Consider the following 144,179-nt stretch of genomic DNA (forward strand, 5'->3'; position numbering starts at 1 on the left):
AGAATAAGCAAAAAGGCAAAAGGAAAAAGGAAAACAAAAACAATTTAAGGAAAACTACAAAATAAAACAATGTGGTTTAAGCCAGGTACCGTAGACACAGGTACTGTTTTCTATCCTCTCCTTGATACAGCAGGATGGCTCAGTCCCACTAAACAATCTAGTGTCACGAGTAAAATTAAACAGCCTGTGCATGGCTGTCTCATGCTGGATTTGCCCCTTTGTCTCCCCGACTCGCTGCTCCAGAATTTCCAGGTTTTGTTTCCAAATGTCAGGATTCCACTGTGAAGTCACACTCCACTATATTTCCTGTATGAGTCAGAGAGGACACAAAAACAGTGCCTTTTTATTTAGCCATTCACCCCATATAGTCCCACCCCCTTGCCAATGACAGAGCACCAGCCAATTCATTCACAGCTGACATCTGTCAAAAGACATTGCCTAACAGCGTGGGAATACACAGGGTTTCCCAACCCCCCTACAAGCTGACAGCCAGTCCAGATCCCTCCCCTCTCACAGTTACTCATTGACATGATCAGCTGTAACCACTAGGGTTTTTCAATGGAATATATCAAATGCAAGCAAAGTGTAGGACTATGCTTTTAGTGCATGTATTCTGTTTGATGGTATTGATGGAAGTGTAGGACTATGCTTTTAATTCATGTATTCTGTTTGATGACAGAACTGCTCATTCACTGAAAGGCCAGTGTATGTAAGAAATACCACACGTTTACAAACAACATTTGCATTATCTTTTTGAAAATTTTGATTGGTGTCTCTCAGCCGGTGCTGAGATAGACAAGCAGGCTGCTAGCCCCACTGGCGAGGCTGAAAAGTGAAGGTTGGAGAGGAGGAGGTCAACTCAAAGCATGGCACAGACTGCAAGGAGAGGTTTACATGTACCTGGCTTGAATAGTATTGGTAGCTGCTACTGACTGAGGGATGATATGAGGGGGTTACCTCCTAAGTCAAATGTTTGCTTGACGTGGTGATAGTTGCAAAGATTTTCCTGTCAATCGGAGAAGAAATGATCATTTGAACTACCGATATCCATCCACCTTAAAACAAATAGATTTTGATAGGCTATACGAGAGATTCATCAGTCATTGCAGGCTGCAAGCTACTTTATGGATCTAAAACTGACCATTTTTCATATTAATAGGACTGTTAACACACCTTCGTACCACATTGAGTGAACACACAGGTTACAGAACATGGCGCAGCAGGAAAGCAGTAAAGGAGTAAGTCTCCAGAGGCTCATTCTTCAAGCCGGGCCGCTACAGCTCCCGTGCAGGACTAATTAATAACTCTTCAGAAATAATGGAGTCCCGGAGCTAATGTGTGTCTGACCCCTCCTGGCTCATCCTCTGTGGGGAGGAGCGAGGCAGAGGCTGAGGTGAGGTTATTATTATGGAGAATCTGTCTAAAGGGAGAAATCTGTGCCATTAATAAGAAAGGATCAACAGCATGAAGACATTTATTTATTATTTCCCAGGTGCTGAGGGACAAGAGCTGCTGATCCTCATGTTGCTTGTCTTTCTCACAGGTCTGTGGTTTCCCTCAAGAACACCATATAACCCTTATAAAGGTTTCCCATAGTAATAGCATATTAATGTGTAATAAAGCATAGTGAAAGCATGGTAAAGAATAGGTAAGAATTATAAAACCCAGAGAGGTATGGTAAAGCATATTAAAAACATTGCAAACCATGTGTAACAGGGGACTCCTGCACAATTGAAGGTTAGACGATAATTTAGATATTTTATTTAACATTTATCATGTAATTAAAGAAACTACAAAATGATATCGCAAAAGTCTACCAGAAACCATAATAGTACAATATTTCATATTAGATTTTGAAATTCTACATTTCAAATTTTTCAGTTTTTTGTTAAGTATCTGGAAAACTACAAAGCGGTATGTAATTAAATATGTTAATGTAATTAAGCATGGTTTTATTCTACTTTATTAAGCAAACTTAGTTAATTATATCGGGTGATATAAAACTTTTGGCCAAGCTGTATTGTTTAAATAGCCATCAAAACCAGTGGTGGTAGAGGGGTGAAGAGGTTTCTTCTAACCACTGTAGAGTCTTGGAATGGTGTTTTTAAATGATTGGATCCTCTGAGAACCAAAAGCAAAAGGAGAGCAGAATGATGAACTAGAAGCAGAAATATTTTAGCATTCTGACCCAATCACAGGACTTCCACATAACAGGTGCAGGGAATTCAACCATCATTCAGTGCAGAGCAAACTTCTTCTATTGTATTGATATGCTGGGCTGGACCTTTTATTTAAGTATATTTTGTCATTCCCGACTTGGACTTCACAGCTAATTCTGTACTGTAATGCATTCCAATGGACTGTCCCACACCTATGTATCTGTGCTGCACATTCTGACATACATAAAAGCTGCATCTCCCTGTTGTAAATCCGTTTTACTCTGATGCACTTTGATAGAGTGCTCGTAGAAACTGCTCACTTGGTTTGCTTGTCTTACCAAATCAAATTTCAAAGTGATAACCCTTTAAGATTTTGTAGCAGATTTCCACATCCAACTTCCTCCCAGAACATTACAGCCCACACCAGACTGACAGTGTTTTACATGGCTGCGCTCAAGCATGTGTCTGTCTTAGCTGTGTGATGACAGTCTTGTATCTTTGTAGCATACGAAGCATGGTCAATATACAACAGAGCAGCGTCTGTAATTTTACCAGACAATGAAGAGAACTTGATTTGTCAATGAAACCCATTACTTTCAGGAAAGGACACATGCTCCAGGAGCTGGCCAGAGGTCAAAAAAGCCATTACTTCGTCTGGGTATTGTTTGTTTTATTTGAGTGATGAGAAGAGAGGCTTTATTTAGCTATGATTAAAGAACACAGCATGTTTCATTGTGTAAGGGGACAGGACAATTGCATATAATCAACAACTAACAAGTTTTCCAGTCATTTTATATTATTGCATTTTGCCTATATACCATATGACAGCAAATCATCTTAGATACTATTAACACATACACTTCAAATTTCCCCACAGTCTATGCCTCCTTTAAGAAAACTATACCTTAGTTGCTTTTCTGACTGTTTTATTAAAAATACTTAAATCTCCCAAAAGAAACACTGATATGATTGCAGCTGACTGTTTTCTCCACAGAACACTGATCACAAAACAAAGAATATGCACTAGGGATTGCATGAGAACTACCACTTTGTGTTATTAAAAAATAAGACTAAAATGGTAAAAACAGCCACAGGACTTCAATGGAACTTCCTCCTGGATCAGTGTTTGAAAAATAAACAGTTGTCAGTCACTCTATAAGAAATAGTTAGTCAATCAGACACCTCCTTTCTGTCAACGTTCCTTCTGAAAGACAGTAAGGAGATATCACAACCACGCTTCCTTATTTATCATCTGATAGTTTGAGTGTAGGAGTAAATTTCCTGACTGCAGGTGAAATTGCTTGCCCTCAGCTGGAGGTAACTATTACCTTGGGCGCTGCCAGGACTGTTCTGTTTCCTGGCTTCAGTGTTAATCTTGATGAGTATACTGTCATGGTAAATACAACAAGAGGACCAGATACTCCAAATGGTTCAAATTCATTTGGTTTTACCAAAATTAATAAGAAACAACTTAAGAATGCTTACAAGCTCAGAAATTAAGTTCTTTATTTTTTGTTTGTAGCTTTATTTTGTGTGTTTTTCAACTTTTTGAAGGTGATTAATCAGCTCCATACTCTTGATATTCTTGGAATATCTCCATATTTATAAACATTACCAAGATGGTAAATGTATAAAACTGCCCTTGTTATTATACATAGTCAGTGCTTTAAATAGTAAGCATTATTCGTGAGGACAGAACTCCAGCGGCTCTTTCCTTTCCCAGAGCTACATTACTCTTTCAGGGTATGCATTCCCAGTAATCAAGTCAGCCCCCCTCTACTCCTTCACAGCCACCCCTAGGCTTCTACATAGGAGGAATATGGACAGCTTTTTTTGTATGTAAGTGAAGGCACATATAGGTTGAAAGAAGCAGGCAGACAGACACTCAGAAATTGTAGCAAGTCTCTGATTAATTGTGAAATCTCCAGGATCCTTTGGTCATAATTCTAGGCAGGTTACTTTCAGGTACACATAGCATTTACACATAACCATTTCCTATTGTTATTTACAACTGTAGTTCCGTCCTGCTTCAGCAGTTATTCCTACTCAACTACTACCGTGCTCTGTGCGTGTAGCGTGAGGGTGGAGATACGGTGCGCTCGTTTCAAATATAGCACCCACTGGGATCAATACAGCTTAACACAGGGGTTCATTAAAGTCACTGATCGCCCCAAATATATTATCTCCTCACTAAATTCAGCGGACAAGGGGTTAAATACACATATCTAACTCCCTTTCCCCCAATGTAAACATACTGTTTAGCACACAGGGACCACACCCAAACTGGTTATACAAAACAGAGGTTTTACAACTTAATAATAGCAACAATGGGTTTTCAAACACTTACTCACACACACACACACACACACACACACACGTTATTCAAGGTAAATGTGATATAGAAAAAGAAGCTTTATTCCAACACTTAAAACACACATATAGATTGTACAAAGTAAAAGTTACAAAATGAAACTCACTGCTACAGTTAAAACACACACACACATTATACAAAAGTGTTAGAAAATGTAAACTTATTGCAATAAATGTAATAAAAAATACTGAAGAAACTACAAATTTAAAACTGAAGCCCTTTGCAATGATTAAACAAAGCCATAAAAAACCCCTTGTACTGTAGGCTTATTTTATTCCTATTTGTTCAAAGACTCTTGCCAGGGCTCCCCCCAGCAGCTCTCAGTTGTTAATAAGCAATAGCTTTGTACGGCCTTTAGTTATAGCAGAAAGTTGCGTGAGGTTACATCGCAAACAGGATCTTCACCGCTGAAGTCTCGTGAACATAAGGTACGGCTTTCGGACATGTTTCCAAGGAAAAAAAAAACTTTGTGTTTGGTGAATTTAAGTGGCTTTTCAGCATGAGAAGACAATTTACCCACGTTTTGTCCATGCATTAGCTATGCTATGTGGGGAATGTGGGTGCTATGTGTGTGCTTTGTCATATCCTCATGACAATGGAGAGAGAATGTGAAGTTTCTAAACTGCATGTAAATCTTGCCACTGAATGTTAATAAACATTCTTTTAGATTAAACGCTGCTTTGAAAAGTGAAAATTCATTTCTAACCCCTCTCTCAAACATTTGAGAAAAGGTTTAATGAACTGCAAACTGATTTTTTTAATCAAAATTATCTTTAAAAAAAAGTCCTGAATTTTCCTTAAAACTGTGATTAGGGCCCAGGACTATTTAAATGTATTTATAAGGCCATAGCAAATAAAAAGCAAGATTTCAGGAAGAGATGCGAGCAAGGGTTTTTTGTATATGTAACAATCACACAAATGAAAGATTCCTGTGAGGTCTTTGTTTTAGAAACTCTTAACCCTTGAAGGACTAGGATCATGTGAACACGATCATACTGAAGTGGGCTTCTAGGACCACGATTGTGTAAACACAATAAAAAAGCACTTCTTTTTGATGGCTTACAGGACCACCATACTTGGCAGTGCAGGCTTGCAACACATATCATTGGATAGGGGAGGGACTGGTGTTCTTTTGCTGATCTGATCTTTATCATAAAGACCCTGAGAATAAACATGTATTAACAGCCCAATCATCCATATTTTTAAATAAAACTTTCAGGAAAAAGTCCCTCAGGTCATAGAATAACATGTTTTTATACATGTAAGCAGAATACATAATAACAAGTGTTTAACTTTAAATGGGATGTTACTATCAAGGGTAGTGGATGTGCACTTCCTAACAGAAGTAAATGTGTGAAGAATGCAAGCCACAGATAACGTTGTACTGTGATTTACTCTCCTGTTTTCCAGACATTATATTCTGCTACATGGTATCTCTGTTTGAGACCCGTAACAGAACTTTGTGGGCTCCTCTGGGATCGGTGTCCAAGACTTGGATGAACTGATGCAGTGATTGAAGTAATCGAGACAGCGAGTCCAAAGCGAATGGCTGTAGTGTGCATTCAGACGGCTGAGCTGAATCCTTCCAATAAGGCACGGCATTGCTACTTGACCAGAGCTGTTGAAGGCCTGCAACATGCCCAATTCTTACCTAAGAAACGACCTGGTGTGGAGCATCAGGAAAGACCTGCAGAAACTGGATGCCAAGGAATGTTTGGAAGTTTGCAATATCTGTACTCTTATGTGTGCAGTGACACGTTGCTAGCTGAAGAGGATCAAGGAATGCCACAGTTGCTTTATCCCAGAAATTTAAATATGTGATTTGATCTTGAGTCTTGAAAAAAGTTAAGAAATTCCTCAGTCTAACAGAGACATTCAAAAATTGGGCCAATGTCAACCAATGCCCTCCCTGCCAACTGCACTAGCTGCTGTTGGCACTGTAGGGAATGAATCTGCCACACAGGGTGTTCAGCTTCAACAAATGCTAGCTAGTTTTGAGGAATTAGGCAGGAACCTTGAGCAGTATAAAACTGCTAGAGAAACACCCACGAGGGGTCAGCAGGTTAATTTAAGGGGGTACAGGAGTGTGTATGACAGTCACAGCCGTGGACCCCATCAACAAACTAGAGGGGAAAACATGGTGTGTACAAAAGACATCCCATTGCTGCAGCATAGCGAATTCAAGATACATGGAGGTTAAACAGGAGATCGAGGAGGAGCAAAAGTTTTTGTTTGCTTCCAGACAAGCTGACACAGATATTGCCAGGGTTGACTTTCTTGTTTAGATTATGTCATGTGTTATGTAAAGAGTTTTGAAGACCGAAGCAAAAGTGGTTAACAGTGTGCAGATGCAGGAATGCAGCAGTGATCAATGACCAGACAGACAACGATAACCCAGGTGCAATGATATTTTATTTGTACCTCCAATGATCTGATGACACAAATGCATCAAATAAGAACAATGCCAACAGGAAATAGCTGCAGCTGCGAAAGTTCCGGTCGCCAGTAAGACGTTTATTGCCAAATGAATGTTCCTGGGCTGCTCAGTGGGACATTGGAAACACAGACCTGTAATAAAACTCTTCTTTGTCAAATAATAGTTCCCTTTATAAATGGATTATCTGTTAAGGAATTTTTTTTTAATGCGGTGCCATTATGTAGCGAGAGTCCTATAATATAAATAACCCCAGAACCTAATTTAATCAAGTGAACTAGGTTTATTAAACCACCTCTTTCTTATAGGGCCCTACTTCAACTTGATTTCTCAAAGTTTGCTTTGCAGTATATTCCCTGCAATGCAAGCTTAATGGTGAGATGAGTGTACAGTATTAAAATAAAATCACTCTCCTACATGATATATATTACACTGTATTAAAATGCGCTCTTGCAAAGAAATCTAGGACAAAGGTTGGTTTCTTCAGTATTTTCAAAGACCTTGGACTATATTCATAAAGGGTAAAAGCACTTTTTTTTTTTTTTTTGCAGGCATTGCCAATGCCATTAATTAACTTGACGGTATTGATTTTATTGTTACAGCCTGATTAACGCTGGGTTTATCAACCCTCGTCATATTTTAAGGCAGTCACCTTTTTATAGTATTTATTTGCTGTTATTACAAATTTAGACCTAATTCATGAATCATTAACCATTTTTGCAAGCTGTTTAAAACCCTTTAAATTATCAGGCATACATGTTCATATCATATTACAGAAGGGGGTCCCAAACTTTTTTACCTGAGGCTCACCAGTTCATTGCAATAGGCACTGCAGGTCACTAGTAACACTCCCTGTGAAAATGTTCAATTAAAAACATTTTATATGTTTAAACCTGTAACATTATAAATAAACCTAAGCTAAACTGTCCTTTATTCATTTGAATAAATATTGCGAAAGATGGAAATCACATAGAATATTAACTGAGTGAAAATAAAAAAAAATCGCAACACTTTAATTTTAGTAAATAAAATAAATTGCAAAAACTAAACCGACATTTTTATCAAACCTTTAAATTAGGTACCTTTGTATAATTGAAAATTTTAGAAATGCAGTCATCAAACAATAAAAAAGTGCATGTCTCTTATTATTCCCATTCATAAATGCCTGAACAAGAATCATGTCTGAATAAAACCAGTACAACGTGCACAAAAACTTAACTCTTAAATCCTAATTTCTGAACACTGTGTAACTAAAACGTCCAGCCGGTACCGTTAACATTGAACTGTCATGCACAGAAAAGACGAATGCGCACAATACAGAAGAAACGGGAGCCTTGCATAAGTTACTTTTTTCGCCACTACTCTGTACAACCAATGTAAATATTTCCGAAAAATTAAGTACATAAAACATTGCATAGCTGCACTAACGTAATCGTGGAGAAACGTGCTACTGTTTGTTTTTTGTGAAAAATGAATGATCATCCAATAAGGATTGTCCCAGGATACGTCAGCAATGGACAGTGGGAGTTTAAAGGGGTTCTACATTGACTTGTGTTGTGTCAGAGTTGGTCATAATATCATTCTGTGTATGAAAGTAACAGAATTGAAATATACAGAGGGGGATTTTAAACCAAGCTCTGTGTCTTCTTGATTTCTGGTCACTGACAAAGAATGCTTTTAAAAGGAGTCATGAACTAGCTGCTGAACAAATGGCTGATCTTCACGATCACTGAATGACTCCATTGGTGCTTCAACCCAGACAGTTCTGGATGCTTTGACACCTAAAACAGGAACCAGTCCATCACATAAATCCATCCAACAGGGGGAGGAATAGCGGACCAATGGAGAACAAGGGGTCACGTTGGAACGAGAACAACCAATTAAAGACACTTCACGTGGACTCCAAACTATCCAATCCAAACTATCCAAAATTACCAAACTATCCAATCACAGGGGTAAAGAGAACATTACAAAAGCATGAGCACACACTCAAACAGGGCTCCCAACACGAAATCCAAGGTTCCAATACACAAACTAGTCTTTGCTGATCAACTGGATTACCCAGTCCTTAATAACAAACTAACAAATACTGTTAACCTAATCATGCCTACGTTTTTAGAATGAAGTTTCCTTTGCTGTACTTGTGTGCAGATGTGACTTATGAACATTTCTAGTTTTTTGGGGTTTTTTTTGTTAGATTTTAAAAAATCTATTTTTTTTCTGCATCCCATATACCGGACACTAGGAACAGATGAGTGTGTACTTTAGTATTCTGTTCACAGATATCTGTGGAGATATGGGACCACTCAACCAACAGCAGTTGACAAGGTCTGTGATAGCCAGGGAAGTGCCTGAGGCCAATATGATCTGAGAACCACTCCTTCACAATTCTGGCTCTGAGCACAGTGACATTATCACTGTCATTCTTGAATATGCCATCAGCATGTGGATAGACGGTGAGCATTTCAGAGTGCACCTAACCCTAACCCTGGTCAGCAATGATGTTGAGATATGCCACAGAGTACCACCCAGAATGATCAAAGGAGCTCTCCCAGATCAGCAGAACATACCCAAGACCATGACAGCCCTACCAGTAGCCTCAACAGTGGACACTATGAAATAGAGGTCTCGTGCTTCATGGGTTCTCCTCCATACTCTGGTTCGTCCATCAGTGCTGAACAGTGTAAAATGGGATTTTTCTGACCACATCACTCGCTTCTAGTGTTCAACGGTCCAACATTTTCTTTAATGGTACCACTGTAGGCAGACCTTGCAGGTTTTTTTTTTCTCAGAAGCAAGTGGTTTTCAGATTCACACACTAACCAACATACATTCATGAATAAATAAGAATGAAAGACAATGGATAAATAAACTGGCATCAATATATGTAGTCGTTTCTTTGTGTCCAACAGCCAACTTGAAAGATTGCATTTGATGCTGAGGGAAGACATGATCTGGCAACCAAATAGTAAAAGCATGAAAAATACAGCTGTAAGGGGGTAATATTTACAGGATTCATTATTTCATTTCAGTGAACACATAACCAGGGAGATGCACATATTCACCCCATCCTATATATGGGACGCTAGGCATTAATATAATATAGTAGCTTGCTGACTGAAAGAAATAAATGGCAAGATGAACTTTCAACACTGGATACAGCCTTTATTTAAGAACATTCAACACTGGATACAGAATTTATTTAAGAACATTTAACAGTGGATACAACATTTATTTAAGAATATTCAGCACTGGGTACAGCATTTATTTAAGAACATTCAACACTGGATACAGCATTTATTTAAGAACATTTAACACTGGATACAGCATTTATTTAAGAACATTCAACACTGGATACAGCATTTATTTAAGAACATTTAACACTGGATACAGCATTTATTTAAGAACATTTAACAGTGGATACAACATTTATTTAAGAATATTCAGCACTGGGTACAGCATTTATTTAAGAACATTCAACACTGGATACAGCATTTATTTAAGAACATTTAACACTGGATACAGCATTTATTTAAGAACATTCAACACTGGATACAGCATTTATTTAAAAACATTTGAGTGGCAACCCCCGCAGTAGCAAACACACAAAATAGCTTTTGGTGAAAAAAAAATGACAAGTGAAATATGAGCAGATCTGTGATAACAGCTCTTTGCATTTATTGCAGCTGTTTTATACAATTGGAATCATGTTACTTTCTACTGCCATCTAAAGTGCACCAGAGAAATTCCATCTTCTCCCTCTATCCATACATACTGAATAAAGGTCTCCTTACAGTTAGAGAACATTACCTATGGACACAAGAAATTAGGATCAGACCAATGTCTCTTTCGAAACATATACAGTGCACGTACGGACCAGCAAAGGCAAGGACCCATGTCTGGAGTACAATCATGTTATTTTGATATATCAGATTTTCATCCAATATTTTGATCACAACACTTTGATTCTCTGGAATGCAGAATTGCTCTGATCAAGCATGGCGTGGGTCAAGTCACTGTCTAGAGGCTACTCGATCTAAATGAATCCATTATGGGTTAAAGGTTCCTAAAGCAAATTGAATTCCAGCATGAAAGAAAAATAAAATATCAAGATATGTCAGCAAATGTATTTCTGCTTTATTTTTATTTTTTGATGCATTTCAGGTTTTGCAAAAATAAGTTATAGTCTTCCTTTGATCTTCTTGTGGTGCATGTTACTCTGGAGATGAGATCACAGGCAGATTGTAGAGAATAGACTGCCGAGGATCTTTCAGCCAATAAGAGGGCATGTTTTATCTACTGTATTCTACAGAAAAATACTATTCATGAGATTATCTGTAGCATATTGAGTTTGTACCATGCTTTATATTGAAATGCATTGAGGTTCATTCTACCTGCTCTAAAAAACACCCTTCATTGTATTCTATTTGCCTGCAGGTCAGTTCATATGATGACATCACAATCAGCCACTTTCTCTAAAAAAACACCCTTCATTGTATTCCATTCAACTGCAAGTCAGTTCATATCATGACATCACAATCAGCCACTTTCTCTAAAAAAACACCCTTCATTGTATTCTATTCGACTGCAAGCCAGTTCGTACGATGACATCACAATCAGCCACTTTCTCTAAAAAAACACCCTTCATTGTATTCCATTCAACTGCAAGTCAGTTCATATCATGACATCACAATCAGCCACTTTCTCTAAAAAAACACCCTTCATTGTATTCTATTCAACTGCAAGTCAGTTCGTACGATGACATCACAATCAGCCTCCTACCTCAGGCTCTTTGGTATTCTCTTCAGCAAGCTTTTCCTCTTTTCAATTAAATTGATAATGGACTAAACAAAGGTATGTCAGGAATAGAAACAATATAAAGCTGGATTTTTAAACATATATTCGATTTCTGGAACTGCGGAAGGGTTATAAGACACATTTTTCAGTTTCAAAGGCTCAGTTTAATTATTTGGGGAAATGAACACAGTTATATGCATTTCGATTTCTTTCCATCCTCCATCCTTTCACTTCTACTTGTGCCTATATTCCCCTCTCACACAGATGCTGGCTGTCTATAGATCCATATTAAGGAACGGTCAAGGCCATTGACATTAAATAATGGTTACTTTCTTGCAATGATATACAGTACTGCATTTTATTTTAAACAACTCCACATGCCATACACAAATGTATCCTATGAACTAAATGAACTATCACACATATATATATATATATATCTTATAATATGATATATATATAATATAATATATATATATATATAGTAATTTCACAGTGTCAGTGTCATAGTTCAATAAAAAAAAGATCACATACTTAAAGCAAAGGCCATGCTGAAATACTAACAAGTAAAAGAGTAAATAGCAGAGGAGAAGAAAGGGAACTAATCAATAGATATTGACTATTGTCAAGAGACAATTTAACTTTCCAGTGTCTCCCAGGGAGGTATCAAGGAAAATCAAAGCCTAGAAAGTCTTTGATTCTCACAAAAAAAAAAAACAAGATCAATAGACCCAGTCCTACATATTTCTTTCTTTTTTTGAGAAATGTAAAGGAGCATTGGCTACAGCTCTGGAATCCGTAGTTTACTGAGAAGACAAACGCAACCAGCAAAATAATGATGTAGAAATAATCAGATCAGTCTCACTATCTTCCTGTTAGTCTTACATTGACAATGTGAAAAACCCTTGTGAGGAACTAACTACTGTAGAACAATGTTGTAATGCTCTTTAGTAGAGAACACATTGCTTTGATCCATGGTAGGTCAAAACATTTTGAATTTAATTTATTATCAGGACAGGTAGGCGATCTATGCATTGGAATTATACATGCTACATGCATACACTTGTGGATTGGATTGCAGACTGCTGATGGGCCCAGTTTGATATTAGACTGAGATGAGATTGAGATTGATGCGATTATTATCGCAATACTGTCCCAGGAAGGCTCACCTGGTAAAGGTACGACAGTGTGGTGTGCAGTGTGAGTCATACAGTCAGGGGAGCGCAGGTTCACATCCTGGCTGTGCCAATGCCTCTATCTTAGCTGGAGTATTACAATTGCTATGGTACTAAAGTAGAAGACCTTTCTAACTCCCATATTGTACACAATGTCTTCTGTTCTCATTAGCACACAATTCTTTGGGGGCTTATAAAATTGCTAGGTTGACAATTTTGACCACAAATATTATTCAACAATCGCTAGTCCTTGTGCATGCAATCCATTAGTTTCACTGTTGCTAATTATGACAAAACCTGCATGCAGCTCTAGTTTTATCATTAGAATTGTTTATTGAGGTGACAGATAATCCAGTCTACAAGCTGCAAGCTATGGAAGAGGAATGTGTCCCTACACCGTGGTAATGTAAATGCAGATAGTTCACAGCCCTCCGTGTGCGTTCCTTCCTCGGAGATCTGTCTTTCTGGCACTAATTATGCATTACGTTTCAGTTCCAAAGTCTTAGTTTAATTATTTTGGAAAATGAATGCAGTGATAGGCAGTTCAATTTCTCCTGCCTCACAAGTTTTAATTTGCCACTTAAAATTATTTTCATCCGCCTTGCTCTTTTTTATTGCCTGTGTTGACCTACAGCATAATTACTGTAATTAATTTTTGTTTTCCTATCCAGTAAATCACACTCATAGTATTATATGGGTATTTCTAATGCTGGATTGAACTTGAAACTGGGACAGGTTTTTTAGCAAGCAACTTCCTCCACATTCATGTCACCAACCTGTGTGAATTGAGCAGCAATCTGTGTGAGCATATTCATTCCACAAGAGCAATCAGCACACATTTAATAAATATATGTGAAAAGATATTTAGCTCAAGGGAGCTGCCCTCGAAGCTTGACAGCTGCATTTTTAATTAGACTCTTTAATTAGAGATTGGGGGAGGGATTATGAATGTTTGCTTCATTCTTTGATCACTGCCCTGTTATTTAATTAGAGATTGGGGGAGGGATTATGAATGTTTGCTTCATTCTTTGACCACTACTCTGTTATTTAATTCGAGATTGAGGGAGGGATTATGAATGTTTGCTTCATTCTTTGATCACTGCCCTGTTATTTAATTTGAGATTGGAGGAGGGATTATGAATGTTTGCTTCGTTATTTGATCACTGCTCTGTTATTTAATTAGAGATTGGAGGAGGGATTATGAATGTTTGCTCCCTCCATTGATCACTGCCCTGTTATTTAATTCGAGATTGAGGGAGGGATTATGAATGTTTGCTCCCTCCTTTGATCACTGCCCTGTTATTTAATTAGAGATTGAGGGAGGGATTATGAATGTTTGCTTCATTCTTTGATCACTGACCTGTTATTTAATTCGAGATTGGGGGAGGGATTATGAATGTTTGCCTCATTCTTTGATCACTGCCCTGTTATTTAATTAGAGATTGAGGGAGGGATTATGAATGTTTGCCTCATTCTTTGATCACTGCCCTGTTATTTAATTAGAGATTGAGGGAGGGATTGTGAATGTTTGCTCCCTCCTTTGATCACTGCCCTGTTATTTAATTAGAGATTGGGGGAGGGATTATGAATGTTTGCTTCATTCTTTGATCACTGACCTGTTATTTAATTCGAGATTGGGGGAGGGATTATGAACGTTTGCTTCATTCTTTGATCACTGCTCTGTTATTTAATTCGAGATTGGGGGAGGGATTATGAATGTTTGCCTCATTCTTTGATCACTGCCCTGTTATTTAATTCGAGATTGGGGGAGGGATTATGAACGTTTGCTTCATTCTTTGATCACTGCTCTGTTATTTAATTCGAGATTGGGGGAGGGATTATGAATGTTTGCTTCATTCTTTGATCACTGACCTGTTATTTAAAGTTAAGGTAAACTCACCTGGCTGTTGCAGATGCAATTTCATTTTATCACATGATTTAAATGGAGAGGAAGTCAGTCAGGCCTACAGTAGGCCAGTTATGACATGTAAGAAAAATAAATATAATAATGATAATAACTGAACAACATTATTAAAAGGCAAGGGGCAGCTAAACAAAAAAACTTAAACTAAGTACTCCAAATTTGAAAAATAGTCACTACTTACTATTTTTGATTTGCAATCATACATTTATTGAAGTCCATAAACAGTGAATAGATATGCAATCGTGTGTGTGTGTATCCATTATTAGACTGCCATTCCAATGCTGTGCTCATATTCCTTATGCATGTTGAGTATGTTTATTAAACTTATGTTTCTATGTCATTTTCATATATTTTACACTTAAACTGTGAAGAATGTCCTTTTGATTGATGAAATGTGCATTATTGTCTGGTTATAAGTGTTATAAGTCTTGCATGTGTGTTGTTTAGTATTTATTGTGTAGCCTGTGGATTGGTACACAATCTCTGAGCTTGGGGATTTCACACTTGGTGAGTTTCTGCTGACATGTGGTCCTAGAGCTGCTGCACTGTTTGTTTGAACTGAGTCTATTGCAGCACTGTGCTAATGGACTGCTTTGCAATATTCAGAGGATAAAGGATACTATTTAGTAGTAAAATGCCTTTATCTTGGTTTCTGTTTAGATATTCATGAAACAGGAAAGTATTTCTCTAAATGCTGCTGTTTAATTTGGTTTCAACATACTTTCTTTTCTGTGTATTGTATGTTTTAAACAAACAGAATACTCCATGAACGGAGTGCTGTGGCTTTTTCAATCCAGAGGATAGCCATCCTCATTCATGGAACACGGGTGGCAATAAGACTCCCATTCCATAGTAGTTTGATCCATTCCTGATTTCACTATAAGTTTAATCAGAGACACCTGAGCTTGTTACCTATACAATGTGGCTAATTAAGTTTGTATTAAAACCTGGAATGGGTGAAATTGCTATGAAATAGGAGTCTTATTTCCATCCCTGGTGAACAGTGTATGCAGTCATGCAGAAATCATCTTATTTCCAACAGCAGGTTGAGCTGAATAAAAAGCAGCTCTTAAATAAATGGTGGATGTGGATTTTGTGAAATGTACTTAGTACTGATTTCTCAGTCTATGCCAAAGTAATCCCACAGGTTTTTGTTTTTTTTTGACTGTGTGTTAACTCACAATCACAAACGGGCTTTGGAGGTTGACTATAAAATCTTGTTTCAGCTTTTTAATGTGACAGTAATTATATTAGTCCCTTCTTTTGTTTTATTTAACATGGTTAAACTGGGCAGTTATGTGAAGTGGCAGTATGTAAAAAGGAAAACCGAATTTACAGTTTTAGACCCATAATAAAATATGTATTTATCAGTTTCCATCAGTACCGTTGGTAGCAGCACATGACACATGCCAGAGGGATATCGGTTAATAGAGGGTATCATGTGTTGTAGGATCAGATATGACAGGTTCTATTGTACATGAGAGGTTTACGTTTTTTGCTGTTCTTCTAATATTTACTTATTATGGTCATACATGGACACATTTGCAGATTGGGTCATTTGCTTCTTTGGTTTGAAGCTGGTGATTGTCAGTATTCCATCCGGAATGTCTGTCAATACAGTAAGTGCTAGTCAACAACAACTACAGGCCTGTCAATGTTAGAAGAACATAAGAAACGCTTGGGAATGAGACAAGGCCATGCGGCCCATCAACACTCGTCCCTTGTTAGCACACCATTCTCTCTACTGGGAGCACAGAATCTAGACATATTTGTAATGTTCCCAGTGTTTTAGATCATGCTACTTCAATCTAACATTCTGTATGCCTTTTTAATTGCCTCACCACATTGGCGAGACACTTTTAATGATAACCCCGAGATCCTTTGCAAGGTCTTGCACCCTGTTTATTTTATAACATGGATTATTACGCCCAATATGCAATACTTTATATTTCTTAACATTACAATTTGTTTGCCCATATACATAGAAGGTCCAAATCTGTTTGAATTAGCTGGGTTGAGGTTTCAGAGTCCACTACTCCCTCAGGTTTGGTATCATCTGCAAATGTAACACTCTTGCAATGTGTATCTTGGTCCAAGTCATTTATCCAGTGGTGTACCACAGGGATCAGTATTAGGTCCTCTGCTATTCCTAATCTACATTAATGATTTAGATTCTGGTATAGTAAGCAAACTTGTTAAATTTCCAGACGACACAAAAGTAGGAGGAGTGGCAAACACTGTTGCAGCAGCAAAGGTCGTTCAAAATGATCTAGACAAGATTCAGAACTGGGCAGACACATGGCAAATGACATTTAATAGAGAAAAGTGTAAGGTACTGCACGCAGGAAATAAAAATGTACATTATAAATATCATATGGGAGATATTGAAATTGGAGAAGGAATCTATGAAAAAGACCTAGGAGTTTTTGTTGACTCAGAAATGTCTTCATCTAGAAAATGTGGGGAAGCTATAAAAAAGGCTAACAAGATGCTCAGATACATTGTGAAAAGTGTTGAATTTAAATCAAGGGAAGTAATGTTAAAACTGTGCAATGCACTAGTAAGACCTCATCTTGAATATTGTGTGCAGTTCTGGTCACCTCGCTATAAAAAAGATATTGCTGCTCTAGCAAGAGTGCAAAGAAGAGCAACCAGAATTATTCCGGGCTTAAAAGGCATGTCATATGCAGACAGGCTAAAAGAATTGAATCTGTTCAGTCTTGAACAAAGAAGACTACGCGGCGACCTAATTCAAGCATTCAAAATTCTAAAAGGTATTGACAGTGTCGACCCAAGGGACTTTTTCAGCCTGAAAAAAGAAACAAGGACCAGGGGTCACAAATGGAGATTAGACAAAGCGGCATTCAGAACAGAAAATAGGAGGCACTTTTTTACATAGAGAATTGTGAGGGTCTGGAATCAACTCCCCAGTAATGTTGTTGAAGCTGACACCCTGGGATCCTTCAAGAAGCTGCTTGATGAGATTTTGGGATCAATAAGCTACTAACAACCAAACGAGCAAGATGGGCCGAATGGCCTCCTCTCGTTTGTAAACTTTCTTATGTTCTTATGTTCTTATCTCAAGGAGGAACCATGAATGAACTCTATGTTCATGATGTTCTGTGCTCAGACGTTTTTAGTTGTTTACTGATTTATGGGTTAAAATGTGACTTACTGGGTGTCTGTACATTTGTGACCGCTGGGATGATAACATCTTTATCTTAAAGTTTTACTTGTTGATCATCAGATGTGGTGCAAAGAAAAAGAAATAATGAGAATAGTATACTTTTCTTTTATATCCTCAAAGAGAATATCTCCCAGTTGGAAAAAATAGAGGAAAACAGATGGCAACTACAATAACCTTTACAGAGATATAATGAGTTCTAGATTACAGACATAATTGCATAAATAATTGCTGTGCATTTCCACCTGATTAAACAGATGTAGGTGGAAATGTAATTTAAAAGAAAATGCAATTAACAATGGTGTATGTGAACTAACAAAATAATCTGGAGGTGAACAGAATGTCTGGAGAAAGCTTTGCTAATTCCGCTAATTCAGTTATTGAAGGTATTTTTAGATAGGTTCAAAGGAGATGTCAGCATGGTCTAGACAGCATTAAAAACATGTGCACCCCAGGCTCAAAGTGTCTAACAATAACTTACTGTGTCTTAGTTAAATTCAATTACAGGTCTATCATTACTAAAGGCTAATCTGGGGCAGAGTACACTTCTTTGTTTTAATTTAAATCTCTAAACCAAACAACGCTTCCAATTAGATTATTTTAAATTTCTTGAGATTCATCTAAACTGAACTGGACTTCACTGACCATTTGATAGCTTTCAATGAACCTTTGAAACCCATATAAAGCTAAAGATCAATAGTATAGTCCAGTAGCCATGCCTGCACAATGAAGGCGTTCATGCCTATGCTGACTAAAATGTTTTATCTGCAGAAATACAAGGCGTAGCTACCTCAATTAACCATTTCATCATTCCTTCGCTTTGAGCTCACAAACTGGACATGGAGGTTACCATCACAGGTAGATATGCTCCTGGCTGTGTAAGGGCTCTTGTAAAAGCATGGCTCCTGGCTGTGTAAGGGCTCTTGTGAAAGCATGGCTCCTGGCTGTGTAAGGGCTCTTGTGAAAGCATGGCTCCTGGCTGTGTAAGGGCTCTTGTGAAAGCATGGCTCCTGGCTGCGTAAAGGCTCTTGTAAAAGCATGGCTCCTGGCTGTGTAAGGGCTCTTGTAAAAGCATGGCTCCTGGCTGTGTAAGGGCTCTTGTGAAAGCATGGCTCCTGGCTGTGTAAGGGCTCTTGTAAAAGCATGGCTCCTGGCTGTGTAAGGGCTCTTGTAAAAGCATGGCTCCTGGCTGTGTAAAGGCTCTTGTAAAAGCATGGCTCCTGGCTGTGTAAGAGGTCTTGTAAAAGCATGGCTCCTGGCTGTGTAAGGGCTCTTGTGAAAGCATGGCTCCTGGCTGCGTAAAGGCTCTTGTAAAAGCATGGCTCCTGGCTGTGTAAGAGGTCTTGTAAAAGCATGGCTCCTGGCTGTGTAAGGGCTCTTGTAAAAGCATGGCTCCTGGCTGTGTAAGGGCTCTTGTAAAAGCATGGCTCCTGGCTGTGTAAGGGCTCTTGTAAAAGCATGGCTCCTGGCTGCGTAAAGGCTCTTGTAAAAGCATGGCTCCTGGCTGTGTAAGAGGCTCTTGTAAAAGCATGGCTCCTGGCTGTGTAAGGGCTCTTGTGAAAGCATGGCTCCTGGCTGTGTAAGGGCTCTTGTAAAAGCATGGCTCCTGGCTGTGTAAGGGCTCTTGTAAAAGCATGGCTCCTGGCTGTGTAAAGGCTCTTGTAAAAGCATGGCTCCTGGCTGTGTAAGAGGTCTTGTAAAAGCATGGCTCCTGGCTGTGTAAGGGCTCTTGTGAAAGCATGGCTCCTGGCTGTGTAAGGGCTCTTGTAAAAGCATGGCTCCTGGCTGTGTAAGGGCTCTTGTAAAAGCATGGCTCCTGGCTGTGTAAAGTCTCTTGTAAAAGCATGGCTCCTGGCTGTGTAAAGTCTCTTGTAAAAGCATGGCTCCTGGCTGTGTAAAGTCTCTTGTAAAAGCATGGCTCCTGGCTGTGTAAGGGCTCTTGTAAAAGCATGGCTCCTGGCTTCTGGATGTTTTTATTTTATGACGGCCATGCATTTCTTTCTCGATTACAGGATACCTGGTCTCTGAATCTCTAATGCAAGCAGCTTCCTGCTAATGTACAAAACCAAATGCCCCACACCCTCTGCCACCTCGGAGAGAACCGTCCCTAGTCCGACTACATCAGAAGCATCAGTCTGCAGGTTAAAATGTATCAATCAGACAATTTATGTATTTATTTATTTCAGTTTTAGAGCCAATTTAAAAAAAACTGTCTTGTCTGAAATGTGCACAGTAGAGCTCTTTACATTTTAGAAACTTTCCTTTTTCATTTGGGGGTTGGAATTTTAGTAAAAAAGGAGGCTGAAAGAAATTAAAATATGGATGTGTGCAGCCGACAAGAACACAATTATTTCTTGTTTTGTTAAGCTACATTGTTTTGTTCTATTGAATACAATGCTACAACTTATCCGTTGAAGGAATCGACAAACAGGTTTGGAAATTTTTATGTCTGTGATCCATATTGCATCATTTTGTGTTCTCTGTTCCCACGGATGTTTGAATGTTAATTAAAATGATAATTAACAGTGAGATTATAATCACTTACATGTGATTTGTATGGCACAAAGCAATAAAGGCATACACAGTTTAACAAGCCTCATGCCCAGCTGTGATCAGCAAAGAAAAAAGCCTACATAACGTGATGTTATCTAATTCGATTCCTCCTTATTATTACTGAAAAAAATGCACAAATCGAAATAAAGTAAAAGTTATGAAATATCATATTGCAATTATCAGGTTCCTATGATGCACTCACATATTTCAAACTTCGCATATGATTCGTATCAAACTAGCTTTATACAGGTGTGAGGCGAAAGTGTATTAAATGGAATGTCCAGACAGTAATTTATGTGTACAGAAATAAAATAATTTATTTTTATTATCTATACACAACAAAATAATTAAATAACAAAAGAAAACAAAATGGTGTGAGGGAAGCAGTGCAGGGGTGAGATCCAAAACAGACCGTGATGACTCGTCTTTAATTGTCTTCGTGGCGACCCATACATAAACAAAAAAAAGACAAATGAAATGTTAGTGTTTTAAAAATCCCGCTGCATCAAACCAGTCTCTCCCTCCACCCGTTACTCCTCCTGTTTTACTTTCGGACCCACCCCGAGCACAGTAGTACGTTCCCTTTAGTATGTAATGTCCCGCCTCTGTAGTCAGCGGAACACCAATCCCCAACCGACACGTGTCCTTCTCCTTCACTTGACTCCAGTGGCTGGAATTTACATACTCGTACTTCCGCCCCTCACCAAGGTGCCGCCCCTCAAAAAGATGACTTTTGCCATGGTCACGAAATCTTGGTAAGGGAGGTCCCGAGTTGGTTTGATGCCATCTACTGTCGGGAGGCTGAATCACAGACCGAAATCCCTTCGACTCATCACAACGGGGTTTGTCTGTATCTGAATATCTCAAAGGGAGCTCAAAGCAACCCACGAACACATCGAGTGAGTCTCAACGGGGCTGACGGACCACCCAGTAATGAATGAACTATGCTTAAGAGTACAGAAAATATAAACCTTGTTCCCAGTGCTGTATTGGTGCATAACCATAGAACTGTATATGAACAATACAGGCTATGCAATGACCACAGACAGATGGGCAGATTGATAACATTTCTCACACATTCACATGGCAGCTCCACAATTGAGAGAATATGTTTTTTTCCTCCATAATGAATTATAAAGCGCAACGCCAATCACATTGAATATAAAAGCTTTTTTTTAAAAAAATGCAATTCACAAGTCTGCAAAACATAAAAGTGTAATTTTGGTTTGAAACTGGAAAATTAATGGTTATTATGCACAGGTATGATGGAAAATACTGTACAGTGACTGCAACTGTATTTGTCACTGTGGCAGGAAATGGCTTTGCAGTGAAGTCAGGCCAGAATGAGGAACAACAACAGACAGGTAGTTAACTGCAGTTCAAAAAGACCGGGCGTGCGTAGTTTTTATTAAAGACAACAAAAATAAATTAAATATTTGAACAAAAATAACCACTGCTCACAGAGCGAAAATAAAAGTTTTAAATAAAACAAATTACGAACACAAAATAAACTACACACACAGGTTCGGCTGGGCAGATTGCTGTCACTGATCCTGTATTTTACATTTTTCCCTCTCTCTCCTCTCTCTCCCCTCTCTCCCCTCTCTCCCATTCTAAAAATAACTGTACAGGGCTGCTCGAACCTGTTACAGTCACGTTTTTTAAAAAACATTTTTTGCAAACTCCATTGCCGAACATGTATTTAAAAAAAATTAACCTGTGCTCAGTTCTGCTCAGTGCTGTGAAAGAACGGGCTGGAAAATGTCCGCTCCACTCCATATACAATTGGCTCGCTCTGCTCTGCCCACACTCTCTCCCCAACACAGTGCCAGATTAACCAATATGCAAATAACACCATTCACCATAATGTGCATAGGCCCCCAAAATGTGGGTTAGCGTAGGCCCCCAGGTCCTTTAATCCAGCCCTGTGTGCAGCTGTGCATACTTGGTCTGTCTCTCCATACCTTGACACACTTTTGTCTGAAAGGGCTCCTCATTGAGAAAGGAGTATTTTCAGAGTGGTATCATTACAATACGATCCTATTGAAAGACTGATAAACAGGGATTGGTTGGGACTGCCACTTACTGATGTCAGACTGATGCCATTGGCAATGCAGCAGCCAATACAAAATTCAAAGAATAAAGTATAAAGCCTTGTTTGTCACCTTTAAAACATCTCCTCTCTGCGCATAATATGGAACGGAAACATTGGTGTTCCTCTGTAATATTTTAAACCTGACTTTCATGCTGCCTTCCTACCAGCATTTGACTGTGAATAAACCAAAGCTAAACATAGCTAGTACAGAAAGCTTGAAACGGACACAACTTTTATTATATATATTCACTGTACTGAATAGCCATCTGGGCATCAACAGGTCACAAATTGTGAAACTAAACAAACTGCAGTGTGATTACAGTAAAATGAACTGGAATTCACTTGGAAGAGAACTGCAGTTAGTTTGAAACTTTCTGATATGAAACCAATCAAAGCAAAAGGGCAGCATTTAAACTGCAAATTAATTCTAAATCAAATCTTTATAAACAAGCGAGGTATGAAAGGGCCCTAAGGTAACGGCTACAGATGCCAGAATTGTGTTAATTTGAAAAGCGTTTTTTAGTGAAATATATTAAGTATTTTTTATATATTGCTAAAAGTATTGGGTTCATTGTGAAATAAAGTTACACACGTTAAAGTTAATGAGTGATTAATGCATTTGTATTTACATGCATTGCAGTGTTCTAGTGCTGGTTATTAATGAACATAACATTTGTTCAGTGTACTTTATGTGCTTAATATTATATGCAGACTATAAAATACCATTTAATATTACCACATACATATGTAACTCTGTTTTTCTTTTTTTTTTAATTATTGCTATTTGTGGTCTTGTATATGAACGTATTGGAAAGAGAATACAGAAAGGCCTTTTGAAGTCGACCATCAGAGACATGTGCCAATTATAACAGATACTGGTCCGGAGTCTGCCGTTCGACCCAGACCAGCCCGGCTTCTAGCTATGTGTAATGAGACTGACTCCCATGGGAATTAGAGATAAGGGGCTGGTTGCACAAAAAAGTCTTAACTCACTTTAAGTAAGACTCACTTTAAGTCCAGCAAAATTGGTCCAAAGTAAGACCTTGAGATAAGTCTGCTGCACAAAGCAAAACTTGTAGTACTTAAGTACTATTGCTAAGCAACAAAGACCAGTCTTATTTTTTTGAGTCTGTTTGAAAAGAAAAAAAAAATGGCTGCACGCAAAGTGAAGAAAATAATATTTTAGCGAAGAAGGAAATTTGACAATTTTGCTAGAAGTAATTATTTAAAAAAGAAATAATATTGAGGGGGTCATTGGTGTCATTAAAAAAATCAGACAAAAACAAAGCCTGGAAAGAAATGACTGAACAGGTAAATGCCATCAACCCAGCCATAAACGGCACTGTAAATGACATTTAAAAAAATGAAAAATCTGCTGGCTGATGCCAAAAAAAAAAATTAAAAAAAGAAACCAAACACTGGAGACAGCCCTTCTGGAAAACATTCCCAGTTAACTTATTTAATGGTTGATATTTATGGGGAAACATGTCCCATTGTCAGAGGAACTGAACGGGTGCAGAGACTGGAATAGAGGATGCTACGGTGATAGTAGCAGCAGGTAAATTAAAAATAAGTTGGTTAGTGTCTATATATTTTCAAATACTGTTTAATTAAAAATGAATTCAATCGCTAGTATTCTTATACTCAAAATACCATTGTTCTAGTGGAGGTCTTGCGAAAAAAACAACCTGGTAATGATTAAGTTGTTAAATAAGTTTAATTAATTTAATTAACTTAACTTAATTGTTAATTAAGTTAAAACTAAGTCATTATACATGTATCACAGTTTGACTTGTTTACAGTAATGTATGTCTCTTAGACATGTGTCACAGTTTGACTTGTTTACAGTAGTGTATGTCTCTTGGACAAGGATGGTTGTTTGTGCAGAAAACATTCATGAATAGGGTTAAGTGAATCTGATTCTACCATTGCAGCTTTTTAATCCTACTGCAGGGATGCTGTGGTTTCTGGGATGCTGAGACTGTGGGGATGCTGTGGTTTCTGGGATGCTGTGACTGAGGGGATGCTGTGACTGCGGGGATGCTGTGTGACTGCGGGGATGCTGTGACTGCAGGGATGCTGTGACTGCGGGGATGCTGTGTGACTGTGGGGATGCTGTGGTTTCTGGGATGCTGTGACTGCGGGGATGCTGTGTGACTGCAGGGATGCTGTGAATGCGGGGATGCTGTGTGACTGTGGAGATGCTGTGACTTCTGTTATCTGCAGGTTCCAAGTCATCTTTTAACATCTCCACTAAAGGTAATACGTCCTCGTAGTGGAAAGGCAGTCTTTCAAAAACTGCAGTGTTATTTTAATTCTCTAAGGGATTGTGTCTGTCCTTAAATACTCTACGAAATAGCCTTTCATTTAAAAATTCAGCAAAAGGTACCAGTGGTGATGCCATGTTGGCTTCTATAGCAACAGATACTTGTTTCCCTTTTAAGCCTGATGAGGTGAGACTTAAAACATGACTTAATTTTAAGTCTAAGTCCAAGAAGCAGTCATAAAAGCATTTAAGATATAATTGTGCAACCGGCCCCAGAACTTGAGCTGTAATGAGACTGACACCCATGGAAATTAGAAATGAGAACTTGAGCTGTAATGAGACTGACTCCCTAGATGTTAGGGTGTCCCAGTCTTGCTGTTGAAGCAACGAGCTATGGACTGCAAGTAGGTTTCGTAAAAACAGTGAGATTGACTCAGACAGAAGAAGAGAGCAGGAGACAAGAAAATCCCAGATCTCAATTAAATGCAGCTAAAACACCACAAAGTATTCAATAAACCTGGAAAAAAAAACTATAAATTGTTTAAATGAACTAAAAAGGAACTGTATTAACCGAGATGGTCACTGAAGAAAGGAAACATTAGTAATTTATTAATTCATTATGGCTGAGTGTCCTGCTGTGTTAGACATCTCAATGCGAAGAGGATTTTCTCATTGAACAAAGAACTGAAGGGGACAGCACCCAACACCATCGCCCTACACACCTGGCTCCAGTTGGATATCATGGGGGGGGTTCTATAGGGGGGGGGGGGGGGGGGCAGTAGACCTCTTAGTGGGGCCACCATTTAGACATACTTTTAATTTTTTTTTTTCTGAGCTATATTTTTTATTCCTTTAAACTTAAACTGACTTTCCATTCAATTTATTTAAACTGTTATACAGATATATACAATCTTCCTTTCCACTTACCAAAAGTAATGAAAAAAATGAAAGCAATATAATTAAAGCATAGGTTTTTTATGTTCAGACTCATAGTGATAGTATTTTCATGAGCCAAAACAACTAAATTTCTTATTCTGTCGTGAAGCATGGATCAACGAAAAAGAATAAGTACCCGTGACAGAGTGGAGAAGGAATTTGCACATTAAGCTGTAGATACACCAATTATTAAAGCTGACACATCTTATGCAGGAAAGGAAATGTATCTGCATATGCATGCAAAAGTTTACAGACAGCAGCACAGTCTGCATCTTTGTTGAGTTTTTTAAGCAGCATAGGTTTAGTTACAACAATTTCATTTTCTATGTAATTTTTGTCAACAACAGCTATCATCTGAAGAGGCTCTAGCATGGTAGCATCAAGTAATGTACTAGATTGGGGTACAAGGCAAGACAAAGACTTAATAAATCCAGATTCTTCTCAGAAAACTTGTGTTCCATCTCTGACACTGCTCTATTTAGAATGTTTAACACAGGTCTCTTTAGCAGTACCTGCAGTCTGAATGTCCTAGTGTTGAAAACACAGCAGAATCAGCTAGCTGCCTACTCATGGTTCTCTGTCTCTTTTTTTAGTATGCACATCTATCTACAGCTACACTACAGTGCTCATTCCAGAAATCTTCATCTTTAATGCATCATGTATCACCTCACCAGCAGAGCACAGATCAACAGATTATGACTGAAGAACAGCATTGGCTGGCTTTAAAATACCAAGAATATGGTCCAGGAACTTTCCAAGAATAAAGAAGCTCTGTCTCTTCAACTAAAAAAAAAAGTGTGGATGCTTCTGTACATAGGTCTATGGAAGCAATGTTATGCTCTGAGACTTCTGACAGTATATCAAGAATAAGATCCTGATTATCAGCAACACATTTGGTCTCTTCAAAATGGCTTGTCCAGCAGATTTCCAGCAATCTCTTTAGTGAAGGGCCATTGTACTTTTCAGTAATGTAATGGCGATGAAAGAATGTATACAGAGAACTACAAAGATCAAAAAATCTCTTTGCACATGGTTCACTTTGAAATGCATGCACTATTACTAAGCGCAGCTGATGGTTGTAACAATGTATGTATGGAATGTGCCTTCCTAGTTTTCATTGCAGTAAAGCCTGCACACCTCCATTAACCCCAATCATCACTGATGCACCATCATAGATAGCACTGGCTGATGTTGCTGTCAGCATTAACATCTACTTCACAGAGGTGTTGAAGTATTTGAGTTGTAATGTATTCTGCATCCAACTGATGCAATTCAAGCAAGCCAAAGCTAGTGTCCCATCACTTTAGATACAGTACCCACTAAAATCAGAATGCATACATTTCTCTTTAAATTCATTAAGAACCATTTTACTTAATGCCTTGATCACTTCATGTTGTATATCTTTTGAGGTATACTTTGCATGTTGTGGTATAGTCTTTACTATCTCTGCTAATTTCTTTCTGGAGAGAAACAACTTTATTACATATTTCAATGCATTCTAGTTTTAAGTAATATGGTTTGATACACAGCCTGCAAAAATGTTAAAGTGCTGATTTCCGGAACAGTGCTTTCACTTGAGTTCCAGCAAACCACCTTTTTTTTTTCACAGACATTTAAGTTCAAGGAAAAAAATGTTCTTATTTTTTCATTTACAGCTGTCTTAAAGTAATTTATACCATTTTTGGTGTCAGCTCAAAGCAATATTATAGTATTATAGTGTGCTGCATTTTAATATTCTCCCATATGTTCTCAAATTAACTATCTAATTTGATATTGTATCAGGTCTTTGTGCTGAGTTGCAAGGTGAACGCATGTAATATTAAACTCATTAAGTTCACTGAATGAATGTTATGTTCATTAATAACCAGCACTAGAACACTGTAAGCTAGGTCCTATTCAAATGCATTCAGCACTCTGGTACATATAATGCAATGCATGTTAATCATTACCAGTTCTGGAACTTTATTTCACAATAAAACCAATACTTTAACAAAAGTACTTATTAATATATTTCACAAAAATATCCCTTTCAAATGAAAACCATTATGTGTAATAGATGCTATTTAGACATGTTGCAAATAGAGCTTGGCCTGTTCTCCTAAGAATCGGTTTTAAAAATAGTTTCTCAAATTCTGAAATTAGTCATAAATCCCTTAACTAACATTTCCAGGGGTTTTGAACTAGACAAGTTTCTAACCTGTTTAGAAATATAAAAAGAACACACACAGAGATCCTTATTTCGTTGTCCCTTCAGCTAGTTTATCTGTGCAAGAGCACAGGCTTCTCGTCCTATTGATTATATTAAAAACACACCCTCCGCTGGGCACTTTGAGAACTGCAGCTGAATCCAACTGTCAATACATGCATGATTACACTATGTAACACAATTTTTGTTCCTGGGTAGTAAGTGTTATTTCCTAATTGCTTATGCTTCAAAAGTATAGAAAATGGCTATTATTCCCCACAAACTTTGCTTTTGTGACCAGGACAGTGATATTTCAAAATATCACTATTTCCAATGGGAAAATGGGCAAATGTGTGTCTTTTCGTTCACATAAAGTCATAACAAAACAACATATGAATCCAAAATAACATGTATTTATACTAAAGTAATACAAAAATGACTACAAAACATTTAGAAGTGAGTAGTTTTTCGAGATTTACGATTATACTGTAAATTTACAGTATAATCGTAAATCTCGAAAAAAAAAAAAATTGTTACACAGTGTTATTTATCTCTCCTGTAATTACTTGGGTGTTAACAATACTGTGTTTATTATCTGGTTATATGGGAAATAATATATATATATATATATATATATATATATATATATATATATATATATATATATATATATATATATATATATATATATATATATATATATATATATATAGATATATATATATATATATATATATATAGATATAGATATATATAGATATATAGTAACACTGAATGTGGGTTCTAGCGAGAGGTGACACAGTGTTGACAGTAGTAATAACTGGAGACCAGGCTGGTGGTGTGATTAAAATGGTCCTTAAAAGTAAACAGAAACCAGCTCAATTACCTAAAAAGAATAAACCCGTGGCAACGGCAAGGTATTCAAACTGTCTTTGACTTGATGTCAGTCTCCCAGCAATGCACACATTGTCAGGACCATGAGAGGAGGAGGAACACATTAATGCCAATATTATTTCAGAAGGCTCTATTGAATAAAAAATAAGATTTGATATTAAATATGATTGGCAAGCAAAAAATAATACGTGAGATCTTAAGCAAAAATGTGCAAATGTATTTAATTTTAGTGAAATAAAAAATATGAACAAATAATAATAAAATGCTGTTATCAAACAACAGCAGTAGCACTACAAATAACAACAATGTAGGGCCGTTCTCTTCAGGCTTGGTGGCGAAGCTAGCTGAGACCTGCACCAGCAGTATCTGCAGTTGACTCTGCTGCTCTGGGTTAAACTCCTCGCAGCTTTGGCGTGAAACTGCTTCCACTGCCGGCTTCAACTCGGTGCTGCTGGCAGTGGTCCTTGAGAGGGTGGCAGGGTGAGATGAGGTAACCCGAATGGTGTGATGGATGGAGGCAACGGAGGGTCGATGGTCATGTGCTGCTGGGGACAGCAGAAGGTCAAGGCGGCTGCCCTTTCTGATCCTAGGGGCGATGTGCAGTGCATGTGGGGCAGTGTGTGGGCTTCCTTGGCGAATACTCGGGCTGCTGATGGGGACGATCAGGAGTGGCCGATTGGGCTGGGGGTGATAGTGACTGTAGTGTAGACAGGATGCAGGGTGCTTCTCTTTGGCTAGCCATCATTGTATAGCTGAATGGGGTTTGTCAGCTCAAATAATGTGCCTATGTTGCAAGTCGAGTCTTGCCACTGTAGTTTACCTTCAAACAGCCCCGTCCTTCCATCAGGGCCTGCTCTCCAGCCACGGTTTTCAGTTTGACATGAGTGAGCTGTACTTTCTCTCACTCGGCTTGCAGCAGAACATCAGGACAAACTGCTGTGATGGTCAAACCAGTCTCAATTAGAACTGTGCATGGAAACCCCTTTATATACATTGGAACATGCAGGAAGTCTCCCTCTCCGGTTCTCCCCACTACCCTTGGTTGGCTGGGCAGCGGAAAAGCAACACTGGGGTTCACTAGCAGGTTTATGGAGGCGTACCTGGTGGTGAAGCTCTGGGGGCTGCAGACTTCCAGACAATCCGCTGGCTGAAGCTGGCAGGTTCATCTCGGTATGCCTGCAAGACAGTCAAGCTATAGCAGCGGCCATGGCTCCCAATTTCTCTCCTCTTTCCCAGGTCCCATGTTGGAGTTGTTCTTCTTGTAGGAGGCAAGGCAATTCGCTCTCCCCAAAGCGGAATTTCAGGGCGTCGACAAGGGAGGTGCGGAATGCCCTCTCTCCGGGATCAAGATGAAGGAGTACTTCAGCAGAGGCTCCCTCCAATCACTGTGCCAAGCTGGGTGCCCTCTGCTGTTCAGGCCAGGTGTGGGTCTCTGCTATAAGCTCAACCTGCTTGAGGAAGGCCTCCTGGGACGTGATACCGTTGTAGCGGGGCATCCTGGGTTTGGGACCAGTGGATAACAGCAGTGGCTGGTTTGGCATTATATTGGCATTTTAGTTGGGACCTCGATGTTTGTGCTGCTCACGGTCGCATTTGCTGGACGCCGCTGCGGCTATTTCTTCCCTTACATCTCGCTGGGTGGTCTCATATCCCTCTGTCTGATTTTCTGCTTCGCTCCCCTTACACTGTTGCTGCTGTCCCCTAGCAGTGGTAGCTGTCAGGTTCAGCTTGGACAGCAGATGTTGCTCCCCCCCCGGCTGTGTCTCACGTACAGCGGGCTGTAGTTCCCCTCAGTGGTCTGCTGGTAGCTGGGCTCTGCTACCACTCTCCCCTGCAGGTGTATGTTTACTCTGCATGCCGCTTTCCCCAATCAAGCTAAGGGTGGAGGGGTTAGCAGCAAGAGAGCTCCCAGGCTCTGCTGTCCTGGCACCCCTCTCTCTGGTTCTCCAGCTGGGCTGAAGCTTCTCCCTCAGCCTGCTGTAGGTCTCTGTCTCTGTGTAGCATCTTGAGAGAAGACACACACACAAGCACGCTCCCATTAACTATTTATATAAGTTACATTCTCTGACCCCTTTATCCCTTCGTCACTCACAGTCTAACAGTCCATGAAGCGGGGCGCTATGATATATATATATTATATATATATATATATAATATATTAATATATATATAATATATATATATATATATATATATATATTATCCGAGAATAGGCTGCTTACCTGAAGGGTGACTTGGACTGTCCAGGAAAAGCATAAAAGGTGAGAGCACACTTGTTAGAGGCAGTTATTATAGTCCATGCAGAGGTGCTGTATACAGAAGAGCACCCCTGTATGGACTATAATAACTGTCTCGCATACATGGATTCATTAAATTTACAATGCGAAACTACAAAGTGTGCTCTCACCTTGTATGTTTTCTTGAAGAGACCATTTAGTGAAGAAGTCAGTAGTGGTAAGCACCATTATAATTAATTGTCCTGTTGTGACTCGAGGACGATGCTACTGTTTGATATATATATATATATATATATATATTAATATATATATATATATATATATATATATATATATATATATATATATATATATATATGTGTGTGTGTGTGTGTGTGTGTGTGTGTGTGTGTGTGTGTGTATCGTAATATGGACTGGAGAGGAGGGCCATAGTGGAAAATGATTGCTCTGAGGGAAGGCTATTGTTATCGACAGAGAGCTATAATGCTCGAAGTCACAGGCATTTCATTTTCCATTATGAGCTGAGTCTATATATATATAGTTTAAATATAGCTGATACAGCATACACAAATAAATATTGACTTATATATTTTATATATATTGACTTATATATATGGACTGGAGAGACGGCAAACTATAGTTTATAACAGAGCACTATAATGCCATCACCCAATCAAGTAACATTAATGTCATTACAATATGTTCCAATACAAGTTTCCAATAGCTGCCCAATTTTTGGGATTTTCTGATACAAATATGTGATGACACGTAATCTTAAATTCATTAGTGTAACAGGCAGATATGACTGGATATGACTGGGACAAAGCAGTGTAATGATATAATTGCAACAATGAAGTTAACCAGCAGATGGCATCAAAGAGGCATTTTAAGAAGCTCGTGACTGGGTTACATGTCTATGAGGGTCAACTGACTTGCTAATTCTTATTGGAAACTCAAATGACTCTAAATTGACATTAGCACAGCAAATGGCTCTAAGATAGCAAACTGTGGTGGATGCCTAGTACTGTATAACCACGGACAAAGGCAAACATGCTTACAGTCATTTTAATTAATTAGATTACATTTTCTTTTCAATACACAGCCTGCTATATAGTGCACGTACAACACATAATAATGAAAAACACAAGAAAGGTATAAGCATATACATTGTAGTGGGTTCTGGATGCTATGCTTGTGCTACCATAGTATCTATCAGAATCTAACTTGTGCTACCATAGTATCTATCAGAATTGTAAAAAGCAACCAAATGCTAGCCTTCTTAGCATACGATATATTAGCCCAGTGATATTAGGCGGGGTTTAAATCAGTTGCAATCAGTCTCCTTTGAGTCCCATTATATATGTTCGGGACATTTCATTGTGCTGATAATAAGATGAGAGTGACAGTAACACACGGAGTTTGACTGATGCAAAATATTTGGTGGACCAGTACACGTGCTTAGTACACTACAGCATAATTCTTTTGGTGTTTATAAGAACTATTTCTACAACAGTTTGATCCTTTATCAAATCAGACCTTGTAAACAGTCCGGTTTGTTTACATTCCCCATAATAGTATCAGCTGTCAGGGCACAAGCCCTTCCTCAGGTGAAACGGCAAGACTTTCCCACAACCTGCAGCAGTAGGGCGTTATAGCTGAATTATTTCTCTATATTGTGTGGAAGATAAGCTTAAATAAAAAGGGGAATACTCGTCTAGATGTCTAATCTGTTCAACATGGATTCATGTGGTTCTAACAATGGGTAAAACCTAATTTTTCAATCCGGCCATATCTTAACACAAACAGCGGAGGCAAATAGAATATAAAATATATGGGCTGTTCTTAAAATATACAGCAGGTGGCAGCAATAAGCCACAGTTGCCATTAAATCAAAAGGAAGCAACAGCAAAAAAGGAACAAGCCTGCAAATCAAGATCACCTATAACGAGGGCTGTCTGCAGTTGCAATCGACAGAACGTACCGAAATACTTGCATTGTGCAGTGATCTTGTGCAGGGTCTGTTTTTACAAGAGTGCTTCCTCTCTGGTGAGCAGCAGGACCACGCGGGAGGTGTGGTGTGGCAGCGATTAGGCAACGCATACAGCGTGAGACTGCGAAGAGGATGAGTGATATACTGTACAAGTGAGGGCACGGCGAGACTTTGTTTTTTTCTTTTTTTTAAGTTCCCTTTCAGAGCAGGAATTTACATATTCAGTGAATCTTGGTGTTTTGCGACTATCGGGACCAGCTGCTAAAGCAACAGAATGAACACAAGCGACGCCAAAGAGTACCTGTCGAAGCGAGAAATCCCTCAACTCTTTGAGGTAAGTGTTTGTCAAAACCCTACAGTAGTTTCAGTAGATGGACCATAGTGTAGTTCCTTGCCCATATTGACCACGTTGAGAAGAATTTTATTTTAAATATTTAATCATTTTAATTTTATAACATTTCATATTTTAAACAAAGAACCCGTATCAACGTGTTAAAAGGTACTGTGTAAACACAGTACGAAATACTCGACCTTTCATTTTCAAGGTGTCAGTGTGAACGTGGTCGGATGCTATAAACAATAGCTTTTATACTTATTACAGAGTTTTCCATGCAGTAATAGGTCTCACCTGTGTGCTGGAGAAGGTCTGGGCAGTCATGGAGGGAAGCAGTTAACCTCAAGGGTGGTTGGATTTTGGTGTTGGATTTTGTGTGGCACATACATTCAGAGTATGAGAATATGAGGATTAAGCAGTTGCCTGTCTGTCTTTACCTTCTTCCTGTGATGAAATTTGGAAACACATTCTTTAGAACAAATTGCAGCCAGTAGCTCAAGATATATGGCATAGACTGCTTGTGTGCATAGAGATGTTACATTTCTACATGTAAATACATCGGGGTGTAGGTCATGGCCATCAGCTGATACAGCCAGGCCAGGGGATTCATACTGGAGTGTCTCACTGAGGAAGAACTCAACTGACAAGTTTATCCATTAGAAACACTCAGTTCAGATTATGATGCCCTCAGTATCCAGATGCAATCAAAATGTAAGTTTATCTTTTACGAAGACAGTCGGACAGACATATACCCTGGGATTATAATACATGAAATACAATGTGGTCAGTAGGACATATGCTTCTCCAGATATATGGAGAAACTGTGACAATGGGCAGATGGGCAGATGGACAGCCGTCCAAGTGCCACACTGACAGAAAACAGCAATACCACAGACCTGAGTCGGAGCTACACTGACAGAACACAGCAATTCCACACACCTGAGCCAAGAGCAACTTTGACAGAACACAGCAATACCACACACCTGAGTCGGAGCTACTCTGACAGAACACAGCAATTCCACACACCTGAGCCAAGAGCAACTTTGACAGAACACAGCAATACCACACACCTGAGTCGGAGCTACTCTGACAGAACACAGCAATTCCACACACCTGAGCCGAGAGCCACTGTGACAGAACACAGCAATACCACATACCTGAGCCAAGAGCCACTCTGACAGAACACAACAATACCACGCACCTGAGCAGAGAGCCACTGTGACAGAACATAGCAATACCACACACCTGAGCCACGAGCCACTCTGACAGAACACAGCAATACCACACACCTGAGCCGAGAGCCACTGTGACAGAACACAGCAATACCACACACCTGAGCCAAGAGCCACTCTGACAGAACACAGCAATACCACACACCTGAGCCAAGAGCCACTGTGACAGAACACAGCAATACCACACACCTGAGCCAAGAGCCACTCTGACAGAACATAGCAATTCCACACACCTGAGCCAAGAGCCACTTTGACAGAACACAGCAATACCACACATCTCTGGGCAGTGTTGGAGAGTTACAGATTACATATCATTACTACAGTAAGATTACCGAACAGCAGTAGCTATTGTAATCCATTATAATTACTTGCAGTAAACCTTGAATTTGATTACACCACCTATCATTATTTTCATGAGTGCTGTTGGGAATTACACAAAACATAGTCTAGTCCGCATTTTAGTCCACCTGATGTGAACTTAGTCACTGGTACGCTGCAGTTGAGCATATGTTTTTTATATGTGATTTATTCAACATTTCAAGCTACTGCCATTTGCAGGTGACTTCTAAAAAAAATAGTGCTTTATAATTTAGTTGTTTTATAAGCAAAGTTATAGAAAAAAATCCTGAAGCAATTACAAAGTAAAAAAAGGCAGGCCTTTGCATAATAATAATAATAATTGGATAACTAATAAGAACACCAAAAATCATGTTTGTATCCCAAAATGTATTAAATAAACATAGATGTGAATTGGTGCCGACGGTCTCCTATATTGCTGTGGACTATCACTCTCAGCACCAGGCTGAGGGACTATCTACAGAGTAAAACATCTTCAGCCTAATTCATAAAGCAAACTGTGCTTCACAATACTAACATGAGAAAGGCAAATATGAAGCTTAATATGAGCTTGCTGCAAGACAGAACGAAAGTAAAAAGAAACATTACTTCTACTGAGGAATGAATGTGGTGCCAATATACTGGATCCACAATAACAAAAAATACAACAACATTCCACTGGCACTGGCCCTGTGGAATTCAGATTCAGGTATTATTATGATAAGAACATCATGTAGTGAGAAATGTGGGCGAGTAGGGTAGCCTGTTGTAGATATTCTCACAGTATTTAGAAAATGTGTTCTACTAAACATTTGGGCTGTATATGTTTTTATATCATTAAAATGAGGTTCCAACACAACCTAAAAACTTCTTGTAAACCCAGTTTAAAAAAGCTGCAGTTTAACACAGACTGTTTGCACAGAAGTGTGTGTTCCATGTCTCTTCTACTTGGACGTTACAGACCCACAAATTATACCTTGCAATTATAGCTGCTGTAGACTGCAGTGAGAGTAACAACACAGTGCTTCTGATTATCTAGTGACATGGAAATTCAACAGCCTGTGAGAATGAATTACAGGAGGGCTTGTTTAATTAAACTGTTTTAAAGCTTGCTTTAGTTGTGCCTTTCATATACCTAATTAAAAGCTAATCTGCTCTCTGTAAGTGGAAATCTTACTAGCAATATTGAATTTGCACCTGTTCAATTGAGCTGGTGTGGTAACCACAGACCAATAAGGTTAAATTGTGTAGATCATTTCGGTTGTAAATACCTGCATGGATTAAGAAACCTCAACGCCGTTCAATTTGAATTTGAAGTGTATCAATAGATAACCCTACCCTTATGGAGTTTGCGTTTTAAATCTGCTTATCAAAAGCTTTTATCACATGAATATTGTTTGGGATACAGACTTTATAGCTTCCCTATGTCCAGGCTTGTTTTATGTCAGTATTTTATTTCTCTTTTTTCATCTTCAAAACGCTCAATCAAAAGGTAAAACCGAAACTAAGTCAGGTAGACACACATTTTGGCTACCGTCTTCCTCATTGTTAGTGTTTTACAAAGCTGCTGACCTTTACTGGTTTGCTTGCAGTAGGACTGTCAATGTAATGAAAAGACTGTACATTGCAGACAGGGATAAGAGCTTGCTTTGCCCTGCTGAGACCTCTCTCCTGGTAATGTAGTATTTCTCAAGTGCATGACTCTATCAGTGGTAAGACCCAGACCTTTTATACTGACAGAGCAAGGTACAGTAAACACAACAGGCAAGGGGCCAAGGATTAATTACACTTGGGCTCTGTTCCATTTTGAAAGAAGCACATATTTCAGCGAGCATTTCTTAATTTGTAAAAACATATATACCCCACCCCCACCCCCCCGCTCACAATTGGTGGTCTACAGAAAGAGAGAGGAACAAGATATCTCTGTAGATCATCCCGGTGACTAGAAATTTTTTATATATATATATATATATATATATATATATATATATATATATATATATATATATATATATATATATATAATCAATTTTATTTCCAAGCAGTAATCAATAATCATGTCTAGTTTAGCCTTCCTTTACTGTGAATCATGTCTAGTTTAGCCTTCTGACTTTTGTGAATTCTCTTTATTCAGAAATCTGACTTTGTTGAGTAGTTTGTTCGTTGGGTCCCATTGTTAAAATGTCTCTCTCTCTCTCTCGGGTACCTTGGAATAGGAAAGGACACATTGAATCTCTGCTGTAGCTCAGGAAGAAATTACTGGACATGAAAAAATTGTGTTTTTGTTATATTTACAGAATTTTACAGAAAGTACCTAAAAACTTAAAAAAAAAAAAAAAAAAAAAAAAAAAAACAGTACTGAACACACCTTTAAACAAACAGAACCGAGTGTTCATTCTGTCCTGTGGAACTGTGCTTTGAATGAAACTGATAGTATTCTCTAATTTGTTACAAGTTGTTGCTGATTAAAGGTTGTTTTTCAATTAGAGCTCAGTGTTTTGCCAGAGAATTATTGCAAATCTTTACAGGAGGAAAAACCTTCAAGCTCACTCAATACTTTCATTATAATGATATCCTTTGTGCTACATTTTCTTCTTGTCTTATAACCATACAGCCAGATGCACTTAGTGCCTGTGGCAGTAACAGAACGCAGAGTGGAGAGACCAGGCCGTCCCTCAACACTACTGCGGAGTCAATTCAAACTGCAGTGTGTTACCTTATTGCAGTGTCCACATTCTTTGGCTGTTCAGACATGAAACATTCTGCTGACGGGTGCATGAACTAAACTATATAGAACTCTGGCTCTCAGTATCTGTTCTAGTCTAGGACTGTTCCAACCACGTCCTAAATGAGTGAATTGACCCTGAGCCAATTAACTATTTGGGTACCTGGATGGTGTAAATTCAGTGGCTCTCCAAAAGTATCACCCCCCTTGGACTGTTCCACGTTTTATTGTGTTAAAACATGGAATCAAAATGGATTTAATTAGGAGTTTTTTCCACTGATCAACACAAAAAAAGTCCATAATGTCAAAGTGAAAAATAAAATCTACAAATTGTTCTAAATTAATTACACATATAAAACAGAAAATAATTGATTGCATAAGTATTCACCCCCTTTGCTATGACACACCTAAATAAGCTCTGGTGCAACCATTTGTCTTTAGAAGTCACATAATTATTTAAGCGTAGTCCACCTGTGTACAATTAAGGTGTTTCACATGATTTCAGATTAAATACTCCTGTCTCTGGGAGGTCCTACAGTTGGTTAGTACATTTCCTAACAAAAACTACATCATGAAGACGAAGGAACATTCAAAGCAAATCCGGAATAAGGTTCTTCAAAAGCACCAATCAGGGGTAGGATATAAGAACATTTCCAAGGCATTGAATATCTCCCGGAGCTCAGTAAAGTTCATTATTAAGAAATGCAGAGAATATGGCACAACTGTGAATCTGTCTAGAACAGGCCGTACCTCAAAAACTGAGTATTCGGGCGAGAAGGGCACTAGTCAAGGAGGCTACCAAGAGGCCTATGGCAACTCTAAAGGAGTTTTAGTCTTCCACGGCTGAGCTGGGAGAAACTGTGCATACGGCAACAATAACCCGGGTGTTTCACAGAACTGGCCTTTACAGGAAGAGTAGCAAAAAGAAAGCCATTGTTGAAAAAAACTCAGCTAGAGTTTGCCAGAAGGCATGTGGGAGACTCTGAGACCAAGTGGAAGAAGATTCTATGGTCTGATGAGACCAAAATAGAGCTTTTTGGCCTCAACACTAAGCTCTATGTTCGGCACAAGCTTAACACCACACACCATCCTGAGAACACCATCCCTACCGTGAAGCATGGTGGTGGCAGCATCATACTATGGGGATGCTTCTCTGCGTCAGGGCCTGGAAAGCTTGTGAAGATAGAGGGCAAAATAGATGCAGCAAAGTACAGAGAAATCATGGAGGAAAACCTGCTGAAGTCTGCAAAAGACCTGGGACTTGGGAGAAGATTCATCTTCCAGCAGGACAATGACCCCAAACATACAGCCAAAGCCACACTGGAGTGCCTTAAAAACAAGAAGGTCAATGTCCTGGAGTGGCCCAGTCAAAGCCCGGACCTCAATCCAATTGAGAATATGTGGAAAGAGTTGAAAATTGCTGTTCACCAAATGTCCCCATCCAATTTGACGGAGCTTGAGCAATTTTGCAAAGAATGGGCAAAAATTGCAGTGTCCAGATGTGCAAAGCTGGTAGAGACTTATCCAAATAGACTCATGGCTGTAATTGCTGTCAAAGGTGCCTCTACCAAATATTGACTCAAGGTGGTGAATACGTATGTAATCAATTATTTTCTGTTTTGTATTTGTAATTAATTTAGAACAATGTGTAGATTTTATTTTTCACTTTGACCTTATGGACTTTTTTTGTGTTGATCAGTGGCAAAAACTCCTAATTAAATCCATTTTGATTCCATGTTGTAACACAATAAAATGTGGAAAAGTCCAAGGGGGGGGGGGGGGGGGGGGGGGGGGGGGAATACTTTTGAGAGCCACTGTATATAGACTGACCTTACCTAGAACTCCCGGTCCCTTTATGACTACATGTATAACTGACTTAACAACGGCAAAATAAATTAAAATCACAATATAAAAATAGGACCCTTTAAATACCTTGCACCACTCAGGTCCTGAGACTTGTAGGTTTTGATCCTACTGATTGCTTTAAATTTGTACTTACAAGATACTGTCTGTATGTTACTGATACACTTGTTTTTAGCTTGTCTGGATTCCCACTGCTTTACATTCTGGAAGCTTCATTTTCATCTCATTAACAGCCTTTATCTGTCGGGCTGACAGTTCTGTGTGCATGATACCGATCACATGCTGCCAGGCAGGCAGTGGGTCACGTGTGGAAACTCGCTTAAAAATAATAAGAATAAAAAATAACAATAAAGGTCGCCCAAAGCCTAAATTTGGACCTTCTTCGACAGGGAGGACCCTGTTTTTGCTTGCCTTATGTGCTGCATGAACTATATTACTGTATTACATTTCTTATTAAGTTATGATGTACCTAATGAAACTGTGTTTAATTCAGTTACTGTTTGAGGGTTTGTAGTTATGTGCATGTGTATATAGGGTTGTTATTTTGTCGGTGTTGGGGTGGGTGTTCAAGTAAGAGGAAGGTGAACGAGAGACGGGAGAAGGAAAAATAACAGAAAAGCAGTTGCTGCGCGTGCTGGAAGCAACTGCACGGTGCCTGTGTCTAGGATCAGTGAAGGCGACTGCCCAGTCTGACCGAGGTATTGTTTTGTTTTATGTGTTCTTTTATTTTGCTCTGTGAACGTTGCTTTTGTTCAACCCTTTTGTTTGAATAAATCCGCGCAGCAGCGCTTTCACCAGCAGTACCTGTGTGTGTGTGTGTCAGCTTCCGGGTCTGGGGACATCACCACAAGCCTGTCCTTGTGACAAACTGCATGAAGTAACGGATCACCAATATACATTTTTTAACAAATAATAGAGAAACCTTGGTTAATTATGATAATCCTAGAAGCAGCTCAATCGTGTATGTTACTGAGTCTGCCAAACTAATTTCACTTCAGCAGCTGGATTCGAACACTAGATGTGAAAGGCCTAAAATGTTAGTGATTGCTGACCACATCACCTAAGCGCCCGAAATATTACAAGCAAGAGTGTAATAGGCAAATGTATGGCAGTAATGAAATTATTAAATTATTCTCACATAAAATTAATTTAATCTGGGAAGGGAATGAAAACCTCAAACAGAGCGCAGTTTAAGTGATCTCCTTGTGTCAGTGCAGTAACCATGGAGACATAATACTTATTTACCTCGCACAATTCACTGAGTACCCTTTGAAAGCTATCCAGAAATCTACATTGAGGAAGTGGAGGATATAAATGGAAAAGTGCAGCTAAGCCAGGTTTAAGTGTATCTCTGTGCGTGGTAAACAAAACGCAGGTGAACCAGGTTTAAGTGTATCTCAGTGCATGGTAATTTAGCAGTTTTCCTATGGTTATACTGTGCATGGTTTGCTGTGCTTTACCATGCTTTCAGTAAATTCATAATGCTTTACTATGGGACACTTATATAAAGGTTAAGCTGTCATGGTGTTTTCTGGGTTGCACACCTGCAATGCTATCTACTGTTGCATGTTGGATTAAACATGGAATATGGAGCGTGGTTGACGTCAGTGTCCAAGGTAAAATTCTGAGGCATCCCACTTAACCATGAACACGAACCCCGATACCCTCGACCGGACTCTCAGCTATTGCCATTAGCTCAAAGCCACCATCAAGAAGACAAAATCCTGGGGTCAACATCATCCAAAAGCTGGCAGGGGCTTCCTGGGGAGGTGATGCTGAGACCGTTTGGACATCAACGCAGGCCCTGGTCCGTTCTACGGCAGAGTACTCCGCACATGTTTGGTGCTACAGCTCTCACACTGGGCTCTATTGATACACAAATCAGTGTTGCACTGCGGCTTCCTAAAATCTGCCAGTGCTCGCAAACATCCCGCCATCGAACATCAGACAGGATGCTGCAACACTTACAGAGTTAAGAATATCTTGGATCTAGATCACCCTTTGCAAATCACCACCGCCGTCCCGTCTGAGATGGAGACGGCCATTCTGGGCACATGGCTCGGCTCTTCTGGGCACATGCCTCGGCTCTTCTGTCAGCCGGAAAAGACCCTACCACCCAATGGCGTGAGATGCAGGAAAACAGTGTGGTCCCAAACAAGGACCTCGTGGAAGAGCCTAGGAAGCAACAGCCTTGTTTCTCCACTGTCGTTGGGGCAAGGAGCACTCTCAGCAGCACAGTATTTCTCAGCCGTGTCCTAACAGCGCATGGAAGGTGTGGAAGATCAGTAACTCAGCAAGCTGCCAATGCGGTGAGGTGCAAACCATCAGGCACATCACTGATGATTGACCAACTCATGCAGATTCTGGTGCAACAAGTGGACTCCACACAGCTACCCCAGATACCTTGGAATGGCTTACAGAACTTAAATTACAGCAGTAGTCTGTTGCTTTTCAAACCCCGTACAAAAGAAGAAGAGTGTAATGCACGCTGGCTGCACTGTTTACTGACCTTCAGCAATAATAAAGCAATAAATGCATGAGATCAATGAGGCCCGCAAATCAAATATAAAAATACATTCTTGCTTTTGGTAGAATAGTGTTTTGTCTTGGTCCTGCATTTCGGAAGCAGGTTTGCTAGGACTCTGAAGAGGCTGTGCCTCCACAGATGATGTGCTTGTAGGTGCATAGTGCTCATGCTCTAATCGTTGCGCTAATTATGTAATAATTGGTAATTGGTAATGTAATTGTATACATTTGAGTTGTAATTGAGAAGTATTTATTGAATAAATGTATACACAGTGGAACCTCTGAACCGTCCACAGCAGAGTTGCTGTCATTCCCTGGTTGATAGCTTATGTTTGTGAGAAAGCTGTTTAGGGGTGTAGCAATTCATTGTGTAGCTTTACATAATATATCATATCATAATAGAGTAGAGGAATGTATCGTTTGGAGCATTATACAAGATCATTGTAATTCACCAAATGGTTGTTAAATGAAGAATAAGTGTGTTTTATAGTTGCTGTGAATACATGCTGTGCTTCATTCAATTGGACCTTTTTGTTAAAAATGACACTCATCAAATTGTCATTTGATATTCTCATGCATCACATAAATAGCCAACAGTTCCATCACAGATATTGATATGATCATTAAAAATATAGGGACAAAATCAATACCGAATTAGGGGAATAAAATGCATTTGACACACCCACCCTAGTTGTACCCAGTGCTTTGGTAGTTTGTTTTAAATATCCTGCACTAGACCCCTAGGGTATTTCAGTCCCTTTGTATAGAGTGGGACTCTGTGTCGCCCCTCAGCCTGTGTCACTGGCCAGGTTGCATCTCTGTCGTCCTACTTGTGGATGCAGCGTAGAGTTTCCTAGCAGCCAGCCAGGCCTTTGCTTCCTGCCCTGAGCCAGGGCAGAGAGAGGCTTCCTGTCTCATTGGGTTTACTGGCAAAAACAAAAAGACAGCTCCCCCCAGCACAGTCAGTGGAGGAGGGGAGCAGGGGAAGGAGCAAGGACCTTGGTACCAGGAGAAAGGGTATAGTTCACAGTGACAGAGAGGTCAGAATTATTCAAGGAGGGAGGAATCCTATGTGCTGTAGCTCTAACTATCTTAGATAGTGTAAACAAACTGGGCAGCCAAGTCTACAGCTATGGCCAAAAGTGTTGCATCACCCTACAGAATTAACACATTTTGCTTCATAGTCGAATGAAACCTGCTGAATAATGTTGCGGTAACATATTGAATTACATACTGCTTTGTAGTTTTCCCATATACTTAATGAAAAACTGACACAAATTGAAAAATGTGACATTTTTGACATTTAACATATCTAAATTATGTTTATATAGTTTCCGTCCTTCGGATGAGATGTAAAGCCGAGGTCCTCAGTAAGTCACTCTGCTGTAGTAGTTGTGATGCATAGCTCACCCCCTAGTCTCTGTAAGTCACTTTGGATAAAGCGTCTGCTAAAACTGAATTAATAATAATGATGTAGTTCTGTTTTTCTTTTTTTTAATTATGTCTCAACCCTATAGCTGTATTACATTGGCCATAGCTGTAGTTTCTGATCTATCTGAATGCAGTAAACTAAACTAAACTGGGTAAACTTGTCAAATCAGTGCCACACTGACTCCTATAAATAGTATTATCTCTTTAAAACGTTTACTGTAGGAAAAGTATAGCAAATTGTAATAAAGCATAGTGAAAGTATGGTAAAGCATAGGCAAGCATATTGAAAAACATGGCAATCCATGGTGAGCTCATGATAGCTTGACAGAGAACAGATCTGGGAATAAAGTAACTCATAATTTATTACAAACTCATCAAGAACATCAAACATAGATTTAATGTAAATGCATGAATTACATCTGTGTACGACCTTTAAATAATTAGGTTTAATGAATTCTGTAGTCTTGCACATTGAGATGATTCCTGCTGCCATTAGAGGTAATAAAGCATAAGTCAATGCAATAATGTTAATAGTATTTACCGGTAATGGATATTTGTTTTATCAAGATCAATGTTGAGCATATCTTAGACTAGAAACACCTGCCATAACAGTGTTAATAGAGTATAGTGCCACAGCCAATAAGGCAATAATATGATACGACGAGTCTGCAAGGTGTTCAAAATTTTCTTCCCATGTTTAAGTCCTCCAAATGTTGGATGTAGAAATCTGCACTCCATTTCTGATGAAGCATCTCTACTTTGGATAGTACTGGCTAGCTAACCGAGCACCTTTCACCAGCCCCCTGTCAAAGCCTGTCAGATGGGCCGTATTTATCATCTTGCAACAGGGAGAATGCCACAAGTAGAGTATTGTGTATCCCTGAAACTCAGATGAGGAAGAACCCTGAATTAAAAAGCATTGTAGCGCTTGAGCAGTGTGGTTTGCTATTTCTGTACCAGCTCTTGTGAATTTATTTTCCTTCCTGTCTGGCAATTGACATGTAAATGCCGTCCTCCAAGGTTTGCTGGAGATTAGCATTACAAGGTTTGCTGGGGATTAGCATTACAAGGAGAGAAGTGAGAGAGAAGCAGGGCCTTGCTGAGAGAGTCGTCCTTTGCACCTGCCTTCCCTTGTGAGTGGCTTCAGAGCTGAGAGCTACTGACCCTTCAATAACGCTGCACAGAGCTGGGGACCCAACCCCATTCGATAACACTGCACTGAGCCGAGGGGACCCGACCCCATTCAATAACACTGCACTGAGCCGAGGGGATCCGACCCCATTCAATAACACTGCACTGAGCCGAGGGGACCCGACCCCATTCAATAACACTGCACTGAGCCGAGGGGACCCGACCCCCTTCAATAACACTGCACTGAGCCGAGGGGACGCCACCCCGTTCAATAACACTGCACTGAGCCGAGGGGACCCCACCCCCTTCAATAACACTGCACTGAGCCGAGGGGACGCCACCCCGTTCAATAACACTGCACTGAGCCGAGGGGACCCCACCCCCTTCAATAACACTGCACTGAGCCGAGGGGACCCGACCCCCTTCAATAACACTGCACTGAGCCGAGAGGACCCGACCCCCTTCAATAACACTGCACTGAGCTGAGGGGACCCCACCCCCTTCAATAACACTGCACTGAGCCGAGGGGACCCCACCCCCTTCAATAACACTGCACTGAGCCGAGAGGACCCGACCCCCTTCAATAACACTGCACTGAGCTGAGGGGACGCCACCCCGTTCAATAACACTGCACTGAGCCGAGGGGACGCCACCCCGTTCAATAACACTGCACTGAGCTGAGGGGACGCCACCCCGTTCAATAACACTGCACTGAGCCGAGGGGACGCCACCCCGTTCAATAACACTGCACTGAGCCGAGGGGACCCGACCCCCTTCAATAACACTGCACTGAGCTGAGGGGACCCGACCCCATTCAATAATCTCTGCTTCTTGTTTAGATTCACTTTGTGTCATTAGAGTCATCAAATCCTGGTTACTAGAGCTCTCAGAATCATATCTAAGCTCTGACTACATCAGGTACACCTGAATGTAACCATTAACCAGCCCCCCTGCAACACTAGTGCATGTGAAATTCCACATGTCGTATATAAAGTGCATGTGGCATGTCTCACTATGACTGCAGATGATGTGAATGTCCTATCTAACAGCAGCAGGGTTCTATTGAGAGATTGGCACAATTCAGAGCTGCTTTAAAAAATACATATCAGGATCACAAATCTGGAAAGCTACACCTTCATTTGTTGTAACTTCAGACTGACAAGACAGAAAAGAATAAGTGTTGTGCAGAAACCACTAGTTTAAATTGTAAACTCTTCCATTTACATCCACTGAGTGGTAGTGTTTTCAAAACTTAAGTTTCCTTGGCTACAAAAGCATTGCACAAGCAGGCAGGAAGCATTTGCTGGTAGTGGTGGGATGATGACCTGGCTCTTGAATTGTTTCACTGACGTCTGTCATGTTGAGTCATCCAACCCAGCCCTTCAATTAAGAGCAGTGAGTCCTTCTCAGTGCTGCGGGTCTGATACTTCCTGTGTAAAGGACTGCAAACCAAGACTTTAGAATCCATTTCCTTACCTAGTATTGGCATTAGCAACATTTTTCAGGGGTGCTATACTTTATTATGAAGGATCTTAAAAATATTAGCTTTGTATGTGCTTCTATTCAAATGCTGTTAGTTCACAACAAACACCAACAATGTAAATATGTGTTTTGCTTCCCTGAGAAGCTACCGAAAGTGCAGTAAGCTTCCTGGTAATGTGGCCTGGTTTCTGACGAAGCCCAGTGTGCAGAAGGCTGAGTGGAGAATGTATTAAACATGGACCCAGGAGTCACACTGCAGCTTTATAATCAAACAGACAAACTTTTCAACGGATGCCTTAATTGCTATGTAGTTCTCGCAAGTGCAGTTCTGGAAGAAATACATGGTATAGCAAACATGCATTTTCACTTTTAAAATTGTGTCAGGTACCATAGTAATTTAAAGAAAGCCGAGGTCAATACAGTGTCAGAATGATTTCATTATCTTAAACCGTTATTTGCCTTCTACTAGAGTGACCACCCTTCTCTCACACAGCAGAGCAGCAGAGCAGCTGTCTAACCCCAGACTATCACACAGCACTGCTGCAGAGCAGCTGTCTAATCCCAGACTCTATCACACAGCACTGCTGCACAGCAGCTGTCTAACCCCAGACTCTATCACACAGCACTGCTGCACAGCAGCTGTCTAACCCCAGACTATCACACAGCACTGCTGCAGAGCAGCTGTCTAATCCCAGACTCTATCACACAGCACTGCTGCACAGCAGCTGTCTAACCCCAGACTATCACACAGCACTGCTGCAGAGCAGCTGTCTAATCCCAGACTATCACACAGCACTGCTGCAGAGCGGCTGTCTAATCCCAGACTGTCTAAGCAGCTCCCAGACTCTATCACACAGCACTGCTGCACAGCAGCTGTCTAACCCCAGACTATCACACAGCACTGCTGCAGAGCAGCTGTCTAATCCCAGACTCTATCACACAGCACTGCTGCAGAGCAGCTGTCTAATCCCAGACTCTATCACACAGCACTGCTGCAGAGCAGCTGTCTAACCCCAGACTCTATCACACAGCACTGCTGCAGAGCAGCTGTCTAACCCCAGACTCTATCACACAGCACTGCTGCACAGCAGCTGTCTAACCCCAGACTCTATCACACATCACTGCTGCAGAGCAGCTGTCTAATCCCAGACTCTTGTCACACAGAGCATGCTGACAGGGCTGATGTATCACCGGCCCGAGGACCCACTGGGGTACCTGGAGAGCTGCCTGCAGAAAGCACGTGAGCTGGGCGGCCCAGAGAGGGTGCGCTGGGACACCTTCATCACACAAGACCGTCGGCCCCTGCCACCCATCAACGGGGGCCAGAGCAAGAAGACCATCTTCAGAGCAGGTAAACTCCCTGGAGGACACTGACGACATAATCCCAGGAAACCAAGCATAAAATCATTTTTCAGTTTTCCCATCCCATTTTACTATGTTATGCCGTGCTTAATAAGGGAGAGTCAGTGTAACCCCAAGCCTGTAATATATGCAATGTGTCGCTGCTCTTCCAGATCCAGGGAGAGTCCATATAAACCCCAAGCCTGTAATATATGCAATGTGTCGCTGCTCCCCCAGATCCAGGGAGAGTCAATATAAACCCCAAGCCTGTAATATATGCAATGTGTCGCTGCTCCCCCAGATCCAGGGAGAGTCAATATAAACCGCAAGCCTGTAATATATGCAATGTGTCGCTGCTCCCCCAGATCCAGGGAGAGGCAATATAAACCCCAAGCCTGTAATATATGCAATGTATCGGATCTCCCCCAGATCCAGGGAGAGTCAGTAGAAACCCCAAGCCTGTAATATATGTAATGTGTCCCTGCTCCCCCAGAGCCAGCCCCTCTAAGCCCCTATAGGCGGTACGAACGCCTGCCTCCCATCCAGGCTCAGTTCTCCATCGATAGTGACTCGGATATGACAGAATCCACTGGACTCATCCAGGAGTACGACGTCTTCGACCCCTCCAAACCACGGCCGCCCATCATCTTCATCGTCGGTAAGGGACTCGCAGTGCACAAAATAACCACAGACTTCAATCCAGAGAAGCATATACAGTGCTCCCACTTTATTTCTTTATCTGACTAAAGGCTGGTTTATACTTCTGACTGCAACCCAATTTTTGATCTCAGTCAGTGGTCTCCGACGGTCGGAATGACATCACCCGCTCTTCCGCTAGTGGCGTGTTTTTTGAAAAGTCGTACCGCCTTTTCTTGTGTCTGCAGCCGCAAAACGCACCGGGTCGGATGATGTTGAAAAAATTGAACATTTGTTGGATGGTTGCAAGCCACTTTGTCAAAAAGTCTGCAGTCATCCTTCTGGTGCACCCATAGAAGTGTCTGCAGCTGACGTATGGCTTTTGTCTGCAAGAGAAGTATAAACCAACCTTAACACATTGGATTCGAACCCAGGCCTCGAGATGTCAAATTAGATGCTAGTGACTTCCACAGCACCACCCAGCCCTTACAGCTTCATTTTTTGCTGTACTCAGAGTATAGTTTTTTAAGTGTTAAGGTGCTTTGACTCTGGGTTCAAGAGCTGCTCTTCAGTTCTGGTGGCCTGTCATAAGTGATGTAGGCTAGGTCATCCAAAGTGTGTTTAAAGCAGTGTGTGCCAAGCACTTTGACACAAACTTATGAAAACAATGAAAAATGTAAGGTTTGAGCAATTACAAACAGAGCCAGTCACAATGATTGCGAACGTGATAAGCAGGTAAGGAGACAGTGCTGCGTTTGCAGCGCCTCGCTCAGAAATAGAAGTGCTGATTTGGATACTTCTCTGTGTTCCCCTTCGCTGGGTCCTTCCCTTAATAGATACTTTCTGTCTTCTCATTGGCCAGGCGGGCCGGGTAGCGGAAAAGGCACACAGACTGCCAAGATGGCACAGCACTACGGTTTTGTGTGCGTCTCTGTGGGAGAGATCCTGCGCAACCAGATGCTGCATCACGCCCCCAGCGACAGGAAGTGGGAGCTGATTGCAAAAATCATCGCCAACGGAGAGCTCGCTCCCCAGGTACTGTCTGTCTGCTGCACAGAATGTGACGTCCTCTATTCATTTCAGAAACGTTCTCCTCTACAATAAATGTTGAATATGATTCACTGGGGTAAGTTAAAACTGATCTGTTCAGAAGAGCAGCAAAAGATATCCCCAGACTTGTACAAAAAAGCTTGTACGTGCTATAAGGTTGGATTAGAAATAGATTCTTAATTATAGACTATTGTCATTCATTTTGACTGTCTCCCTAGTTACAGTAGTAGTTCTCACATACACTTGTTCTTTTTTGTCAGCCTGATTTTCACTTTTTTAAAATACCTCTTTTCTTCTACAGTAGAGGGGAAGACTGAATACATTTCAGATGTCTGTTTTAATTACATGGCACCTAACACCCCTGCATTTCTTTATGGACAAATCTGAGTGGAAAGAAACATCTCGGTAGCGGTGATGTTGATTAGAAACGAGATTATGGCTGATAATATGATTAAAATAATTTTTCAGTACAATAAATAGAGCTGGAATTAACATTTTTCCTGTTGAGCTATCCCTTCAGAATTCATTATTTGAATAGTCTTTCATTTGCAAAACGCAATCAGAACCGCTATATTTAAGAAAAACAAAATCGCAGAATATCGGATATTTGTCCCAGCATTAACAATAAATAACCAAGACTAAACAAATGGTCAATAATGTCATCATAATCTGTTATTGTTCAACGCTAACATGCATTAACAAATCAAGGAAGTGAAAAATGTTCGTCAGTACTTCAACACGTTTTATTGTCATTGAAAGATAATGAACTATGTAATTAATTAACTAGTAAGAGTACTTTTTCTGGAGGTAAGGGTTGATTGAATATGTAGAAGCACAGTGTTGGTATATGCAGTTCTACTACAGCGGTACAGTATTAGTAATTCAGCAGTAGTGCCTCACCTACATGTCTTTCTGTGTTGTGTGTAAGCCTGCTCTAGCTAAGTGGCATGTTCTCAGCTGCACAGCTCCATCTATCGCTCTATCTCACTCTCTTACTCTGCCACCTCTCAGGAGACGACGATTGAGGAGCTCAAGCAGCAGTTCATCAAGCATCAGGATGCGAAGGGCTTCATCGTGGACGGCTTCCCGCGGGAGATCGCACAGGCCTTCACCTTCGAGGAGCAGGTAGAGAGGCTCACTCAACCCCTCAAGTGTGATGGCAGTGTTGTGTGATACACTGCGTTACAGATTCTCAAGTGTGACGCGCAGTGTTGTGTGATACACTGCGTTACAGATTCTCAAGTGTGACGCGCAGTGTTGTGTGATACACTGCGTTACAGATTCTCAAGTGTGACGCAGTGTTGTGTCATACACTGTGTTACAGATTCTCTCCCCTGCTGGTGAGATAAGATGAGGTTAAAGCCATGAATGCAGAAGAGCCCGGGTTTTGTTCATATTGGTTAAAGTGCTTGCTTGTAGTGTGCAGGGTCACCGGTTCGTCACATGGAGCTCCTTCCTTTCCTTTTTTGCTGATTGAATTTGTTGCCAGATTACACTGATGTGTTCTAAGCATCCTGGGAAACCTGGAATGCCTGCTTTTTGTACTGAAGTGTCAATGAAGCAGTTCTTTAATAGGTAGATTGACAATCTCTGAGCAATAATGCTGAAGAAAATCTTGCCTTCTACGTTTAATAGGGAAATAGGACAAAACTGACCGATGCTTGTAGAAGCTTTTTCTTTTGGTATAAAGACTCCACCTGCTCGGCGACATGCTCTTGGTACAACCTGTTTTTCCCATGCCACTTTCATCAATTTCCACAGGATTCGTAGAACTCCAGAAGCACTCTTTTACACTCTGTATGGAACTCCATTAGGCCCTGGAGATGATGATGCCCTTGCTGTTTTCACAGCTTGCTTTACTTCTTTCCACTTAGGTGCACAGTCCTCCATTTGGTATTCAGGTGGATTGATAGGAGGGATATCTGAAGGAATTGACATAGGCTCCTGGCTTTTTGAATCTGTATGTGTTTCCTCCAAATATCTCTCCAGCTCAAACTTAGATGATTTTAGTGTGCCATTTTTTTCACTGGTGAATATCTTCTTTACAAATTTGAATGGATCTTTATAAAAGTCAGTTCTCGCGCGCTCTTTCTTTTTGTAGTGTTTCTGTAGGCGCTCAGCTCTGCGCAATGTTGCAAGCTTATCTTTTATGACCCTTTGTAACAGATTGAGTCTCTCCTTCTGACTTTGTTCTGCTTTTCTCCATTGCTTCCTCAACTGCCTCCTTTCTCTAACTAAGCGTTCAATCTCCTGTTGCCGTCTAGACTTTCCAGGAATAGTTTTTACTTTTTCCTTCCTTTTTTCAATTCCAAACCTCTCGCTTCCATATACGTAGATGATTCCCCAAATTTATCCAGCTTCTTTTCAACTGTTCCATTTAACCTTTCCAAAATAAAACAGAGGTCCGTGTTTACTGCGTCCCACGCAGTTTTCTCACAAGCTCTTGGCCATTTAACTCCAGGCTTGTGCCCATTGAGGTCTTTTCTCTCTTGCGCTTGTTCGTCTGACCGGGTTCGCAAGGATCATTAGGTTCATCACTAGTTGTATCCACGCAAGTCCTCCTTACGTCTATGACAGGGGTGCTGATATCCTGCGAACTGTGGTTTGCTTCCTGTTGCTGGATTTCATTCGACTGACTTGACTGACTTCGTAAGAAGTACTGATCAATGCGAGGCCCTTGTCCCTTCTCCCTCAAGCATTTCATTCTCCCTTGATGAATCTTCATACCCCTGACCGTTGACACTCCCTGGAAAGGACCTACAGATCATTCATGTGAAATCAATAGGCATCGACACATCACCTGTTTGGAATTACACCGAAGCGGCTGCACATGTTGATGTTAGAACTGACACAGAGCAGTAGTTTTGCCACTATTGCCTTTGAGATCTCACCCTGGCAGCCTGTGTGTCTCACCCTGTTAGTCTGTGTGTCCCTGTGTCTCACCCTGTTAGTCTGTGTGTCTGTGTGTCTGACCCTGTCAGTTTGTGTGTATCTGTGTATCACCCTGTCAGTCGGTGTGTCTGTGTGTCTGACCCTGTCAGTTTGTGTGTATCTGTGTATCACCCTGTCAGTCGGTGTGTCTGACCCTGTCAGTCTGTGTGCCTGTGTGTCTGACCCTGTCAGTCTGTGTGCCTGTGTGTCTGACCCTGTCAGTCTGTGTGCCTGTGTGTCTGACCCTGTCAGTCTGTGTGTATGTGTGTCTGACCCTGTCAGTCTGTGTGTCTGTGTGTCTCACCCTGTCAGTCTGTGTGTCTGACCCTGTCAGTCTGTCTGTCTGTGTGTCTCACCCTGTCAGTCTGTGTCCCCTCACAGATCGGCTCTCCTGACCTGGTGGTGCTCCTGGCCTGTTCAAACACTCAGCTGCGGCAGCGCCTGGAGAAGCGAGCGTCTCAGCAGGGTCGCCCTGACGACAACACCCATGCCATCGAGAGGAGGCTGGAGACCTTCAAACAGAACATCGGCCTCATCGCCAAGTACTACCAGGAGAGGGCGCTCGTCGTGCGGGTACGAACTGCCTTGCAGCAGAGACATAGAGAAGGGGCCCAGATGCATGTTATAGTAAAACCTGAAGTTCTTGGTTAGAATCCATCTCTGAAACTGGTTTCTGGTCTCAACCTAGTCCATATGGACACTGTCACACCTAAGTCTGCTCTCACTCGTAAAAAACAGTGACATAAAAAATATATCATTTAAAAAACTAGGCTGTTATCCATACTAATTAATTACCATAGCAACTTACCTTGATTCTTGATTTACTTCAAACCTGTTCCCCACTGCTCTCCCCTTCTCTCTGCAGATCGATGCTGACCGGGAAGAGGGTGATATTTTCGCCGATATCAGTGCCACAGTTGAAGAGAGGCTGTTCCCCAAGGGAATCGAAACAGAAGGTAAGGGAGGGACTGCCTGTTGCAAAGAGAAAGTACAATCAAACCTGATACTAACATACTTGATCTGTTTTTATAGACCCTGTCCAGTTTAAACATTTAGGATGCGTAGTGAGATCTACACTCTGTGACAGTGTAACTGCTGCTGAAAGGGTTCCAATAGGGGTTTCAATTGAGTAGACCCACTGTGTTAAAACAGGGACAGAATCTCTGTGCTGTCCCACAATCACAGATACAGCTATAGGTAAGCCAGAGGGTCATTCTGTGTGTGGCTGACATGATTTGCTTGGAAAACAAATCCCAGAGGTGAGTGTCCATCAGATTCAGAATGCCTTTGCTCTCCAGCACTTAGTGATTCCTGAGACATGCCTCCTCGTAGTCATGTCACCTCAGGAGTGCAGTCCATAGCTCTTGAATGATTGGGGTAATAATTCGTTAATACATCATTTTTCTTTCACATTAAAAGTATAATTTTTGTTTTATAAAACTTTTAAAAACTGCGCTGCTTGGTTGTGCCAAGTAAGGTGTAGAAAATGTAACAGGTTACAAAACACCACAGGGCAACTTGATGACGATCAATTGATTTGATTTGATTACTGTATAATCATGCAGAACTGCACAAACTGGTCCCCAGTACATAGAAGCAAGCTTAACATGGAGCTGTGGTTTAGTTGTTTCTGTTCTCAATTCAAAAGACTTCTCTACCATCACTTTCCAAATGTATTGCTATAAATGGACTGGTTTTAGCTTTCATCACTGAAACTTATCACAAGCAAAGGCTTGGGTTCCACCCCCTTTTCTATCCAAACTAGCGAGCAGTTGTCAGCGGTTGACTTCAGACAACTCCCAGAGTGGATTGCAAAACAGCATGGGAACTTGCTCAATAGCACAGCTTGCAGACTTGTTTCAGTTAAAAACATAGAACGATTGTGTTGAGTCGCACGATAGATATGAGTCTGTTAGCATGGATAAAGGGTGGTGATACGAAAAGAAAGATTGAGGAAGAGGACTCTGAAGTAAGACAGAATGCCGATTCTCACCCCGATATTGCCGTATGTGAGATGGGTAAAGTTGCTTCAGAAAGACCCCTGGAAAGCTGCAATGCCACTGATAGAGATGCTGCTGCAACAGATCCACCAGACTGCTGGGCAACAGAGCAAATGCAGTATTTCTGTCACACGGTTGAATGGCTTCTAGTAAAGAACAAAACATTGGGGTGCTTAACATGTCATTGTTTAAAATCATTGGGACCGTACATGTTGCAAGGGTTGAGGATGGGGGTCGCACTCAGTGACATATTATAGGACTGACAAAATCAAAGCAACAGGCGTCACTCTGAAAGAAAATGACATGCAGAGGATTCTGTACCGCCTAGGAAAGAGGGAAGCAAGGGGACTGTTTGTAGACTTGTCAGTGGATGTGGATTTGCATGGCCATAGTGCTTCACAAACAAGTCGTGTGCTCATATTACTGATCACATTGCATCGGAAAAAATTATATTCTGCAAAATAAAAGAAATGTGTGTTTATGGATTGATGAATCCAGCATCTTAAGTGGTAAATCTGTTCTTGTATTGCAGCGGTCGGCAATAGCGTGCGAAGTAAACGCTCAGACTTATTTCTTGGACTTGCTTGAGCTTGAGGGAACAACCTGTAATTCTATTGTTGATGCATTGCTACAGTGTCTACACAGACATGGTTTCAATGACGACTTTCTGTGTGAATGTCTGATTTGCGTTGCCTGTGACAGTGCATCAGTAATGCTGGGAAAGTGGACTGGAGTTGCAACTCGGCTCCGCGGTCGATACCAAAATCTGTTTGTGAGGCACTGCTCAAATCACTGTATAGAGCTGGCCATCAGAGACGTCAATAAAGAAGTCACAGGTCTCAATCACATACATGTTTTATTTTGACAAACTATACTCACTGTACCAATCCTCTCCAGAAAACCAAAGAGAACGGACTCAATGTGCAAGGGAGACTGGACAGCGTTTGTTAGCTATTGGACGTATTTTGTCAATTCTCCTGGTTGCATCCAGTGAAAGTAGTGTCAAAATTGTGGTAGAATTATCGAGCACTCCATGAGCACTTTTGAAAAGCTTCCATTGACACAAGTAGAGATTTGTGAGAGTGAGAGTAAAGTGTGCCTTTGTCACTAGCCTTTGTTCACAATTTGGGGGTCATGTTGGCTGCATTGGCTGAATTAAGTGATCTTTCTCACCATTTTCAACGATGCAAAACGCCCTTGCCCGAAGCAGAGAAATTCTATCTCGGCAAATCCGAGTTTTTGAGTGAATGTTGAAAACTGACTTCTATTATATGCAAACTTATGGAAACTATTATAAGATCCAAAATGGAAAATTACCTATATGGTAACAGTCCTGGGAGACAGTCAACATGGTTTTAGGAACGGGAGCTCGTGTCTAACTAACTTGCTTGATTTTTTTGAGGATGCAACATCGATAATGGATAATTGCAAAGCATATGACATGGTTTATTTAGATTTCCAGAAAGCTTTTGACAAAGTCCCGCACAAAAGGTTAATTCTCAAACTGAACGCAGTTGGGATTCAAGGAAACGCATGTACATGGATTAGGGAGTGGTTAACATGTAGAAAACAGAAAGTACTGATTAGAGGAAAAACCTCAGAATGGATTGTGGTAACCAGTGGTGTACCACGTGGATCAGTATTAGGTTCTCTGCTATTCCTAATCTACATTCATGATTTAGATTCTGGTATAGTAAGCAAACTTGTTAAATTTGCAGACGACACAAAAATGGGAGGGTTAGGGTTAGGGTTAGGGTTAATGGCAAACACTGTTGCAGCAGCAAAGGTCATTCAAAATGATCTAGACAAGATTCAAAACTGACACATGGCAAATTACATTTAATAGAGACAAGTGTAAGGTACTGCACGCAGGAAATAAAAATGTACATTATAAATATCATATGGGAGATACTGAAATTGGAGAAGGAATCTATGAAAAAGACCTAGGAGTTTTTGTTGACTCAGAAATGTCTTCATCTAGACAATGTGGGGAAGCTATAAAAAAGGCTAACAAGATGCCCGGATACATTGTGAAAAGTGTTGAATTTAAATCAAGGGAAGTAATGTTAAAACAGTACAATGCACTAGTAAGACCTCATCTTGAATATTGTGTTCAGTTCTGGTTACCTCGCTATAAAAAGATATTGCTGCTCTAGAAAGAGTGCAAAGAAGAGCGACCAGAATTATTCCAGGCTTAAAAGGCATGTCATATGCAGACAGGCTAAAAGAATTGAATCTTTTCAGTCTTGAACAAAGAAGACTACGCGGTGACCTAATTCAAGCATTCAAAATTCTAAAAGGTATTGACAATGTCGACCCAAGGGACTTTTTTGACCTGAAAAAAGAAACAAGGACCAGGGGTCACAAATGGAGATTAGACAAAGGGGCATTCAGAACAGAAAATAGGAAACGCTTTTTTACACAGAGAATTGTGAGGGTCTGGAATCAACTCCCCAGTAATGTTGTTGAAGCTGACACCCTAGGATCCTTCAAGAAGCTGCTTGATGAGATTCTGGGATCAATAAGCTACTAACAACCAAATGAGCAAGATGGGCCGAATGGCTTCCTCTCGTTTGTAAACTTTCTTATGTTCTTAACTCCTGGTCCCTATGCAAAGGAAGCAAACAAAGCCTGCAGCCAGTTAGCTTTTAAGGGGTTGAGTTGCATGAGCACAGTGAAGTGCAAATTAACACAGGTCAGTTTCATAGGAGCTTGGCAGAGAACCTCAGATCTAGGCTTACAACAACTTCTTCTCATGTCAGTACCAAGGCGCTGGAAGCCCCATCTAAAGAATGCAATAACAAAAATGTCGTTCAACAAGTCAAAATGCTGTTTCCTGAATCTGGCCAAAGGTTGATATTCAGTGCAGGGAAGTGAGACATTTTTGCCAACATCTGAAGTGGAGAGTATAAAAGGATTTGGAGAATTACAAGGAATGCAAAGCTGCCCTTATCCTAATGCCTTAGAACCACTATTGAAAGCGATTAGAACCATTATATCAACACGTGAATGTGAGCACACTTTCAGCTGCATGAATTACATTTTTTACTTCAAAAAGAAATGCTAGCTGTCAGCCATCAATCCAGCCTTGTATTTTTAAAGTGGGCACTTTTTTTCCCATTTCAAGCACTGAGAAAAACTCTTTAAAGGTGATTTAGAGGTGATTGTATTTTGGCAGTTGAAGTTGCTATTTTTAAAACAAAGAATCTGCTCATATAACAAAATCAATAACAAGCAACTTTTAGGGAGGCAGTGTGGTCCAGTGGTTAAGTCCAGGGCTTGTAACCAAAAGGTCACCAGTTCAAATCACCTCTGCCATTGACTGACTCACTGTGTGACCCTGAGCAAGTCACTTCACCTCCTTGTGCTCCATCCTGCGGATGAGATGTCCTATTGTACCTGACTCTGCACATTATGCACAGTTCACATCCTACCTCTGTAAAGCACTTTGTGATGGTGGTCCATTTTGAAAGGCACTATATAAAAATTATTATTATTAACTTAGGTGAAATTAAATTAACATTCTTCAATGTTTATTACTAGTTTTTCCAAATGAGCATATTGTGACTGTGTGCTAACTTTGTACTTGGATCAAATTATTTTAAAGAACCAGGCCTATAAGGGTTACGTTACAGTGGTCCTTGCATTTAGGAAGATGCTGATTGAGAAGCACAGGTCTAATCTCTGTCTCCCTCTCTCCCTGCCTGTCCTCCAGGTTTCACAGACCCTGATCCTCTGCAGGAGCAGTACGAAGAGGAAGAGGATGAGTTTGACAGTGCCGAGGGGCAGGTAAGGGGCAGTTACAGCACTATTTTTCTAAGGGCAGAGTTTAACCTAGGGAGCTTGAAACATTCCAAGAGCTCAGCATACTGCATTTCTACATTCCCAAACCATTAGTTTGCTGCACTGCCTGCACCCAGCACTAAGCACAAAAGATCTCTGTGCACTGCCTGCACCCAGCAGTAACCACACAAGATCTCTGTGCACTGCCTGCACCCAGCAGTAAACACACAAGATCTCTGTGCACTGCCTGTACCCAGCACTAAACACTGTGGGGCTAATTATGTTAGTTGATTTAGTAATTCATTTAAACAGTTAATTCATTTAAATAATTACAATAGTTCAAGTTAACGTGCGTTAATTAACATGAATGAATACTATGTGACCATTACAATATTAGATCACCAACTAAACCCAGACAATCTATTAGTTATCTGTTAAATAATCTGAATATTCATTCACGTTAAATGTAGAGCAAGTTTGTTTTACAAGCTACACAGTATATATAAATCATATTTTCTAGGCTGGCGTGACAATCATGTCTGTTTTATAACAGTTGTAAAAACTTTGCTCTTTTTAAATGTAATTTTGGTTTCAGTTTACATTGAATCTTTATCAGCCTCACAGTTTCATAAGGGGAAGAAATTACTGGTGCCCACCCCTACTAACCCCCTAGTGGCCATTTCTATACGGCTTGCTCCTTTAACCCCCAGATTCAATCACTTGTGCTGAAGAATGCCCTTGGCACGTTTCATCACAATTGCAGAAGCGTTTCTCTAGAGACACAGTATATCAGAATGTAAGTGTGACGTGCATACAGAAAGAGATGCATCCTCCACATACTTCCCAGATTCTAATACAGACTTAATATTGCTATAGAACTGAGCTCCCAAACCGTATAGAAAAGCCATGCTTGACAAAGTGAGGCACTTTCATATACTATATAGGTAGATATATGTATTGCAGCTCTTAATTTATTGTGATCTTCCTCATTTGTATAGTATCACCTACATGTTCTTAAAAGCTGCATTTAAAAAACTGAATTATTTCTTTCTGAAAAAAACACACATTAGGTATGGTAGATTAGACAAAGAGCAGATGACACTTGACAGCCAAGCCGCATAGCCGAGGTGCTGGACAACAGAGCAAAGCTAAAATCAACAAAGAAAAATGGAAGCCGTACAGTCCTAAAAGTTTTCAAAATTTATTGAGAAAGAAACTAATGTTTTGACTGTAAAGCCTTCATCAGGTGAACATCACAGAATTCTAAAAAGCCTTTTATCTTTCTGCTGTTTTGAGGACTGCCTAAGTCCAGTGTTTATTTCTGTCTCCACTGTGTCTTTCCATCCTGGTTTCTTACTGTCATGTTCTAGTGATGTGGTCACAGGGTGGCTATCAGGCTGTTTATATATAATTTGGATACTTTCATAATGAAAACGATGCCTTTGAGTATATAGACACAGTGGTGGTATCTTTTTAATTTCCTCCCATGTGACGTGTCCCTAGGTCATGGCAGGAAAGTCTTATCATCCTTTAGCAGCCTGAATCAGCGCTTTCCAGTAACCAGCCAGACGCTTACAGTGACTCGCTGACATGCGCACACACACACACAACCAGCCAGGCACTCACAGTAACTCTCTGACATGCACACAAACACACACACAACCAGCCAGGCATTCACAGTGACTCGCTGACATGCACACACACACACACACACACACACACAACCAGCCAGGCATTCACAGTGACTCGCTGACATGGACACAAACACACACACAACCAGCCAGGCACTCACAGTGACTCGCTGACATGCGCGCACACACACACACACACACACAACCAGCCTGGCACTCACAGTGACTCGCTGACACACACACACAACCAGCCTGGCACTCACAGTGACACGCTGACACACACAAACAACCAGCCTGGCACTCACAGTGACTCGCTGACACACACAGACATCCAGCGAGGCACTCACAGTGACTCGCTGACATGCACACAAACACACACAACCAGCCAGGCACTCACAGTGACTCGCTGACATGCACACACGCACACACAACCGGCCAGGCACTCACAGTGACTCGCTGACATGCACACACACACACACACACACACACACACACAACCAGCCAGGCACTCAGTGACTCGCTGACATGCACACAAACACACAACCAGCCAGGCACTCACAGTGACTCGCTGACATGCGCACACACAACCAGCCAGGCACTCACAGTGACTCACTGACATGCGCACACACACACAACCAGCCAGGCACTCACAGTGACTCGCTGACATGCACACACACACACTGACATAGCAGATTTACTGGTCTGAACTCCACAGGTTCATATATGGACACAATAGTGAAAGTTGGTCCTAAAGTAAATACTCTTGCAGTAGAATTTTCCTTTAAAACTATTTCTTCTGTTCTGAATATATGTTTAAACATTACAGGGACTGTCAGGGTTTCTACCTCTACTCTGTAAGCACTACAGGTGAGCACACACAGATACTTCCAACAAGAGTAAGTTGCTTCCAATGATTTGTTTTGACCTTTTTGTGATGCTCACATGGGTCACCCTGAGTGTTTTTATGCAGTGGCTGCTGTTGAGTTCAGGAGCTCCTCTCCAGTTCTATGGTGCTGCTATAGACACATGTCAGCCAAAGTGTCTGTACACAAGATCCAGACCCATCTAGTGAGCAGCTGCATTGGAGTTTGCTTTTGTATTGTTGGCAGTACAACCAGGCAACTCAAGCTGAAAAAAAATTAAAAAAATAAATATATCTATTGAGGCTACTTTCTTTTTATTAAGAGTTGTGTTCAGTAATCCCCAAATCCTGTATTGAAATGAGTCATATATGCAAAAGAGGTATCTATCTGTCTGTGCTGGGGGGGTTGTCCACCCTCCAATCAGTCTCACCCCCACAGCACTAATATAGATCTGGCACTCTGCACACACTACGTGTCTCAGGACACACCTTTCGGAATAGCCCCTAATTGAGCAGCATACTTCGTAAAGCACTAATGTGGAACTTGGTAGTTATCGTCCCAGTAACAATGGGATACAAATATGTGAAAATGGTGATGTTTTATAAAACAAGATGGCCGCCACTTATACGTTTTACATTTTAAATTTAAACCTGCGTCAGTTGACAAACGATTTACTTGACTAACTCCAAACTTCACAAGCATCTTCCCTGAAACTGTATCAATACAACCGACTTTTTAAAAATTGTGTTGATCTGACACTTGGCATATATCATCAGCATCTAAACCCACATCAAGTTTGCGAAGCAGAAGTTTCTGCGATAAATTGTAATGTCATATGGCTGCCACAAATCTTATCGAAATGTGCCCTTAACAGCAAACTGCTGCTATTTGAACACCGTTTGACCAACAAAATCCAAACTTGGTAGTTATTGTCCCAGTGACAATGGAATACAAATATCTCAATATGGTTATGTTTTATAAAAGAAGATAGCCACCAGGTGTATGTTTATGTCTGAAATTTAAAACTGCCTCAGTTGACAAACAGTTTACTTGACTAACTCGAAACTTCACAAGCATCATCCTTGACACTGTTAAATTCGCATTAAACAAGATGGCTGTCTGGCGCATTTATGAAAACTTTCAAAATCTTCTTCTGTGGAACAGTTGAAGTTGCTGATTTTAAACTTGGCACATTGAGAACTAAACATGCTTAGACAGGTACTGATACTGGGGCTTGGGAGCCGTAAAACTGCCTGGCAGTTCTAGTTATTATTATTATTATTATTATTATTATTATTATTATTATTATTATTATTATTATTATTATTATTATTATTGTTAAATAATACACCAATGATCAAAAGCAGGATGTTCTTCCTTACACTCAATTTGTGACGTCAAGGCCTTGTTATTTGCCTCTCTCTTTTTGTGGATGATGTATCTTTAAGTAATCTTGGTGTAATCCTAACATTTTTTTTTTTAAACATTATATCAGACATTTTATTGTAAATGTATAAACACTTTTCTTTGGGATCAGTTAGGAGATGTGAATAGTCAGATTGTTTTCCAAATTATTTCATGATGTCGGCACAACAGGCAGTAACATTTTTGAAAATCCAGGATCGAATATAGTCTTGCAGCTGAAAAAATATTTCTCAAGAACAGACAAGGATAGGCCTCCTAGTTTAGAGAGTGAGAGTCTCCTTTTCTTTTTTCTGGGCTAGAAACTTTCCATCGACAATCTAGCCAGCAGTGAGAGTGGCAGAATTTTACAGTTTAGCATGTGCTACTATTAGTTCTGATTATTATACAGATTATTGGTAACCTAAAACAGTTCTGATCTTCTTGCAGTTCTTTACATGCACATTTACATTTGCCATCCAACAAATAGTGTGATTTTTTCATGGACCCAGACTTCCCAATTATTATTGTCATATTTTTAAGTGTAAAATTGACTGCACTGACACTGAAATGGGAAACAAATCCTCAGAGGGCTTTGCCCCTGGACCCCATTGGGGGCCTGTCACAAAGGTGGCCGGAGTGGGTGGAGTCAGACCAGAGCCAAGAAATAAACAACAAGAGAGAGGTGGAGTTTGGTGGAGTTTGGTGGAGCTGAGCGAATGGTCTCGCTCAGAATTTAATGAATGAACAGACAGACAGAAAATAAACGGTTGTAACAAACAAAAACAGGACACGGCACATTCGCCAAAATAAACAGACAAACAAAACGGACTAAACAAAACACGGTGAGCAGATATTTAACTACGACTACTAATATTATTATTATTATTATTATTATTATTATTATTATTATTATTATTATTATAACTTCCATCTCCAGTCCCATTCTCCACTCCCGAACACACAACCCAGAGTGAGTGAAAACATGCTGCTTTTATGCAGCTGTACCGAGACTCGATTGCTAATCAATCATTCAGTTGGAGTCGCGGTACAGCTGCACGTGAATTAATAAAGTGCCCGTGCTCACATATTATTACATTTTACTTGCACGTGAACTGCTGTGCAATCCTCGTGCCTAAATACAAATATACATTTTAAACACTTGTGTTACACAGACCCGTTTATATCCTGTGTACCAATGATTATACACCAACATTAACACACAACACAAAATACACACAGGGGCGGGCACTTTGCCACAGGGCCCTATAGGTCCCAGACCCCTTGCGCAAAGGAAAGCGAGCACCGTTGGTCCACATTACATAACCTTATAGAGTCACTATTTCTGTAGGAGTCTAACCCTGGCGCTATGCAAGGAAGGAGCCCACCTGGACCATGTATTAGTGTGCTCTTGTTTTGAAACGCGGATCAGGAGTCATGTACAGTGTTACTCTGTGTCATTGTGCAGTGTGAGTGAGTAAAGCGCTGGATCTTTCATGACAGATTTGTCATGCATGGTGATTCTGCAATTTGCCATGCTCATTCATTAATGTGCATTGCCTTGGTTTTACAAGACGAAGTGTTCAAGGACATTAACATTAGCAATACGAACAAAGTATTCTAATTTAACTATGCATTATACAAACTGTAGTATAGGGTGCTGTAAGATGCAAACTGATATTCTTACAGCACTCGAGGTTATAGTGGCCAGAAAGTGGAGCTGCTGTCAGCTTGTATAGAGTATTACTGTATAAATATACAGAAAATCAGCTCAGATAAAAGGCACACCATTCAAATTGTAAACGGCAAGAATTTATTTTTAAAGTGAGCGTATGTAATATTGACAGAAAAAAAAAAGCATAACTGTAAAATCATGTTCTGCCTTCCTCTGGGGCTATGAAAATCAGGAAGTCTCCAGACTCGCACAAGACTGAATTATAAGTAACTGCAGAACCAAAAGCAAAAGACTTCACAGAGAAGGGGGCAGTTCTCATGCTTTTATACAGTAAACACAAACTGAACAAAAATGCCCTTGTCAGTATGTGAGAACCATGTTGTAATTATGTAATCATCTGCAGTATTTAGATTTAGAAGGCTTTGGATTTTATAGACCTGTGTGTGTAAACCAGCAGAAAATAAAAAGGAAGAGGGGAAGGCGAGATACAGTATGAAGCTTCATGCACTAGCGATCTTCAGGCTGCATTCACCCTGCACATCAACTCTCTCTCTCTCTCTCTCTCTCTCTCTCTCTCTCTCTCTCTCTCTCTCTCTCTCTCTCTCTCTCTCTCTCTCTCTCTCTCTCTCTCTCTGTAATTGATATGCGGAACAGCACCCTGGAGTCAGATAACCGCCCAGACAAGGACAGATTCACACACACACACACATCTTCCCACAATGCAGCAGGCCTGAGCCACCTCAGTTCTATATAAAGCCAAGTGAGGGAAGGAGGGGCGTGCATGCAGCAACTACAACGGCTTGGAGACAGACGGGAGCAGCCTAGCTCACAACTCACTGAGAGGTCAGTGCTGAGGAGGAACTGGCTGAGGGGGGGTGCAGTCTTTCCCTGTCTCTGGGAGGCTGGAGGTTGGGGCGAGAAGGGGGTTAGAAAAGAAGGGATGCTTGATCTGCTCTTTCCAAGCTAGTAATTGCTATTTGGGTGTGGTTGATGTGTAGGTATATAGCAGGTGTGTGCGCTTGTGTGTGTATTGGTGGTATATAGCAGGCATGTGTTGGCAAGAGGCTCTGTGAAACCCTTCACTCTGTTCTCTCCTGTCATAAGCATTCAGCCTGTCAGGTAATGCATTTGAACTGTATGCATTTATTGGCATGGTTTATTAATATGCAGCTGCCTCTGGGCCACAGATCTGTTTATAGCTCAGTGCTGTTAGAGAAGCTGCAATACTGAGCAGCTTGTGTATGTGGTTTCCACACACTTCCTGGACGCGTGTTTGGACTGTGTACTGTTCTGAATCCTGGACGTTTTTATTTTTCTTATTACTCAATGAAAACTCTTTGATAGACTTCCAAGTGAAAGCTTTAAGTGAAACTGACACATGGATGTGGTGGATTTAGGATTATATTTAAATTGTGAGAAAACTAATAACTAGTAAATTGCTTCTGTAGTGTTATCATTTAATAATTGCAGTTGTTTTTGGTACTTTTTAAAAGCTGTTAAAGTGATAGCAGTGCCATAATTAGCACCAATCCCAAGGTAAAGGTTTTACCTATGAAAGACTTTAAACATCCACATTCTGCTAGGGGGAGAGATTAGGTTGAAAAAAAGAAAAACCCTGTGCACTGAAAGCCTTCTAGATCCTAGTTCAAAGCCATAATGAAGCTGTGATGGGGAATATCTGGACTAGTTTATCTAATCTCATGTTGGTTCCTGATTACAGATTAAACATTCCAAAGACATCGCTCTGCATGTATAGTATTAAAATATCTGCTTTTTAGCTTAAACTGACAGATTCCAGTTAATCAACCAAGAATGAGCCTGTCCTGGGAGTTTTAGTTTTATTGACTTTCTCCATTCTTTCATTTTTTATGTAAAAGTTATATGTGTGTGTAGGGTGCATAATATTGTGTAATTTTGTATAGTTTGAACAGCCACAACTGTAACCAAATCTAAAGCAAATAATACAAAATAGTGTGAGTCAAAAAGCAAGCGGTCTGTATATAATAACAGTAATATGTACCTCACCGTTAACAGTTGTATTTGGATTGAACATACTGTACCTCCATCAATAAAGATGCACATTAACACAACTTCAGGAGAGGTGAAAATCTCCTTTGAGTGACTGGACTTAATGGCTGTAATGGAGGAAACCACTTAGCAGTCATATAAGCGCTGAGCTACTCAAACCACTACCTCCCATACTGCAGCTCAGCACTCTAACCACTGAGCTACTCAAACCACTACCTCCCACACTGCAGCTCCGCACTCTAACCACTGAGCTACTCAAACCACTACCTCCCACACTGCAGCTCCGCACTCTAACCAGTGAGCTACTCAAACCACTACCTCCCACACTGCAGCTCCGCACACTAACCACGATCTACTCAAACCACTACCTCCCACACTGCAGCTCAGCACTCTAACCACTGAGCTACTCAAACCACTACCTCCCACACTGCAGCTCAGCACTCTAACCACTGAGCTACTCAAACCCCACTGCCTTCCACACTGCAGCACAGCACTCTAACCACTGAGCTACTCAAACCCCACTGCCTTTCACACTGTAGCAGAGCACTCTAGAGCACAAACCCACTATCTTCCACTTCCATACTACTGCCCAGCTGTATAACATTTCCTGTCGCCCCTGATTAGGAACATGGGGAGTGCCACTTGTAAAATGTTTTCAACTGTCCGTTTCTCATGTTTTTAAAATCCTCTTAACTGGCAGAGAGGGACTTAATGCATTCTAATCTAATGTTGAATAAACTGCTTAGTTAGCCAAATAGTGTTTAGTTTGTTACATAAAGCATGCAAGAAGGATGGTTTCATGTGCCTCACAGTCTTTGAAATGTTTTAGGTGAAGGAGGGCTTGCTCTCACTAGCTGTTGTTTGACTCTTTTCGTTACACACTCTACAATTCAGGTAAAACCTGAGTGTGGGATGAGGGTTAGGGTTACATTCATACTGTATTTCCTGCCCCAGTGGTGCATAATGCTGCCCCATTTGTTTCTGTGTGCAAAATGTACTTCAGTTTAAACTCCGTGTCCAATCTCAAGTACCAAACAAGAAACTCAAATCAAGAAATGTTATCTTCCAATTGTGCTCAATCCGCTCGGTAAGATTGACTTTTTATTTGATATTTGGAGATTTTATTTTATTACTAAGGTAATATTTAATGGAATGGCATGCATTGTTACTAAATATTGTAAGGGTTAGTGACTTTGGGTCAGAATTGAAAAATGATCTGGTAAAACCTTCACTTAACTGAAATTCAGAGGCAAGCAATGCTTTTTACTACAAAGCACATATTTACATAATAATAATAATAATAATAATAATAATAATAATAATAATAAAAAAATAGAAATAGATTCACCACTATAGCCAATTTTATTTTTGTATCTAATTTCACACTTTCAAAAACAGCACCTCAATAAATACACCTTGCTTTTAATAACATAAATTCTTATGAGAAATGAAAAATATTGCATCCAAAAATAGTATACTGTTGCATTTCTTGATTTTATTTAAATTATTGTTTTATTTATTTATCTAAAGGCACAATGTACAGTATGGATCTTGGTGAGGGAGCAGGTGTCTGAAACAATTTACGAGAGGGACATATTTAGAATCCCAAGGAGCCATGGTTATCTCCAGCCAGGAGTCCAAAATAGGCAAGCCACCCTGTCACTGAGGCCTACAGCTGACTCAGGGCTGCCATTTAAAAGATAAGCTGGACTCAGTGCTCGATCCACAAGATCTTTTAAAGGAGAGGGACAGTGGCACTAGCTGATGTCTCTATCCACAGGATCTTTAAAGGAGAGGGACAGTGGCACTAGCTGCAGTCAGGTGTGGGGTCTCTATCCACAGGATCTTTAAAGGAGAGGGACAGTGGCACTAGCTGCAGTCAGGTGTGGGGTCTCTATCCACAGGATCTTTAAAGGAGAGGGACAGTGGCACTAGCTGCAGTCAGGTGTGGGGTCTCTACCCACAGGATCTTTAAAGGAGAGGGACAGTGGCACTAGCTGTAGTCAGGTGTGGGGTCTTTAGCTCAGAAATGTGTCTAGCAAATCTGGACTCTCAGTTTCTAAAACAGCTCTACTATATTAAGTTCTTGAGGTCTGTGCAATTGATTGAAATAAATACTGTCACTGGGAAGTAAAGTGATAACAAGTTTCTGGAGATCAAACATGGTACCGTGCAGGTGTGTTTCAGTAGCGCCTTTCTGTCTCTAGTGTAGAGTGCTAGGGAGTCCTGTTTCTGGAGTGTTGATGCAGAACCTTCCATACTGTACTGGCTAAATATGTTTTAATTGTTGCTTCCTCATCATTGTTGTCATTCAGCTTTGTACTTGTTATGAAGCAAATACAAAATCCAATACTTAATGAAATCTGTTCTATAGATCAGAATGGCACTCACTTGATTTGTGTTTTGTTGAAGTGCACCCTGGGTTCACAATTGCAACCTGTAGTTCAAGTACTACAGTCGTTAAGTTCCATATTTTTTAAACAGAAATGTTTGATTAAAGTTTGCTGTGACTTATTAAAACTGTATTCACCAGGATAACTCAATATAGTGCTATTATACATTCCCACAAAATAAATTCAAAATAAAAAGATACAAAATGTAACAACGCTAATACTTTACACACAAAATAAATTGGCTCAACACATAGAACATTTAAAGGAGCGCTAAAGCAAGCTTTTAAAATCCATAAAAAATTGATTATTTATTGATCTGAAACACAACTCTTCAGCTCCAATGACTATGAGCACTGCTGTTGGCTGTTGTATTTCAGAGTACCAGACAGTATCAAACTGTGCAAGATGACGTCTTCTGTAATAAGAGACATTCTGCCTGTGACATAGAAATCCTGATGAATGTACACAGGAACTGCTATTAAACATAACAAGTGTTTTTGTGTTTGTAACTGACACTGTCTGACCCTACATACAACATGCAGTGTTATCTTACACACTGTTCATTGCTAATGCATTTTACATAGTTTAATAAGCATAAATTATGACTTTCCACGTAATACATGGACAGTGTGTAGGTTTTATCACTTGCATCATCATTTATTAACTTAACAAAGTTCTTGAAGATTATTAAAAATCAGCAAGTGGATTATATAAAAACGAAGCAAGTGGTTTTATTATAATTCCCTGCACCTACTATATTATTGTAAATATATAGTATCCATCACTTACACCATACAGGGTTATTTCGGGTAGCCGTTTGCATCGGACAAATAGCTTTTGCCATTCCCATTGATTTCAATAACAAAGGCATCGTTTATACCGTGTTAAGCACGCAATATAGTTCGGGGACACTCAGCTCTTTGGGTCTCGTTATGTGCCATTCACATAATACATTTAAATAAGAAACACACTGCCTATAATGTAGTAATCGCTCTTACTAATCCACCAGTCAGCTGTTTGCCCCTCGTTACTGATCGACTACCCCTGTAGTGTACCTTGGCTGTTCAATCCCTGTACGCAATGTCGGGTTTACAGCACTCATTGCAACAGCAAGCATGGCTGAAAGAGAAAAGCGATGAGCATCAGCATGAAAACTCAGTGTAAATGAAATGTCTCTGTTAGATGCTGTGCGCTTGCTAAAGCATGCTTGGAACTCTGTCAGTCAGCAAACAATGCAACGTTGCTTCAAAAAAGCTGGGGTTTCTGTAGCTGAGGAGGAGAGTGCTGACGAAAATACAACCGCAACTGAAACTCTGACAAGGCCAGAGGGGATGTCAGAAGTAGAATTCTCAGCTGTGTCACCTTGGCAACCAGGACGCTCTGCCTAAAACATGGTGCCTGGAGCAGCATCCGGATATAGATCCAAATTGGGAAACGTTTTAGAAACGCTGACAAGGTTTGCCGTCCATACTTGCAAAAAAAAGATCGTCCAGATGCATATCATAGGGTTGTTCGCTGGAAACAATTTGCAGTAATGTAGCCTCCCTGTACTGTACTTTTCTACACTTACTTGTTATTAAATTCATAGGTTTTAATTCAGCTTTTTTCTAGTGTAATGAGTGTCTTTGTAACCGCAACTCCACCCTCCAAAAAAGCCAAGCAAATTTCCTACTCTGATTCTTAGTAATAATCCATGTAACATGTTAATAACATAACAAATACTGAGTATTAAAATAAACTTATTTTAAATTTTTATGATTCAGATTGTCAGTGTTACTCCCAACACTTACTCAGTTGTTAATAATAAACACTGCTAGTTATACAACTTCTGTCTGTTATGTCACTGTGTATTATAACAAGTAATATACACCAAAACGGTACATGTAAGGCTGTCATTCTATCTGGACTAGTGTCCTCATGATTTATATGTAAGTAGAAACCCTTGATAGAATTACAGCCTCATTTTGCACAGTTGTGTGTACAGTATACATTATATAAAGTATTTATGTAGTAAAGGTATGAATACAGTCGAATGGGGTGGCTGTGGAGTGTTACGTAACAAAACCTTCAATCTGTAAGAATCTCAGATTCAGTTTCACAGTCAGGTCAGTTTACACTTGTACAGAGCTATTAACATTGAGAGAGGAACTGAGGATCTCCCCTAGATTATTCAGATCCCTGCATGGGCTACAACTTGGAAACACATTGCATCTGCCAGTGTTCAGATCTTAACCCTTACAGAAAGACCCTGGGCGCTGCACAAGTTTGAGAGCAGCAGTGGTTCCACATGCAGTATGTCTGTGTGGCACACAGAGCCATGACGTATTCCTCAGCATGGTCCCGCCAACCGTATGCATTGGGGCTTTCAGCTCCTATGGGTCATCCCTTTAATGAATGCCCCAGACTCTGTCACCTCAGATGGGGTGTTCAGGAGTGTGTGGTGCTTCTGGTCCTTGGAACTTGGACCCCACCCACTGCCGGTCCTGTGTTCTGTGACTCATGAAGCACCCTGTCTCACCCCGGCTTGTAGGGGTCTAACACTGAAGAAGGTATAACCCGATACAGGGACGTGACCTTTTGGTACCCACTCATTCCGTGTTATTAGACATGCTGAGCCAACTAGTGCTAGTGTACAGGAAGCAGGTTTGTGGTGCTGGGTAGCTTCAGTGCTGTATATTTGCTGTTTTGTTTTACTTTATGCTTTCTGTTTTCAGGTTGAAGGATTTCTACACACAGATCAGCTCATCATGGCAGGTAAATATGGGCTTTCATCAGTGGTGTCTGTAACATTGTAAGAGATTCAGAAGTTGTGAATTATTCATCAGAGAGTAACAGTGTATCCTTTCACTCACTGACACTTTGGTGTGCTTAAAATGAGAACAGTAGATCCTATAGACCTTTCATATTAGCTCAGGCGCATGCACTAGATTGTTGCTTGACAGTTTTCAAAAACTCATTTTCGAGAAATTGAATGCTGCTGTTTAATGCTAAGTGCCCAGGCATGGTTGTCGATTAACATATTTCATAAAAAGACTCCACAGGGAGTGTTGCATTGTCCCTGGATCTCCCGCAAGTTAGGGCAGCAAAATCGGCAGGGAATCGCCTTCCTACAACGACCCCTACTGGATAGGCACTCGTGAGCTTAAGCAGACACCTGCACGGATGGCATTTGTCCTCCAGGGGGCAGTACCTTACCAACATCCGCTGTCAGGCTTCAGAGTGTAAAGGGGCAATTGGCTTAAAGAGGTGATCAGTGCTGAAATCACGTCTTAGAGTAATCAGCTAGAACTGTCACTCCTCATTACTGCCAGCCTGCCTAATTTACAAGCTCCACAAAACAAGAATATACTGAGCAGCAGCTATGGGAAAGTACTGAGCAAGAATATACTGAGCAGCTGCTATGGGACAGTACTGTGTACACAGTGGAGTGGAACATTTGCTGCATTTCTTTTTTATTTCTTTAGAAAATCTTACAAGAAACTACTCGGCTGTTAATAAAATAACGACTTAGGGCCAAAAGTATTTGGTATAGCAAAGCAATGGAATGTCCGTCTGAGGTATTTCATAGTGAAAAAACGATTTTCTTAAGGGTCTGCACCGTCAGCCCCCACCAGGAGGCGTAGTTCAGGTCGCTGGGGTCCCCTATTGACTGGGTGTTTGTCTGAGGTATGTTAGATAAGGGACCAGGAACAACCTTGCCTCTCTGTCTCTCTCAGTATTAAATTATTAATTATCACTCAGCAGGTAAACGCGCGACCGTGAGATGGACAGACTGGTCTTTCAGTGCTGGAGGGCAGGTCTTACGAGGCCTGCCAGTGTGTGTTTCCATTCACAATGTAGGGAAAATGAAGTATAATAAAACCTAAAAGAACTATATTCCGTAGATCAAGCCCAGTCTTGAAAAAATATACTTTGAAAGCAAATTCACACACTGGAATGCTTTAGATACCCTAACTTCATATCTACCAAAGTATATTTTTACTAGCAAGATATATTTCAAAAGAGGATGGGATTCAGGACATATAATAAAATATACTAGATCGTACAGTTTTTTATTACAGAGTATTGAAACTACAAAAAGTTTCTGGTGTATCAAAATACACATCACTGTGTAAGCAGTCAGGGTACTGCTAATATTCCTGGGGAAAAAACCCACCCCAGCTCTGCTATACTTAGCCCCCCAGTCGAGGGTGTGTTTTATAAGTTTAGACAGACTGACTGACTCTATCGTCTGTGGAATTCAGGGAGATTATGGTTACCCAGCCCACAGCACAGGATCAGGTTCCCAGAGAGGAGCTGCTTCTGCCTGGCTTGTGATCCAGTCTGTCCCACCCACACTGGGTAACCTCAGTTTACACCATTGGTACTCCTGCAATGAAATGGCTGAAATGCTGGGACCAGCTCATTAATAATAGATGTGTTCTATACTTTTCATTCGATATTGCTTTTGTCTTTTTTAGCGTGGCTAGTGTGGGGGAACCCAGAATGGAGGCAGATTGTCTTTTGTTTTATTTCAGTCAATTAAAAAAAAAAAAATATTCAAAGTAAATGTGAGTAGATATATGTGACACACTTCCTGCACTTTCCACCTGCCTGCAAGTATTGGGACACCCTGTATTGTCTGACCTTATTAAAATCAAAAATTCACGATTTGGGGTGGCAGGAGTATAAAGGTAAAACAAACTTTTAAACTTTAATAGTATTACTTTTTTTGTAAGAAATAGACTATATAGGAATGCAGAGTTAAAATATGTTTCCGACTGCAGACTCTGCGAACACACAGAATAAGGAATTTAGTGAAATGTCACATTTCTGTAATGGTTAACCAAGCTGAGCTTCTTAAGTCAATCCAGAGGCAGAGTCAATGATTAATAAAGTTTTTTGGGGAAGCACAGAATTTTTTTCTTATCTAAAAATAAAACATACACTTCTGTGTTTTATTTAAAAAACAGAAAAAGCGAAAGAAATATAATTTAAAAAAAAAAGGAAAAAAAAAAACTTAACCTTGTCCAACCCTCCACAACTCAGCTGCCAAGTTGTGTTCCTTTGAAGTGGGCTAGGCCTGTCACGTTAGCAACCGTAACCATGGCAACATCTGTTTGACTGAAGCCAGAGTGAGGAGGAAAAAGTTAAGTAGCAGTTCTGTTTGTTTCTGAGAATATTTACTCTGGAGAAAAAAAAAGGCAAGGAGAGAGAAAAGAGGAATTCCGCCATCAAAATGGGAAACAGTTGTTCTTCTGATTTAGCAACAAAAGTTGGGTCTGTCTCCAAAGCAGGTACTGTGATCCTAGGGAATCAGGTAGTCGCAGGCTCTGCTAAGAGTCACAGGACACTGAGGAAGTTGGAAATTGTTTTTGTTTGTGAACAGTGAAGTTTTTCCCTCGCTGTAAGGGGGGAGGCTTCAGCAGCAGGGCCTCACCCTTTTTTTTACTTTTTAAACCGTGTTCCTGTTTTGCTTTATGGGGGAAATTACATTAAATGGTCTCTCTCTGTGTCTCCCTCCAGATAAACTGAAGAACAGCAAGATCATCTTTGTAGTCGGTAAGTCGCAGTTATTTATATTCCACTCCATCTTGTTTTAACTCAGTAATGTCTTTGTAATGCTTCACTGGAAAGCCCCCTTTGGAATCTTATACAGTGCTCCCTCGATATTCCAGAATGTGGTTAATTCACTGTTTTCAGGGAGCACTGCATTTATTTAGCATGTTGTCTGAAAATAGAAATTACTTATTTTGATTTCTTTTTAAAAAGGTTTTTGGTGGTGTCTAATTTCCCTTTATCACCTGGGTTGGCTTTCCAGACATACTGCAATGGGAACAACCTTCCAAACCCCAGCCATCTTGATACTTATCACTTGAAGTCAAATAAAAAAACAAGTGTAAAAACAGTAGAAATAGCAGGGTGCTCTTTGGTCATATTTAGAGTGCATTTATACATAATTACAAAGCAGTAGCTCTTCTTTTGAGATCAGCAATTCAAATGAAATCACTGGCTTTAAACTGTTCTTAAAGGTTTGATATTGTGAAAACTATTACCGGTCAGTGGGCTGAGTGTTTGTGCATCTTTGTTTGCAGGTGGTCCCGGCTCTGGCAAAGGCACCCAGTGTGAAAGGATCGTCCAGAAGTATGGCTACACCCACCTGTCCACCGGTGACCTGCTCAGGGCAGAGGTCAGCTCAGGTTCAGAGAGAGGCAAGAAGTTGTCTGCCATCATGGAGAAGGGCGAGCTCGTACCCCTGGTAAGAGACCCAGACCACACATCGAGTCTGATCGAGTGGACCGAACTAGATCATGGGAGCCAACCCATAGAGGAGTATACAGAAAATATAAAACGGGAGACAAGTTAAAGAAACATTTTGTGTGTGTTGCAGTGCAAATATATTTAGAGCACATTATACCCCTCTCTTTATATAGTTTAGTTACATGATCTCATATTTCTTTCCCTATATTAATTTTTAACATCGACAGGACTTAAACTAATATTATCTGTGATATATAAGAGAAGTGGGATCCACCGTTCTCCACAGCGCTGCAGAATAACGAGCAGGACAATCTACATGCCCCATTGCACTTTACATGCATGTTAATGATGTATAATCTGCGTGATAAAGGCTGTTTGCTTTTTATACTTTCAATATTCATAGTACATTTAGTGGTTATTTTAATATGCAAAACAACCCCATCCAAACTGCAATTAATTATCTGCATGATTTGCATGGGTAATATCAAGAATAAAATATACAAAGAAATCAGAGATACATTTTAGGGGATTTTTTCCATTCCTAGTATCTGTAGACTGAACTCAGTTTATCAGTATAGATTAACTGTTATAAACGTGCAAAGCTGAAACAATATTCAGATTCTTTAACCCTTAGCGGTCCGTTTATTCAGCGCTTGTCAGGCGTGTCGGGTCCAATTTATTTTCACAAGCGCTGTTTACTTTACACGTGCTGTTTACATTTTTTTTTTTTTTCAGAGTAAAACAAGTTTTCAATGGCACTGCGTGGCAAAAGGTCATAAGTACTGCATCTCCAGCCAAGCCCCACCATTTGTTCGCTATATTTTTCACATACCTCTTTATAGACGTGCATCCTGATAAATCCTCTCATGATCACTCGGTTTATCACTTCTCAATAATGCAATCCAAGTCATTATTTTATTACTATAACATCTCAAAAAGCACTGCAAATGTCTGTGATATTCTTTGAGCGCTGGATGCGGAAGCAGATATTTCCTTTATGTGTCCATGTTATCTCTGTGGTGCAGGGACTTCATTCGGCTCCTGTCGATCTCTCTCGGCCATTGAAAGGTTTTCTCTGGTTTTTACGGAGAAAAAAACATCTAGAGATCTGTGCTTTATGTATTTTTGATGATGTCGGACCTGGTTGAAACTTAACGTGGATCTGTGCTGTGACTACAAGGGTCTGGTATAGTACGCTGTAATCAGCACTGAACTCAGGGACGGCCGGTTAACAGTGTTCTGTAGCTCGCCAAACCCCCAGTCTCTTATTAATGAACTGCGAACGAGCTTCCCTTCTTCCAGGTGAGGTGCGTTATCCTGGGGGAGGTGCGTTATCCTGGGGGAGGTGCATTATCCTGGGGGAGGTGGGTTGTCCTGGGTGATGCGCATTATCCTGGGTGATGTGGGTTGTATTGGGTGAGGTGCGTTATCCTGGGTGAGGTGCGTTATCCTGGGGGAGGTGGGTTGTCCTGGGTGATGCGCATTATCCAGGGTGATGTGGGTTGTATTGGGTGAGGTGCATTATCTTGGGGGAGGTGCGTTATCCTGGGTCATGTGCATTTCATTTCTCCCTGCTACGCCACACTGGCATGTCAACAATGCCGTTTATCCCTTGTGTTTAATGGGCTGAAGCTGAGTCGTGCTCGTGAGAAATGCGAACACGCAAGTCAGCTGTGCACATGCAGCCGTCACCCAGTTTCTCTGCTGGTTCCTGAAAATGTAAAAATAAAAAAACTACTTTATTGTTAATTACAGTGCATGTTTGTTTTCCTTTGGCCTTTAATTGTAATTTCTATTTAAGGTCTTATTTTTTTCCTGTTCTTGATCTTTAAACTAGATATCAACTTGGATTCGGGGACAGCTTCATTTTAAATAGATCCAGATTTCAATTTCTGAGTCCATTCTGTGTCTGTTAGTGTTTTAACCTTTTTTTTGTGGGGGGGGGGGGTTGTTGTCAGGTTTTAACATTGTAAGTAAATCAAAAACAGAAGACATGAGTACAGTCGATTTTTTTCCTTGCTAATAATTTAGCTACAGTGGAGGAAGTGCAGAAACTGCAGATCAAAAAGTTAGGATCCAGTAGACTGTGTCAATAAAAAGAGAGCCAGTGAATAGTGACAGAGGACGGACATACACTCGAACCTGTAACCAGTCGAGATTTAAGCTTAGACCATGGGGTTGTACAAGTGAATACAACAGTGCACTGTTTTGCTTTTCTTGCCTCGGCTCAGGGTGACACTGATGCAGCATGGTCAAGAACCAGAGTTACAGACCTGCAACATCTCTCCTCCAAATCAAAAAAACGTGAGAACTCAAGAGTTCATAAGATATGTGAAATGCGTCTAGGTATGTTAGGGAGAGTGAATATTGCTGTCCAGCCTAGCACTGCTTATCGAAATGCCATAAAGAAGCACAATGAAGAAGCGTCTATAAACCGACACACACTTACAAGCATCACTGAATTTCTGTGAAGCTTTTGAATTGGCCCGACAAGGTCCTGATGAATCATCAGCATCTTCCAATCCTGGTGTGTTTCTTGGGCTGATAGATGTTGTTTCAAACACTGATCAGGCAATGGAAACACAGTTGAGGAAGGACACAGTCTTTAAAGGCCAAGACACTGGCTCTTGTACATTTTTTCTACTTGTGCTTCTTTGCGGTGGGCTTTTGATTTTGTCTTGTTTGTTGTGAATTGTTTTTTCAATTTAGAAAAATTCATTGTTTCCAGTTTAAGTTTGCAAAAGAATAATGTATAATTTCACAACAGAAAAACAACCGTCAGATCGCACCTCTACCAAAACTTGACAGCGTACCATTTTCAATGCAACAGAGTACCACTTTCTCACATTACACCGGTCAAGTTTTGGTACACATACCACATTTTGACCACTACACAGGTCATCCCTAAGTACATGGCAGAGTGCTGAGTAGTGTGAACGACTGCATTGCAAAGGCAACCAAGCTCGTTTAACATCATTAGCACAAACATGACAAAAGCGTTTTTTTTTTTTTTTTTTGGTTGTGATGGAGTCAAATCACGGACACCAACAAAAATCAACAGAAATCACGCAATCCGTGACAACCATGACTTAATCCCAGTCTTAATCATAATCATAAATCAAATTAAAACAAACACAAACAGTTACCATAGCAACAAGAAACTACAAATAACTTAAACATAACGGTCCCTTGATAAAGACATGCGAACCACACAGTAGAGGATACCTTGATAAACACATGCGAGCCACACTAGAGGATACAAAGCTGTTTGTGGTTGTTCTAGAAAATACCTGTGAAATGATCCCCAATCTAAATGACCATGGAAGAAGTTATCCAAAGCACACTTGTTATTATTCATTCGGCCAGGTTGTCCTCAGCTCACCGCGCTCCAGTGACCCCTGCGGCCTGGCCGGGCACCTGCAGGCTTGCCTGTAAGCTGCCCAGAGCTGCGTTGTCCTCCGACGCTGTAGCTCTGAGGTGGCTGCACGGTGAGTTCTCAGTGTGTAAAGAAGCGGTCGGCTGACGACACACGCTTCGGAGGACAGCGTGTGTTCGTCTTCTCTGCTCCCAAGTCAGCGCAGGGGTGTTAGCGGTGAGCTGAGCCTAAAAATTAATTAGATACCACTATACTGGGGAGAAAATAATAATAATAATTGGCAATGACTAAATTATAACAAAAAAAAGACAAGGAGGCGTGGTATTGTGAATATTTAGTTCCACGGTGACTGACGCTCACCCTGACCCGGCTGTGCTTGGTCTGCAGGACACTGTTCTGGACATGCTGAAGGATGCCATGATTGCCAAGGTTGACGTATCCAAGGGCTTCCTGATCGACGGCTATCCCCGCGAGGTCAAGCAGGGAGAGGAGTTTGAGAAGAAGGTATAAAGAGTTCTGATTAAACTGCCCTTACCTGCACTAAAGACTTCTGATTAAACTGCCCTTACCTGCACGAAAGACTTCTGACCTGCACTAAAGAGTTCTGATTAAACTGCCCTTACCTTCTGATTAAACTGCCCTTACTGCACGAAAGAGTTCTGATTAAACTGCCCTTACCTGCACGAAAGAGTTCTGATTAAACTGCCCTTACCTGCACGAAAGAGTTCTGATTAAACTGCCCTTACTGCACGAAAGAGTTCTGATTAAACTGCCCTTACCTGCACGAAAGAGTTCTGATTAAACTGCCACTTCTGATTAAACTACCCTTACCTGCACGAAAGAGTTCTGATTAAACTGCACTAAAGAGTTCTGATTAAACTGCCCTTACCTGCACGAAAGAGTTCTGATTAAACTGCCCTTACCTGCACGAAAGAGTTCTGATTAAACTGCCCTTACCTGCACGAAAGAGTTCTGATTAAACTGCCCTTACCCTTACTGCACTGCAAAGAGTTCTGATTAAACTGCCCTTACCTGCACGAAAGAGTTCTGATTAAACTGATTAAAAGAGTTCTGATTAAACTGCCCTTACCTGCACGAAAGAGTTCTGATTAAACTACCCTTACCTGCACTAAAGAGTTCTGATTAAACTGCCCTTACCTGCACGAAAGAGTTCTGATTAAACTGCCCTTACCTGCACGAAAGAGTTCTGATTAAACTGCCCTTACCTGCACGAAAGAGTTCTGATTAAACTGCCCTTACCTGCACTAATGTTTCCTGATTTTATAAGAAATAAAATTTGAAATGTTGATTGATAATGCTACAATACCATAGCAACATGAACCCTAGGGTTACATTTACAATGTGGGGCTACACTTTTAGAGGCTTTGACAAAATACAGTACCAAATGGCAAAACTACAGTTACAGTGCAGGAGTATTTAATGCCAGCGGTAGCAGTTAGGTCTTGATGGGAATTGTGTTTGTCACATTTTGAAAAGCCACTATAATGATAGCAGTGGCAACATTCTGGTGTAATCATGTTAGCGAGAATGCTATAGAAACCCTGGGGTGATTGTAGAGTTGTGTGTTGAGTGACACTACCCCTTGCCCCACTCTCCAGATTGGTGCACCCACTCTGCTGCTGTACATTGATGCCGGTGCTGAAACCATGGTGAAGAGGCTTTTGAAGCGCGGAGAGACCAGCGGCCGCGTGGATGACAATGAGGAGACCATCAAGAAGCGCCTAGACACCTACTACAAGGCCACCGAGCCTGTCATCGCCTTCTACGAGGGCCGCGGCATCGTCAGGAAGGTAGGCTGCAACTGGGGCTCCTGTCCAAGTTACAGTGGGCCTTCAGTCACTGAGCTGCTCTGAGCGAGATTTCTGCTCACTCAGATCACTGATGAAATGTGCTCTGTAGAGCTCTGAGCTGCTCAGGAGGATCTGAACTGAGCATGCCGTTCTGTGGGTTCTTTCACTGAGCGGCTCACTTATTTAACACTGTATACACTGGAACTTGCTTGGCCAGTCAAGGAATCATTAAAGGATGCCCTTAATTTTCTATATGCAAACTTTTCTAAGCGTTTTCTAAAAAGTTTTTCACTTGCTGTATATCAAATGCACAAATGAGGTGCATCATGTTGCATCCAGAGTTTTCAGAGAGTTTGGTAGTTGACACCGTGCTGCTCTTTTTAAAGCAAATTTTTTTCTTCGTTCTTTTAGTTCCTAGTTTTCCAGTACTGTAATCAGTTAATACGCAAATCTAAATCAACAGATTTTGATTAAGTACATAAAGAAGTTAATAATAAAATAATTAAAATGTTTTTAAAGGTGTTAGTTTAATAATATGTAGATATATTAACATTTGTTTTAATATACATAAATACATGTAAACATCTACTTGTTCAGGCAGTCAAACTTTTTGTAGACATCACTAATTTCACAAAGTTTTCTCTGAAGATAACTGAGCTATGCTCTATGTGATCCAACAAAAATGTTTCCATCATGACATTTTAGGACTTAACATAAACTGCTATGTTTAGTATTTCATTCTACAGAGTATGTGCACAGATCTCACGTTTCAGTTATATGACAGATTGCCCACTAACCTCTGCCTCTCTCCTCTTTCAGATGAACGCAGAGGGCAGTGTGGATGATGTCTTCGGCCAGGTCTCCATAGCCCTTGATGCCTTGTAGTAAACCAGACGAGGAGGAGGACACGGGAGGAACCGACTTTCCAGGAACACAACAATGAGTTGGACTCAATTCAGTGAAAGACCTTAAGAGACAATCTTTGCCTTACCACAGCGACCCTAACCATTGCACAGACCCTGATCAAGAACCGCGGATCCGTGGCACAATGTAAAATAAGCATCATACATACACGCAGGGGGTTGATTTTAGACTTTGGGCATTTATCTGCACATCTGTAGTTATTTAAGTGAAAAAAGCAGCCATGAACAAAAGATAGACCATAAGAAGTGAAGGGATTCCACCCCGCAACACGTCACATTTTAACGTGATGGTCATGGATTATATAAGTGGTGTTAGTAGGCTATTAAATGCCTGCAGATGAGAGGTGTTCAGTGTGTTGATTACAAGCAAAGACTACTCAGATTGCTGCCACTGCCCTGAGCATTTTAGTTCCGCTGCTCATTCAAAATAATTTTCTAGTGTAGGTTCTCTCATCCTGTCCTGTTTCTGTGGTCCCTGTTGTTTCTTTCTCATTTGCTGTCCATCTCCTCTGCTTCAGTCCTGTTCTGTTTTCAGTAAACATTACCTTCCTAACTGACCCAGCGCTGGGATCTGCTGCTATGTGTGTGCAATCATAATAAAACATAATAAGACAGAGAAGCGTCCCTCTGAAAATTCAATCCCAGCTACACATCAGAGCAATGTGTTCAGTGAACTGTTCTGTGAAACAAAAGGCTTTTTTTTAGTGGTGATTTGGAATTAAACAGTACACCTTTTATTCAGGAATTTAAAGGTCACTTGTTACAGACTGGATACTGTGAGGTTTTAGACACAGAAATGCATTTTTTGAAAGATTTATAAACTAAACTACTGTAGTTTGATAAACAAAAGTATGTGTTTCCGAACAGTTCCTTTTGGCCTTGTGCAAGGCAGAATTTCTCATAGAGGCTAGGGGTTGATTTGATCAAGAGCATTATTGGAGACATCATAGGACACATATGGTGTGTCTGTCTCAAACAAAGACATTTTCAGGGATAAAACACTGGTGGGTTAAAATCCATTCTTTAAACATCATCTTAAGAGTCCTAACTGTTGGTGTTATATAAGAACTGTTTAAAAATATATATGTATAAGAATTGGAAAAAAATAAACATTGTTTTAAAGTTCCCTCACAAAAAGTATGAGTTTTTACTTTGGAAGCTGAGTGCTTGTGTGAAAAGCAACACATATTGCACCCAGTCTGCACTGATGATGTGATGGTGTCTTTGCTGTGTAAAAACATGAACATGTTTCCAAAGTGGTACCATTCTACCAATGGCAGCTGCCCCTTACTATCACTGCACTGCCATAGCAGAGGGGTCGGGATCTCAGGGACTTCATTTTAAAATTTAACCAGTTCATATTTCATTTAGACAATTATGGATCTAACACCTATCTTCTGTAATCTCATGCATGCAATTGTCTCATGTTAGATAATTATAAAAAATCAATACCTACAGTACAGTAGGACTTTCCTTGCAGGATTGTTGAACAGTGAAAAGATGATGCATTTCAACCCTTTGTGTTCTCCGCTCACCTGTTAATCGTGCAAATGCGTGTTTGAACCAGGCTCTCCTGTCAGGTCGAGATCTGTGAGCACAGTATTTTTATGCCCTCGGGGTGGACCATGACTTCGTCACAGGTACTGCGAGCAGCGTTGATCTATCTTATCCAGGTTTTCAGGTCTTTAAGAGGTAAATACCCATACGGTAATACAGTAGTTACATTGTGTACTTGAAAGGGAAGAAGCAGATATATTTAGTCAAACATTCAGTGACAACTAGTTAGCCGCCTTAGACCGTGTGCCACAAGTCACACCAGTGGAGCGTAAACCCCAAGACGGCTGTAGCACTGGCAGAAACTGAGGGGCTACAGGAACATTGTAGCCAATCAGAAGACACTGTCTTCATTTCAGTTACCGACCCCTGGAGGACAAGGGCCAGACCTGCAGGTGTCCTCTCTGCACTCCCAGGGTGCCTGGCTTGGTGAGGAGAAGTCTCCCTAACTCATGGAAGCACCAGAGCTGATGTGACACTCCCTGTGCATGCATATGGTAGTATTCCAGTTTAAAACATCAGTATTATGCACTTGCATATGGTAGTACTCCAGTTTAAAACATTAATATTATGCACATGCGTATGGTAGTACTCCAGTTTAAAACATTAATATTGGCACAAGAGTAAGTTGCCAGAATTGGAACACGCCAGCAGGTGGTGTGAGGACAATTTACTGTCTTTCCTGTTTACAAATTTGAAAGGACAGAATGCCAATGTGTAGATAGCATCTATCAACAAGGGTGTCAGCGTGACTGTGCAGTCATGGATCAGGGGAGCTGCTGTTTTGCCTGCAGACTGTGTGGTGTCTAACACAGGAAGCTGTTTCTATGGTAACGTGATGATTCATTAATAACTAGGTGTGAATTCAAATTCTTTTCGGAGAGGGGAAATTGCTTTGGCAGCCAGTTCAATTACCAGACAGTCGTTTCAGTGTCTGGTGGAGTTGAGTGAAGTCCTCAGGAAATAGCCAGAAAGTTTCATGTACTTTTTGTTGTTTTGTTTTGTTCAAAACAACCCCAGCAACAACGTCATGGAGACATTGGGCATAAACGTTGTGTGGTTGAATTCCTTCTAAGAAGCTGTTCTTTAATGTCTATAAATCCACAAGCAAACAGCTCACAGGTTTTTTACTTTTTTTTTAATTTATGAGGACAACTATTAGAAATTTCTGTAAGAGGATACATCATAAACGTCCACAGAGTACAGTAGTTATTCCACAAATGAGGGATAATTACAGATAGATAAATAAATGGAGAGAGAGAGATTAGCTCAAAGAGCCAACTGCCCAACGTTTCGATATGTTGCACATATCTTTCTCAAGGGAGCAGTGTTATTTCCCTATAAAACCCTGTTCTCAAGTCTATGACTACTACAGACGACAGTACTATCCTGTAATCCCTACTATGACAACAGATCGCGCTGATATATTACAAGCCCGATCTGACGTAGATTTACTGTTTGTACAGGGGCTGAAAGGCAGAATTTTGTAGCACAGCAACAAAATACCAAGACCAAGAAAAACCATCTCCAATCTGCCATCCTCAGAGCATACTTGGAAGAGATCAGTGAACTGCAACCGATAGTCTCTGTTGCAGTGCCTCCCAACGGCCATTCACACGAAACCTCCAGAGCATTCTTGGGCATAACTGCATTACAACTCAAAAGTCATTGGCTGCATTTATAAATTCAACGCTGAGAAGCAACAACTCTTAAAATCGTTCCTAAACTCACTGTTGAGAGCTAGTGACGCGCAGCGTTGGCTCAACGCTGACTCAATGAACTCACTAACTCTCAGAGCTGCTCAACAAAAAGATGAGACACCCACAACCGCGATCAAGCTGCTATATACAAATTACGAATGTGATTTAAATGTAGATACTGATACCGTTGTCCGATTTCAGAACGTTAATTGTTAATATACACACGATTTATTTTATTTATGTATTATTGTATAACAAATAAGACGCAGAAAATGACAACGTAACTACTAACTATATATATATAATATATTTGTGCTGGTATTTTGCAAAATAAAATACAAGCTACTGTACATAAAGCAGATAGTAAAAACCACCTCAGAGTTAACTTCTTGTGGCTTTTTACTATCAGGTTATGTACAGTAGCTTGTACTTTATTCTCTATTACTAAATGAAACACGTGAATTTAGAGAATTACTTTCATTAGATCAAGCGCTGCATCTGCTTAGTAACAGTCTGGATTAGTCATTCTGTCGCTGGACTTGAATGAAGACAATATAAAAAACTTTAAGAAGGGCCTTCTTTATAAAATGTTGTATCTCCTGAGAGCAGGAATAAACTGAAGAGGAATACAATACACAACATCACATTGTTGGTTCTTGTTTCTGGCATTCCAAAATGTACAATTAGCTGAACCATCGCATAGGCCATTCACCCTGAAGAAGGTGTTAACTAAAACGTTTGTCTCCTTGGCTTAGTTTCTTACTCTTTTACCTTACATTCCAAAATGAGATCCAGTAAAAAAAAAACACACTCCACAGCAATGAATTTGAATTGAACTGAACGCTGTTACCACCCGTACAGCAGTTAATGAGGTGTATCCTCCTCTATATCAGTGAGCTTGTGTTCAGAGTTCCTGAAAGAGCTCTTTGATGGAACATGATGAATAATAAACCTAAACTGAGCCTGGTTTACTTTTAAGATTGACGGATTGTTTTTGAGGCCAGTGTGTGTTCTGACTATTAACACTGATAGCCAATGCAAATCAGTCTCTCAGCATGTGTGTGCTTGTATGCATTTCAGAGTGAGAGTTTGTCTCTCAGTGTGTGAGTACATGTGTGCATCTAGGTGTGGGTGTATGTGTTTCCGTGTGGGTGGATGCCTCTCAGTGTGGGTGGATGTGTCTCAGTGTGGGTGGATGCCTTTCAGTGAGGGTGGATGTGTCTCAGTGTGGGTGGATGCCTCTCAGTGTGGGTGGATGTGTCTCAGTGGGGGTGGATGTGTCTCAGTGTGGGTGGATGCCTCTCAGTGGGGGTGGATGTGTCTCAGTGTGGGTGGATGTGTCTCAGTGTGGGTGGATGCCTCTCAGTGTGGGTGGATGTGTCTCAGTGTGGGTGGATGCCTCTCAGTGTGGGTGGATGTGTCTCAGTGTGGGTGGATGCCTCTCAGTGTGGGTGGATGTGTCTCAGTGTGGGTGGATGCCTCTCAGTGTGGGTGGATGTGTCTCAGTGTGGGTGTATGCCTCTCAGTGTGGGTGGATGTGTCTCAGTGTGGGTGGATGTGTCTCAGTGTGGGTGGATGTGTCTCAGTGTGGGTGGATGCCTCTCAGTGTGGGTGGATGTGTCTCAGTGTGGGTGGATGTGTCTCAGTGTGGGTGGATGTGTCTCAGTGTGGGTGGATGCCTCTCAGTGTGGGTGGATGTGTCTCAGTGTGGGTGGATGCCTCTCAGTGTGGGTGGATGTGTCTCAGTGTGGGTGGATGCCTCTCAGTGTGGGTGGATATGTCTCAGTGTGGGTGTATGCCTCTCAGAGGGGGTGGATGTGTCTCAGTGTGGGTGGATGCCTCTCAGTGGGGGTGGATGCCTCTCAGTGTGGGTGGATGTGTCTCAGTGTGGATGGATGTGTCTCAGTGTGGGTGGATGCCTCTCAGTGGGGGTGGATGCGTCTCAGTGTGGGTGGATGCCTCTCAGTGGGGGTGGATGCCTCTCAGTGGAGGTGGATGTGTCTCAGTGTGGGTGGATGCCTCTCAGTGTGGGTGGATGTGTCTCAGTGTGGGTGGATGCCTCTCAGTGTGGGTGGATGCCTCTCAGTGTGGGTGGATATGTCTCAGTAATAAATTCAAAGACGTTCCACCTGGAAATCTTCTTGAAAATATTGAATAAAGACTTCTAGTCTAGTCCTTGAGACTATTACGTTTTTTTTAGTTTTCTAAAATACATCCTATCATTTGAGGGAAAGCCCATTTACACAAGAGTGGAGTTACATATGACATGTATGTTCAGCTTCCTGCCCCCAGTTCGTGTCTTCATGTCATGTATGTGAGTGTGGGTCTGTGCTGAGCTGTCTCCTGTCCCCCCAGTGATGGCTCAGGGCTGGAGTAGAGACTCAACCAGGTACCCATGGCAACGGCCTAGCTCTGCAGCACTTGAGACAGTGAGAGGGTCACAGAGATGGCAGTTGATATTATAATGTAGATGCTGCAACTGCGTGTGTGTGTGTGGGAGGGTGGCTGTCTCAATTCAAATTGAATCGCATTCAATCCCCCACACCACTTCTTCATCTTACACAAGAGCCTTCTGCTTTATAGAAGAGGGGATAAATGAGTCTGTACGTCTGAATACAGTGGCACTATGCATGTGATCATTATTGTATACCATCGTTTTGGTTTGTCTTGGATTAATAGAAACGTTTTTGATTCAATCAAAGAGCAAGCAGTTTCGAATGTAATTGCAATAGCTTTTTAGGGTTCTTATTTTCCTTTCTATTTTATAGTGATTGCAATCAGTCTGAGTGGTTCTGGGTTCTGTTTCTTCAATATTGAGTCTATATTCACCAGAGATCCAGACTACCTGTCTTCATTCCATTCAAAGCATACTGATTCAAATCATGCTCTTTATATATATAATATATATATATATATATATATATATATATATATATATATATATATATATATTAGTAGTAGTAAGTGTTATTTCCTAATTGCTTATGCCTCAAAAGTATAGAAAATGGCTATTATTCCCCACAAACTTTGCTTTTGTGACCAGGACAGTGATATTTTGAAATTTACCTATTTCAAATGAGAAAACGGGCGAATTTGTGTCTTTTCATTCACATAAAGTCAGAAAAAAACAACATATGAATCCAAATTAACATGTATTTATACTAAAGTAATACAAAAATGACTACAAAAGATTTAGAAGTGAGTAGTTTTTCGAGATTTACGATTATACTGTAAATCACTTTCACGAATCAGCCCCCAAATGTAGTCTCCCATCATGTTCTCGTTATACTGTCCTTGGTAGCAGCGTTCAAAGTCCAGTATATCCTGGTGGAAGCGCTCGCCTTGCTCCTCCGAGTACGCTCCCATGTTCTCCTTGAATTTATCAAGATGAGCATCAAGGATATGGACTTTGAGGGACATCCTACAGCCCATTGTGCCGTAGTTCTTCACCAGAGTCTCAACCAGCTCCACATAGTTTTCGGCCTTGTGATTGCCCAGGAAGCCCCGAACCACTGCGACAAAGCTGTTCCAAGCCGCTTTCTCCTTACTAGTGAGCTTCTTGGGGAATTCATTGCACTCCAGGATCTTCTTTATCTGTGGTCCGACGAAGACACCGGCTTTGACCTTTGCCTCAGACAGCTTAGGGAAGAAGTCTTGAAGGTACTTGAAGGCTACCGACTCCTTATCTAGAGCTCTGACAAATTGTTTCATAAGGCCCAATTTGATGTGCAGTGGTGGCATCAGCACCTTCCGGGGGTCCACCAGTGGCTCCCACTTGACGTTGTTCCTCCCCACAGAGAACTCGGTCCGCTGTGGCCAGTCCCGCCTGTGGTAGTGCGCCTTGGTGTCTCTGCTGTCCCAAAGGCAAAGATAGCAGGGAAACTTGGTAAAACCGCCTTGGAGACCCATCAGGAATGCTACCATTTTGAAGTCTCCTATGACCTCCCAGCCGTACTCATCATACTTCAAGGTGTCCAGCAAGGTCTTGATGCTGTTGTAATCCTCTTTGAGGTGCACCGAGTGAGCCAGGGGAAGAGACGGGTACTTGTTACCATTATGGAGCAGCACGGCTTTGAGGCTCCTGGATGAGCTGTCAATGAAGAGGCGCCACTCATTCTGGTTACAGGCGATTCCGATTGCCTCGAACAGACTGGTCACATTGTGGCAGAAGCAGAGCCCATCTTGACAGGTGAAGAAGCTGGAAAAAGGTTGGTGACGCTTCCTCTGATCTGCGACTTGCACACTTTCATCCAACAAGTTCCACTGCTTGAGTCTAGACGTCAAAAGCTCGGCATTGGACTTGGTGAGACCAAGATCTCTAATCAAGTCGTTGAGGTCTTTTTGGTTGGGGTAGTATGGGTTTCTCTCCTCAGCTCCACCTCTGAAATTGTCATCTGGATCTACAATGTCTTCCTCGCTCTCTGACTTGCTGCTCTCTTCTAAAGACGGCTGCTCTCTCTCCGGAGGAGTGGGTACGGGGAGCTCACGGCAGTGTGGCACCGGGGCGATGGATGAAGGAAGGTCCAGATACATGATAGCAGGTGCATTCTTGCCAGTCCGACGTTTGGAAGGGTCCACCATGCAGAAGTAGCAGTTGCTTGAGTGGTCAGTGGGTTCCCGCCCAATTCTTGGGATAGCGAACTTCATGGCTCTCTTTTCCCCTCTGTACCATCCTACAAAAATATATTTATTTCACCCATGACTAATGTGTAAGAGATTCTCGCAACATTTTTCATATATGATATATTTTTTCAATAGCATTGAAAGTTGTAAAACATTTTAAAATTAAAAACTTTTACAATTTTAAAAATTTTAACAAATTTTATAACATAAAATTCCGAGCAACAATTGTCCATCTTACCTTCCAGAGTTTTTTTGCAGTGCTCGCAGGTGAAATGAGGTGCCCAGGGTTTGTCTTGATCCCCGACAGGCATGCCGAAATATGCCTTGTAGGCCTCACACATCTTAGCAGATGCTTCCACGGAGTACTTTTTCGCTCTTGTCTTGATAAATTGGCCGCAGACATAGCAAAATGCGTCTGCCGGATGCTTGCAGCCTCTTGATGTCATTTCAGAAAAAAGCAGATATGTATCCACTTAGGCAGCTGGAACTAAACTGAACTGGTGGGCTTAAGGCCACTGTATTTATTCTACTATTTATATTACTGGAAAGTTCTAGAAAGTTCTAGAAGTTGCTTCAAGTTTACTCAGCACTGAATCTATCTGGAATGTTCTGGAAAATAGGTACATTTCAAAATATCACTGTCCTGGCCACAAAAGCAAAGTTTGTGGGGAATAATAGCCATTTTCTATAATTTTGAGGCATAAGCAATTGGGAAATAACACTTACTACCCAGGAACCAAAAAAAAAAAAATTGTTACACGGTGTTATCAAAGCTCTACCTCTATAGGAGAGCTGTGGAGGTAACTAACACCACCTCAGCAACCTGCTCTTCACATTCCATCCCAGCCAGAGGCCCAGCAGAGTGGCGCTGCTCTTGGCCCAATTGATCCTGGCCGAGGATGCTCTCTCAAAAGTATAAGTGCAGGTTCTGCATGTCCTCCTGTCCTGTAATGTAGACAGTGATGTCATCTGCGTACGCCGTCACCCTCACTGATTGCAATGGCCAGTGGGGTACTGCCACTCCGGTCAGTAACAACCGCATTCTATGACCCATGGGTTTGATTTCCAGAGAGTAAAGTATGCCCGACAGGGGACATCCCTGACGCACCCCCCTGCACACTGGAAAAGGACAGCTCAATACGCCGTTTACCTTCAGGACACTAAAGATGTTGCTGTAAAAGAGCGAAATTTGGGAAAAGCTCAAAACCAAAAGCTTCTAATGTTTTTAGGAGATAGCGATGATCCACCCGATCAAAAGCTTTCTCCTGGTCCAGCGAAAAACCAAACAGCCTAGAGGCTTCCATTACATCCCTAGCAAGGAAAATGTTGTCACAAATAAACCTATCTGGCACACAGTATGTCTGGTCATGGTACACTATTTCCCCCATCACATTCCTCAGCCTGTTAGCCGTTGCTTTTGACCAGATTTTATAGTCTGTGCACAATAGGCTAACTGGCCTCCAGTTCTTGATGCAGCAGAGGTCCCCCTTCTTGGTCTGCAGAGTGAAGACAGCACGCTGGCAGCTAAGGGGTAACTCCCCCTCTCTAGTACTCTCCTCCAGCACCTGCAACAGATCTTCACCTAACTGTTTCCAAAAAGCTTTAAAGAATTGCACAGGCAGGCCATCAATGCCTGGAGCTTTCCCAGAGTGCAGCCCCTCCAGGGCGGCAGACAGTTCTTTTAATGTAACGAGACGGCTGAGGGCCCTCTTGTCCACCTCAGGGGGCCAATATGAGCTGCATGGTCTTAAAGAAGCTAACACAATAGTGACTAAAACAATACTCTGATCTGACAGCACATCTAGCACAATAAAACAATTCTTAACACCATTAAAATGATGATTAAACATATAAAAAAAGATCTAACCAGGCACAACATAGTGGTGCTAGCTCTCACCCATGTATACTGTCTAGGTTGAGTTATTTTATTTCTCCACACATCAACTAGATTAAAGGTATCTGCAATAGCATAGAGATGTCTGGTAGACTGGGGGTGTGGCTCGGTGTGATTCCTGTTTATGGAGTAATTTACAGTGCAGTTAAACCACCCCCACCCCCCACCCCCAGAATTAAAAATTCATCTGCTTGACACTTAGCTACAACTCTGTTTAAAATCTGAAAAAAGCACAATTTCTCTCCCTTCAGTGGGGGCATAAGCATTTATATAGCAATAAATAGACATATTAATCTTTACTTTAACAGTATTCCCATCTCTAGTCAGGTGCACAGCTTTCAAGAAAGTAAAACAGCAAGTCCAGTGTTAATATTTGTCCCATGACTAAAAACAGTACCCCCCCTCCACTTCTTGTGCCAGTCAATTTCATTATTTATATCAATGGGTGTTTCTTAGATAAAAGATATGTCTATTTTTCTCTCCCTCAATGTTTCAGTAAGCGAAAGTTTTTACAGTCATTACGGTTTCTGATTTTGCATCTGTATGCATACAGTACTTTTGTGGTCAATTTTTTTGATTTATACTGCTCAGGACTGTCAAGTTCACAAAGTGAAGAATCATACAGTATAGTCTAATCGGTACCACAAACAGCTCAAGGTCTGGAAAGAAATCCTCTCTTGGAACACCTCTTCTACCCTTTGTGTTTTGTAAGAAAAACTTTTACTCCGCTCCGGATCATATCCCCCCCATGAGAGTGGGCTCAGAAATCAACAAGGAGTCTGTGACAGACCCCTCCCTGTCATTCTCATACTGTGAGCTTTCTTCATCCTTTATCGGCAGTATAGCCACGTGAAATCGGCGAGCTACACCCTCCCTGACTGCGCTATCTGACGCCTCCCAAGTCTCATTGTGAGCCCCTTGGTCCACCAATGGTCTCTTTGCAGTGTATACCACTCTCGGCACGCTGTGTTCTCCTTCTTTTTGGTACTTTAAATACTCCTTCATTGTTTGTCTGACTGCTATTCTCTTCATTTGCACTGGCTCTTGCCCCTGCAGCTCTCTGGCTACCTTCTCATTCTCCAAACTCCCACCTGCCTCTTTGCCCGCTGCCTCGGGTTCAGCCTCTCTACCTGCACTGCCCTCTGCTCCTCACTTACACCATCTGCACTCCCGTCGGCATCATCCCCACTCTTCTGTCAGCTGCTTTCTCTTGATCACCAGCTTTATCTGGACATTCTCCCCTTTACCACACAGATGTTACAAATACATTGTAAATTCTATCATCGATATTAAACTTCACAACAGTAGTTATAGTTGATAGGGGCTCATCCAGTATCATGAAAACCTACCGACGGAACGACACTACATGCCTGATCTCTGGGTTTTTAGAACCCTGTGTAAGCCGTTTTTAATGGGGCACATTATCTTCCCAGAACGGATCAGCTCTCTCTCCAAGCGCTCATTTTTCATGAATGGGGGAGCATTAGAGATAGTGACTTTCAATCTCCTCCTCTACCACTCTATTCACCAGAGTCTCGTCACTAAGAACAATCACCATGGCTCGATTCATACAAGATGCAGACTTCACATTATTACACCCTGCCAGTACACAGACTTTACATTATTACACCCTGCCAGTACACAGACTTTACATTATTACACCCTGCCAGTACACACTCCTCCACAGACACCCACTTTTCTGTCACTACCTTAATCCCATGCCTGCAGGACAGAGACTCAAAAGACAATGGGGGGGGGGGGGGGGGGGGCGATCATCCCCCCCTTTGGGCTATAATGGCCCTAAGCATTTGAAGACCACAGAGTGCATATAAAACTAGAGCGAGAGAGAATAAGAGAGTGAGTACCTACACTCATTCCATTCAAACCATGCTCTTTATATATATATATACAGGAAAGCCTGTGGGCCTGACAGCATCAACGACGAGATGCTGAAACACAGAGTCAGACTGGCTTTCTACCAAACCACCGCACTTTTGACTATATTTACACCCTACGCACCCTAATCAATAAACACGTCCTCCACAAAAATAAAGGTAAAGCATTGCTTGTTTTATAGATTTTAAAAAAGCATTAGACTCAATCTGGCGGCCAGATCTATTCCTCCGAATTCTTGAAAGCAGTCTCTATGACATCATTAAGTCAATGTACACAGAGAATAATCGTGCTATGACAATTGGCAACCAAAGAGTTTTTTACCCAAGGGCGTGGAGTGAGAGAGGGCTGCAGACTGAGCCCAGCAGTGTTTAACATCTACATAAACAGTTGGCCATGGTGTTGGAGCAGTCTACAGACCCTAGACTCACTGTACATGACAAAGAAATTAAATTCCTGCTCTACACAGGTGACCTGGTCCTGCTGTAGCCCACAGAGCAGGGGCTGCAGCAGAGCCTGGCACTGCTAGCGCAGTACTGTCAGAAATGGGCACTGACAGTAAACCTGGACAAGACCAGGGATGGTATTCCAGAAGAAAGCTAGATCTCAGGGAAACAGGTACAGCTTCACTCAGGAAAACAACACCTTAGAGCATAGCACGAGTTACAAATACCTGGGTCTGAAAATCAGTGCCATTAAAAAAACACCAGTCAAAATTTGGCAAAAACTTTTTGACAGCGACATTCAGCCAATTCTTCTGATTGGTAATGGTAAAGGTAGAGAGAGAGAGAGAGAGAGAGAGAGAGAGAGAGAGAGAGAGAGAGAGAGAGAGAGAGAGAGAGAGAGACGTGGGTTTTTTACATTAACATATTGGGACAGTGATTTCAGCAAATGCAAGAATGCTGTAAAATGCTACAGAAAATCTACCTGTGGTTTATCCTACTTGATCAAATCTAAGTAAATAAACATTTCACCTGGTGCCTTTATCAGTGGGCATTAGTGTGTACAGTATTTGAGTTAACACATGTAATTAATCAATTAACAAACAAAAAACACTAATCTGTGCTCTGAATTGATTAGAACCCCTAAGACAAATATTAAATAGCCGAAAATAACCACAGCCCCTCCAGCATGCTCTGTGGAGAAAACCAGGTGCTGAAGGCTGAAGTCAACGAACTTCTTCAGTTTATTTGACTGTTTCTAAACACTGTTGGGTGTTAGTTATGGAAGAGAAGCAGTGATACTTTGTTTTTCCAAGCCAGCAAAGTAGAGATCTATGTTACATTAAAAAAATACAATAAAATAGACCTCCTCATATTCAGTGACGGTATTGCAGGGTAAAAGAATAGCTAAGGCTTTCTCTGTGATTTGAAACTCTTTGCTGCCAGCATCTCTCAAACTGCTGTTGCTTGCTTGACTAATCAGTGCCATCTAGTGGTATGATTAGGAAACTACAGCTTTTGCTGTTCACTGACAAAGAAATGTATTGAAAACAACCCCATTCTGTGCTTTACCTAGGACACCAAGATTAGGGAAGAAGATTGTATGGTTCTACCACCATAGTTCATAAGTGCGTGCTCTAAGAACAAGGCTTACATCTATAAGAAAGAATTATTTAACTGGACCAAAACAACTGCAGCTATTTATTTTGAATACTTGGCAAAAAGTATAGCATTTATAGTTATCCTTGTGGTGTTCAAATTGAAGGCACAAATGATGTTACTTGTAATGGGTTTTTCTTTTACATAGGAATGTGCCTTAATATTGGTCACATTATATATGTTGTTTTTATGTTATATGTACTGCACAGTACTGTAGGTTTGTTAAATAATGTCCACACTATTGGGCTTTTGTGCTTTTACTGTGAATAATATGCTATTTAAATGCATTAATATGAACAGAAACATTTTTAACATAGATTTTTTGTTAAAAAAAAAATATATTATTATTTGAAAAATACAGTATGAAATTAATACAGTAGCCATGAGGCTATATGATTAAACAAATATCGTACATATTTAATGATTCGTAAAAAATAAAAAAAATGTACAAAAAAGACTAACGCACACGGTACTGCAGAAATGATACATAAATTAGTAAAAGCTATTTGGCGCACTCTGCTGGAAACAGAAAGTATTGCGTTTACATTTAAAGCATCATTACTGCCTCTAGTTACCCCACTGTTTGACAAAGGGGAAGCCCTGTATTGTTGTACTGAAGTAGTACATCTCCTTGGGAGTTATGCCCAGCCTCTCAGTCTATTTCTCCATCTCATCTGCCACCCTAGCTGTCAATTCTCCATACACTGCCTCAAGTGAGAATAAAACAAGCCAGAAGAATAAAGCAGGGTCTTACTGAGATTGGCCAAGTGCAGTCCCATCCTGGCTGGTGTAGCCTGTGTGTTTAACTGTACAAACAACGTTAGCATTTCCAGACCAGATCTTTGTTGCAACCATATCTTAATTATTAAATCGAACCAATTAAACCCCCAAGCAGGTCCTAAATCGCTGCAAATAGATGTGAAACTTGGAATTAAACAGAACTGAAGGAGCGGAGGGGAGCGCTGCCCCTCTGCTGACCTTCCTCTCAAGGGGGTAACACCACCCCTACCCTGCAGGGCACGTCCTCTACTATCAATAATAATGCACTTGCAATTGTGCCCTCTGCTTGGCAGCGAGTGAAACAGTTCAGCACTTCAGCAGCATATTTAGCTCAAGCGCATATACTTTCTATATGTACTTTTGTGAAGAAGAATTTCAAATGACTGAGTTGCATTTAAAGAGCAAATGATGTGCAATTTGAAGGACCTGCAGGATCCTCAAATCTGCAATAATATACACTTATGTGTATATAAGAGTAAGGACCAGGTTCTAAAGAGATGTATTCAAGAGTCAAGAACAAGTTCTTAATGAGATGTATTCCAGAGTCACGAACAAGTTCTAATGAGATCTATTAGTAACCTGGATTTGTTTCTGGTTTGCTGCAGTATTCCACAGCAGCCCAGACAGGGTTGAACAGGAAAGGTTTACAGTACGTGCAAATTAAAGGTAAACAAGTTCAGAGAGGTCTGCATGCACTTTCTCACTCAGGAAAATGAAAGCACATGTGAAATATGTGAGCTCAAAGCAGTGAAACAATGGAGGGGAGAGAGGTCATTCAGGATGCCACGTGGCTGTTTATCTGCCAGAGGGAAACGGGACGAGCTTTAAACCATAAGGGACGAATGATCTCTTCTTGACCTCTTCTTGACTCACACGTCTGACTTCTCACAGTCTGAGGGCCTGTCAGAAAGGCAGTTTACACTCCTTCATATTGCCTCACTGCTGTCTTCGCGGACACAAGAGTAACACTTAGCACTCTCAAACAGGGCTCAGAGTTATCTTTTGAGAACTTACCAGTAGCACTTTCTAAGGACCGGTCTCCGCAATTAGATTTGGCGTTCTCCTGGTGTGGGGAATGCTCTTCACTATACCTTGGATACAGTGCTGATGAAGTTACTTTAAAAAAATAATCTGTTATAGTTACAAGTTACTTGAACAATATAGTGATTGCTTTTTTTCTTACTTTTTCTCAAAAAATTCTTTGAAGATCCAGCTATCGAACTCACTCGTGACACCATTATTTAGCAGGATGGTATGACAAGTGCTAACATGTAAGGTTTGAGTTCCACATTATGCATTAGCCATAGTGATTTTTTATGCAACAAAAACGTTAATACATAATTGTTTCACATAAAAGGAACCGGTTACCACATTTCACTTCTTGTCTCAAAAAGGAACATTACAGTTACTGAAAAATGTAACCAGATTACTTGTAATGCGTTACTCTCCAACGCTGATAATATGGATTATTAATCCCAGAGATTTGCATCCCAATTACATATTCAGGGTCACATGACCAAAAACAATATGTGCTGTTGCCGAAAGAAAACATAATTGAACAATTAATACACATCACAATAAACAAAATGTTGGATCAGCCACGCATCACAGATTTCTTTTTTTTTTTTTAATTAATTATGTTAATAAATAGGAGTTTAATTAAAACAGATGCTAACTGGAGTTTTCACCTTATTGGGACATTAATAAAATATGTGGTATTAAGAGCAGTATGCTAAATCACCTCTAGGGGGGGGCAGTATTGCTAAAGTGTGTTCAGGGAACACCGGCACTCATTGCAGCTTGCATTAGACAGGTTTACGGTGTACAGCACAGCTTCTCCTGAGTGACATTCTGTTTAAAGTGCTGAGCTGTGTCCGTCCAGCTTGATATGTATTAATAGTATATGAGACTAACCCTTCAGCACAGCGAGTACTGGTGCAGTACATGGTAAAGTTAACCTGTGCAGCACAGCGAGTACTGGTGCAGTACATGGTAAAGTTAACCTGTGCAGCACAGCGAGTACTGGTGCAGTACATGGTAAAGTTAACCTGTGCAGCACAGCGAGTACTGGTGCAGTACATGGTAAAGTTAACCTGTGCAGCACAGCGAGTACTGGTGCAGTACATGGTAAAGTTAACCTGTGCAGCACAGCGAGTACTGGTGCAGTACATGGTAAAGTTAACCTGTGCAGCACAGCGAGTACTGGTGCAGTACATGGTAAAGTTAACCTGTGCATACTGAACAGTAAGCCTTGTACATCTTGTGGGTTAAACAACAAATCATGTTCAATAATCAAGGCAACTAAATCAATTCATACGAGCCTAGGTGGGGCCATACCATTATTGTCACGGTGATGATGAAATTGTGCGTCTCGTTTCGAATGAAAGCATGTTAAAGTATCTGCATGTAAAAGTGAGCTGTAAGTTAATGAAAGTTAGTGACTCCAGGGTAATGTGATCACATGATTTGGTTCTAATCACCTTGAAGACATGTTGTCCAGTTCTTGCTGATTCCCTGTTTCCAGTGTAATGGCAGTTCCTCATTCTCAACCAAACCCTGTACATGGGTGATATAACATGCTTTCCCTGCAAATCTCTTTTAATGAAGCAACTACTGTATGCTCTATCCCTGGCACTGCATTAAAGCACTAAGCAAGTTTCCATAATGTTCTGTTTAAAATAGGATATGAAAATGCACATCTTGTAAAAATGTACATCTTTTTTTTACTTGCTTTAAGAGTCTACAAAAACTTGAGCTGTTTTTGGTTTTAAAACATCCAACGTATTTTCTCATTTATAAAAAAATTAATTATTTAATACTTAATGAACTTGGCTCTCAAAGTATTTTTCAACATGAATTGTATGACACAAAGATGGCTGTACAACTATACTATAATATCTAACACTTCCTGTCTACTTCACTGTCCTGACCAGAACTGAATTCCCACTTGCCAGAAAGGAAAACACAGACAGGTTGCTAGGTACTGACAATGACAATCAATTACAGCATTCCTGGACTCTGCACTTGTCTTATAAACAGCGCGTGACATCACAAAATAAGGCAGTTCTTTAAATGAGAAGCCAGACAGTCTAGAGATGCAATCTGCAGTGCAAAGTACAATTGCTATGGAAAGGTGAGCAGGACAAAGGAATGACTCCCATTGCACGAGCCAGTCCAGGTTTTACTGTCAGCCTTAACTGTAAGTCACCGGTAAAAAGGTGCTGGATTGTCTCAAACTGCTATGCAAAGGGAGCTATTCAATTACACCAGGAGACCTTCTAGTGATGGACTGCAAGAAACACAGCTACACAGAAACTCACTAAATGCTCAGCTGTACTAAAAGATATTTTACATGCTGACAATGATGAATAAAAATACATTTAACTATTTTAAAACCTAAAATGTTTTATTGAATAAAATAAAAAAGCAGTGCTATAGAGAGATTGATTTGTTTATTATCTAAAATATTTAAGCAATAATTCCTAGTTTATTAGACACGTTTGATAACTGGCTCTTTAATATGTGTGTGTGTGTGTGTGTGTAAATATATATATATATATATATATATATATATATATATATATATATATATATATATAATATATATATATATACTATGATATATGTGTGTGTGTGTGTGTGTGTTATTAAAGCTGATTAAAAGGAAAAAATAAAATATTTTCAAAAATAAACAAATTAATACATATATTATATAAAAGAAATATAGTCATAAAAAACCAACAAACAATACACATATAAGTAAACACAAATTAACAAAACATAGGGGGGGGGTAGTAGGCTTAGGGAGGGGGTTAGCTGAGGGGGGGGAATATAACGTTATAAATATATAAAATAGATTTTTAGAGCGGAGGCGGATAGGTTAGGGGTAGGGGGATTTATAATTCGTATTAAGGATCAAATAATCTGTGAAAATATTGACCGCGAATTATACAAACACACACACAAACACTTTATATTTGATATCCTATAATATTTTAAATATATATATATATATATATATATATATATATATATATATATATATATATATATATATATATATATATACACACATACATATTGGCAAAAGTAAAAGTAATCAGTAATATATTACTTCTATAAGAAAGTGATCAGTAATACGCTTTGGTGCCAGTAATCTGTAGTAAATTACTTTATTACTTTTACAAAGTAATAATAACATCCCTGAAATAAAGAGCTTCCAAACACCAATACCCTGGCCTGTATACCTGGGCCGTCGTGTTACTTTATACAGTGTTCATTCACACACACACAACACACACATTCAAATGTGAACTGCACGCGTATCATACCGCTAGCATTGATTTATAAATACACATTTTAAATGTTTTCTCATTGGAATTTTCCATTTTTACAGAACATTTACTATTAAACAAAATTATTGTATTCTATATACAATGGTATTTATTTGCGTTAGTTTTATTTTCGAAATAGATTCGAGAACGATAATGAAAAAATAAAGACAAAAGACAAACCTTTCCCACTACATATCACATACAAACACAATAATAACGATATGTACACTAAGTAAACCAATTTATATAATAATAATAATAATAATAATAATAATAATAATAATAATAATAATAATAATAATAATAATATCCAGGCAGATACGAGAGCAACGTGGAAAAACAACCTACCTACGCCAGGTACATTACAAACTGGACAGCAGGTAATTACAGTGACAGCGGTTTCTTAAAGATGGACTGACCCAAGTTCAAACAGTTCCCTATAGGGCCATTGAATCGATAAAGACAAAATATATACGACTGGAAGTCTATAAATACTAATTCAGATAATACTATGGCTCTAGAAACCTGATGTTTTGGATATTTTTTCACATTTGAATAGTACGTTGTGTGCGTGTATCATGTGCAACTGTAAACGCGTTAACTGCGGTGTAACACTGGCACAGTGTATTTGATTTGTTTACTATCGGCAGACATGAAAAAAAAAAAAGATATCGGGCTGGTTGCCTGAGAATGTGCGAGCTTCACTAGTTTGAAATATTATATTATGTACTTGACTGAATGGCGTGGGAAACGATTTAGATCACTGACGCTGTCGTCACTTGTTTATGAAAAGCTTTTAATTTTCTTTATAGTAATGTGTGAATCTAAAAGTGGGAATGTAACGCCTGTCTTTTTATAACAAAGCGATTCACTCGATGTGTTGTGAATCAGGCGTCTGTGGAAGTCTAGAGTTGCACCTGTATCTGTCTTTTGGAGTTTTACTTATTTGAAGTTGGAGTTTTACTTCAGTGTACTTGCATGTAATTTCCTAGTTGGCGACTTAAACAGAAAGACAAAACGTGTAAGAAATGCTTATAAAACCTGTGAACAAAATGCTTTGGTTTAAAATAACATAAATGCAATTGTTTAAATGATGCTGAAATATTCCATGAGAATTATTTAAAATCATGAAGGTAGTCATCACTCTTCCAGTAGCCATTGCAACAATGAGCGTCTGTTGTTTTTTTTTTAAGTTCGGTTAAAATCTGTTTACGAACTTCCATGACCAATCTCCTGCTGAGTGATCTGCTCGTCATGGCAACTGAAAGACAAAAAACAAAAACAAAAAAAAATGATTTCGATGTCCAGGTTGATATATTTGCAAAAATGAAGCCTAGGCGATATCCGCAGCTTCATTAGGTGTATTTGTGCAATGCCAGAGGTTTTTTGTTTGTTTGTATGTTTGTTATTATGGAGAGGGGCCCCTGAATGCATTCTCTGACCCCCAAGTTTTTTGTGAAATGACACCCCTGCTGTATACTACTTTATATTGAATACACAACACTGTGGTACAAATTTAGTATTTCTATAATGTATTAAATAGTTGTTGGTGATGTATTCAAAGATATACAAGCAAGCTAGCTCGTAATGTGCAGTTGTATCTTGTTACAGTCTGTAACACCGGCGCCTGCTTCGCTTTAATATAGTCATTGGAAATATTCAGTAAGAACCATGTACATAACACTAGGAATAGTTGTTTTGCTACATAAAGTTTGCCTTTCATAGAGAAAACGTGGTGCAAACTTAGGCCTAGGCCCAATTTACGAGCTTCTACACATTGCTTGTTCCAGTAGATATATAACGTTACTATCTCCCCTTTTATCTTAAAAAGCACGCAATGCTATCAAAGGTATACAATATTCGTATGTGTTTCTTTTATTAAATAAACAGTGTGGTGATATAGCCAAATTATGAAAATGAATAGAGACGATGGTCACTGCAATTGCGTGTATATTTATGATTAAACCCTGCATCACACACTTTTGGGAAGTAGCATGCACTGTAAATCAAATGTTTAACAATTAAATCTGCAACAGATTATAAAGACATTTTGGTAACCATTGTTACTAATCTGAAGTATAATCTCATACAGTTAAAACAAACACTGGCATGTATTTATAATCTGTTGCATTTGTATCTTGATCGTTAATTGTGTGGTTTTACAGTTCAGTGCTGTTACTGGGTTTGTTTCAGTGAGCTATTACATCACAGGTAGACTGTACTAATTACGAACCGCCTACCGCTCCGCCCCCAGTGCGAAGCTACGAGACCCGGTTCGTCGCCGTGCTTGTCTGTCAGGGTGACGTCCCGCTGCAGCATGCCGGACCGGGGCAGTGCTTCGAAACGTTCAGCAGCAATGTAAGGACCTTCAGTTTTGGGAAGCTGTGCACACTCCGTCCGACGGCAGTGGAGACTTCGAAACCATTAGAAAAAAAGTCCTCCTTAGCTAGTAAGTGATTTTCTTTAGTTACAGTTTGTGTTCGGTGTGATTATTTTAGTTGTGTGTTTGTGATCTGTTTACGGTTCGACGGCAACAAAAGTAGTTCAGAGGAGATGCCGCTATGTTTTAATTCGGTAATACTTGTATGTTTTAATTCGGTAATACTTGTTTTGAAATAGAGATGGGTGTGCTGATTGTTTAAATGTGTGTCTGCTGCATTATATAGATTGGATAAAAAGAGTAAATGTATTTATTGTTTTTTTTTTTGTTTGTTTGTTTTTTTTGTTTTTTTTTTCATGAGGAAGTACAGTTATTGTGTGTAGACCAGTTTGATTCTGCTAGATATCATATGTTACGTGTTTAAATTAAACAGTAGCTTACAGATAGTCAAGCGAATGTAATATATATATATATATATATATATAATATATATATATATATATATATATATATTATATTATCATCGAGTATATCGGCTCAAAGAGGGCTTAGCTATATATATATATATATATATATATATATATATATATATATATATATATATATATATATATATATTGATATAAGATATGTACATACATACATATCGAAATGTTGTATAGCTTTGATTATATATATATATATCATATATATAGTAGATATATATACTGATATATTAGATATATATATATTATATATATATACGCATACACATGTTATCGGTCCATCAGGAACTGCCAGATTAACATTGTCTGGACCGCTGTTGGCCTCTGATATTGCGTGGTTTAAATTTTTTTCCAATTACTCAACAAGAGTTTATCAGATCTACTCATTGTAATAGTATTTAAAGAAAGGGACTGAAGTGCCATTTCCGGATGAAGTCGGCCAAGAGTCAATGACCATTACATTGCCACAGCGCAACACACGTTTGATGTGGTCTTGAATCTCCAATCTAAAGGGCGAATTTGAGAGTTTTCTCCCGAGGATCGTACAGCTTTGCTCAGTAATACATCCTGTGAATACCTCATCAACCTGTTTTAAAAAAATACATTCCGAAATACACATTATTTTAGCAGACACCTTTATCCAAGGCGACTTAAAAAGATGTATGCATCAGCTGCAGAGTCGTTTACAGCAACATCTCTCTGAAAGACAGAGCACAGGGAGGTTAAGTGACTTGCTCAGGGTCTCACAGAGAGTGAGTGAGCCGGGATTTGAGCAGGGGACCTCCTGATTACTACTCCTTTTTTCTTTAACCACTGGACCACACAGCCTCCAACGCATTTACCACCAGTTAATAAACTGCTGCACGGTCCTGACCTGCTTATGAACTCGCTGGAATATAGGCTCCAGATAGAGGACTACGTGCTGTTGCCTGTATGTACGATTGAGGGTTAATACAGTGCGTTCAGTTAAACACCGGATGTTGCTTATGTATGGATATTTGTTAGCTGTGAGAAAAGATTTGTCCGGTTCTCACACTTTCCGAGACAAACCAAATGAATAGTAGGCTACTTGATATACCCTCCGTATTTTGACCAGTTCTATATCCTTATGGGAAAATCTTTTGTTTGATAGTTCTGTTTATAAAGAACATGTCGAGTTAAACGTGCACACCATTCTCCTTTTGATGATGGATGTATTTGTTTAATATATAGAGTCCTACAAAATAACCATTAAATATAGAAGAAAACGCAACCAACAGTTGTCTTCCTATTTACCTTTTTTTTTAAAATTATATATATATATATATATATATATATATATATATATATATATATATATATATATATATATATATATATATATATACACACACACACACACACATTTGTATTCCCATACTTGTGGGGTCTTCTAATTGACTCTCACTATGTTTTTATTCACAGGGTGAAAGTCGACAACAAACTAAATATTATGACACTTTTAGTTGTTTTTTTTAAAGGCATATTTAGTTCCTAAAATGGGTTTTACAAAATGGGGACATCCCCACAACGTCGTTTTTTCAGGACTTACTGTCTTTGTGGGGACATTTTCTCAAATTTTTGTCACTACATTGATAGTAGTACAGTAATACTACCTGCCCCCTCCCCCCCACCCCCGCACACACATTTGGATTATTTAATTTTCATAGAATTTTTCGTTGATTCAGTACTTAATTGGAAATTAATACGTTTTCGACATGCACGACTCCCAGCTGCGTTGTGGGACACAGCGCCCGTGAGAGAGTTCGAATCGGCAGAGAAGGATTGCGCGGGAGTTAGTGCCTGTAGAAACACTTGTAGAGCAGGAACGCTATGGTTTTTATGTCTATTGCGTTAGTGTTCGTAATGTACACTTTTTATTATTGTTATTTATTTATTTATTTATATATTATTTTTATTATTATTTGGTTATTGTACTTGCTGAATTTGTGGGAAATGCATTGCCACCGTTTACGACCTGCAATTCTCCAAATGTTATAACACACTGAGCATACATAATAATAATAATAATAATAATAATAATAATAATATAATAATAATAATAATAATAATAATTCCATATGTCAGTGTCACTTTCTGAATGCTATTCTATTCAGTTCAATTATTTTTATTACACTAGACTTCTACATTGGTGTTCAAACAGTGTGCTAATCACAATTTTAAGGAACTAGGTATATAAGAGCAGCTTTAGTAAAATACAGAATTATGGTAACGCGTGGCAGCTGCTTTGGAAAAATAAAATGACACAATTACAGCTACACAATTACATTGCAAATACCATGACAAACGTTTGTTTGACTTTCTGAATTCTATTGTATTCAATTCTGTACATTTATGTGTGACTCTGAATTCTATTCTGTTCAATTCTATACAGTTATGTGTGACTTTCTGAATTCTATTATATTCAGTTCTGTACGTTTGTGTGACAGTTCTATTAAATTCTATACATTTATGTGTGACTTTCTGAATTCTATTCAGTTCTATACATTTATGTGTGACTCTGAATTCAATTCTATTAAATTCTGTACATGTATGTGTGACTATGAATTCTATTCTATTCAATTCTATAGATTTATGTGTGACTCTGAATTCTGTTCTATTCAATTCTATAGATTTATGTGTGACTCTGAATTCTATTCTGTTCAATTCTATACAGTTATGTGTGACTTTCTGGATTCTATTCTGTTCTATTCTATGACAAAAATGCCCCCAAAATGTTTTGTTTTTTTCACACTCGCATTTGATCTTTTGAGATTAATATTCAGTGCCATGTAAGATACATTTATTTTTCATATTTAAAAAGGTTTCTGTAAGCTTCTGGGAAAATATCAGTAAATAAAAAATGAGCTAAAATGTTTAGCTTCCTGAGCCATAAGAGAGCCAGGAAATGTACTTTAATACCTTGCACATCTGCAAGCTGTGGCAATAACATAGCTAACGTGTCATTGATAATGAATAATAACGTCTCATTGATAATTTCAACTTTCAGCTATAGTGAAAACTGAGTAAAACACTTTATTAAAAGTGTGTAACACATTTGATTCCCTAGCAGCATACACAAGGTAATGTTTTTTGCTTTCTTTTTTGGGGGCAAAAAACAGTGATTCAGTAAGCCTGGGTTGAACTGATAATATGTCCTGGCACTTCCTTTTACAGCTGATTTGTGCAATCATTTTTGTCTCCGCATGTTGTTTTTAATTTGAGTCATCACTTTTTATTTTATTTTGTTGTTTTATGATATTCGTGGGTGGAACCCATGTCTTCTGGGTAACCACATTGGTAATGTTCATGGGAAATTACAAACACGCTGTTCTTACATGCCACAGTTCCAAGAGGAGAGGAACTTTAAAACACGCTGGCTTTTGAAAACCTGAAAGCAGCTTGTTTTCCTTCTGAGGCAAATTAGCTGGGATTGAACTTTAATGACTGCATTTTCAGGGAGCTTCAGGTATTTGAGGGTTTTCAACTGAAACTTTACCTTTAAGGTACAGCGCTTAGCAAATTAGCTTCATAATTGTATTTTGAAATGTGGTGCAAAAAGCAACTTGTAAGATTGTGTATGCTTGTGCTTTTCCTTCAGCTTTCTAAGACCCGTCAAGGCTGGATTTGCGTGGACGATCCTGTTCAACGGACCTCTTTCCAAACTCCCAGCCACAGTGTTGCCAGAGAGAGACAGTTGGGCTAGTGCCTGAACTTCTTGACACAGGGTAGAGTACAGACCACGGAACTCCAGAAGCATGAAGGTCGCTGTACTGATCGCTGTGCTGATTGCTGCGCTCACAAGTAAGTGTACTGTCTACTTGCTTATTCATTTAGCTTTACAGTTTGTTCTGATATTACCCCATGAGAGTTGCTCCCTGTTTGTTATGTGAGTGTGTGTGTTGCTAGTTACTATTTTGTAAGATAAAGGCACATAAAACGAACCCTAGTAGCTGCACACTTTCACAGTTCCTCAGCTTTCATTACTAGGCCAAAGTGCCTCCCATTCCCTTTGCTACACTGCCTGCAGTCTCAGGCTCAGTTCTGGTTACACAATGTCAAGGAAACCCCACTCCCCCTCCATGAACAGTTCAGAGCAAGAACAGCTAATAAGAAAACCGTCTGTCACACAAGCTGCTCGCGGCCGAGGAGACCTGTGTCCTCCGGAAGAGAGACTCGGCAGGAGCATTATGTAACCATCAGATAACACGACGCAGGCTAACAGACAGACTGCCTCTTAGATACTTTGAAAAAAATTAAAATGCCGTCATGAGTCTAAATAAGCAGCTTTAAACCCCCCGACCCCCCCCACCCCCCCGGCAGTCGAGACTGGGTGGCAGTGAGACCTACTGACGCGACCACTTGTCTCCCCTGGAGACACAGATCTCTATCTGAGGGCAGGAATGAACAATCAGCACTCCAGACTGCTTTTCAAATATACTAGCGTTCTTCAATGGCAGTCGCACTACAATCGCAAAGCCACTTGTTTGTATTGATGGGCAATTGTAGCACAGTGGGCACCAACAATGGTATTCGTTGTTAAAACGGTACCACAGTCTTGACATACTCCCCTAGTAAGGCGTCACAATGGTAGGAGCCTCTCGTACACTTGTGCAACCCATTGCAGTGGTTTGAATGCCGGCTGTGTGTTACTGTATCAGAACCACTGTCTGCAGATCCTTTGAGTCTCTGTTGCTGGTAATGCTGTGATCTGCAGATCCTTTGAGTCTCTGTTGCTGTTAATGCTGAGATCTCCAGATTCTTTGAATATCTGTTCCTGGTAATGCTGTAATCTGCAGATCATTTGAGTCTCTGTTTCTGGTAATGCTGCGATCTGCAGATCATTTGAGTCTCTGTTGCTGGTAATGCTGAGATCTGCAGATCATTTGAGTCTCTGTTGCTGGTAATGCTGTGATCTGCAGATCATTTCAGTCTCTGTTGCTGGTAATGCTGTGATCTGCAGATCCTTTGAGTCTCTGTTGCTGGTAATGCTGTGATCTGCTTGTGTGTCTGCTGGGGTTTCGTCAGGTTAATACACTGGGTGTTGTCATGCTGTTCCAATGGTGCACTTTGTATCTCGTAAGAGGCAGGTATATTTTGAAACCTGGACATATGGTGAGCATTTCATTTCAAAACATCTTAGCACTGAGGACTTGGTTGCTGTTTAGTCCGTTGGCTTTATACATTTTCTAAAATACATTTTTCAGTTCTGAACTTTTGCATTTACTGTATAGCAGGATAGTTATGTAACATTCCAGTAGTGGGAAGCTTTTATAATAGAAGCTGGAGATCCTAATGTGGTCTTAATAAAAGATGTTTCCCTCATGACAGCTTTGGTATTCTGAGTTCATACATAAACTAGAATCATGTTATATGCTGTACAGAGCCCCCACAAATAATTTACACAATTACCCTATTGTGAGTTTGCATATCCATAGTGTAGCAGAGAATTGGGTTAAAAAAAAAAAAAAAAAAAAAAAACCCAACCCTGTTTTTCTGCCACTACACGGTGAGAAGTATCTGCTGGATTTGGGTTTTTCTCTCAATTTTCACTCCCTGAGGGTTCTTCATAGGAGGACACTCTGATCGCTTTTTCACCGAGTTGACTGGTAATAACCAGCTTATTAACATGTTGCACAGTGTTATTTTAGTAAAGGACAGGGAGGCACAATGCACTTACTGGATGATTCTCAACTGTCAGTCGATCATATCTGTGAACTCAGTCTCCTTATGTTTAAGGCATTTCAAAATACAACTTGGCATTTTAAATGTTTATATGATGTATAGTAAGTAACCATTAGGAAACGCTCATTACTATATTACCAGTTTCTTTTGCAGACATTATTTTAAATTCTCACGTCATTTTAAAGCTGGAAAACATTTGCTGCTTCAGTATGGGCTATCAACAAATACATACAGACTTTAACAAATGTATTACTTTATCCCTAACTAGACAAATGAATGCATGCAGACTGACTGCAGATTATTATTGTTTTCTCTGTTTTCTAAAACCACTTGCAGGAATGAAGGTCAAAGTTTGCACATGCGCAGTATCGGAATAAGTTTTCCGAAAAGTGTGTTTACGTGATATACATTTTGTTAGTTTTCGGAATTTAATCGGAAATTTCTAGGTGCTGTTTTCTGAAAACAGGCTTTCGGAATATTCTGACTACAGAAAAGTGTGTTTACATGACTTTTGATATCGGAATTAGTTATCCGAAAAATATCAGAATTCTTATGCTCATGTAAACGCACTGACTGAACTACGTTTCTTAACAGGTAAAGCTAATAATAATAATAATAATAATAATAATAATAATAATCAGTGTAAGCACTATACTCAAAAGCAGATCCAGTGGGAACGATGCCTGGAATGTGGTTAAAGGGTCGCGGAGGTCCAGGCTCACTTTCCAGAGTGTGCCATAAGCTGCGAGCTCCACACGCCTCATTACCACTCACTCGCACACACAAGGGAGGCAGAGCTCATTACAGCAAGCCTGATAAACATGTGGAATATTCCCCAATCACGCTAGTGCCAGCCGCTATGAAAAGGGATGGCATTCTTTCTCTTATCTCTGGGGCTGAGATCCTGGGGGGGGGATGTACCGGTCTGCACCCCCCCAGCTTGATGAGGATATAGTAGATGCACCCATATGTTAGCTATTTCTTCAGAACAAACAACTGTGTTGAAACTTGGTTTGATCCATTCAATTTAAATTCGCTCTGAGGTGTGTTCAAAAATGCTTTGGATTCAAAGTAATGTATGGAAAATAAAAGGAGTGATGATTTTATAGATCATATAATAATTGTTTTTACCTTATCACAAATACAGCTAATATTAATTTGTCAAAATTACTTTAAAATAAAAATATAAGATAATGTGCATTTTGGCCTCCCTTATATTGTTATGTTTAAAGCATATTTATTGATTGAAGTTACGTTGCACAGACTGTATACTGTAAGAATTGTTTGGCAGAAGTTTTTAAGAGTTTATGAAGCTAACCCATCAGAGCCTCTCACTTGAAATTTCATGAAATTTTGCAACGCCATTTGTTTCAAGTTGTTCCACTAATCCACACCAGATGTGTTGTACGATGTTGGGGAATGCAGCCCCATTAAATTGATTTCCCATGAATGTGTGGTTAATTGTTGTTCTTGTTCCTGGATAGAATTTCACGACCTTGAACATTCTAACTTTTTTATTATTATTATTTATTATTATTATTATTATTATTATTATTATTATTGCTACCTAAGGACATGCACAGTCTGAGGGTTAGAAAGAGGACATTCTGGGAACTGGGTCCCAGTTTTGAAAGACAACTGGGACAGTTTGGGGTACCTTTACCTGTGTGCCTCCACCAGAGGAGAAGCCTCGTCCCCCACGGCCCCACAAACCCCTTTAAGTGGCGCCGCGACAGGGTGACTGCGCTGTGACACAAGTCCTTCTGTGCAGTCCTGATAAGAGCTTGTTTACCTTCCTCTGGATGGAGAGCACTGCCTCTCGACGAGGAAACGGCAGGACAATAGGTGTGTGGAGTGGATGCCAGCCTACTAGAGCCAGCCCTAACCTTGGATCCAAACAGCCTATTCAATATACTGACCCTGACCAAGGCTTGGAGAAACCAAAGGGGCATCACTCAGTGCTGTCACACTGTCTGCGTTACACCCAGCTCCTGGACTTCTGGCTCTTGTGTTCATTGGAGTGAATTTAGATGGTTTAGGTACAGTAGGATAATATTTACATTACATTATATTACAATGCAAGGCCTGTTAATTGAAGAGCGACAAAGATGAGATGCTGATCGTTAAAGTCCCACCAGTAATCATTGAAAAGGAAGGACAGTGCTGTCCGTCATGTCTGGCTCTCAATAGACTCTTTCATGATAGAGATTCCAGCAGAATCCAAAATGCACAAAGCTGTGAATTGCTGCTGTTGTTTAAAGAAACATGAAAAAGCAGCCTGCAAATGTACAGAGCCCAGTATCCACTGCCAACACGTTTCTGAATCTGCTTGGAACAGAACTGACCTTTTATAGGAGTTATTCAACGAGTACTAAGTGTCCCCTCGAGTGTGTAGAGTACTAAGTGTTCCCTTGAGTCTAGAGAGTACTAAGTGTTCCCTTGAGTCTAGAGAGTACTAAGTGTTCCCTCGAGTCTAGAGAGTACTAAGTGTCCCCTCGAGTCTATAGAGTACTAAGAGTCCCCTCGAGTCTAGAGAGTACTAAGTGTCCCCTCGAGTCTAGAGAGTACTAAGTGTCCCCTCGAGTCTAGAGAGTACTAAGTGTCCCCTCGAGTCTAGAGAGTACTAAGTGTTCCCTCGAGTCTAGAGAGTACTAAGTGTCCCCTCGAGTCTAGAGAGTACTAAGTGTTCCCTTGAGTCTAGAGAGTACTAAGTGTTCCCTTGAGTCTAGAGAGTACTAAGTGTCCCCTCGAGTCTATAGAGTACTAAGAGTCCCCTTGAGTCTAGAAAGTACTAAGTGTCCCCTCGAGTCTAGAGAGTACTAAGTGTCCCCTCGAGTCTAGAGAGTACTAAGTGTCCCCTTGAGTCTAGAAAGTACTAAGTGTTCCCTTGAGTCTAGAGAGTACTAAGTGTTCCCTTGAGTCTAGAGAGTACTAAGTGTCCCCTCGAGTCTATAGAGTACTAAGTGTTCCTTTGAGACTTGAGAGTACTAAGTGTCCCCTCGAGTCTAGAGAGTACGAAGTGTTCCCTTGAGTCTAGAGAGTACTAAGTGTTCCCTTGAGTCTAGAGAGTACTAAATGTTCCCTGTGTACAAGCAGTTTCTGCAGTATATCTCAGATCTGTGTACGAGCAGTTTCTGCAGTATATCTCAGATCTGTGTACGAGCAGTTTCATGCAGTATATCTCAGATCTGTGTACGAGCAGTTTCTGCAGTATATCTCAGATCTGTGTACGAGCAGTTTCTGCAGTATGTCTCAGATCTGTGTACGAGCAGTTTCTGCAGTATGTCTCGGGTCTGTGTACGAGCAGTTTCTGCAGTATATCTCAGATCTGTGTACGAGCAGTTTCTGCAGTATATCTCAGATCTGTGTACGAGCAGTTTCTGCAGTATATCTCAGATCTGTGTACGAGCAGTTTCTGCAGTATGTCTCAGATCTGTGTACGAGCAGTTTCTGCAGTATGTCTCAGATCTGTGTACGAGCAGTTTCTGCAGTATGTCTCAGATCTGTGTACGAGCAGTTTCTGCAGTATGTCTCTCAGATCTGTGTACGAGCAGTTTCTGCAGTATGTCTCAGATCTGTGTACGAGCAGTTTCTGCAGTATGTCTCAGATCTGTGTACGAGCAGTTTCTGCAGTATGTCTCGGATCTGTGTACGAGCAGTTTCTGCAGTATGTCTCAGATCTGTGTACGAGCAGTTTCTGCAGTATGTCTCAGATCTGTGTACGAGCAGTTTCTGCAGTATGTCTCAGATCTGTGTACGAGCAGTTTCTGCAGTATGTCTCAGATCTGTGTACGAGCAGTTTCTGCAGTATGTCTCAGATCTGTGTACGAGCAGTTTCTGCAGTATGTCTCGGATCTGTGTACGAGCAGTTTCTGCAGTATGTCTCGGATCTGTGTACGAGCAGTTTCTGCAGTATGTCTCAGATCTGTGTACGAGCAGTTTCTGCAGTATGTCTCAGATCTGTGTACGAGCAGTTTCTGCAGTATGTCTCAGATCTGTGTACGAGCAGTTTCTGCAGTATGTCTCAGATCTGTGTACGAGCAGTTTCTGCAGTATGTCTCGGATCTGTGTACGAGCAGTTTCTGCAGTATGTCTCAGATCTGTGTACGAGCAGTTTCTGCAGTATGTCTCGGATCTGTGTACGAGCAGTTTCTGCAGTATGTCTCGGATCTGTGTACGAGCAGTTTCTGCAGTATGTCTCAGATCTGTGTACGAGCAGTTTCTGCAGTATGTCTCAGATCTGTGTACGAGCAGTTTCTGCAGTATGTCTCGGATCTGTGTACGAGCAGTTTCTGCAGTATGTCTCGGATCTGTGTACGAGCAGTTTCTGCAGTATGTCTCGGATCTGTGTACGAGCAGTTTCTGCAGTATGTCTCGGATCTGTGTACGAGCAGTTTCTGCAGTATGTCTCGGGTCTGTGTACGAGCAGTTTCTGCAGTATGTCTCGGATCTGTGTACGAGCAGTTTCTGCAGTATGTCTCGGATCTGTGTACGAGCAGTTTCTGCAGTATGTCTCGGATCTGTGTACGAGCAGTTTCTGCAGTATGTCTCGGATCTGTGTACGAGCAGTTTCTGCAGTATGTCTCGGATCTGTGTACGAGCAGTTTCTGCAGTATGTCTCGGATCTGTGTACGAGCAGTTTCTGCAGTATGTCTCGGATCTGTGTACGAGCAGTTTCTGCAGTATGTCTCGGATCTGTGTACGAGCAGTTTCTGCAGTATGTCTCAGATCTGTGTACGAGCAGTTTCTGCAGTATGTCTCAGATCTGTGTACGAGCAGTTTCTGCAGTATGTGCAGTATGTCTCAGATCTGTGTACGAGGTTTAAACAATGCTGTTAGTATGAGGATGAAATGGAAACAAAATACACAACAATATAGCTGAAAAATAAATTATCAGACTATAATGAAGAAATAAGAGACAGCTTAAAGTAAACCGGCATGTGTTTGTTTCTTTTAGAGTGCTGAGTATACATTGACAGGCTGCCAAGAGAGCTCTTGGGTAAAGCAGGGGGAAGCTTTGAATAGAATTTGATATCAAAGGGAAAGGTTCAATATTCTTTGGACATTAAAATGCAAAGAGAGAACTGTTTATGGATACCAAGTTATTTAATAAAAAGCTAACAGTCTGAATGGGGTCAAATGGGTAATACATTGTAACAGTAGGTGAACTACAATGATTTGAGCCATTGGTAGAATTGTGACATGATAGCCAGTGGTCTGACCCAATACACACCGGTCAGTACCATTTCTGATTATGAGTTGTTCTGCTAGTGGTTTTGCTAAGTTTCCTTCTGGATTAGTACACAATATTATACTGTGTTTATGTATTTGATTGCATGGTTCTGTAATGTGTCTGAGACATACACAACAGTAACTACATAACGTCCTGGCATTGTACACAAAGAATAATCATTTCGCATTGTATAAAATTAGAACATTGCGTGACCAATACATTGCACAATATTATTCATTAATAACCAGTAATTCATGGGTTTTGTCCAGTCTCTCGGGCACTCCAAAAGGGTAAATTAAAATTACCTTCAGATGTTCCTGTGTTTGTTAGAAACACACCATGAAACATCACAGGTTAAAAACAACAACCTACCATGCTTGAAAAACCAAAAAAACAAATTTAAAGTACAATAGACCTAAAGTAAACAAATCCTCCGGAAACGAATGCAGGAGTACCAGTATTCAGCATTTCACGAAAGCTAAGCCTGTCTCCCTCTGCTTGTATGATGTGCTTCTGGTGCTGTGCCTGCTTCCCTGATTCCCACCCGTGTGGCCCCAGATACCATCAGCACAGCTCGCTGCACACCATTGCCCCGTCTCGCCACTCTGACTGGGAGCTGGGAGCGGAGCGCCAGCTTCACTTCCCAAGGAGAGAGACCAGACTGCCAAGAGAGAGAGCGCTGTCAGTTAATGTGAAACCAGTGTAGCGCTAAAGACACCATCTACATTGCTTTAACAAGTGTGTATACAGGTAATAATTGGAGTGACCAAGACACACAGGCGGTTCTACAGGGTGCCTTCTAGAAAAGTGTTGACAGTATTTAGACTTGGGAATAGCTAGGTTAGTTATTTGATTATGTTTCTGAGATTTGGACGTTAATAACTATTGGACTACAAAAAGGTACATTCTGGTGGTGTATCTTCTAATATGACTTGTGGAGGGACAGACAGACAGCCGGCTTCAGTCTCCACTGCTGTCATCATTCGCAATTTAAAGATACACATTTTTTTTGAGTTGACTGGCTTTTTTAAAGTCTTGTAATCAGAAAACAGAAACAGGAAGTCTTTTAAAAGTTTTTAAAAGCAACAGGTGAAGAGCTGTGAGAGGGGTATGAGAGGGCTTCCAGGAAGGCATTAAGCGATGGTTAATGAGAGCCTGCTAACGAGCTGTGGCACTCGGCTTGGGAGCAGAGATTCCCTGGCTGTGTCAGGTCTGCGGCCTCCACTTGTTTACGTCCCGTGTCACGCCAGGGCCTGCCAGAGCCCGGCGTCATCGGCATGCCGTCTAAACAGGACATTTCCTGACAGGAAGCTGCAGTGGAGGCATGGCACTGGCCAGACAGCCTGAGCTCAGGAGCTGCCTGCCGGAGAGCCGGCTTCTTTCCCAGCTTTACTGGAGCGCTGGCAGCAGCCACTGAGGTCCCAGCTCAGACAGTGGAAGCGAATCTTAGGTCCTTACATGGGTGCAATCTGTGAATAGAAGCCTAAGAGAGAAACATTCATGATGGACGTGTAAATGAAAATAATTCAGGCACAGTTTATCATAAACACTTTTAACCTTTCTTCATATTCAAAAATGCAACATCTGAAGCAGTACAACCATTTCAGGTTTTTTTGTTTATTGTGACGTCCCTAACCGAGAATACTGAAAATCATGCAGTAGACACCGGACACCTAACTGCATATCCACTACTGCATCAAGTCAGAGCATGCAGTGAATACTGCATACCCACTACTGCATCAACTCAGCACATGTAGTGAATACCATACCCACTACTGCATCAAGTCAGTGAATACCCACTACTGCATCAAGTCAGCGCATGCAGTGAATACCGTATACCCACTACTGCATCAACTCAGCACATGTAGTGAATAATACCCACTACTGCATAGTGAATACCCACTAATGCATCAAGTCAGCGCATGTAGTGAATACCGCATATCCACTACTGCATCAAGTCAGCGCATGCAGTGAATGCTGAAACTTAAAATAAATTGTCAGCTTTGACAGGCGGAGTTTAAGCTATGCCCACAATAACCGGTAGATGACAGTGAAGTTGAATTATGTTGAATTAGTTGAATTATAAAAATGATTTTTTTCTAAAGAAAGTAAATGCTGTTATACAAGAGCTGGAAGAGGAATTGAAGTTGTGATGGGTAGTGATTGGTTTGAATAACTGTTTAGCTAAAGCCATCTTGATGACTGTCATCCAAGTGTTTTTGAGGCCACAGGCATTGGGTAACTTGATGAAAAGCTGTTAAGAAGACTTCATTTCAAAACACACTGTGGCCTGCAGGGAAGAGATCTCTGTGCCTCTGATCCTGCAGGAAATGACACCTGACCCAGCTTCCCTGAGGAAGGACACTGTTTTTGGGGAACATTTATTGGCCGCTAACAGGAAACTTCTCGAGGGACAGGAATGTCTAGCTGGAGTCTTAGCAGGGGAGTGGTTTTTAAAGATCTGGCAGCCATCTTCTGAAAAGTTATCCATTTCCCCTTGGAGAACATTGCAACAATAGAAGCCCCCCACCACTTATATATATATATATATATATATATATATATATATATATATATATATATATATATATATATATATGAGAGAGAGAGAGACATAAATAACAGCGCCTTGCAGCCTTTAAAAAGTGTCTATGGAAACACATCTCATAAGCTGTTTGGAGTCCTGCTTGTGATGATTGTCGAGGGAGTTTACCTTTCCGGAATGCGTGATGGTAAGCAGAATGTGACGAATTCAGGATCCAACATTCCATATTTCCTGCCAGTACTAGGTATAAACTATTTAATGCAGGCCTGGGCAGAATCAGAATTTGACTGCATTGTTTATACAGACTGTTTTGAATCATGTATTCCAGCATGTACAGCCATTACCTTACACAAACCCATTGTCACAACATCTGCACTCTACCATGCGAAAGATAGCAAGCATGACTGTGGCTCAATAACAGTACACCAATTTGTTTAGATTTAAATTATATTTGGTTTGTGTCAAAACATACCTTTCAGTGCTCCCAAAGCAAGCAGGTTTTCCATCTATCTGGAGAACCGCTTATCCAGTTGTTATGAAACTTGCTAGTAACATTATTTAGCAGTAGCTGCTGAATATATCAGATTTCTGTGTGGCGACATCTGTCTGTCCACACAGCTGTCCATCTGTATGGCACAGATGGGAATCTGGAGACTGTCTTATCAAATTGTCATGGTCATCAATGGTTTCATCATACAGTACAGCTTGAATGTAGAATTCGCAGCTGTGATGTGGATACATGCTGTTTGAACCGCTGTGCATGTCTGTTGGTTTAGCAGTGTGACAGTAATGTAAAGGACAGACAGACAGAGAGAGACAGACAAAAAAAGTATTCTTTTGGTGTAATTTGTAAAAGGATTATTCTGAGGCATTCTAAACTCTGAGAACTTGATTATTGTAAGTAAGGGAACTCGGAGAAGTCTTATTCCATAGGATACAAGCTGACTGTTTTCCCTGTTAAAGGATGAACAGACTATACATGCACATGTTTTGTTAACATTTTAAAATGTCTGTGGTAGAACTGTGTCAGTGTTTTCTATGTATAGAACCACAGTTGCTAATAGGTTCTGGAATCCCACTAAAGCAGACTCACCCTGTTTGTTTTGTGCAGGTCCAGTACTGCCCTGTGAGCTTAAGGAGGTGACGGATGAGAACCCCATAAAAGTGACTCAGTCTTGGGTCTCTCAGGGCTGCTGGAGTGAGAACACCAGTGAAGGAAGAGAAATCCACTTCATTAACCTGAATTTGGAGAAGATCGACTGGGTACGTTTCTGGAAGATTGACACTCTTGCTTTGACAGAACTGTAGAGCATAATAAAAATGCAGATCTATACATCACATTGTGTCTAAATTGACTTTGTAGGGCCACATTTATAAAACTGTGAAAACTCATTTAAGGTATTTTATGTGTTAGCACTCATTCACGGTACTTAAAAAAAACTATTTAAACAACAAAATGTTCATTCAATTAAAATGGACAAAGTTGCTACAATTACAGGAGAATGTCCAGGACAGTGCCTGGCCACAGTTCTGAGTATTTTCTTGTCTTTCACGCACGTGTGTTAAAGCACTTATACCCCATGTTTGTAGCATTGCAGGACACAGTGTGCCTTATTCACAAAGCTATTTAAATAAGGGTTTCTTTTAACTCTTTATAAAGGTTAATAAAGTTTGTATTTGTGTACATTTTCTCGTCTGTCGTTAAATAGACCAACAACCGTCTCAATATTTCATCAACAATATTAAACTTTATATAATCCATGAAAACAACTTTCAAGAAACTTTGTGAGGAAAGGAAGCCAGTGAAATGTAGTGGCGTGGGTTTCTTAACTGGCACTTGCATGCATAGCTCTACATAGCAGTACTGGCACAGCTAATGTGAAGAACAAGTCATGTACTGTGCTGTACTGCGTGGAACAAGGCTAGGTTATTTAATAATGGATCAGAATGCCACTGACTCTGTTTGCGATTACAGTGAATACAAAAAACAAACCGACAAACAAACCAAGGATTTTGTAAACAATTCGAAGGAAACTAAGCAGGGAAGTTTACATGTTTAATGGTGGCACAGAGACCTGTTTTTAATTCATTGTTTTTGTGTTTTTGGAATGGTTATTCTCACTACTACTATCTCGCTAATATTTGCTTGGAACTATCTGTTGCAGTGCTTCAGTGTTAATTAGCCTGCCTTGACCAATACCGAAATGGAAATGTTCAGATACATTGGAATCTCAGAGACAGTCTTCACTTCTCTTTCTCGTCTGTGATTCCAGCTGACAAATACCACATGTCTGATACTGCATGAGATCAGTCCCTCAGAGATGTAGAAATCACTGTTAAATGGGCCTAAAACACTTTTCTGCACGGAGAACAACATGTGGGAAAATGGCAGTTCCAACTTAAACAAATATTTTCTTTGGAATTGCTCTTGTGAAAGTCAGCAGTGACAGCACTTACGTCAAGCATCCAACATTTCCAGTTAGGAAACTTGACTTGTGACCTTTGCAAAGGATGATGTTAATGTTATTTCAGTTTTATACACTGACTGGAAAAAAAATGTAAAATGTTCTAGTATCAGACAGTGTGTAGTGGCCTGCTCATTGCTTCTGTGAGTGGAGCCGCTGTAGAACGCCTGCTCATTGCTTCTGTGAGTGGAGCCGCAGTAGAACGCTGAGTGAAGCTGCTGTAGAACGCCTGCTTATTGCTTCTGTGAGTGGAGCCGTTGTAGAACGTCTGCTCCTTGCTTCTGTGAGTGGAGCCGCTGTAGAATGCCTGCTCGTTGCTTCTGTGAGTGGAGCCGCTGTAGAACGCCTGTTCATTGCTTCTGTGAGTGGAGCCGCTGTGGAATGTCTGCTCATTGCTTCTGTGAGTGGAGCCGTTGTAGAACGTCTGCTCATTGCTTCTGTGAGTGGAGCTGCTGTAGAACGCCTGCTCATTGCTTCTGTGAGTGGAGCCGCAGTAGAACGCTGAGTGGAGCTGCTGTAGAACGCCTGCTTATTGCTTCTGTGAGTGGAGCCGCTGTAGAATGCCTGCTGTTTGACACCTCTGCAGGCTCTGTCATTCATTCATTACTTGCTTGCAGCTGATGGTGGTTTTTTTTGTAAACCTTCTCCATTCCACCTGGGAGACTTATTGATTAACAAATTGTCAATGTAAAGGTAAGAGATGGTTGCACAGACACCAGCTGCCATGCTTCTTGTCAAATCACTGAGATCTCTCTGTGCACAGTACGTTGCAGACCTGGAGAGTTTCTCATTTTAATTGCATTCTCCAATTTTTGGTCCAGTCTCTGTACATCATTTAATGGATCTGCCAGATATATTGCCAGATATATTGCCATGTTGCAGTGGATCATATAACCTACTGTACACTACAGTTGTTTAAGACATGTTTTAATTAACATTCAATAACTTAATCAATGCGACAGAAGGGAGCATGTTACTGGGTGTTTGTTGTAGGTAGAGAAATAAACTTGTTAAGGTAATTTAAGGAATTGCTCTGTGTAGTTCATTCCAAGTTGCCTGCGATTAGCTTTGTTAATCGTGTTCTTGAAAAATGCTTCTGTATAGAGCTGAAATCTATTTTGTAGTTTCTTCTCCAGTTTTTCCTTCATTTATTTGACCGTAATATGCTTTCTTGGACATTTCTTAAGGTCCTCGACTAAGTGATCTTTAATGACAGTGCAGTGACACAGGATTTAGTGTCACGCACATGCAAGAGAACTATGAAGCTCATGCCCTAAATGCTGATACCTTGTCTGAAGTTTGCAAAAATGCAAGCATGGTGCAGACAGAGAAGAAAGGTAAAGCGTATTAACTGCAATAGTGAATATGGGACAAGTGAGGTGAACTCAGTTGCAAAATGATAGAGCAAGTTAACTTATATGGGAATGATTGAGTCTGGGGAATAAGCAATTCAAACAATACAAACTGATTCAGGAAAAATCCCTTTCCTTTCTGGCGCCTAGTTTTGTACTTCCTTTGTAATGACTGATTTTGGTGTTTTCCTTTTTTTAGATTACTTCTTATTGGGTTTTAATCTTTATTTATTTATTTAATTTTTTGTATATACATCGTACAGAAATAAATGAACAGAAAGCTAACAAGCTAATAGTACAGAATAAATGACTGTAATTGTTATCCTATTCATTTCTATTCTGTGTTTTAAAGCATGATATTTTCTTACTGTGTGGATGATCGCAGAGATATTGTTAACATGTTGCATAACAGAGCAAGCTGGGGGGGGGGGGGAGCTACTTAATAAAAAAGTGACCAACACACAAAACAATCTCCCAGTTTTCCACATATAAAAGTTGAGGCCAGTGTTGTGTATGTTGGTATCATAGCAACTTCGTAGGCAACGTTGTTTTGTTGTGTACTGGCAAAACGAATGCTATCATTTTTCAGGCAATGTCAGTTCCTGATTTTCACATACGGCTTCACATAGCAATATGACACTTTGGTGTTTTTTTTTCTATCATAGGGTTAATGTAGCACTGGCTTTAAACTTGGCTTACGTTTGGTCCTCGTATTTCTAGCCTTGATCTGAGGTCTGGCCAAAGACTCCTGTCTTTAACTGCACGTATTTCACATGCACAGAGACCAGTGGTATCCGAATAGCCGGGCCACGTTGACTTCTCCAGAACCTTTCCAGCAGCAGCCAGCACAGTAAACAAGAATGATGGAATGTGCATTCTAAAGGGAGGGGGGGCTGGAGCTAAAACCCAGATTGATGTCATAGTTTGGCACTCAACAGACACTGCTGACACTGCTCCTAGTCCAGAGCTGGAGCCGTCTTGGGTTAAAGGAGAGCTGAAGAATTACGGGAAGCCGGTTTGCAGAAGCAAAGCAAGAAAAAAAAACAGCTCTCGAGAAAGAAGAAAAAAAATAGTCAAACGGAAAACAATTGTATCTGTAAAACATAGGGGCAAAAATAGCAAGGGTGAGTGAGCATGGCCACCACCTTCATTGTTCAACACTGGGGGGGGGGGGGGGGTTTGGGCTGTTTTTCAGTAAACACTAGAGCATGTTCACTTCAAGGAACGCCTTGAAGGGTGATTAATAATAGATTTGTAGATTTCTGTTATTATTATTATTATTATTATTATTATTATTATTATTATTATTATTATTAGTTATTATTATTATTATTAGTGTTAGTAGCAGTAGTAGTAGTAACTGGCACAGACGTCCATCCTAGACTAATCCATTCAAGAGGAATATGCAGTGGGATTCTGTGCCAACCTATAATTGGGCCTGACTCCACTCGCTTGAGATCACAGTGCATACAGTCAAGTTCATGGAATATATTGAGCGCCAGCAATTACCATTTGTTTGTTTTCATGTTCTTTCCTCTCTAAATATAAATAAGTGGCCGATGAAAGCAAAGCATCGTCTTGATATACTGTAGAGAAGATCAGTTTGTAACATAACCATCAGCCATAACAGTGTCAGTAAGAGCCACCAGATTTCACTTGACGATGCGTGCCATTGCCCAGTGATTAGAGATAAGTCTGTTGTTCAGAATAAACAAAAATCATTTGTGCAGACTGGGATATGGAACCAAGCAACTACTATCAATCCTTGTGTTTATATTAACCGATTAAGTGCCATTGTGCTCATGTTGTAATTTTATGGGAGCATTTTTAACTGGAATCTAACTGTTATTTACCTTTTCTCTTTAACTCTAACTCTGTTGTTATGATTATCTGCTCTGATTTTGTTAAACGGAAAAGTGAAGTCGAAATTTGATGTATCAAATTACATAAATACAACCTGTGTGTTGATTTTTAAAAAAAAAAAAAAAAAAAAAGATTTGGTACTTAATGGGTTAAAGAATATTGCTATTTATTTGCATTACAAATAATAATTTACATAAAAGTGTGTGCTGCATATTGCGGGTGTAGCATTGGTGTATACGGAGTCATCAACCCCCTAAGGACCCTGGGAAGGATGAAAGGTTTCATTTTCCCCCGCTGGTTCCAGTGAATCAGTTGTCAAGGGCCTGATGTTCAATCCGCTTCCTGTCTCTGAGACTCTGAATCAGACGGGATTGCCTGCTGTTTGTTTAAAACCGCTTCACACTCACACAATGGGATCTGGCAAAACTCACCTTAAATCTTTAAACTGCGTCCGTACTGACGAGGAATCTGGAATATCAAAGGAATCTCTCCCCAAAACAGAACACTTTGATTCTGAACTCTTGTGCTCCTTCTTTGCTAAACGGACTTTAGCTTCACATGAAGTGCCTTGCAACTCTGTTTAAACATGAATTGTGTAATCTATAAAATCCAGTGCTTTGTGACAGATTTTTAGCGGTTATTGTTAAAAAGACACATTTACAGTAAATTGGTGAGAGTCATTTCTTTTTTTTTTTTTTTTTTTTTTAATGAGTCAGTATTTATCCTTTTGAGCACAGGAAATGAGTACTCTTTTAAGCTGATCAAAAAAGCTGATCAAACCCTGGGCAAGGTTGGGAAATTTATTGTCGTCACTTTTTATTTGGCAAAAAAAAATAGGGCTTTATTGATTCCAGAAACATTTGGGTTCATTTAACATTCCTTCCTGACTAAACTTGTGTAGCGAGCGGGTAAAACCAATAAAAGAAAAAATACTACGTATTATTACTGTCCTGGAATATCTGGCCTTTTAAGTGGTCTGCATGCAAGTTAACCTGGCAGTGAATTTAATAGTGGAGTGAAACGAACCAAAATTAATTGAAACTAGACATAAGATATTTACTTTTTAAATGATCAGCAAATTGCTGAATGTTTTAGAGCATGAAACAAAGTTTCACTGGGTACTGGGTAGGAACGTGAGTGTCCTCACACCTGTGCCATTCGGTCTGAGGCCTCTCTAAGCTAAATTAGTAAGCTGCTAGAAGTGGTTTTGATACGAAATGAGGATTTGAAAATATACTAATATTTTTACAAAATTTTTTAAAGCATTCAAAAGGCTACTGCACTTGTATAACACTTCCCAGAGTCAATCCTATTTGTAAATGACTTATACAAAAGGTCCATTTTTGTTTAGAGCAAGAACCAAAACATAGGCAATCTGCTTTTGTGTTCTTTTACCATATTGTAGTACTGCTTAAAAACATTAAAGCACTTTTTAAAAATCTTTTAGTCCTTTAAGCTCATTTTTTAAGCTTTAGGTCTCTGTCTCCTGTACTGGTTGGATAATAGCACCATTCTATATGAAACGAATGGGGGCTAGGTGATTGGGTGGAGATGAACTGTTTCATGTTAGTTGCCAGTCAGTACTAGACCCTAATCATTGCAGAGGTGGAGATGTTCGCATGCCTGCCACCTCTCGATCTGTTCAAGATGAGGTATGCTAACCAGTCTTGACAGTGGGGCCACCGCTGTTTGTAATCTCTGCTCTTGCTAACACTTCAGCTAATTAGGAGTAATAGTCTCAGTGGGAGTATGACTGCCAGCTCAGCTTTTTTAATGTGGAAGTTGGAAATCTGGCATAAAATACATCAAATCAGTTAAAAATGAGTTTTTTAATACCACAACATCCACATCGTTGCCAAGCAGGGACAGATGGTGAGTGCCTCATGGTGAAGAGGCTGTATGAGGCACCGACAGCCCCCAGGGTGCAGTGAGGATGCTGGGATTGGCGCCCGTGCCTAGCTTGGGGATGAGTGATATTTCCTCGGCCTGCCCAGGTGAACGGGACAGTGGGCAGAGACTATCAGGAAGAAAGCGATTGAGTCATGGAAAAAGTGGGAAGTGAATGTAGTCGCTTGTTGACGTACCATGTAGAGGTCAAGGGGACCATCTGCGACAGCACTGCAGGAGGGGGACAGGCTGTCCTTCCAAACACAATGAGAATCCCCACTGCTGATGGGGCCTGACCGCTAAACTTAGCTCCTGCTGACAAGCTGCACACACAAGCCTCCTCTGTACAGGACCAGGTGGGCTCAGCTCAAGGATGAAAGGATTTGTTTATTTTTGTTTTGGAAAATCATAAGAACAGACATGCAAGAGAGAAGGCAAGATGTACAAACCTAGTTTTGTGGGACTGTTCAATCGATCTAAACTGCCATGCCTTGCTGACCTGCTTTATAAAAACAAATCTCTATGTTTCTTGGTAGTTTTGCCATGAGAACAGAATATATATTAAGCTTGTTGAAGAATAGTAGTTTAAAGTTAGGCAATTTTTATTATTTTCTCCCAATTTAGAATATCCAGTTATTATTTAGGCTCGGCTCACCGCTACCACCCTCGCGCTGACTAGAGAGCGGCGAAGACGAACACGCTGTCCTCCGAAGTGTGTGCCGTCAGCCGACAGCATCGCAGGACAGCGCATCTCCGGGCAGCTTACAAGTAAACCGGTAGGCGCCCAGCCAGACTACAGGGGTCTCTGGTGCGTGGTGAGCTGAGGACACCAATATCGATATTGGTGTCTATCCCTAGTTTTTACTTTATTGTCATCAAATTGTTGTGAAGCAAAATACCCTGAGGTTTTACATTACTATAACCAGCCAGATGTTTCCGAGCTTCTTTTTAACTCGCATAGAGGTTGTGTTTACACACAATTCTGCATTGCATACGCTGTAAATTTTAATAAAATGCAATAAAAATGCATTATGTGCCTGTGTCACTCTCCTCAATAAAGCAAAATAAGGAATGGTCCAGCCTACATCAAGTGTAGTATAGCCTGCATGCTTTTACCGTTAGAACTGCAGTTTTCATATTTGCATCCCTGTAGATGTTTAAAATGCAGATTTTTAGATTGCAAGCATTTCTGAAATGTAGGTTTTCAAAGTGTAGCACAATCTCTTTTGCATGATTTCAACTACCCTAAAGATCATTCTGGACCCCACTGAGATGCTGTGTGTTCCGTACAAGGCATGTGAAAGTTCTGCATAGTTATACAGTAATAGGCTTGTCTACTTTGGTGCCAAAAGAGTTAAACACTGCTACCACTCCTGATAGTAACATTTGTTTTTACTTTCAGGATTCTTGCTTGTGTCCTGTTTTGACAGCTCAGGAGGTTGAATTAATTGGCCTCTAGGGTTTTTATAGTAATATCAAGTCAGTGTCTGAGCAAGAATCCAAAACCAACTCAGTCTGGCTCCTGGTGTTTAACTCTTATCTCTTGGCCCCTGATCCCTGTATCTAAGCTCCAGTTCACCCAGCCACCAAGTCTGTGCCTTGGGAGAGAAACCAGATTCTCAATGGCTCCCATGGCTGGACTCAAACCACTAGGGCTTGCTGAGTGCTGACCTCCAGTTCACCTCAGAAAGCTTTGCAGCCCATACTGCTGTGTTGTCTCAAAGAAACTGGTTTCCTATGGTTTTTCACACATTTCAATTGTAAGAGATGCGGTAAGAATGAGACTTCCTTGAAGCTGAGGGGCTATGTGCCTGCTTTGGTAACAACATTAGAAAGGGCCAGCAGGGCAGACTGGAGCGTTCTTGTGAACCTTTATACCAGAAGAGAGCGCCGGAGCGGCAGTGTGGTGCTTACAACTAACCGGAAAAGAGCTGCGATGCAGTGTACTGTAGTGGTCAGTCCTGAAGGGCAGGGAGGCAGTGTGCTCTAGTGGTTAGAGCTGAAGGGCTGGAAGGCAGTGTGCTGTAGTGGTTAGAGCTGTGGGGCTGGGGGCTGTAGTGGTTAGAGCTGGGGGGCAGTGTGCTGTAGTGGTTAGAGCTGGGGGGCAGTGTGCTGTAGTGGTTAGAGCTGGGGGGCAGTGTGCTGTAGTGGTTAGAGCTGTGGGGCTGGGGGACAGTGTGCTGTAGTGGTTAGAGCTGGGGGGCAGTGTGCTGTAGTGGTTAGAGCTGGGGGGCAGTGTGCTGTAGTGGTTAGAGCTGGGGGGCGGTGTGCTGTAGTGGTTAGAGCTGGGGGGCAGTGTGCTGTAGTGGTTAGAGCTGGGAGGCGGTGTGCTCTAGTCGGTCCTGAGGGGCAGGGAGGCAGTGTGCTGTAGTGGTTAGAGCTGGGGGGCAGTGTGTTGTAGTGGTTAGAGCTGGGGGGCAGTGTGCTGTAGTGGTTAGAGCTGGGGGGCAGTGTGCTGTAGTGGTTAGAGCTGGGGGGCAGTGTGCTGTAGTGGTTAGAGCTGGGGGCTGGGGGACAGTGTGCTGTAGTGGTTAGAGCTGGGGGGCAGTGTGCTGTAGTGGTTAGAGCTGGGAGGCGGTGTGCTCTAGTCGTCAGTCCTGAGGGGCAGGGAGGCAGTGTTCTGTAGTGGTTAGAGCTGGGGGGCAGTGTGTTGTAGTGGTTAGAGCTGGGGGGCAGTGTGCTGTAGTGGTTAGAGCTGGGGGGCAGTGTGCTGTAGTGGTTAGAGCTGGGGGGCAGTGTGCTGTAGTGGTTAGAGCTGGGGGGCAGTGTGCTGTAGTGGTTAGAGCTGGGGGGCAGTGTGCTGTAGTGGTTAGAGCTGGGGGGCAGTGTGCTGTAGTGGTTAGAGCTGGGGGGCAGTGTGCTGTAGTGGTTAGAGCTGGGGGGCAGTGTGCTGTAGTGGTTAGAGCTGGGGGGCAGTGTGCTGTAGTGGTTAGAGCTGGGGGGCAGTGTGCTGTAGTGGTTAGAGCTGGGGGGCAGTGTGCTGTAGTGGTTAGAGCTGGGGGGCAGTGTGCTGTAGTGGTTAGAGCTGGGGGGCAGTGTGCTGTAGTGGTTAGAGCTGGGGGGCAGTGTGCTGTAGTGGTTAGAGCTGGGGGGCAGTGTGCTGTAGTGGTTAGAGCTGGGGGGCAGGGGGGCAGTGTGCTGTAGTGGTTAGAGCTGGGGGGGCAGTGTGCTGTAGTGGTTAGAGCTGGGGGGCAGTGTGCTGTAGTGGTTAGAGCTGGGAGGCGGTGTGCTCTAGTCGTCAGTCCTGAGGGGCAGGGAGGCAGTGTTCTGTAGTGGTTAGAGCTGAAGGGCTGGAAGTGGTTAGAGCTGAGGGGCTGGGAGGCAGTGTGCTGTAGTGGTTAGAGCTGTGGGGCTGGGGGGCAGTGTGCTGTAGTGGTTAGAGCTGGGGGGCAGTGTGCTGTAGTGGTTAGAGCTGGGGGGCAGTGTGCTGTAGTGGTTAGAGCTGGGGGGCTGGGGGGCAGTGTGCTGTAGTGGTTAGAGCTGGGGGGCAGTGTGCTGTAGTGGTTAGAGCTGGGGGGCAGTGTGCTGTAGTGGTTAGAGCTGGGGGGCAGTGTGCTGTAGTGGTTAGAGCTGGGGGGCGGTGTGCTGTAGTGGTTAGAGCTGGGGGGCAGTGTGCTGTAGTGGTTAGAGCTGGGGGGCAGTGTGCTGTAATGGTTAGAGCTGGGGGGCAGTGTGCTGTAGTGGTTAGAGCTGGGGGGCAGTGTGCTGTAGTGGTTAGAGCTGGGGGGCAGTGTGCTGTAGTGGTTAGAGCTGGGGGGCAGTGTGCTGTAGTGGTTAGAGCTGTGGGGCTGGGGGACAGTGTGCTGTAGTGGTTAGAGCTGGGGGGCAGTGTGCTGTAGTGGTTAGAGCTGGGGGGCGGTGTGCTGTAGTGGTTAGAGGCTGGGAGGCAGTGTGCTGTAGTGGTTAGAGCTGGGGGGCAGTGTGCTGTAGTGGTTAGAGCTGGGGGGCAGTGTGCTGTAGTGGTTAGAGCTGGGGGGCAGTGTGCTGTAGTGGTTAGAGCTGGGGGGCAGTGTGCTGTAGTGGTTAGAGCTGGGGGGGGAGGCAGTGTGCTGTAGTGGTTAGAGCTGGGGGGCAGTGTGCTGTAGTGGTTAGAGCTGGGGGGCAGTGTGCTGTAGTGGTTAGAGCTGGGGGGCAGTGTGCTGTAGTGGTTAGAGCTGGGGGGCAGTGTGCTGTAGTGGTTAGAGCTGGGGGGCAGTGTGCTGTAGTGGTTAGAGCTGGGGGGCAGTGTGCTGTAGTGGTTAGAGCTGGGGGGCAGTGTGCTGTAGTGGTTAGAGCTGGGGGGCAGTGTGCTGTAGTGGTTAGAGCTGGGGGGCAGTGTGCTGTAGTGGTTAGAGCTGGGGGGCTGGGGGGCAGTGTGCTGTAGTGGTTAGAGCTGGGGGGCAGTGTGCTGTAGTGGTTAGAGCTGGGGGGCAGTGTGCTGTAGTGGTTAGAGCTGGGGGGCAGTGTGCTGTAGTGGTTAGAGCTGGGGGGCAGTGTGCTGTAGTGGTTAGAGCTGGTTAGAGCTGGGGGGCAGTGTGCTGTAGTGGTTAGAGCTGGGGGGCGGTGTGCTGTAGTGGTTAGAGCTGAGGGGCAGGGAGGCAGTGTGTGTAGTGGTTAGAGCTGGGGGGCAGTGTGCTGTAGTGGTTAGAGCTGGGGGGCAGTGTGCTGTAGTGGTTAGAGCTGGGGGGCAGTGTGCTGTAGTGGTTAGAGCTGGGGGGCAGTGTGCTGTAGTGGTTAGAGCTGGGGGGCAGTGTGCTGTAGTGGTTAGAGCTGGGGGGCAGTGTGCTGTAGTGGTTAGAGCTGGGGGGCAGTGTGCTGTAGTGGTTAGAGCTGGGGGGCAGTGTGCTGTAGTGGTTAGAGCTGGGGGGCAGTGTGCTGTAGTGGTTAGAGCTGGGGGGCAGTGTGCTGTAGTGGTTAGAGCTGGGGGGCAGTGTGCTGTAGTGGTTAGAGCTGGGGGGCAGTGTGCTGTAGTGGTTAGAGCTGGGGGGCAGTGTGCTGTAGTGGTTAGAGCTGGGGGGCAGTGTGCTGTAGTGGTTAGAGCTGGGGGGCAGTGTGCTGTAGTGGTTAGAGCTGGGGGGCAGTGTGCTGTAGTGGTTAGAGCTGGGGGGCAGTGTGCTGTAGTGGTTAGAGCTGGGGGGCAGTGTGCTGTAGTGGTTAGAGCTGGGGGGCAGTGTGCTGTAGTGGTTAGAGCTGGGGGGCAGTGTGCTGTAGTGGTTAGAGCTGGGGGGCAGTGTGCTGTAGTGGTTAGAGCTGGGGGGCAGTGTGCTGTAGTGGTTAGAGCTGGGGGGCAGTGTGCTGTAGTGGTTAGAGCTGGGGGGCAGTGTGCTGTAGTGGTTAGAGCTGGGGGGCAGTGTGCTGTAGTGGTTAGAGCTGGGGGGCAGTGTGCTGTAGTGGTTAGAGCTGGGGGGCAGTGTGCTGTAGTGGTTAGAGCTGGGGGGCAGTGTGCTGTAGTGGTTAGAGCTGGGGGGCAGTGTGCTGTAGTGGTTAGAGCTGGGGGGCAGTGTGCTGTAGTGGTTAGAGCTGGGGGGCAGTGTGCTGTAGTGGTTAGAGCTGGGGGGCAGTGTGCTGTAGTGGTTAGAGCTGGGGGGCAGTGTGCTGTAGTGGTTAGAGCTGGGGGGCAGTGTGCTGTAGTGGTTAGAGCTGGGGGGCAGTGTGCTGTAGTGGTTAGAGCTGGGGGCTGGGGGGCAGTGTGCTGTAGTGGTTAGAGCTGGGGGGCAGTGTGCTGTAGTGGTTAGAGCTGGGGGGCAGTGTGCTGTAGTGGTTAGAGCTGGGGGGCAGTGTGCTGTAGTGGTTAGAGCTGGGGGGCAGTGTGCTGTAGTGGTTAGAGCTGGGGGGCAGTGTGCTGTAGTGGTTAGAGCTGGGGGGCAGTGTGCTGTAGTGGTTAGAGCTGGGGGGCAGTGTGCTGTAGTGGTTAGAGCTGGGGGGCAGTGTGCTGTAGTGGTTAGAGCTTAGAGGGGGGCAGTGTGCTGTAGTGGTTAGAGCTGGGGGGCAGTGTGCTGTAGTGGTTAGAGCTGGGGGGGGGGGCAGTGTGCTGTAGTGGTTAGAGCTGGGGGGCAGTGTGCTGTAGTGGTTAGAGCTGGGGGGCAGTGTGCTGTAGTGGTTAGAGCTGGGGGGCAGTGTGCTGTAGTGGTTAGAGCTGGGGGGCAGTGTGCTGTAGTGGTTAGAGCTGGGGGGCAGTGTGCTGTAGTGGTTAGAGCTGGGGGGCAGTGTGCTGTAGTGGTTAGAGCTGGGGGGCAGTGTGCTGTAGTGGTTAGAGCTGGGGGGCAGTGTGCTGTAGTGGTTAGAGCTGGGGGGCAGTGTGCTGTAGTGGTTAGAGCTGGGGGGCAGTGTGCTGTAGTGGTTAGAGCTGGGGGGCAGTGTGCTGTAGTGGTTAGAGCTGGGGGGCAGTGTGCTGTAGTGGTTAGAGCTGGGGGGCAGTGTGCTGTAGTGGTTAGAGCTGGGGGGCAGTGTGCTGTAGTGGTTAGAGCTGGGGGGCAGTGTGCTGTAGTGGTTAGAGCTGGGGGGCAGTGTGCTGTAGTGGTTAGAGCTGGGGGGCAGTGTGCTGTAGTGGTTAGAGCTGGGGGGCAGTGTGCTGTAGTGGTTAGAGCTGGGGGGCAGTGTGCTGTAGTGGTTAGAGCTGGGGGGCAGTGTGCTGTAGTGGTTAGAGCTGGGGGGCAGTGTGCTGTAGTGGTTAGAGCTGGGGGGCAGTGTGCTGTAGTGGTTAGAGCTGGGGGGCAGTGTGCTGTAGTGGTTAGAGCTGGGGGGCAGTGTGCTGTAGTGGTTAGAGCTGGGGGGCAGTGTGCTGTAGTGGTTAGAGCTGGGGGGCAGTGTGCTGTAGTGGTTAGAGCTGGGGGGCAGTGTGCTGTAGTGGTTAGAGCTGGGGGGCAGTGTGCTGTAGTGGTTAGAGCTGGGGGGCAGTGTGCTGTAGTGGTTAGAGCTGGGGGGCAGTGTGCTGTAGTGGTTAGAGCTGGGGGGCAGTGTGCTGTAGTGGTTAGAGCTGGGGGGGGGTGTGCTGTAGTGGTTAGAGCTGGGGGGCAGTGTGCTGTAGTGGTTAGAGCTGGGGGGCAGTGTGCTGTAGTGGTTAGAGCTGGGGGGCAGTGTGCTGTAGTGGTTAGAGCTGGGGGGCAGTGTGCTGTAGTGGTTAGAGCTGGGGGGCAGTGTGCTGTAGTGGTTAGAGCTGGGGGGCAGTGTGCTGTAGTGGTTAGAGCTGGGGGGCAGTGTGCTGTAGTGGTTAGAGCTGGGGGGCAGTGTGCTGTAGTGGTTAGAGCTGGGGGGCAGTGTGCTGTAGTGGTTAGAGCTGGGGGGCAGTGTGCTGTAGTGGTTAGAGCTGGGAGGCAGTGTGCTGTAGTGGTTAGAGCTGGGGGGCAGTGTGCTGTAATGGTTAGAGCTGGGGGGGCAGTGTGCTGTAGTGATTAGAGCTGGGGGGCAGTGTGCTGTAGTGTTAGAGCTGAGGGGCAGTGTGCTGTAGTGGTTAGAGCTGGGGGGCAGTGTGCTGTAGTGGTTAGAGCTGGGGGGCAGTGTGCTGTAGTGGTTAGAGCTGGGGGGCAGTGTACTCTAGTGGTCAGTGCCAAGTGGCTGGAAGGCAGTGTGGTCCAGTGGTCAGAGCTGAGGGGCTGGGAGAAAAGTTTGTTTTAGGTACAAGTTGAATATAAAAAAAACAATAAGAATGAATTAGTAAAGATAACTGATATTTCCTACATCAAGGTGCTTGTTAACACTTTGCTTTTGTTATCTTTGTAGATTACAGTGGACCTGAAGAATACAGTTCCTGCAGACATCATCCTGAACAGCAACAAAAATGTCTTCGTGTTTTTAATAAGCAACACTATTAATACAAAAGTCTACGTGAGTATGGGTGTTTAATATATGCAGTAGTGGACTGCTCGTCACAGTCTCTTTTTAGATGCACTGGTTCCCCCACAGTGTTGATATGCTGTTGTTCCAGTGTGGCTCAAACAATTGTGATGATTATGGACATTCATGTTTTATAAATGTGATCGTTTTTTGTTATAATACTGACAGGTATATCGGTATCATGCCAGCATAGTTGTACTTTTATTTGGTACTTGTCATTTGTTTTTGATACACATACAGAAGCTTGTCATAATCTATTAAATTAATCTAAAGGTTTGTTTTCTTTTTTTTTTTTTTTTTTTTTTTTTTTTACAAAACCAACATTATCTAGGCAATTGGGTGTGTTTGATAAAAGTCTGGAGGTGAAAATTCAAGGCAGTTGTTATGTTCATATTGAATGTGATGGGCAGACAGACGGACAGACACAGTCAATGCATAAGAGTTCTTATTCCCTTAACCTGGCCCTGAGAACAGTCTTGACGCCATACAGCTGTGTGCTCTCTGCCAGCTGTGTCCTCTCTGCTAGCTGTGTGCTCTCTGCTAGCTATATCCTCTCTGCTAGCTGTGTGCTCTCTGCTAGCTGTGTGCTCTCTGCTAGCTGTATCCTCTCTGCTAGCTGTGTCCTCTCTGCTAGCTGTGTGCTGTCTGGATCTGTTCTCTCTGCTAGCTCTGTTCTCTCTGCTAGCTGTGTGCTCTCTGCTCCCTGCTCTCTGTTCTCTGTCCTCTCTGCAGTTGTGTACTCTCTGCAGCTATGTCCTCTCTGCAGTTGTGTACTCTCTGCTAGCTGTGTGCTTCCACACTGCAGCCGCACACTTACCACTGAGCTACTCAAACTCACTGCCTTCCACACTGCAGTCCAGCACTCTAATCGTTGAGCTTCTCAAATACTGCCTTCTACCCAGCTGCCTGATGTTTTAAGTGAGAAACTATGGACACACATGCTGGACAGCTTTCACTCAGTTCACACTGCAGCAGTTCAAAAACAGCAGACCAGGAAACTCCTATTTTTACGCTTTCCTATTAAAATGTATAACCCTTAACATACGCTCCCTTTCCCACTCGTTAGGGCCTTTTTAATGGCAGATCGATCTGTGACAGGGGGCCTAAAGTTTTAAAGACAGCTGACATTACTAACAAATGATTAAACCCAGCAGGGCAGTTTTCTGCAAATATAGTCTGAAACCTGACTATTAGCAAGAGATGCAGTTTAGTCAGAGAAGTGGGGCACAAATAACTTTGATAAGGAACAGATGTGCTACTACAAAACATCAAAGGAAGCAGAGTTTATAAAGAGAGGAGGAGATGTGTTACTGGTATTGAGCATTATATCCGAGAACTTTAACTCACAATGACAGGGGTGGTGAATCAAGCATTGCATTTCATGAGGGAGAAGAAGTAACGATATTTCACCAAGGAGTCATGTTGTTTTATTAAAAGCAGGGTTCGTTTGCGAAGGGACAATCAAAACCTTTATTTGAGCAGGTAAACCCTCTGAGAGCAGATTTATATGTCATTTTGGTTTTGGACTTACATCCACTGGAGGCTAAAGAGCAATTATCCTGGCCTGAGCCAGTTCCATTACAGGCCCCTTCCACCCCTGATAGACAGCAGATGCAGAGCTGCAGTGAGTCCTGACCGGTTATGTGTTTGTAAAGGAGTGTCTCCCCTCACACACAGCCTTAATCTCTGCAAGGGCATTGTGGGTTAGAGGTTACCTGACAGGAAGCAGGGTTCATGGTTTCTTTGTAGCTGGACAAGAATGGCGGAATGTGCCTGGTGGAATAAACAGGATCTCTGGAAGCCATTGTCACTCAGACAACACCCCAGCCTGCTCTCTTCCTGACAGTCCTTTCATCCAGACCCACTGTGCCTGGTCTCTTTCAAGCCTCCTGTGACCCAGCCTTTTATCAGAAACTCTCTTTTGTTTTCGTGTTCTATAACTTCCGCCATTCTATTTCCATTTTTCTTAAGCAAACAAAAAGAGGCTTTTATTGCAAGACTTCAATAGCTGTGCTCAGTTTAGCCCTCATTGGTTTGCTGTTTTAGCAACTGTTCTGGATTTTTATGTCACTCTTAGAAAACATATTGTCTTGCTCTATTTCCATTGTAAAATAAATTGTTTCTAATAGTGAGTTAGTACTGGAGCAGTCCTCATCCATTTTTTCATTTTAAGTTTTTATAGTAAATAACAGGGCTTACAAAACAAAAAAAATCATGCTAGTTTCAATATGTCTTTTTTTATTTTAGCAGTGTCACTAAGACACTTAAATTGTGCCGTTATACATATGTTTCAATGATAGTATTTAGTCAGTGTTTTCAGTTTACTGACCGAGAGTTCTCCTAGAAATTCTGTTAGCAAAGAGAAGAGGAACTTAAAAAGAGGTGCCGTGGCAAACAAAGGAAGTGGAAGAAAACTGAGTAGAGAAGAGAGGCTGAAAAATAAGATGGGACAAAAAGTCAAGTGATTAGGCTAGTGCTCATTATTAAGGTGCAGGGTGATAACAACGCTGGAGAGCTGAAGATGAAGGCCAGTATAGAGAACTGTGGGACAGGATTACCCAATCACCATCCTCCAAAGCCGAGCTTGCTCAGTATTGGTGGATTGGAGGAAATGCACTCTGCCTATTGGAGCCCTAAAAATCCTTTTCCTATTGGGCTCTGAGCCACGACTTGGAGGAGACACTTCAATAAGGCGCACACAACTTAAAAAAGGTCTTGTTTCCTGTCCCCACTCGGGAAAGATCTTGGCTCCAGGGAGGTCACTAAGCAGGCTCTTGGCTGCTTTAGAAAAATAAACATTAGTTTTAAAACGATTGTGTCCAAGAATAAAGAAACGGTCCAGTTAGTCAGCAAGGGGCAGGGAGGGAGCTAATCGGCTGCAGTCTGGGTAATAGGACTGACTGGAGCTCAGCTGATTCACACACACACTCATTGATGTGGAGGGCAGCAGTGCTGGGATGCTAGGAACTCATTGTGGCTCTGCTTGTTATTAGAGTGTGGCAGTGCTGAAGCACAGAGTGGACAGATTAGTGTTCTTTATCAGCTGCAGAATGAGAGTACGCAGGACATTAGCTGGGGTCCTAACACCTGCTATACAGGTGCAGGGTGAACGGGCTGGAGAGACATGTGCATATAGTGGGTTTCCTTTAACGTGTGAATAAAATACTCAAAATTAATGGTTTGATATACACAGAAGGGATTTTACAAGCTGTTTCATTTAAGATATTGCCCCCCTCCTCCTCTAACAATGATTGTTAACCTGAATCAGTCACATGAAAAGGGCTCAACAGGATTATGTATAGTCATTTTGGTTGGGTCAGTGTTTCTTTCCTTATTCATTTGCCAAAACATTAAAATTCATGCTGGCAAATTGTCCACCTAAACAAAGTGTTTTGGTCACTCCATGTTCAATTCTGAGTGCACTATTTCACATTGCAAAGCCAAAGGCAACTATATAAAGCCAGATCACGCAGGAGTCTTATGATTATTGTTGCTTGCTAATTTTATACTGTTCCAATTATTTTATAATTTGACTTTGCTTGGTTTCAAAATACCAGAAGGTGCTTTATTTCTTGTGATTAAATTCTCAAGAGTTCAAATAAGGTTATAAGAGTGCACAAAAACGTTTAAAGGGCTTAGTAAACAAGGTTGAGGAAATATCTAACCTAGGTTAATATTAAGAAAAGGGGATTCTCTTTTTTTTTTTTTTTACAGTTGATAAGGTCGGAGTCCAAGATCACAGTTACTGGACCAAATAATAGCAAGGTGGACCTGGATCTTCCCTCAGACATTCAGTCAGATAGCAGTAGTCTTTTAGACTGGGCAAAGAACCAGTTTGGCGCAGTGACGTCCTTCACTGAGCTAATAGACCCCCAGTCCATCACCTTCAATGCAGGGCGAGGTGAGTACCAGTTTCCCCATGCAATCTGCTGTTTTTCAGAGCTTTTTATTGCATGTATAATGGTACACTAATGTCATGATATGTGTCACAATATGCAGGTCTCGATTCCATGTGATGGTCCTGATTGGCAACGTGTTTTATGCATAATAAGATCAAACAATCATTTAATGATGGAGTATTTATGTGTATGATGCAGGTCTTCTTCATCACATACATAGGACATGAATCTATAGGGACTGTCTGGAAAACCAAACTGAGGTGTTCACTGTGGGGCATGACAGGAAGAGCAGCAGCTGCATTATGACTCACCTCCCCATCCATGGCTGTGTTTTTAATCTTTTTATGCAACTGCAGGCCATTCTCAAGATTGTGAACTGCAGACAGACTTTACCCAAGGGAAGTACCTTGAATACCTGCCTATAACAAGCACGGTGGAAGTGAAATTTTGCAGGATCCCAATGCCATCAGAGGTGAAAGAGGAAGTACACATTATTAGACATCTGCCCGTGGACACCATGATACCAAGGTACGAAATGTTACTGTTTTAGAGCTTGCTCAGGTACAAAGCTGGAGAGCTGAATGGTGTTTAGACTAGTGCTTTGTATTAGGTTGCAGGGTGACCGCGCTGGATAGTTGAATGGAGTGTTTAGACTAGTGCTTTGTATTAGAATGCACGATGACCGCGCTGCGGAGCTGAATGGAGTGTTTAGACTAGTGCTTCGTATTAGGATGCAGGATGACCGCGCTGGAGAGCTAAATGGAGTGTTTAGACTAGTGCTTTGTATTAGGATGCAGGATGACCGCGCTGCAGAGCTGAATGGAGTGTTTAGACTAGTGCTTTGTATTAGGATGCAGGGTGACCGCGCTGCGGAGCTGAATGGAGTGTTTAGACTAGTGCTTTGTATTAGGATGCAGGATGACCGCGCTGCGGAGCTGAATGGAGTGTGTAGACTAGTGCTTTGTATTAGGATGCACGATGACCGCGCTGCGGAGCTGAATGGAGTGTTTAGACTAGTGCTTTGTATTAGGATACAGGATGACCGCGCTGCAGAGCTGAATGGAGTGTTTAGACTAGTGCTTTGTATTAGGATGCAGGATGACCGCGCTGCAGAGCTGAATGGAGTGTTTAGACTAGTGCTTTGTATTAGGATGCAGGGTGACCACGCTGGAGAGCTGAATGGAGTGTTTAGACTAGTGCTTTGTATTAGGATGCAGGGTGACCACGCTGGAGAGCTGAATGGAGTGTTTAGACTAGTGCTTTGTATTAGGATGCAGGATGACCGCGCTGCGGAGCTGAATGGAGTGTTTAGACTAGTGCTTTGTATTAGGATGCAGGATGACCACGCTGGAGAGCTGAGAATGCTACCTGGTTCACGTGCTTTGATGTATGGTGTGTTCTGTATGTTTCTGCAGTGTGTTTTCTGCTTCCATCATTTTTGGTTCTTGTAGCAGGCTGCTGAACTCTGTTAGCTCTTTATCCCCAGAATCCAGTAGTTCTGGTAGGTACAGTATTATAGACTGCTGAGGATCTTTCAGCCAATCAGTGTCAGTTTTATCTGCTGTAGCCACAACAAACAAACCCCATTCATGACATCATTGAGTATATTCTCAGGGTTCACATCACCTGCTTGAAAAATCATATTTGAAGAGCATCTCTGAATTCAAAACGGTGACACCACAGTCAGCTACTTCTTATTCATCAAAGTTTGTTATATTAGAAACAACGATAGTTGGATTCTGTTAGTTATATATCACTGATAAAGCTGTATATACTAGAGTTGACCAACAAAAGGTGAGGCGACTCTGAAAGACGCACTGTGCTACACACAATCACTGGCTGTATCCGCGAGAACGCGGAGAACAGGACACTGGATAATGTGAATGCAATGCTAGGGTTCCATGCCTACTGTTAGCAGAGCACCTTTTTACTTCTATTTTATGTAAAATAAAAATACAGGTTTAAAGTGCAGAAAGGCAAATGAAGGAGGTGTTACGTTGCGTGGCTGAAATGTGGTGTAGGGGAGGGGGAGGAGGAGAGAACGAGCAGAGATACAGTAGAGAACCGAACACAGGGGATTCTGAACTTCAGCAATCTTATAATTTAATACAACATGAAATCATACTTACTGTGTACAAAGAAGATATGTTGAAACAAGTGAAATAAATGGATGTTTTTATACAAGCTCAGAGAACAAATGTAACAATGAGCTGTTTTTTTTTTTTAGAGCATAGTAATCCTAATACAAGCTTTATTTTTTACAGATTAATCGAAGTGAATTTCACCTCTCATAATCCCGCAACTCTAATTCTGCAAGGTCCTGACACTACGACATGGAAAATCATATGTCGCATTGATTGTAAATTCAAGGTAAAAGGAAATAGAAATCTGTGTTTTACGTTCTAATGACTAGGCCACACTGCCTCCCAGTCTCTCAGTTCTGACCACTAGGCCACACTCTCTTTACAGTATGTATTTGTTTCTTAATCTTTTTTTTTAAATTAATTTCTTGTTTTTTTATTTATTTTTATAGTCTAACAACTCGGTAATTGTAATGGGTCGTCAATTACTGCCCGGATTTCCCAATCTCCCAGCCTCATATGAGGGTCTCCTGAAATATGCAGAGGCAGACAACAATACTGCTCCTGCTTCCTACACAGAGATATCAACAGACTCAAAAAGGCTAAAAGTGTATATGAACAGTACGACAGATACAGGTATGTGCACAGTACTCGTACTACAACTACCACAGAACAAGGCTGATGGTGTGGGTGGGTGGGATACTGTATAGTGCATAATATTGACACTGACACACGGAAAATAAGCCTGCAGTCTGTGCTGCTTTTCTGCAAGTAGATCGACAGGTATCTCTCTTTATGTTGTTTAAACTACTGATACTGCTCCTAGGAATAGTTCAATTATGAAGCAAATTCTGACACCAAACCGCACAGCTGCCGTGGTCACCCAGATCCTTGAAGCAGCCTCCTGGCTGCTCTGCAGCGTAGCTGGTGTCTGCCGTGAGCACACACTCAGCCCTGACGTCTGTTTGACAGCAGCTATTACCAGACACTTTGAATCTACCAGTCTTGAAGTGGCCACTGAAGAAGCACATTTAACAGGGTATAATGTCCCAGAACATTCTGCGCCTTGTACTCATTGGATATCATTAATCTGTGGTCCCACTTCATATGTGCTACATAGTGATTATTAAAACCCTTATTTTCATCTATTAGATGAATCTGTTCAGAGATATCAAGATATGTCATAAGAAAACTGTCACAATTCTTTGTATTGCTATCTGGACACACCCAGCATGTAATTCTCATTGGGATATTATCTATATGGCAAATAGAGGGCTGCTGTAATCCAGGGTTCAATCCGTTTGCTGCTCGTATGTGATTTCCATTTGCTTCAGTTAAGCGCCCATTCATGGCAGGATGTTGTAAATAGCTAAGTAGAGGAGCATCACCAATGCTTTGAAAAGCTCATCCATAACTATAGAACACTCAATCACTGGACATGTAGAAATACAAACACAGTCAATCCTCATTGAAATGAACTCTGTTTAAACACATTTCCTGAAAAGCGCAACTATAACTATAAAACACTGTTAGTGCGGTTTTGGTACTACTGGTCTTGTGATGCATTTCGAGTTGCCATAACACCGTTTTTGAGTTGCCACAGTGGTTTCCATGTAGCAATGCAAACTATCGTGCATTATCCTTGCAGACAAAAGTGGAGGTGTTGAAAGCAGTGGATAATGCACCACCATACAAGAAAAAGAAAGATGTTGCTGCAGATTTCAACATTCCCACAAACACAACCATTCTGAAAAAACGGGACACTGTACAATGATACACGCCTATGATCAGAAAGCTGTGGATGTAATTCGTCAGCGTTGCTCAATACCCTGATGTTGAGGACACTGCTTTTGTGGGTTAAAAATGCCAGTTATCAGAATGTGCCTGTATGTGGGAACCTCTATGTAATAATGTTGCATTGTAGATTTTCACTAAGTACAGTACTGCACATGTAAATTTCAAAGTCATTGAATATCCCTTGGAGCACAGTCAAGTCAATCATTAAGAAGTGGAAGGAATATGGCACCACCCAGAATCTGCTTAGAGCAGGCCGTCCTCCCAAACTGAGAAGCCGGGTAAGAAGAGCATTGGTCAGAGAAGCCACCAATGACAACTCTGAAAAGCATACAACGTTCCATGGCTGAGATGGGAGAAACTGCCCATGTGTCAACAATAGCTGAGCTACTCCACAAATCTGGCCTGCAAAAAGGAAGCCATTTCTGGAAAAAGCCATTGTAAAATCCCACTTGGAATTTGCAAAAAGGCATGTGGGAGACTGAAAAGATGTGGCAAAAGATTCTGTGGTCTGATGAAACAAAAATTGAGCTATTTGTCCTAAATGCAAAGCGATATATCTGGCGCAAACCCAACACAGCACATCACCCAGGTAACACCATCCCTACTGTGAAGCATGGTGGTGGCAGCATCATGCTATGGGGATGCTTTTCATCGGCAGGGACTGGGAAGCTTGTCAGGGTAGAGGGAAAAATGGATGGTGCTGAATACAGGCAAATCCTTGATAAAAACCTACTTTAGTCTGCAAAAGACCTAAGACTGGGACAGAGATTGACCTTTCAGCAGAACAATGACCCCAAGCACACAACGGAAAGCGACACTAGAGTGGCTTAAAAACAAGAAAGTGAATGTCCTAGAGTGGCCCAGTCAAAGCCCGGACTTGAATCCGATTGAGAATCTGTGGCAAGACTTGAAGATTGCTGTCCACCAACAATCCCCATCCAACTTGACAGAGCTTGAACAGTTTTGCCAAGAATGGGTGAATAATGCACAATCCATATGTATACCAAGTATTGACTCAGTGGGGTGAATACTTATCTAACCAAGACATTTCAGTTTTTTTTATTTTTCATTAACAATAAAAATTCTCTTGCTTCTTCAGAGTGTTGAGTAGGTTGTGTAAATCAAAGGAAAAAATAAACATTTAAATGCATCAAGATTACAGGTTGTAACACAGCAAACTGTGAAAACGTCCAAGGGGGGTGAATACTTACTATAGGCACTGTAGTTGCACAAATGATAGTTAGTGAGACTTCTAAATGACATTTCTAATTCACGGCAGTGTTTTCCATAGACCCCCAGCTACCCAGTACAAGTGTACAGACCACCACCACTCCAGATAAACCGAAGATGACAATGCATCTTTACCTTTCCCCGGAATACAGGAGCCCATCTGAGGGGATTGTGGAAGTGCAGAGCAACAAAACAGTATACGCAGAGGTACAGCATACCAGCAAGGCTTGTGCATTCGTTTTTGAATCAGGAAATCTGTGCGAGATTCCTAGATTTTCTAATGGCCCATGCATTTGATATTTTTTTAACAAGGCTGAAATCTATATTTAGTATCAGTTTTAAGTGTCAGGATGAAAATTACGAAAGTAACGCCAAAGTTGAAACTCTCTCAAGGTCTCAACCAGCCTTTCAATGGAGGGTGCTCAGCTGGATATCGAGAACTGCTCTCTCCAAGCCAGAGCGCTGGGGACGGAGATAAAGAGCCTGGATATTAAGAAGGAGACCTGCAACCCCAAGATGTGCTCCCGCAGGAGGTTCAGCTTCACCTTAAAACCTGTCCAGGAGCACCATAGCCAGCGCTGGGACCTCCAGTGCTTCACTGCCATCTCCGTTGTGACTCACCCGGTCAGTATTATAACAAGCTTGGTTTGTAGCTGGAGTGCGTGAGTGCATGAGTGAGTGAGTGAAACAAATAGGGGCTTACAATTCAAATGCATGTACATTGCATGTCAAAAAAATGATTTGTTTGAGTTACAATTTAATAGAAAGAAATGCATATTTTTTACATGCACTGACTTTACATTTGCAGGGTTTTATACACTGCATGCTAACTATGTCGGTGACCTCATATGACTCAGTGTGACTCAAGTAGCTGCTGTATAGTGACAGTACACTTGGAGTTATTGTCTTAATGTTTTGGTTTTTTTTATCTCTGTTAAGGCAGTAAAAATGTATCTTTTTACTGCCACTTTGTTTTAAGCACGGGCTACTGGTTTCCAGCTGACACAGAGTACAGCAGTAACACCATTGCATCAGCTGGTACAGGGGGATATATATCCTGTATTAATGAGTTCATCTCCTGGACTGCTACCTGCTTTAATCAAACCAGAATTATTAGAATAGCATTTGAAATATCTCCCTGCTGGCCTCATTTTTTATTGGTATTCCAAACCCTGTTCTTCTGCAATAACATAACACAGTGCAGTTTGGATTAAGGTCTATGTGTCGTCTGCTTGAAGGATCAAGTCTGGTTTTGTCTCAGATCGGAAGTGGAACATAACTTAAAATCCAGGACATTAAAAAAGGGAAGACCATATTTCTTATCATACATAGCCTTGTCTACCAGATGCGTCTAGAGTACTTGGAAGCAGTCTTGCTCTGTGATGCAGGGTTGGAAACAGTCTCACTCTGTGATGTAGGATCCTGTATTGCTTAACTGTTATATCTAGCAATTTTTCCCCGTGGGTTTTTTTTTCCTTTTAGTTATTTGCGCTCATAACATTGTATGTTCTTCTGTACATGGCAACCTTACCAACATGGTAAGCTCCCTTCACTATGCTGAATGGCAGAGGGTTTGGGTGAAGTTTCACAATAATAAACCTTTTTCTCTGGTTCCTTTTGTTAGATTTCAAGAGAAAGAGTAGAGAGAGGCCTGAAAGTCATCAAAGCGATTTCTACTTTGCCGCCCAGTAAGTGTGAAAATTCATTTTTTGATCTGTAGAAACCACTGTCCTGCCTCCAGTACTGCACTGAACCATACCTTACAGTGCTGTAGCATCAGCAGAGCTGGTCCTGAGGAGTTCTTTTCCCTCAGTGCCCCGTAGTGGTTACTGTACACATTCGTTTTTACCCCATGTGTGTATTTTTCATAAAACTGACACAAATACAAGCCAGCCGAGCAGAACTGCACCTGTTCCAATGGTCAGCTGCTGCTGATATTGCTAGGCACCACCCATTCGAAAGGTCTGGGGTTAGTGCAGTGTGCAGGGTTTAAAGCAGGTCTGGATGCACCACACCCCACATAGCGATGCTTCTGATTACTCAGTATTTGTGATGGTTTTACATTTACTGTACAGTAAAAGTAAGCAAAAATAACAGTGCTTGTATTTTCCCCCCAGTATTGTGTATGGAAAAACTGTTGTATTCAAGAACAATACAACATGTCCATTCCATGACAAACACATTCAAATTCCATAAATTATACAAAAAAACCTGTGCTGATTTTTGAGCTGATTTTGCATATCTCAGGACGCTGTTTGAAAAAGATGGCCAGTGATAGCTAGTGAACCATCTTAAAGAGCATGCTGTTCCATGCTTTGTGTCAGTGAGTGGTGGAGGTGCAGGGACACATGAAGATGCACACACGTGCTGAGCCAGATCCCTTCAAAGGGAAATTTGGTATCATTTATTTTTCCTTTACCCTCTGGTTTCCCTTCTATGGGCCATTCTCTTTGTGTTTGCTCAACATTTTGTTCCACAACACTGCTCGTCAGATTTTGTTTCTGTAAAAAAGGCCCCCTCCCTCCTCCCCTCCCCACCTTTTCTGAGATTTCCTCGTCTCCTCGGCCAACCGCAGTTGCCCTGCTGACAGTGTATGATGTCAGTGGCCGTTGTCATGGCGAGGGAGCTGACTCTGAGGAAGGAGTGTATGCTGACCTTGCGGCTACAATCAGAGATGATGAGCTTATGGGGGATTTATTGTGTCTCTGGCTTGGACAGCCGCCAGTCCAAACTGAGACCTCTGTGCTATTGTCACTGCTACACAAAGGGAGGAAGGTGTTGTGCTTCAAAGGCGAGAGAGTTAGACAGAGCTGCATTCCTCAGGGTGTCGAGATAGGGCCAGCGGAAGTATCTAATAGAGGACTAGGTGGCACACTAACCTTTTACAACTGAAGACCTTCCTTAGAATCTGAATAGGCTTGGCTGTGTCGAACTCCAGGGACAACATTAACTAAAGCTTGCATCACATTTCAGTTCAGCGGGACACAATCTCTGCAAGGTTCTTGCACTGAAGAAACGAGTGCACATGTTAGATGATACTGGGATTAAAAGAAAGGCAAGAATATATAATGTACGTCATTTTTTCCTGAGAAAGTGTGTGCTTTTTTGTGTTTGTTTCATACTAAGTAAACAACATGAATGGCTAGATGATGAATTGAGCCTAATTAGGAATGAGTGCTGTAGCAATTGTAAAGACTGAACTTGTATGAGCTGGAGCCCTTTGGAAACAGGCCATTATTATTAAACTATGTCAGTGATTGGTGAAAAGCAAGATCGAGAGCTTCAATAACACCTTAAATAACCCAAGTGTAGACATTTTTGCAAATAACCATTGCTGATTAAACTGACCACAGGTCTGAACCTCTCCTGGGTGGAGTTTGAAATGTTTGGACAGTCGTTCTGCTTTCCAACTCCGCCTTCCTTCCTGTTTTGTACAATTCGCTGGGGAATATGTGAGCTTACCGGATGGAAAACAGCTTTACCAGAATGCAGAGCAGTGTTTGTGTGCACATGCTTAAAAACCTTAATCATACACTCCCTGGGTAGGACAGATATACATATAATCAGTATTTTACATTAGGGAGGACTTCAAACCTTTTTTTATACTTAAGGGTTAAGAAAAACAACCATTAAAAAAATTACAACATTCAAACCTAAAAAGCCATTAAACAAATTAGTTTTTTGTAGTCTTTTTTTTTTAGTAAGTTTTAGTTACTTATTCCAGTAAACATGTTTAAAAATCACCCCCCATTAGTCCACATTGAGATCTATAGATTATTTTTATGGATATAGACTTGGATAAAGCACCAACACCACATCCCTGGGTCAACAGACACACAGAGGGCATCCATCTTCAGTGCTGACAAAGCTTTAGAATCCTTCATCTGGATAAACAAGGTAGAGGTCGGGTCAGGTCAGGGGTGCCTTGTGAAAGGAGTAAACACTTTAATTAGGAAGACTGCTGGAGGCCCCCAGCCTGAGGCAAACCATGCACTTCCTGAAGGTGTCCTCATACAAGACATGAAAGAGCAGTAACGTGCATCTGTGGGTCCGAGCTGAAAGTTTCCTGTTATTTTAGTTATTTTTTGTTTAACCTTCATGTCGGTTTGTTTTTTCCTTGTTGGTTTTGAATGGTAATACTCAGGAACAGAGAAGGGAAGCAGGCTCAGCCCACAGCCAGTACCTACGACTGCACGAGCTTCTTCGCACACCTCAGTCGTTTGTTTATTTCAAAGTGAGACACCAGCTACTGTTCAGCAAAACAAGTAGCTTTTGAATGAGAAACTAGACTGGGACAGCGTAGGGTTATTTTGGCTGAGTTTTTAAGGGTGGGATACGTATTTATAATAACTGGTGAGCAATTTTTTTCATTTGCATCATCCAGTTATATTTCCTGTAATACCTGGCCAGATATTACAGGAAACACTCATTAACACCAGCAACAGAGTGCAACCCCAGCATGAGCTAATAACTCACTCACACACCAAGCAGAGTAGGACCCCACAACAAGCAACACACAACTTTACAACTCTGGCAGAAAGAAACTGCTCACCAGAGATCATAAAAGATACTGCATGTGTGATAAATGAGACTTGAGTGGACACCCGTCTGGGTGTAGCGGCAGTACATTCTCATATCACACACTGCCCCATGCATTGTTCTCCATATGTAGGCTTTTAAACAGAATGTCAGTCCCATATGAAGGTGCGTGGTAAGCCTGAGTCAG

At 41.4% G+C, this 144,179-nt stretch overlaps 2 protein-coding genes across 6 annotated transcripts in view; both read left to right on the forward strand.

The window, feature by feature from the left end:
• The first annotated feature begins 33,225 nt into the window (after window positions 1-33,225).
• Window positions 33,226-81,469, forward strand: LOC121303621 (adenylate kinase isoenzyme 1). 3 transcript variants are annotated; one of them, XM_041234412.1, is made up of 14 exons: window positions 33,226-33,534; window positions 47,425-47,611; window positions 48,095-48,259; window positions 49,100-49,272; window positions 50,299-50,412; window positions 52,600-52,791; window positions 53,084-53,174; window positions 57,934-58,007; window positions 70,707-70,746; window positions 73,498-73,533; window positions 74,067-74,230; window positions 77,996-78,112; window positions 79,228-79,419; window positions 80,239-81,469. In XM_041234412.1, exons 1-14 carry the CDS (start codon window positions 33,475-33,477, stop codon window positions 80,302-80,304), a joined length of 1,671 nt encoding a protein of 556 aa, XP_041090346.1. In that variant the 5' UTR covers window positions 33,226-33,474; the 3' UTR covers window positions 80,305-81,469. The 3 variants fall into 3 exon arrangements, with proteins under 3 accessions (XP_041090346.1, XP_041090349.1, XP_041090347.1); XM_041234415.1 differs by lacking the exons at window positions 33,226-33,534; window positions 47,425-47,611; window positions 48,095-48,259; ... (3 more) ...; window positions 53,084-53,174; window positions 57,934-58,007 and adding an exon at window positions 64,312-64,414; XM_041234413.1 differs by lacking the exons at window positions 33,226-33,534; window positions 47,425-47,611; window positions 48,095-48,259; ... (4 more) ...; window positions 57,934-58,007; window positions 70,707-70,746 and adding an exon at window positions 73,098-73,268.
• Window positions 81,470-101,042: 19,573 nt separating this feature from the next.
• LOC121303643 (endoglin-like) overlaps window positions 101,043-144,179 on the forward strand; it is a 48,355-nt gene continuing 5,218 nt past the window's right edge. The window contains exons 1-11 of one of the 3 annotated variants that reach the window (XM_041234447.1): window positions 101,043-101,170; window positions 105,206-105,408; window positions 116,179-116,330; window positions 130,333-130,437; window positions 134,161-134,347; window positions 134,702-134,873; window positions 136,610-136,715; window positions 136,879-137,062; window positions 139,503-139,660; window positions 139,847-140,077; window positions 141,078-141,141. In XM_041234447.1, coding sequence (XP_041090381.1) covers window positions 105,363-105,408; window positions 116,179-116,330; window positions 130,333-130,437; window positions 134,161-134,347; window positions 134,702-134,873; window positions 136,610-136,715; window positions 136,879-137,062; window positions 139,503-139,660; window positions 139,847-140,077; window positions 141,078-141,141 — 1,405 coding nt within the window. In that variant the 5' untranslated portion in view covers window positions 101,043-101,170; window positions 105,206-105,362. Of the gene's footprint in view, window positions 101,171-105,056; window positions 105,074-105,205; window positions 105,409-116,178; window positions 116,331-130,332; window positions 130,438-134,160; window positions 134,348-134,701; window positions 134,874-136,609; window positions 136,716-136,878; window positions 137,063-139,502; window positions 139,661-139,846; window positions 140,078-141,077; window positions 141,142-144,179 lie in introns of those variants that run through there. The other 2 variants (XM_041234449.1, XM_041234448.1) reach the window with 2 other exon arrangements.

This window comes from Polyodon spathula, chromosome 34 (genome assembly GCF_017654505.1).
Source record: "Polyodon spathula isolate WHYD16114869_AA chromosome 34, ASM1765450v1, whole genome shotgun sequence".
NCBI classification, from domain to species: domain Eukaryota; kingdom Metazoa; phylum Chordata; class Actinopteri; order Acipenseriformes; family Polyodontidae; genus Polyodon; species Polyodon spathula.

Coding starts and splice junctions, on each gene's coding strand:
- LOC121303621 (XM_041234412.1), top strand. CDS start 33,475: ATGAACACAAGCGACGCCAAAGAGTACCTGTCGAAGCGAGAAATCCCT. Junction 49,273..50,298: donor ACGGAGAGCTCGCTCCCCAG/GTACTGTCTGTC, acceptor GCCACCTCTCAG/GAGACGACGATTGAGGAGCT. Junction 73,534..74,066: donor CAAGATCATCTTTGTAGTCG/GTAAGTCGCAGT, acceptor CTTTGTTTGCAG/GTGGTCCCGGCTCTGGCAAA.